Source organism: Neomonachus schauinslandi, chromosome 12 (genome assembly GCF_002201575.2).
Source record: "Neomonachus schauinslandi chromosome 12, ASM220157v2, whole genome shotgun sequence".
In the NCBI taxonomy this organism is placed as follows: Eukaryota; Metazoa; Chordata; class Mammalia; order Carnivora; family Phocidae; genus Neomonachus; species Neomonachus schauinslandi.
Genome location: NC_058414.1, coordinates 33,279,866 through 33,419,497, shown reverse-complemented (window position 1 = coordinate 33,419,497; position 139,632 = coordinate 33,279,866). Strand labels below are relative to the sequence as shown.

At 37.4% G+C, this 139,632-nt stretch overlaps 3 protein-coding genes across 5 annotated transcripts; 1 reads left to right on the top strand and 2 right to left on the bottom strand.

Annotated features, from left to right (window-relative positions):
• The first annotated feature begins 35,901 nt into the window (after positions 1 to 35,901).
• On the top strand, positions 35,902 to 36,345 carry FAM237B (family with sequence similarity 237 member B). The gene has a single exon (XM_044920223.1). It carries the CDS (start codon positions 35,902 to 35,904, stop codon positions 36,343 to 36,345), a length of 444 nt encoding a protein of 147 aa, XP_044776158.1.
• An 8,078-nt stretch (positions 36,346 to 44,423) lies between these two features.
• On the bottom strand, positions 44,424 to 101,673 carry CFAP69 (cilia and flagella associated protein 69). 3 transcript variants are annotated; one of them, XM_021689758.1, is made up of 23 exons: positions 101,554 to 101,673; positions 86,687 to 86,746; positions 84,819 to 84,884; positions 82,022 to 82,131; positions 79,412 to 79,488; positions 76,889 to 76,987; positions 75,749 to 75,898; positions 75,467 to 75,644; positions 73,687 to 73,810; positions 70,411 to 70,459; positions 70,193 to 70,314; positions 67,822 to 68,038; positions 64,685 to 64,849; positions 61,726 to 61,844; positions 59,885 to 60,003; positions 55,783 to 55,864; positions 52,482 to 52,674; positions 50,414 to 50,551; positions 49,850 to 49,926; positions 48,323 to 48,520; positions 46,347 to 46,433; positions 44,919 to 45,023; positions 44,424 to 44,594 (listed from the first exon to the last, which is right to left on the bottom strand). In XM_021689758.1, exons 1-23 carry the CDS (start codon positions 101,671 to 101,673, stop codon positions 44,424 to 44,426), a joined length of 2,826 nt encoding a protein of 941 aa, XP_021545433.1. The 3 variants fall into 3 exon arrangements, with proteins under 3 accessions (XP_021545433.1, XP_021545434.1, XP_044776067.1); XM_021689759.1 differs by having other exon boundaries at positions 76,943 to 76,987; XM_044920132.1 differs by lacking the exon at positions 48,323 to 48,520.
• A 12,741-nt stretch (positions 101,674 to 114,414) lies between these two features.
• On the bottom strand, positions 114,415 to 123,003 carry STEAP2 (STEAP2 metalloreductase). Its single transcript, XM_021689745.1, has 4 exons — positions 122,512 to 123,003; positions 119,255 to 119,782; positions 116,672 to 116,836; positions 114,415 to 114,702 (listed from the first exon to the last, which is right to left on the bottom strand). Exons 1-4 carry the CDS (start codon positions 123,001 to 123,003, stop codon positions 114,415 to 114,417), a joined length of 1,473 nt encoding a protein of 490 aa, XP_021545420.1.
• Between the last annotated feature and the right edge of the window lie 16,629 nt (positions 123,004 to 139,632).

Genomic DNA, 139,632 nt, shown 5'->3' with positions numbered 1-139,632 from the left:
CACCAGTCAATAAAGTTGTGGTTGTCGTTTAACCTGTGATTAGTCGGGACGTTAGGCTGTTAGTATGTAGATGCTTAGTTTAATCTTGCTAATATTTGCTGCCATTTAGATTACTATCTTTACTAGGTCTTTCTCTTCTGTCAGAATAGTGTTAAGCCCAATCTACTTATTTATTTTCTAAGTTTTTTTTCTTATTAGTGAACACAGGCCAAAATTATTTTCTTTCCCATAATACATACATGGGAAAATGATAACAGCAAATGAAAAATAAATGAGAAAATGATACTAAAACATCCTAAAATACAGAAGAACATTACGTACTATAAACAAAGGATAAAGTATATTTTCCTTGAACAAAACACAGAGCCTGAGATATTTATTTATTTTATTTTATTTATTTTTTTAAAGATTTTCTTTATTTATTTGACAGAGAGAGACAGCGAGAGAGGGAACACAAGCAGCGGGAGTGGGAGAGGGAGAAGCAGGCTTCCCGCAGAGCAGGGAGCCCGATATGGGGCTCGATCCCAGGACCCTGGGACCATGACCTGAGCCGAAGGCAGACGCTTAACGACTGAGCCACCCAGGCGCCCCGAGCCTGAGATATTTATTATAGCTCTGGTTATCAGATAGTAAAAGAAACAGGAAACTGGAAACTGTCACCTTTAACATGTGCAGCTAAAATGAACACGAAGTGAAATGACCTAAGGTATTATCCAGACCTGATGCAGAGATCATAGTTGGATAGAAATATCACTATCTCTGCCACTGAGAAAACACCACTCTCGTCCCCATGGTTGCTCTGGAGATAAAAGTATAGGCAAACCATTAAACTCAGTGGCACTAGAGAATTTTGCATAATAGGCATGGTAGTCCCAAATGAGCCACTGGCATACCTCACAATTTGATTTCAAAAAATGTTTAATATAGGGGCGCCTGGGTGACTCAGTCGGTTAAGCGACTGCCTTCGGCTCAGGTCATGATCCTGGAGTCCCGGGATCGAGTCCCGGGTCGGGCTCCCTGCTCGGCGGGGAGTCTGCTTCTCCCTCTGACCCTCCCCCCTCTCATATGCTCTCTCTCTCTCATTCTCTCTCTCACAAATAAATAAAATCTTAAAAAAGTTTAATATAAACTAGAGTTAGTCTAATACAAAAATTGTAATAAGCATTTTATTTTTGAAGAAATTTAAATTTACAGAGAAGTTACAAAGATAGCCCAAAGAGTTCCCAGCTTGCCCTAATGTTAACATACAACTATTTGTCAAAACTAGGGAATTTATGTTGGTACAATACTATAAACTACAGAGTTTATTTGATCTCATTACTTTTTCAACTACAACCTTTTTCTGTTCCAGAATATAATCTTAGATACCACATTAGATTTATTCTGATAAATATTTTAGTGTAGTTATTATTTTAAGCATAAAATGAACAAATATATAATTAACAAATCTAACATTTTATGATTTTGTACTATATAATTTTGTCAGCAGACTAAAATGAAAATTGTCTAAATTGATTATCTGCTTTGTAGATTATCTAAATTGGTCTTTTGTCTTCTGACCTTCTATTAATTAGATTCCTACCTTTTGTCTATCATGCTTTTGGTTCTGCTGTCCAAGAGAAGTCAAAGTAACTAAGTTAAAGGGTCTGTAATGTGAAACTGTCATCAATTTTCCACCACTCCCTTGGATATTCACTAACTTCCTTGCATTGCCCGCCCCTTCTCCTCTACACTAAAAACTAATTTCCCAAATAAATAAATAAATAAGCCTGTTTCTTTTTATGAGGTAATAACTGTACTCAGATTTGCAGGAAATTTCATCTACAACACATAAGTGAAAGTATAGTGCTATATTATACTATAGTACTATAAAAAACATTTTTATTGTTTTATATTATCTCATTTCTCTCTATTCGTATAGTTACTCAGGAGGTAGTTTATGCCAAAATTTGCTATGAGATTAACTTTCTGATACTTCTCAGCACCTACGGTTCTTTTTTTTTGTATCTGTGTTTTTTTAATGAATATTATAGGTTAGCAAGAAGTAATCATTAGATTGGATTTACTAGTATTTACTAACAAAATGTTTTCTCTCTGCATTTCCTCATCTAGAACCACCCCAACAACAAAATGTTGAAATGATAGTTTGTTTTTAGTGTTCTTAAGCTTCCTTTTCTGCATCTGCACACTATAATTACTTTTTGTTATAGGTACTAAGTACCCTTCTGCTTTCCTCTCACAGTGCCCATCAAAACTGGATCTCAGGCATGAATATGTTACCTGTATTTTACAAGCTGACATGATTTTAACTCGGTGCATTAATTCCTTGGGGCATTTACTTTTAGTTTTTATCTCTATTTGTGAAATGAACAAAAGGCCCTAACTTCTACTAAAAGAATTTCAAGCTTTAGTGTGGGAGATCCTCCAGTGGGGGAATATATGGAAAGAGGAAGGTTTCTTGGTGTCCTCAGTATAACAGAAGGTGGCAGCTTACATTGCTTCTCTAAGATTCATTATAATCTTAATTATTTTGTTGATTCTATAACGCATTGTTACAGGCTTCACCAGTTTTCATATACAGAGAAAATAATGTAACCCAAAGGTCTTCTTCACTGTAGCCCTTTATCCATATGATCTCCAGATGTGTTTTTTTCCCTCTTAAACTTATGCATTTGATCATACCAGTGTATTCAAGATCTCCTTATGGTCTCAGAATGACTGCTGTATTTCTAGCTATCATAGCCATGTTCCAGGTGGGAACATTTATAAAGTTGCTTTCTTGGAAGTTTCATTCTTATGTCTCATTGCCATCTCAATCTTGAAATGATTTTTTAAAAAATAAGCTGGCTACATTGTAATCTCCAACTATTTAGATGTCTACATCTTATACTTTTTAATATTTCCTAACAGGGTCCATCTGGCTCAGCCTCAGACTCAATATATACTCCCTGAATATTTGTAATTAATTTATTCTTAAGAAAGACAGTGGCTAGATTGCTAACTCCTATGATATATGAATCACCTGAAGTGGGGCATGGAGTTATTTTCCCTTGTTAGCCTTATAATCTCCAAAATTAACATAAATTCTTTTAGTTTTTTGCAGTTAAAAATATTGTTACTCTGAAAATGATTATTAATTGGGGTCTTACACTCAGTGATTAAATCAAGTAAGTTCTCCTAGGTAATAAAGGTAAATAGATTGAACAAATTAGAGCCATATACCTGCTAAACTTTATCTCTCTAGATTAAAATGTCGCATTGTCAAAGTGAGGACCTCAGGTCATATAATTATTGCCCTGAAACAAAACCTATGTGAAGAAAAACAGTAGATTTATTGCCTTTCTTCCCAGGGATTTATGGTTTGTTCATTCCTTCACTCATATAACAATTACTGAGTTCCTAATTTATCCTACATGCTCAGATATGGGCTAAGACACTGCCATAGTTACTGGAATAACTAAGCAAGAATAATTTAGCAGAGTAGCTGTGTTAATGAAAGCAAGAAATAAATTCTATTATTTCTGATACCTGAACTCATAGTGAGTGGAGAAACTTATTCCTAATGAGCATGGTTTTGCTTTGCTTTTCATGCACCCTGTTTTTAATTTGAAGAATGTCATCAAAAGGTTATTTTCTTAGAAATATTTATAGAAATCCTAAGAATTGGTTGAATCATGTTTTTAAGACCCCCATTGTCAACTACTTGTACTAGAGGGACAAAAGTATTTTAAGGGGCTTCTACTATACTATGAGTCATTGACTGCTCTCTTTTTAATATTTTCCTTTAATCATCTACAGCTATAAGAATGGCAGTGGAATTATCAGAAGGACCTTTGATAATGCTGCTTCCTGCCTGTCCAAAACAAGAGTGCTCATACAGCAGGAAATTCAGTAATGTATTCAGGATTCTTATTTACCTAACCCATTTTCTTTGTTGCTTGTTACTGATACTCCATAAAGCAATCTCCACCCGCAGTAAAATAGAATTCCTAGATAATTTGAATAATAATTCCAGATAAGGAAATGAATGTTTATATTAACATATTCATGTATTATTTTAAGTCTTTATTACTACCTCATCATAAATTAATCATCTAGAATATTCTCTCCTAGAAGGTGGTATTGTAAGAACATGTAAGTCATTGTCCTATTGTTACCGAAAACCCAAGTTTGGCTGCCTGTTGCTCAAAAGGCCACTACTCAAGAGATGAGTTTTGATTGGAAAGGAATATGAACTTTATTCAGGAAGCCAGCTACCGGGGGAGAAGGTGGACTCTTGTCCAAAGGCCAACTCCGAGGTTTCTGCCTGGCCCAGAGATTTTTAAATGGTTTTAATTGGTTAAAGGAGTACAGTGGTCTGTGACACTTCTTGATCACATGCAGACTCGATGATGCCAGCTACAGAGTTATCTTGGTAATCAGAAATTGTGCAAGAAGTTCTGGTTCCTTGGTACCAGGGGGTGGTTTTGCAGGAGTACTCTGTTCTTTCTGCAAAGGAGGGTAAGCTCTATAGATGTGCAGAGGTCAGTAAAGTCATTTGTGTGACCTTAAAAAGAAAAAACATTTTGCTAGAAGATTGCTGGGCTAATCAGAAAGCCAAGGCGGCTTCAAGCCGACTTGCTGGCCTCTGTGGCCTGGGAGTTTTGGTCCCTTATACCCCAAGGTCAGTGGTCTGCAAATCTCAAAGAAGGCAAATTAGTTCTGTTACAGATCAAGGGCTTAAGTGAGCAGGCAAGGAGCATGTTAACTTGAAGCAAGTTAGCCCTTAAGACCAGCTGGAGCGCTGTCACACTATGCATGTGTGTTAGATTATCACTCCATACACAGTAAGCTACAGCTTTAGCGTGGAAAAGCATTTGTGTACATTGCACCCATTACGTAGCCTGCATAGGACACATGGCAGAGATTATACTCTGAGAAGGTGAAGAACACATAACTTACTAGAGGATATGGTTGTGTGAACAGAAGTGAAATTAAGAACTTATTTTGTTCAAGAATTGTATAGAACATAAAAAATATATAGTTTTTTTAATCTTTCCTAAGGACCTGATACACTTCAAAGAGGTAATTTAAAAAATTGGGTTTGTAATAATTCTGGTTGGATTTTAAATTCATTTATTCATTCAATCTAACTCTTCCAACAGCACTAAATTTCTCATTTATTTATTTATTTTTTAAAAGATTTTATTTATTCATTTGACAGAGAGAGACAGAGCGAGAACAGGAACACAAGCAGGGCGAGTGGGAGAGAGAGAAGCAGGCTCCCTGTGGAGCAGGAAGCCTGATGTGGGACTGGATCCCAGAACCCTGGGATCATGACCTGAGCCGAAGGCAGATGCCCAACAACTGAGCCACCCAGGTGCCCCTAAATTTCTCATTTAGTTATGTAGAGCTCCCAGAAATTTTGGTATTCATTTCTTTTTTTTTTTTTTTAAGATTTTATTTATTTATTTGTCAGAGAGAGACATAGAGAGAGGGAACACAAGCAGGGGGAGTGGGAGAGGGAGAAGCAATCTTCCTGCTGAGCAGGGAGCCCGATGTGGGGCTCGATCCCAGGACCCTGGGATCATGACCTGAGCCGAAGGCAGACGCTTAACGACTGAGCCACCCAGGCGCCCCTTGGTATTCATTTCTGGTATCAGTTTCCCTATCTCGCTTTGACTCTTCAACCTACTAGAGCTTTATTACTGTTGTTAGTATTTCATTAAAATTATACTCATTAGGCCCTTTTCTCAGTACGTATTTTATTTGATCTGGAAATGTCTATTAGTGAGGCAATAACAGTTAACGGGATATTCTCCCATTTTTGTTGACCAAACTGAATGCTAACAGATAGGAGAGGGAAAAAAAAATGAAGCTACCAAAAGGTAATATGGAACTGATTTTATGTAATTCTTTTATATAATGTTAGTAAAAAAAAATTAGGCTCAAACCCCAGTGTGTAACAAAACTAAGTGGAAAAAAACCCAAAGTTTAGCAATTATACATTGGCTCCCCTGAATGCTAAGAAAGTTTCTCATGAGTCAAAAAGAGGTGGCAGTAATTGAACAATGGAAAGGATGAGTCTCTATCTTGGGCAAGTAAAGAATAAGTTGTTTACGCAGGAGCCTTATAGGGTGGAATTGGTATAAGGCTTATGTGTGAGTGATTTTTTTTAAAATTACTTTTACATTGAACAAGCCCTAAGCATAAGACCTAATAAAACACTTTTTTTTTTTTGCTTCCCATTATCTCTTTAAATCTTTCCAATGGTGGAAATTTTCCCCCACTATTGAATTAGAGTTCCAAGCTTTTCTTTTCTTTCTTTTTTTTAAGATTCATTTGTTTTAGAGAGAGAGAGAGCACGAATCAGGGGAAGTGCATAGGGAGAGAGAGAAGGGGAAGCAGACTCCCACGGAGCAAGGAACCCTATGCAGGGCTTGATATCAAAACCCTGAGATCATGACCTGAGCTGAAACCAAGAGTTGAAGGCTTAACCACCTGAGCCACCCAGGCACCCCCCCACACCCCAAGGTTTTCTGCTCACTCTTAGGTAGTAAACATACCTTAAAAACATTTTAAGGCCCCAAACAGTCTGGATTCAGAAATTAAGAGTGTTGGTTCTTGTATAATAATCTAAATTCTGCATTTAACTGAAAGTTACATCTTTCACCCCTTCTTTCAGGTTGTGCTGATTTTAGGTACCATTTTGCTAACCTTGGCTTCAGGCCATTCTAGATTTGGAGCATGAGAAGCAGGAAGAAAAAGATGATAAGAATATTTTTATTTGAACTTGACTTTAGTGGGCTAGATTTGAGTTCCTGGGATTGGCAGATATTTAGGGCTAACTCTTTTATGGATGCTTTTGTGGGTACTTGAAAGAGTCCTGCCACTGGCGTCTCTCACCTCTGGTTTCCTGATAGATAAATTTGTGTTTGAATGCTGCCTTGATCTTTCCACCCTTGCTACCTCTAGACATATGGGATTCACTTAGATCCTATCCTTGTGGATAGACCCCTTGATCCCTTTCAGTAGCTCTATCGAACTGAATCCAAGTTGAGCTCTTCTACATATATGGCCCACATCCAGCTATGGGAAACCCTCATATAGACTTTACCTGGGCAAATTTGAGAGTGCAGGCCAATCTCCAAACAATAGAACCTCTTCTCCTTTAGCACCACAGCATTTGGTAAGCTGATCTCTTGACTTCTTGATTTCTCTGGAAGGGAATCAGAGTAGTCATTAAGCCTCACCACTGCAGGGATAAGACAGTGTGCTTTCTCAGTAGGCTTCTTGGAGGCCCCTGCATATCCAAATGAAAGTGAGGAGAGGGAACAGGCATCCCCTATTCCCTACCCTTTGGGGATGGAGGACCTGAGAGGTCCAAGAGTTTTGTTATCATTTCCTTTAAAATCTGAACTTGTTCACTGTATTGTGCACCTAAAACTAATATAACACTGTATGTTAATTATACTGGAATTAAAAATAATAATAAAAATATCTAAATCTGGGTCTGGAGCCTTACTTTAGTATGAAGCTTCTACTTCGTCTTGATGTGTCAGCTATAACTTGTCAATGTCCCGAGATATTCCTTTTTTGGGAAATATGAAATTTGGGGCTAGAACTGAATTTGACTAAAACATGAATATATTATTTTCAATTCTTCTGTGCACGAACTTTTGTCATTTCTCAGTTCATTAATAATTTAGCTATGGGGAACTGAAGACTGTGTTAATATGAATTTTTTTCTCTTTACAACTTTTCTATTATAATACCTGATATTTATTTGGGGATGATATTTACTTCCTCTTTTATCATTTTTCCCCCCTTCTGAAATGTAAAGAAATTAACAATCCTTCAAGTAAACCTCTATGGGCTGATCTTGGACAGTGAGAACTGCTCTCTTGTATGCCATTAATTTCAAATTTGGACTTCTCTTTGCCTACTGTGTAAATTATGTCTCCAACAGTTAGGAATGATTGCATCTCTTCATTAAGGAAATCATCTCTCATATGAAAAGTCATCTTAGAAAAAAATTTTAATATTGTCATTTGTCTTGTCATGTAAGATTTCTGACAGAAAATTCTCTCATAGATAAAAGGTACTTTATTTTTTTATCAAAGAAAAATGGTGTCTTATAGCTGATAAACACATTTCTTTCTAAAGATTTTATTTTTTTATTTATTTGGGAGAGAGAGGGAGAGTGAGAGGGTAAGGCAGACTCCCCCTGAGCAGAGAGCCCAATGTGGGACTCAATTCAAAGGACCCTGAAATCATGGCCTGAGCCAAAGGCAGACGCTTAAACAACTGAGCCACCCAGGCACCCAAACACATTTTAAAAAATTTATTTATTTTTGAGAGGGAGAGAGAGCATGAGTACATGAGCAGGGGGAGGGGCAGAGGGAGACGCAGACTTTCTGCTGAGCAGGGAGCCTGATGCGGGACTTGATCCCAGGACCCTGATATTATGACCTGAGTCCAGGCAAACGCTTAACCGACTGAGCCACCCAGGCACCCCAAACACATTTTGTTAAAAGAAGATGAGATCTGTCATGTATGGAAATTATGGCTCAAAGGGGAAAGAAAACAATAAGTACATCAATTTCCTATTACTTCCTTCTAAGACATTGAAGTGTTGCTACAAGAAAGCAAAGATTACTATTTATAAAACATTACCCTGAAGCCAGAGATAAAAGGCTGTAGCAGAATTAGAGAGGACAATAAAATTGAATAATCTTGACCCATTTTATTTACATAGGCACATAGGAATTATGACTGAGTCAAAGCTATGGTCCGCCCAGGCCAACATTTTACTAACAACAGTAGCCCAAGTTTATGAAAACTGTTATGCAAGTGCTAGTCCTAATGTCTGAGAATTTTAGATGAAACAGTAGCATGGCTAGAACCAGAAAGTTGAGTTCATTGAATTATTTTGTCCCGTCACATTTTGTAAGCCTTAAATACATCCAACCTCACTCCATGTCTTTTTAACGAAAGCCATGATTGGGGTTGAGGTGAATCACTATCTTCCTTCTCATGGTATTTGGGTGAACAGCACAACTGATAATTTCATACTGTGTCAATTCAGCTGTAACTATGGTTTCTAGAATTTCTTTCCCGTTAGTAGTTTCAGTTTAGAGCTGGCTGTTAGAGAAATTTGCATGAGATTTGGAAGGGAGAAACAGCAGCCATTATGCTCAGAGGGTTGATGCCGGGCCTCAGGCAGCACTGCTCAGTACACCCTTGTGTCCTTGCACATGCACGAGCTTCTGTGTGTGTGTGTGTGTGTGTGTGTGTGTGTGTGTGTGGTTACTGATGTTCTGGCTCACCTTGTTCACATGGATTAGCACCGAGGCCCACAGCTTCTCTATCTCCCATAAGATGGCCTCCTTTAACTTTTCCAGTTCCTGGGCCTGTAGCGTGTATTGAAAGATGGTCAAAGGCAGCAACTTTTTCTGTGGGCCCAAGGCCTGCTTCCTTGGAGTTTGACATAATGAGTGACCAGCACAGGTTCCAGTTTGTACTTGTGGAAGAAAAACGTGTCCTTGCTTTACCCTAATGTCTGTCCAGCTTCTCTTTCTGATTCTTTCTGACCTGCTGATTTACAATAACTTCAGGCCCCCCACTAGACACAAAGGCAGCAGCATTCCACAGAGTTTTTCACACCTCCTTTTGTGGTCCTTTGTAAGTGATTTTTCTCTAATCCTCCAACTATTCACATTCAGATCTTTCTTTCCTCAGCGTCTCTCACAATTGTGTTAATTCTTTTTTTCTTTTTTAGATTTTTTTTTAAAGATTTTATTTATTTATTTGACAGAGAGAGACAGCGAGAGAGGGAACACAAGCAGGGGGAATGGAAGAAGCATGCTTCCCCCAGAGCAGGGAGCCCAATGCGGGGCTTGATCCCAGGACCCTGGGATCATGACCTGAGCCCAAGGCAGACACTTAATGACTGATCCACCCCTTTTTTTAAGATTTTATTTATTTATTTGACAGAGAGAGAGAGAGAGCACAAGCAGGGGAAGCAGCAGGCAGAGGGAGAGGGAGAAGCAGGCTTCTCACTGAGTGGGGAGCCCAACGCGGGCTTGATCCCAGGATCCTGAGATCATGACCTGAGTTGAAGGCTTAATCGAGTCACCCAGGTGCCCCAATTGTATTAATTCTAATACCTATAATAAGTCCCTTATTCCATACTATTCATAGTGTTCTGTTTTCTTGATTCAACACAACTAATGTAATGCCTATTTATAGAAAGGATTATAAGAGATACTCTTAGTTATACCTCAGTGGGAGAGCTCAAAAAACCTGAGGTAAAAAATGTCCCTTGGACATGGCAAAGAAAATGTCTGTTTAGGGGAGACCAGGAAGGCCAGAGCATAGCCTATACCAAGGAATACCAAAAGATCTTGAATATACAAGGAAATTAAAAAGGAATCCAGAAGTATTTTTAGGTCTATCCTGTATATATTTATATTCTCAATGAAGTAAAAAAGACCAACTCTCAAAATGTGTCCTTTTCTTTACATATATTTTAAATTCTCTAATAACAACTTTGATCTTTCTTCTCTACTTTCACATAATTGTAAACACAAAGGAAAGGAAAAAAGAAAAAGAAAAGCCAGAAGGCAAGATGTTAAGAAGTGGCTGACTTTACTTTCCAAAGTTAACTTTTCAAATTCTCTTAAGAATATAACGACACTTTTGCATATTCCCACTTAAAGTCTGTGTGAACATATCCACAAAATTTTCATTCCATTTAAGGACATTCAAGGATCTTTCTGCAAAGCCCATCCATGTAAATATAGGGAGTTTTTGTACCCCCTTACCATTACTTCTGTGACATCATCTTTACTCAGTCATCCCTATCTTGGTTATTAGCATAATCATTCACATAACTGATAAAGCCAAAAACCTCAGTCATTCTTGTTTCCAGTCTTCCTGGCTTCTCACATCCAATCCATCAGTGAATCTATTTGACCAAACCTCCTAAATATTTCCCAATTCCAATAACCTCTCACCACCTTCACTCTTACCCTTATTTAACTTCTTGGCCTGTAGTAAAAGCCTCCTAATTGATAACCCTACTTCTACTCTTGACCCCTTTGGTCCATGCTCCACAGAGTGGTCTATGGGAGCCTTTGAAAATGTAAATCAGATCATTTTCTTTTCTAGCTTAAAATTCGCCATTATCTGCCCATTGTAATGAGAGTAAAATCCAAAGTTTTAAGGTCCCACATGACTTGGCCACTAACAATTTGTTTATGATACTCTCTTGAACACACTCAACATGTACCCAAATTAAGGCCATTTTGCCAGTTGTCCCTCTGTTTGGCATGTTCTAAAACAGCCAGTTCTTCTTATCTTCTTGGCCAACTCTTATCATTTCAGTCCCAGCATAAAATGTCATCTTTTCAAAATGAAACAAGACGAAACCAGAGAGGGAGACAAACCATAAGAGACTCTCAATCTTGGGAAACAAACTGAGGGTTGCTGGAGTGGAGGGGGTAGGAGGGATGGGGTAGCTGGGTGATGGACACTGGGGAGAGTATGTGTTGTGGTGAGCGCTGTGTATTATGTAAGACTGATGAATCACAGACCTGTACCCCTGAAACAAATAATATATTATATGTTAATATTTAAAAAATTTTCTTAAATGTCATCTTTTCAGAGATATCTTCTGAAACCACCATCTCCAAGATAGCACTCACCTCTCTGTCACTTTCTATTTTATTATCTTTATAACACTTGCCACTATCCACAGCAATCCCTTTTATTTATACATTTGTTTACCTGTTTGTTGTCTGTCTCCCTCCTCTAGGGCCTTGTTTACTTGTTTACCACTGCAACTCCAAAACTTAGCTCAGCAGTTGACAAGAAGTGCTCATCAAATTCTTGTTGAATGAAGAGTGTGGTAATTTTCCTTTATAAACAATTATGAAATGTGTTGATATTGTCACAGTTATAGTCCTAGTTTTTATAACATATACTTATAGAAACTTACAGACACCTATATATATTTACTGTGAAGACTTATATTACCTGTCTAGATTGTAATGTGAATCTGGATTGTTTAGAATCACAGTGATTACAAATGACAATAATCTGTAATTCCCTTTTCCAACTGCTCTCTCAGTGTCTCCTATACCAACATTCATTCTTTCTGTAATTGTCCCCTTTAGGAAGCTGGTCCATCATTATGGTAAACATCTAAACCCTTGAACCCTAAAACTGTCCTTAGCTTTTCTTTTTTTAAAAACGATTTTATTTATTTATTTGACAGAGAGAGAGAGCACAAGTAAGCAGAGTGGCAGGCAGAGGGAAAGGGAGAAGCAGACTCCCTGCCGAGTGGGGGGAGCCTGATGTGGGGCTTGATCCCAGGACTCTGAGATCATGACCTGAGCCGAAGGCAGCCGCTTAACCGAGCCACCCAGGCACCCCTGTTCTTTAGCTTTTCTACCCTTAAATTCACCATGGTGTTGCCTGGCCCATAGTAATCCCTGATTAGTCATGCTTTATTTTTTACTGGCTGTGTTCTTGATGATGTCCAATCTGCTTTAGGTCTTTTAAATGGTAACACTCCCAAATAACTAGATGTAGGGAGCTGAATGTGCTACATTACTCATGGATTCTAGCTAAAAATTAACATAAGATATGGGTTTTAAAACATATTTCCTCTAATCTAAAAAGGACTAAGCATCAAGTTGTTCTCTATCTCCACCCAGCAGAGTTTAGAGGAAATCAATAGTTGTAGTCTATAAAATAGTTCCAGAAAGCTTCTCTGTATCTATTTCAGAATTCACAAATGGGTCTAGATCCCAATCACCCCTAACAAAATCTGCCACATCTAATAGGGAAACTCCAAAATACAGTGTACTCTTCTTATTATTTGTAATAGAGATAAAATTATTAATTGTATGGGGTAGTTATAATTACCGATTTGTGAACATTCATGGTCTCTCTGTTCTCCTTGAACATCCCCTACACATAAGAGAAAGGATTTTTTTTTTTTTTTGGTCCCTTGGGGCTATAATTTGGTTTCCTAAATTCAAGTGTGGGTCTAAACAAATACACAAGGTAAAACAAATGAAACCAGAAAAGCTATGTGAAGCTACAATAAAAAGCTACAGAAGAAAGAAAGAGAGAAGGTGGAAAGAAAAGACATATGAAGAAGTTGTCAGAGAAGTTTTGGGGGGGCAGGGAGCTCAGAATGGAGAAAGAGTTTCTGGGAATAGCTACAGTGTTAGAGAATAGTAAGAGGAATGATGATGGGCTAAGAAGGTAAAGTTTATTAAGGTGTGTTGTTTATTAAGAAAGCACTCCCCCCTTTGGCATTTCCTGTCAGAAGACCTGCAATACTGGCCACTGAATATGTATCTTAGTCTGGGTCGTGTGGAGTGCCAGATGACCTAACCCAACCTCAATAAAGTTGTATTCATGTTATGTTGGTTTGCCTTTTGACTTTGTAGAACAGTTCTTCTTTATGCCTGGCATCTTCTTCTGTTCTGGACCTTGTTTTTTAGTATTTTGCATTCTTCTTCCTTCTCTCTGGTTTCTGGTGTACAGCCTTCTCTTGCTTCTGCACTGTGGACCTATGCAGAGAGTGCACAAAGGGAGCTGTAACCCTCAGAGTACAGAAGCTTCACATCCTAGAATACTGGTTGATGCACTCTATTTTCAACTCCTAGAATTCTAAAGAGATTTAGCAGCAAAGTGTGGCTCCAGAAGATTATTTTATTCTTGTACAGTATTTGTACTTTCTTAGACATTTTGCCAGATAATCCCATCTACTTCTTATTATGTCTCTTGTTTTTAGTTAAAATAATTATGTTTCAACTATATTTTATAAATTAGCCCTTTACTGCCCAGAATTCTATATCCCATCATGTTGGGAAATAATCCAAATTTCTGATTTTCTTTAAATATGGTTATGAATTTACTTGTTTCATACTGAACCTAGCACTGAGTTGAATTTTCCAGTAGAAAGGAAATTTCATAACTGTGATAAATATGGAGATGTAGCACCAGGAGCCCTTCAAGGAAGAACATGTTGCCTCACCTGCTGAGAATGATGTCCACAAATAGCCTTTGGCTGTAGGCCCCTTCAAGGATTGTCTCAGCTGCAAAAGCCATTTTGGCCAAGGTTGTATCCATTCAGGCATGGTCTTCCAATGACTAACAGCTGGGGTGGGGCGGGGGGCGGGGGGGGTACTTAAAAAGGCTGACCAGTTTGACTCAACATGGGTAACTCTGATGGGCAATTTCAGCTTCAGCACTTCCCATGGAGTTCACTGAGAACTTCACTGAAAATGCATTACAGCTCAGCTTCTCCCTCTGCCCAATCCTGCTTCCTTTCCCTCCATCCTACAGGTGTTGATCCCAAAAGCACTCCCTAATAAACATCCTGCCTCCAAAATGCACAGAACCTGCTTCCTGGAGAAGCCAACCTGAGACAGTAATTCTTTTTTTTTTTTTAAGATTTATTTTTATTTTTAAGTAATCTCTACACCCAATGTGGGGCTCGAACTTACATGTGACAGTTGTTCTTAAAGCTCAAAAAACATTCTCCTTGTTGGGAAGAAATGTAAAGCCTAAATTTTTCTTCAAAATCTAGAAATCATTGTTAACTTTTAAGTACAAGTAGAAGATTAAAAGGTTACTACTAATGCAGATCTTTGCTTTCAAAACATCTGCTTGGGATGCCTGAGTGGTTCAGTTGGTTGAGTCTTCCTTCCGCTTAGGTTATGATCCCAGGGTCTTGCATCAGGCTCCTTGCTCAGCGGGGAGCCTGCTTCTCCCTCTGCCTGCCTCTCCCCCTGCTAGTGCTCTCTCTGTTTCTCTCTTTCTCTGCTTATGTTTACATTATTATGAATATTTTTTTTACATATAACAATTTTTCCTTTAAAAATTAAGCATTTTAATCCTTTCACTACTTAAAGAATTTATGGTATAAGGACATAAGTTTATGAGGAAATTAATTGCAAATAACTCAGCTATTTGCTTTTATTTTAGTATAATTTTCAGTGGAGCCCATGATAATTTAGAATTTCTAGTGATATGGATGCAGCATTAATTGCACAGTCTATGAGAAAAGCATGGATAGAATTTTAAAATGCTTTAGGGCGTTTGGTTGGTTCAGTCAGTACAGCATGCAACTCTTGATCCTGAGGTTGTGAGTTCAAGCCCAATGTTGAGGAAGAAGCCTACTTAAAAAAAATAAATAAATAAGAATTTTAAAATGCTTTAATATGAATAAAATGTCTTTAGAATGTATTCCATTTTAAAAATCACTTTTTTTCTGATTACAAAGCAATATAGCTCAAAATATTACAAACAAAAGGAAAAAATACTCTAAATTCTATGATCCAGAAAAGTAATAATAATTGTTTATTTTTGTATATTTTATTTTTTTAAAAGATTTTATTTATATATTTGAGAGAGACAGAAAGAGAGAGCATGAACACGGGGAGGGGCAGAGGGAGAGGGAGAAGCAGACTCCCCGCTAAGCAGGGAGTCTGACATGGGACTCCATTCCAGGACCCTGGGATCATGACCTGAGCCGAAGGCTGGTGCTTACCCAGCTGAGCCACCCAGGCACCCCTGTATATGTTACTTTAACTTTTGAAATAAACATTCATATTAGATGATCTGTTTGCATATATATGTGTATGTTAATTTCAGTTTTAAGATACTTAATAAAACATCTTTTAAGAACCTCCATTTTTAACACTTTGCTAGCAGACTCCTTAAAATATAATGAAAAGTCATAGCATTTCTTTTACATTATTTTATAATATAGAATTTTGACTAACACTGGGTGTCACTCCAATGAATTCAAACTAGTTGTATTTATTACACTTAAGGAAATTGCCTTATAACCTCTATCTTACTACAATTCCACTCTCATGGTGACAAACCCCAATTCCAGTGAACAAGGAAACACCTCTGTTTCTGTTTTCATAACCTACAAAGTAAGCACCATAGAGGAGTGCTGGCATGAGTTGTTCTTGTGAGATTGATCCTCCTACATATAACAAAGATAAACTCTAAGCGAAAGATAAAGAACAAATAACTTGAAGACATTGGCATTGGAGAATAACCAAAAGGGCAGTTGACATTTGTAAGAAGAGAGGTACTCAGAATTCTGTTTTCACAGTTTCTGACATAAGGGCAGGCCTCAATTTGCTCCCTGCAAGTTGGCGAAAAGTCATACAAAACATGTTTTATGGGGGGCGCCTGCGTGGCTCAGTCATTAAGCATCTGCCTTCGGCTCAGGTCATGATCCCGAGGTCCTGGGATCAAGCCCCACATCAGGCTCCCTGCCGGGCGGGAAGCCTGCTTCTCCCTCTCCCACTCCCCCTGCTTGTGTTCCCTCTCTCGCTCCCTCTCTCGTGTCTCTCTCTGTCAAATAAATAAATAAAATCTTAAAAACAAAAAACAACCACACATGTTTTATGGCTTCAAGCTTTTCTGGCTTGAAGAGTAAAAGAACAGAGTTTGGGATAAGTACAATTGCTAGAAAGTAAAAGGGAAATCAAAGGAAAAAGGGAGCCAGAGAAGGGAGTCTTTAAATTCTTTTTATAAATCTCTTTTTGACTCCTGAACAGTGCCTGAATAGGACAAATTTCAGGAAGTCAAGCCCTGTCTAAAAGAACTAACCTGATATTTGAGCCCAGTCAGTTCGGTTGCATGCTAACCAAACCAACAAAAAACCTAACATTCTTTAGGTATTGAAAGTATGAAAATGTAACTCATTTTTGAGAGAAAAAACAATCAACAGAGATCAACTCAGAAATGCCCCAGATGTTGGAATTAGCAGACAAAGATTGAAAGTGATTATTATCAACGTATTTAAGGACATAAAAGAAAATATATGCATCATGAATGAAATACATGAAATCTAGCGGAGAAATAGAAACTTTAAAAAAGAAACAGAAATTCTAGAACTAAAAAAATGTAATACCTGAAATAAAAATTCACCAGATAAACTTAACAGCAGAATGCAGATGACAAAACAGAGTCAGTAATCTTGAAGATAAGTAAAGAGAAACTGACTCTAATCTGAAGAACACAATGTTGAAAATAAACAAGGCCTCAAGGACCATATAAAAAAGTCTAAGATACGGCACCTGGGTAGCCCAGTCGGTTAAGCATCTGCCTTTGGCTCAGGTCATGATCCCAGGGTCCTGGGATGGAGTCCGACTTCAGGCTCCTTACTGAGTGGGGAGCCTGCTTCTCCCTCTGCCTGCCACTCCCCCTGCTTGTGCTCTCATGCTCTCTCTCTCTCTGACAAATAAATAAATAAAATCTTTTCAAAAAATCTAAGATATATGTAATTAGAGTCCCAGAAGAGTGAGAGAGGGGAAGAATGGGCAGAAACAGTATCTAAGGAAAACATGGCTGAATATTTTCTAAATTTGGTGAAAGATATAAATTTACACATTCAAGGAACACAACAAACCCAAATAGTATAGATACAAAGAAAACCACACTGTTATAAAGAATTGACTGGCCTTTGTCCCTAATTCCTAGGAGATAACCTCTAAATCTTTGGAATTTCTTGGAATGACAGGAATATCTTTGTTATTTATAATAGGACCCTGGGACCATACCTGAGTTTATGCTAATAAGATGACTCAGGATGGAGGCTGGCCACACCAGAATGATTAACCATGTAATTTATGGGGTTGGGGCTTTGAGTTATGTGATGTGAGCCCAACATCTGGAGAGGGCAGGGTAGACTGGAAATTGAATTCAATCATGTGGCCAATGATTCAATCACTCATGCTTATATAGTGAAACTCCAATAAAAACTCTGGGGACTAAGGTGAGATTCCCTGTTTGGTAATTAGACATAGTGTACCTGGAAGGTAAGGTGTTCAGAGGACACAAAAACTTTGCTTTGGGGACCCTCTGAGACCTCACTCTTTGGATCTCTGGTTAGTCCTTTATAATAAAATTACAATTATAGAGCTTTCCCGAGTTCTATGAGTCATTCTAGTGAATTATAGAATTTTAGGGGGTAGTGGGAACCCTTGAATTTATAGCTAGTTATTCATAAGCATTGGTGGCATAGGAACCCTGGAATGGTACCTAATTTCTGAAGTGAGGGGAAGATTGTGCCCTTAACTTGTGAAATCTGACTTAAATCTGGCTAGTTACCATCAGAGTTGCATTACACACCCCTAGGTACATTATCATCAAATTTCAGAGAAGTAACAATATTTTGCAGGCTGACAGAAAACAATGATGTATTGCATATCAGGGATCTATGATCTGAATGATTGTCAACGTCTCATTATAGAAACAATAGAGACCAGAAGACAGTGGAACATCATCTTTAAAGTGCTGGAGGGGCGAGGGGAACAAAACCATATCAACTCAGAATTTCTACATCCAGTGAAAATGATCTGACAAGAATAAAGGTGAAATAAAATACATCTTCAGATAAAGAAAACTAAAAGAATATGTTGACAGTGGGCATGTTCTACAAGAAATATTAAGGAAGGAAGAGTCCAAGATGGTGGAGGAGTAGGAGACCTTAGCTTTGTCTGGTCCCAGAAATTCAGCTAGATAGTTATAAAATCATTCTGAATGCCTGCGAACTCAACTGGAGATCTAAGAAACCAATTGCTGCTATCCTACAAATAGAAAAGCAACCACTTTCTGCAAGAACTGCAACACAGAAAAACTCACCCCAAAAAAGAGAAAGAGTTGTACTGACTGCCAGGGACCTAATCAGTGTGGACATAAGTAAGATGTCAGAACTAGAGTTCAGAATAATGATTATAAACATACTAGCTGGGCTTGAAAGAAGCATAGAAGACACTAGTGAATCCCTTTCTGGAGAAATAAAAGAACTGAAACCTAATCAAGTTGAAATTAAAAAAAGGCTATTAATGAGATGCAATAAAAAATGGAGGCTCTAACTGCTAGGATAAATGAGGCAAAAGAGAGAATTAGTGATACAGAAGACAAAATGATGGAGAATAAAGAAGCTGTGAAAAAGAGAGATAAACTGGATCATGAGAGGAGAATTGGAGAGATAAGTGATAGCATAAAGTGAAAGAATATTAGAATAATTGGGATCCCAGAACAAGAGGAAAGAGTAAGAGGGGCAGAGGGTGTACTGGAGCAAATTATACCTGAGAACTTCCCTAATCTGGGGAAGGAAATAGGCATTCAAGCCCAGGAGGCACAGAGAACCCCCCCCCAAAATCAATAAAAATAGGTCAACACCTCAACATATAATAGTAAAACTTGCAAATCTCAGAGACAAAGAGAAAATTCTGAAAGCGGTTCAGGACAAGAGGTCTGTAACCTACAGGGGTGGAAACATTAGAATGGCAGAAGACCTATCCACAGAGACCTGGCAGGCCAGAAAAGACTGGCATGATATATTCAGGGTGCTAAATGAGAAAAATATGCAGCCAAGAATACTTTATCCAGCAAGGCTGTCATTCAAAATACATGGAGAGATAAAAAGCTTCTATGACAAACAGAATCTAAAAGAATTTGTGGTCACTAAACCAGCCCAGCAAGAAATATTAAAAGGGTTCTTTAAGTGAAGAGAGAGCCCAAATGTAACATAGACCAGAAAGAAACAGAGATAATACAAAGTAACAATGACTTTACAGGTAATACAATGGCACTAAATTCATATCTTTCAATAGTTACTCTGCTCGAGCAGCAATGGAAGAAACAGAAAACCTGAACAGGGGGTGCCTGGGTGGCTCAGATGGTTGGGCCTCTGCCTTCGGCTCAGGTCATGATCCCGGGGTCCTGGGATCGAGCCCCGCATCAGGCTCCCTGCTCCGCGGGAAGCCTGCTTCTCCCCCTCCTTCCTGCTCGAGCTCTCTCTCACTATCTCTGTCTCTCTCAAATAAATAAATAAAATATTAAAAAAAAAAAAGAAAAGAAAACCTGAACAGATGCATAACCAGCAAGGAAATTGAAGCAGTAATCAAAAATCTCCCAACAAACAAGAGCCCAGGGCCAGATGGCTTCCCAGGGAGATTCTACCAAACATTTAAAGTAGAATTAATACTATTCTACTGAAACTGTTTCAAAAAATAGAAGTGGAAGGAAACTTCCAAACTCTTTCTATGAGGCCAGCATTATCTTGATCCCAAAACCAAAGACCCCAACCAAAAGGGGAATTACAGACCAGTATCTCTGATGAACATGAATGCCAAAATTCTCACCAAGATATTAGCCAATATGATCCAACAGTACATGAAAAGAATTATTCACCACAACCAAGTGGGATTTATTCCTGGGCTGCAAGGATGGTTCAGCATCTGCAAATCAAACATTGTGATACTCTACATTAATAAAAGGAAGGACAAGAACCAAATGATCCTCTTAATAGATGCAGAAAAAGCATTTGATAAAGTACAGCATCCTTTCTTGATTAAAACTCTTTACAGTATAGGGATAGAGGGAACATACCTCAATATCATAATAGCCATCTATGAAAAGCCCTCAGCGAATATCATACTCAATGGGGGAGAACTGAGAGCTTTTCCCTTAAGGTCAGGAACACAACAGGCATGTCCACTCTCACCACTGTTGTTCAAAATAGTACTGGAAGTCCTAGCTGCAGCAATCGGACAACAAAAAGAAATAAAAGGCATCTGAATTGGCAAGGAAATGAAACTCTCCCTCTTTGCAATGAAATGATACTTTATGTGGGGAAACCCAAAAGACTCCGCTCCAAAATTGCTAGAACTCATACAGGAATTCAGCAAAGTGGCAGGATATAAAATCAATGCACAGAAATCAGTTGCATTTCTATACACTAATAAAGGGACAGAAGAAAGAGAAATTAAGGAGTCAATCCCATTTATAATTGCACCAAAAACCATAAGATACCTAGGAATAAACCTAACCAAAGAGGCAAAGGATCTGTACTCAGAAAACTATAGAACACTCATGAAAGAAATTGAAGATGACACAAAGAAATGGAAAAACATTCCATGCTCATGGATTGGAAGAACAAATATTGTTAAAATGTCTATGCTACCTAGAGCAATCTATACATTCAATACAATCCCTATCAAAATACCATCCACTTTTTTTCACAGAGCTGGAACAAATAATCCTAAAATTTGTATGGAACCAGAAAAGACCCTGAAGAGCCAGAAGAATGTTGAAAAAGCAAAGCAAAGCTAGTGGCATCACAGTTCCGGACTTCAAGCTGTATTACAAAGCTGTAATCATCAAGACAATATGGTACTGGCACAAAAACAGACACATAGATCAATGGAACAGAATAGAGAACCCAGAAATGGACCCTCAACTCTATGGTCAATGAATCTTTGACAAAGCAGGAACTTATCAAACTCAACACCCAAAGAACAAATAATCCAGTCAAGAAATGGGCAGAAGACATGAACAGGTATTTGTCCAAAGAAGACATCCAAATGGCCAACAGACACATGAAAAAATGCTCAACATCACTGGGCATCAGGGAAATACAAATCAAAACTACCATGCAATACCCCCTCACAACAGTCAGAATGGCTAAAATTAATAAGTCAGGAAATGACAGATGTTGGCAAGGATGCAGAGAAAGGGGACCCCTCTTACACTGTTGGTGGAAATGCAAGCTGGTGCAGCCACTCTGGAAAACAGTATGGAGGTTCCTCAAAAAGTTGAAAATAGAGCTACCCTATGACCCAGCAATTGCACTAGTAGGTATTTACCCCAAAGATACAAATGTAGTGATCCAAAGGGGCACCTGCACCCCAAAGTTTATAGCAGCAATGTCCACATTAGCCAAACTATGGAAAGAGCCCAGATGTCCGTAGACAGATGAATAGATAAAGAAGATGTGGTATATAACATTATATATAATATAATACTACTCAGCCATCCAAAAAAAAATGAAATTTTGTCATTTGCAATGGTGTGGATGGAACTATAGGGTATTACGCTAAGCGAAATAAGTCAGTCAGAGAAAGACAATTATCATATGATCTCACTGATATGAGGAATTTGAGAAACAAGACAGAGGATCATAGGGGAAGGGAGGGAAAAAATGAAAAGACGAAATCAGACAGGGAGACAAACCATAGAGACTCTTAATCGGAGGAAACAAACTGAGTGTTGCTGGAGGGGAGAGGGGTGGGAGGGGTGGGGTAACTGGGTGATGGACATTAAGGACGGCACATGATATATTGAGCACTGGTATTATACAAGACTGGTAAATCACTAAACTCTACCTCTGAAGCTAATAATACACTATATGTTAATTGAATTTAAATTTAAAAATTTGAAAAAATAAATATTAAGAAAGTTCTTCAGGGTTAAGAGAAATAAAAACAGATGGAAATTCAGATCTTAGTAGAGGGAGGAGGAATGAAGAACAATGGAAATTATAATATTGTATCATCTAATGTATGTAGATGTAATACCTTTGACAACTTCAGCAAAAAGGATGCAAAGGTGAGGAAATGAACTCATAGTTGGCAAGATTTCTACATTTTACATGAATCAAATGAATCAATTCAACATTAACCCTAACTTTCCTGTGAAAAGTTAAGATTATATATTGTGATCCTTAAAGCAACTAGTACAAAATAATACAAAGAGGTATTTATACACTTTCTATGTTTCAGCTAAACTAAAGATAAAGTAAAGCTAAGATACACTTTTATTTCTTATTCCTCTTAAACAATGTCAACAAAATATTTTCTACTAATTTTTTGGCAAGGGTAAGGTTTAATGATTTTTTTTCAACTTCTCTCCTGAACTTTTTCTTTTTCTCTTGTCTCCAGAGACAACATTTTGTTCATTTTTGTCTCAGTATTTCTGAAAAAATTATGTCTTCTTTCCCTTCAATTAGTCACAGTCAAGGAGTGCTTGTTTTCTCTGCAGGGTACTTATTTGTTTCAACTTCATTTCCTGCTCTTTCTCCCCAAGGTCATTGAATCACATTTTGATAAATACGTTGTTATTAAGGTTTACTAGAAGCAAATGCAATTGTAGATGTCTCAAATTAATGTCTTTAACTATAGTGAGTCAGAAAATCAATGAATTGAAAAATTATTCTTTTTGTAGGTATTCAGCATTAGTCAGTCACCATGTCCCTGCTGTGTGTGGAGTGCTCTTCTAAATTCTGTGGGTTGTGATGATGGCAGTGTTTCTTGGAGAAGCATGCTGTATAAAGTAGAAATGGGATAACCCAAGTGTGACAGAACTGCAACTCAGTGATTGGAAGGTAGGAAGAAGCATGGTGGCGTTGGGGGGAATGAATAGGCTACTGGCCTGACTCAACCAGGCAATCCTCAGAGGCAACACTAGAGTTCTGAAAGACTTAGGTGTGCCTTGTGGAAAAGCTGACACATCTTCCTACATGGACGGAATATTATGGATATGAAGGAGAAATCAGCTAAAAATATTTCTTGAATACAAATACAAATATGAATAGATGCCAAGTAATGTAGTGAAAATGATCACCTCCTTGCAGAAGTAAGAGTGAATTAAGTAGAAGGGACTTTGAAGTAGGTTAGGACCTGAAGTGACAGAAAGGGAAAGATGCTTTCAATACAACTCAGAGATGGAGTTTCTGGATGATGGGGATATGCCAGCAACAGAATGCTCATGATAGGATGGTGATGAATATACTGCTGGTAGTAATGATGATTTTTAATTAAAATAATGCATGGCTAGAAAAACATATCTGCTTAGTTAGAGGTTTTATTTTCAATATAATGATAACTTAGGTGATTAGTTAACTTGGCATTACAGACACTGTTAAATCTAAACTTCTGCATGAATTTATCATAGCTATTTTAAAATGTGTTTGTGTGGTTTTGAGTTTCACCACTGCACCTCCTTTTTGCCAGATGAAAAATCGTATTTCAAGACCCAATTGTCCTAGCCTTCTCTAAAGTGTTTGACCTACTGCAGCCTTCTGATTCTTGAAATATATCCTCTGTTTTAGTCTGTTTGGGATGCTATAACAAAATACAAAAGACTGGGTAATTTATAAACAACAGAAATTTATTTCTCACAGTTCTGAAGATTGACGTCCAAGATCAGGGTGTTAGCATAGTTGGGTTCTAGTGAAGGCTCTCTTCTGGGCTGCAGACTGCCTAATTCTTAACTGTGTCCTCACGTGGTGGAAGGCCCTAAGGAACTCTCTGGAACCTGTTTTATAAAACACTAATTCCATTCATAAGGGTTCGACCCTCATGACTTAAGCATTCCTCCAAATCTCTACTTCCTAATGCCATCACCTTTAGGGAGTTAGGTGTTCAACATATGAATTTTGGGAGGGACACAGACATTCAGACCGTAAAATCCTCCCTTTGGTTCTGTGACATTATACTACCCTAGAGCTTGTATAGACTGGATGTTCTTTCTCTCCTTCCTTCATTGATTCCATTTGCAGTTCAAGGACCCCTAAATTTAGGCATAGTCCTCCATCTTCATCTCAGCTGTATTTTATCATTGTATATTCTCAAAGCAGTAATTAATTTTAAGTCAAAATAGAGACCTCTCAACTTAGTTATATTTCTAGCTAAATGTTAGATACTCCAGAAAATTCAAAGTCAATTCTTTTTTTTTTTTTTTTTAAAGATTTTATTTATTTGACAGAGAGAGATACAGCGAGAGAGGGAACACAAGCAGGGGGAGTGGGAGAGGGAGAAGCAGGCTTCCCGCGGAGCAGGGAGCCCGATGTGGGGCTCGATCCCAGGACCCTGGGACCATGACCCGAGCTGAAGGCAGGCGCTTAACGACTGAGCCACCCAGGCGCCCCTCAAAGTCAATTCTAATGCAGTAAATACTAAATCAAATCTATCCTCCCCACTAATGATCTTCCTTTCCATCTTTCATATTTATTATTGTCACCCCCATAAGCAGGTAAGCTAAAAACATAAGTTCTCTTTTATTTCCATTTCAAATCATTGTGACCAGTCAGCCAGCTTTGTCTTTCTGTATTTGAAATATATTATTCTGTACTATCCTGACACTTCTATTATGCATTATTCCATAGTAGGAAAGAATATACCTAACATATATATGTTGGAAACCATAATCATAAATGACTAGTGAATCCACCATTCATTGAAGTTCTTTATACATTCTTTCTAGATCTCATTCTCTTGTATACCCAAACCTAACCATTCTCCTGAATTTCATGCTAATCACTTTCTTACTATTAAAACTATTTTATCATATATATGTATTTGTAAAGAACATATGGTTTCATTTTGCTTTAAAATTTATAAATTTTATAAATTTAGAGAGCTTGAGAGAGCTTGAGAGAGAGAGCACGAGAGAGAGAGAGAGAGAGAGCACAAGACGGGGGCAGAGGGAGAGGGAGAAGGAGAAGGAGAAGTAGAGTCCCTGCTGAGCAGGGAGCCCGATGCAGGGCTCGATCCCAGGACCCTGGGATCATGACCTGAGCAGAAGGCAGATGCTTACCCAACTGAGCTACCCAGGCACCCCTGGAGTCCATTCATTTTCACTACTGAATAACATCCCAGTATGAGAACATATCAGTTAATTTATCCATTCTCCTGTTAATAGTCATTTTGATTGTTTCCATGTTTTCTGCATTTATGAACGGTGCTAAGAACATTCCATTCTAGTGTAAGTTTCTTGGTGCCCACATATAAGACTTTCTTCAAGATATACTCTTGGAGTGAAAAGATTGTAAGTTATGTGCTTGTTCAAACTTAGAAGATAGTACCAATTTGTGTTCTGACTAATTGAACGAATTTATGCTCCTCTTAGCTGTGTAAGAGTCCCTGTTGCTACGTGTGATGGTTAACTATATGAGTAAACTTGACTGGGACATTGGGTACCCAGATATTTGGTCAAATGGAATTTCTGCGTGAGTCTATTAGGGTGTTCTTAGATGAGATAAACATTTGACTTGGTAAACTGAGCAGAGAAGGTTGCCTTCTCCAAAGTGGGTGGAGATCTCTTGGGGACCTAAATAGAACAAAAAGGCCCGGTGAGGGAGAATTTACTCTCTCTGCCTGACTTATTGAGATGAGACATTGGTTTTTTTCTTTCCCTTGGACTGGGACTTACCCACATTGGCTCTCCTGGTTCTCAGGCCTCTGGACTTGGACTGAAACTACATCGCCAGATTTCCTGGGTCACCAGCTTGTAGACAGCAGGTCATGAGACTTCCAACCCTCCATAATCACATGAGCTAATTCCTTATAATAAAATTTTAAATATGTAAAGTTACACACACACATGTATATTTCTTTTTTCCCATGTTTCGCTGGAGGACCCTGACTAAGATACTTTATATGATTACCAGTACTTGATGTTGCTAGACTTCTTTAGGTTCTATAGGTATTAGTTCATATTTGATTGTGGTCTTAATTTGCACTTCCCTGCTTGTATTGAGGTTATGAATATATTTATGCATTCATTCATTATGCTTTCTTATTTATGAAATGCCTCTTTAAGCCTGTTGCTCAGTTTTCTATTATGGTATTTGTACTTTTCTTATTGATTTCATGGAAGACTCTTAGATCTTGGATCCTATTTCTAATCTATTTTTAGTTTTATGTAGTGTAATTATCTTCTCCTGATTATAGTTATCTTTTATCTTTGCTTATGATGTCTTGTGATTAACAGAACAGTAATTTTAGTGTAGTTAAATGTATGAATTTTTTTATGGTTAGCACTACTTGCATTTTGTATAAGAAATCCTTGCCAACCTCAAGATCAGAAAGATACTCTTCTGAATTTCTCTTAAAGTTAGAATGCTTTGCTTTTCACGCTTAAGTTCTTAATTTACCTGGGATTAATTTTTGTGATAAAATGAGGTAGGAATCCACTTTTATTTTTTTCCATATGGATAACCAACTGTCCTAGCCTTATTTACTGAAAAAGCCACTGTTTTCCTACAGATCTACAAAACTGATTATGTTACATACACAGTCTCCATAAATGTGTAGGGTCTGTTTTGAGGCTCTTTAATCTATTCCACTGGTTGATTTATTTATTCCTGAGCCAATAACACCCTGTTTAATTACTAGTGAGTCTCTCTCCTTCTTGTGGTTCTTTAGGAAAATCTTAGTTATTTTGGATCTTTGCATTATCATACAACTTTCAGAATAACTTTTCATTAACCTTGTTGGTTTTGATTGAATTTTATATATTATTCAGGGAAGATGGATATCTTTATACACCATATATTAGCATTTTTTAAATTTAGATTATTTAATATCTTTCAGTCAAATTTTTAAAAATTTCCATAAATGATGTATATGCCCTTGTTAAATTTATTTCTAAATGCCTTATATTTTTGTTGCTATTGTAAATAGCACCTGTTTTTCTAATTTATATTTTCTGTGTGTTGCTCATATATTGAGATGCATTGGATTTTTGTAGATTGATCCTATATCCAGCAACCTTACAAAACTCTCTTGTTAATTTAATTTGTCTGTGGATATAATTTATTTTATTATTTTTTAAACAGAAGCTTATATATAGCATGGTTACTATGTGCTAGGCACTGTTCCAAACACTTTATAAATATTTAATTATCTAAACAGCCCTATGAAGCAGGTTTGTTTTTCATCCCCGTTTTACAAATAAGGAAACAGTGTCACAAAGACATTAAGTAACTTGCCCAAGCCACAAATTGTCATTTTAACCTAGAAGGCAGGATTTAAAACTAGGCGTTGGTGTCTAAACTTCATGTTCAACCAGTACCTTTACTGCCTTTCTACTAGGCTAAACAGTTCTGAGTCTTTCTTTGCAGCCCTTTTACTACCCCCACCCCCCTTTTTTAACCTTTCTATGTAGGTATTATTTTGAATGTGAACCGAGGTAATAGGCATCTTTGTCTAGTTCCTAATTTTTTTTTTTAAGATTTTATTTATTTATTTGACAGAGAGAGGGAGATAGCAAGAGCAGGAACACAAGCAGGGGGAGTGGGAGAAGGAGAAGCAGGCTTCCCGCTGAGCAGGGAGCCGGATGTGGAGCTCGATCCCAGGATCCTGGGATCATGACCTGAGCTGAAGGCAGACCCTGAACGACTGAGCCACCCAGGCGCCCCTAGTTCCGAATTTTTTTTAAAGATTTATTTATTTCAGTGAAAGAGAGAGGGAGAGCACAGGGGGAGGGGCAGAAGAAGAGGGAGAGAGAAACCCAAGCAGACTCCATACTGATGGAGGAGCCCCATGGGCTTGATCTCACAACCCTGAGCTTAGACTTTAGCCAAAACTAGACCCTTAACCGACTGTGCGCCCAGGTGCCCCTGACTAATTCCTGCTTTAAAAGAGAATGCTTTTAATTTTTTACCATAAGAAAGATGCTTGTTTTAGGGTTTTGGTGGATATGAGGTTAAGGAAATTTCCTTCTGTTCTTAGTTTGCTAAGAGTTATTTCACTTTGTTTTGTTTTTTAATCTTGAATGTGTGTTGAATTTTATCAAGTGGTTTCTTCCTTTAATTTGTTTATATGGTGAATACAGTAATTGATTTTTCATATGTGGAACTACTTTTGCAACCCTAGGATAATCCTAGCTCGATACTGATATGTGTTTTTATAAATCCTGCCGAATTTGGTTTGCTAGTATTTTGTTTAGGATTTTTTTCTTTTTAAGAGCTTTTTTTAAATTTTTTTTAAGATTTTATTTATTTGCGAGAGAGAGAATGAGAGACAGAGAGCATGAGAGGGAGGAGGGTCAGAGGGAGAAGCAGACTCCCTGCTGAGCAGGGAGCCTGGCACGGGACTCGATCCCGGGACTCCGGGATCATGACCTGAGCCGAAGGCAGTCGATTAACCGACTGAGCCACCCAGGTGCCCCCTTTTTAAGAGTTTTAAGTAATCTCTATACCCAATGTGGGGCTCAAACTTACAACCCGGGATATCAAGATTCCCATGCTCTACCAACTGAGGCAACGAGGGGTTTCTGGGATTTTTTTATCTATACTTATTGGTGAGATGGGCTTGTGCCTTTACTCTTCACACTATGTTCTCACTTTGGTATATTAAAATGAATTTAGGGGCTTTATCATTTTTTTAATTTTCAGGAAATAATTGATCCTTGAAAGTTGAGTGTAAAATCATATGGGCTTGATTTTTTTTTTCCAATGGGAAGATTCAAGGTCTTTAAATGTCATTGACTATTCAGGTTTTGCATTCTTATATGAATTTTACAAATATATTTTTCTAAGAATATATTAATTTCATTTATGTTTTCAAATTTATGGTATATCATGTTTCATGGTCACATATCTTTTTAATCCCTTTTTATATGTATAGATAAGATATATACCATTTTTCTCCTAATATTATTTGTACCTCCTTTCATTTTTTTCTTGATCATTCTCAACAGAGGTTGTCTATTTTATTATTCTTTCTAAAAAGAATCAACTGTTTTTTCCCTAGCTCATTAATGTGTAGTTTTATAAAATCTCTTATCCTTTGGGGGTCTTTATTCTGTTATTTCTCTTCAAACTGTTAAATTTGGTTCCTTGTATCATCAATTCACAGCCTGTCTTCCTTTTTGCCACAAGAATTTAAAGATGTAAATTTCCTTCTAAGGATGATTTTAATGACTTCTCACAGGTTTCGATATACCATATTTTTATTATTATACAGTTCTACATATTTTATGGTTGCCATTATAATTTATTTTTATATTTTTAAAGATTGATTTATTTTAAAGAGAAAGAGAGTGCAAGAGCAGGGGGGAAGGGTAGAGGGAGACAGAAAGAATCTTGAAGCAGACTGCCTCCTGAGTGCAAAGCCCTATGCGGAGCTTGATCCCAGGACCCTGAGCTGAAATCAAAAGCCACCTAGGCACTCCTGTAATTTATTTTAAAATTTATTATTAAATAAAATTATTGTATAAATAAAAACATTTGTTGTCTAAATTTCTAAACATATGGAAATTTATGTTTTTGCTTTTATTTGTAAACTTTCTGTATCATGATCAGGTAACAAAATTTGAATGATAACAGTTTTTGAAATCTGTTGAGACTTGCTTTATGTCCATGAGACTTACTTTATTTTCTATTGAGAGGAATGTGTTCTCTAACTGTATGTTTCACGGTTCTATATGAACTTGTTAACTGTGTCATTCAGATCATCTATACTTTAAGAAATTATTTGTTTTCCTAACCTAAAGTTTGTTGAATCTTTCATTATGATGGTGAGTTTGTCCAATTTTCCCTCTACTTCTGTCAATTTTTGCATTATGTATTTTGTGGCTATGTTGAACTGTATGTAAATTTAGAATATTTGTATCTTCTTCCTGAATTGCATCTTCTATCATTATACAGTATTCCTCTTTTCTCCTTTATCATTTCTTTTATTTTGTATTAATAAAACTGTATCAGTTAAAAAAACAATTAACATTTGCATGGTATATCTATTTCTGTTCTTTTTAAGTTTTCCTGTCCTTATTTTTTTGTGTATCTTGTCTTAACAGCATATAGCAGAATTTAAAATCTAACCATATTGTTCCTCTTTTAATTGACAAGTTCAGACCATGTATATTTATTGTGATTATTGATTTAGTTCTTCTATCTTAAATATGCTTTCTACTTGTCATTTTTCTCTATGCTTTTTTTCTCCCTCTATTCTTGCCTTCTGAATTGAGTTCCTATTTGCTAATCCCTTTTTCTTTCTTTTTAAAAAATATATATTCAATTTTATTTCGTGAGAAAAATTCATTTAAGCCACATGGTAGCCATAATTCCATGTCCTGAGCAGGCTTTGCCATTCTATTGCCCCCTTCAGACCAATATATGCTCATACACACTATGTTGAAGAAAGGACTTTGACATGTGAAACAAGAAGAATTGGATACTAACTACTCCATCATCCCCCTTCCTACAGCCAACCTACACATTGCTTCAACTGTTATCTGCACACAGACAAGTTCTCATGGAAGAGAACTGAACACCAAATAAAGTGACAATAAGACACCCAAGTGTGAAGGAACTCTTGGCAGATGTTGAGAAAGCAAGGATGAAAATGACACCATCTTCCAGCAGCTAAACGTGAAGCACAAACCCCCATCTAAGAGCCAAGACATCAGAGCCAATGTCCAGTTGCCAAGGACAGCAAAGCATACAGCAGAACCCAAGGAGAAGAGTGACATCCCTCCATCCCACAGTTATAGGCAACCCACTCACATGTGTGTATTAAACAGGCTCTTTATCCAGGACAAGGGACATCCAGATGGAGAGGACCTTCAAGTTCTGATAACACTTATGCTCTGAATTTGCCTGCCCAGGAATTTGACACCTGGCTGGACATGCTTAGTACCATGCTCCAAGGTTATAGCTGGTGGAGGGAGATCTTATCCACACCCTTCTAGATGGATGGTCTGGAAGGTACTTGGGGGCTCTGTGCTAGCCAGTTGACTTTTGGTGGTCCAGGAGCTCCCAGGCAATGGGCTCTCCACTAAGCCCCCCAGGGACTCCATCAGTCTAATAAAGACAAGAGAGCAGAGTCAGCACCATACCTAAGAGGTGGGGGTTCAACAATAGGCTTTGTGGTTGAAAAGATCCCACTCCTTTGTAGAGAAGTAGAGCTGCCTTCTACTTCTGGAAGTTCTCTGGATCCTCCAGGAGGAAGCGCCTGGAGTGGCCTGCTCACTGTAACAGTGGGCTGTGTTAGAATCAGGAGAAAAGTCAGCCAACCCCACACGACTCAGAGAACAAAACTGCAGCCTGCGGCGAAGCACAGAGCAAGACCACCTTCACGGCTCACATATCAATCTGTTTTTCTTACTCAGTTTTTATTTTCTACCTGTTCAAAAGTTGTGTTCCTTATTTCTGTCATTTAGAAATTACCCAAGAAATTTTACCATACATATTTAATAACTTTACAAAGTGTAAATTCAATATCTATATCTCACTTTTTACCATATGTATTTATCAATGAACAAATTCCAAATTTACTATCCATATCTCACTTTTTTAGCCTCCTTCTGTTTTTCTCCTCTTCCCCCTTTTCCTTACTCTTTGATTCTTCTTCTTTCTCCTCTATTACCTTTTTTCCTTAGAGCTTTCACTTTCTGGATTATCCAACAATGATTTAAAAAATACATTTGTCATCATTTAGACAGGTTCTATTTATAATGTAGCGGTGGACCCTGGAGAGAAATCAATCGTATAGTGGATATTTTCTGTCATTGACTTGATGGTAGACACTAAGAGTGGAATTTCTGGATCATTTTCAGATTGAAAAAATTATGCCAGTTTTCTTCCATGGTGATTATACTTACTAGCTGACACTCTTCTCAAAAGCATATGAAAGTGTTCATTTTCTCAAAAATTTGTTAATGTATAATACCAAATGCTTCAATTTTTGTTAAACTTTAATTAGAGAAAACAATGTATTATTTCCTTGAAGGCAAGCTTCTTTTCTCATATATACTGGATTTTGGTTATTACTCTTCTATGAATTACTAGTTTGTGTCCTTTGCTTATTTTATAGGAGTGGAGTGTCCAAGGTCAAGTCAAATTGGACAACAGCTTTGGTGGGTGGGGAATTCTTTGGGAGAGGGAGGGGTTCAAGTTTCAGATGGGATGTTGGATGTTGGATTAGGTAATTTTTAATGTCTCTGCTAATTTTAAGAGTCCGTGATTAATAGTGGACTGAAATGCCTGGAAACCTAGAGCTGCAGAAAATCTGCTGTGAGATGGATTTGTGTGCATTCTACCTAATCAGAGTAAATGAATCACTTCTCAGTTCTGTTTTGTGGAAGAGCTGGTCCTAAAGTTGGGAGGGACATGAGAAGGCATTGCCAGGGCAGGACTAATGATGGCTGTACTGATATGATGAGGAGGGCAGGGTGGAGCTTTGAACAGCCTAGGGCTGGGAGAAGTGGACTTTAGGGAGGACAACTGCTGGGAGATGGGGCTGTTGGGTTTGACCATAGCCTCACCATCCCAGCTGAAGAACCCATGAGGAAAGGGTGACCTGCCTAAGGGTAAGTAGGGATAAGGCAACTAGCTTTATTTATTTATTTTTTTAAAGATTTTATTTATTCATTCAAGACAGAGAGAGAGAGCACGAGCAGGGGGAGAGGCAGAGGGAGAAGCAGGCTCCCCGCTGAGCCAGGAGCTGGACATGGGGCTCGATCCCAGGACCCTGGGATCATGACCCAAGCCGAAGGCAGATGCTTAACCATCTGAGCCACCCAGGCGCCCCAAGACAACTAGCTTTAGGTTGATTTCCCATACAGCTCCTGTGATGATTGCTATTGGGGTTTGGGCATAGACTTAAACACAGAGGTAGTCCAAATGATGTGTCAAGATATTTAAGGGACTTGAGCCGAGTCTTCATTCTACGAAAGGTTAAGGAAAACTCTCTTCTCAGCGTTAAACACTGTCTATTTAGGTAGTAGGGAAGATACGTTGCAAGTGTGTATGTGTTAGTATTAATAATTTAAATGGCACTTAGCTAGAGGTTAGAACTCATCAAGGAGGTTCATTTTAATAGAGTCCATAGCCCTAGGAAAGTTTTTCTCTGGATAGTAGAATAGGGCGGAAGGCTGGGTGGGTGGAGGGAGGAGATAACCTTGGTATATAGTAGACTGACTGCTGTGCTGGATTTTCTCAGAGAAAGGCAGAAAGAGGAAGGGAAAGAGCGAGGAATACCTGAGCCGCTGTAATTTCGAGAAATTTGGAGGGGTACAAGACAGGAGCAGTGCAGGGCGTGGCGGGCCCAGTGGGTCTCCAGTCAGGGAAGATGGGCGAAACGAGAGCTGGGCTTCGGGAGCGTGGCCACCCACTCTTTGCCGCCTCTTTCTCTAGAAAAGGAGCGTGGTTCGGGTTGCGGGGTTGACCACCGCGCCACCGGCGAGGTTCGCAGCAGAGCCCGAAGCTCCGCCCTCGGCGAGCCAGAGCCTCCCAGCCCCGGAGCGCTGCGGGGCCGACGCACTTCAGTAGGGCGAGTTCGAGGCGCTCTGGGCGCCGGCGGAGGACGGCTTCCTGCCTTTCGTCTGCCGCCGGCGGTGGGTCCGGCTGGGCGCGGGGTGGGAGTCGGGAGGTCCGGGAGTCGTCCGGTGCCCGCGCTGAGACCTCTTGTTCCTCCCAGGTAGGAGCCGCCCGAGACCCCGAGCGAGCTGAGCGCACGGGAACACCACGCTGGACGCGCGCCTCGGCGCGGAAGAGAGGTACTCCGTTCGCGCTCGCGTTCCCTCTTCCGAGTCCGGATGACCGACCCGGAGGAGGGCACTGGTCAGGAGTGTAACCTGAAATTCTTGTGGAAGAAATTCTCAGGCCCTACCCAGTCCTTTTCTTAAATCATAAATTGGCACTCTCAGCTCATTTGGGGGAATCTGCACAGTTTTCGACAATGTGAAACGACCGGAATAACCTAAGTTTAAATTTGTTTCTTTTGATTTGTTTCTTTATCCTAACTTATTTAGGGGAGGTGTCAGACAGCGGTATATCAGTAAGGAGGTGGTGAGTCTTCTGGATCTGTCACACGGCCCCCCTCACCCCCCTCCCCCGGCTGTCAAGGTTGTGTCAGGGACATTTCCAATGTCAGCTTGGAATAGTAGCTCCGTGGCAATTCAAAGCCAATTTAGCCCCTCGATGTCCACTTATGTAGCCAGTTTACTGAGTGATCAGTTGTCAGGGAAACTTGGGCAAAGAACCATTAGAAAATGCCAAGATTTTGCCGAATGTCATTGACCCTGCACCATATCATATTAGCTCATATTACCTTTATTGTCTTCGTGCTCCTTCAGGTGTGTATGTCAAGCTCCAAACAGATCCTGAACAACCTGAGAGAAGCCAGGGATGTACCAGGCATCAGTGCATAACAAATATTTTTCAATGAATAAATGTAAGAAGCATCAGTAATTTTGAAAATTGGTGCTTGAGGATCCAACACCATTTGGGTTAATAGACTGGTAACATCTAAATTAAATAAATAAATAAACACCTTTTTCTCATGGCTACACATAGAATGGACTGTATTCTGATCCCCTTAGTTGGAATGTGTTGTGGTAGGAGTCTTGGATAGGGTGACCGGAGACCTGAGAACTTGCTGAGCCATATCAGGAGAATTTTTCTAATTTGTAAAGGGAGAAGGTTGGAGCACATGCTTTTAAAGATTTCTTTCAGCTCTAAAAGTCTGTGATGAAATGAATCCATCACATCTTCATAAACATGTTTTGGATTTCAGTGGCTCCTGAAGACTTTATCAGAAGGTTGGTAAACAAATTGTAACTGTTTTTTTTTCAAAGGAAGGTCTGAGAGTCAGCAACTTAGAGGAAAACCAACAAATACATAGAAGGCAAATTTGGCTTAATCAAAACCACATATGTATGTATTTACAAATTTTTAGGTTTAAACAAATCATTAAGTAATTGAATAAATTTTTTATCTTTATTTATTTTTAAGATTTTATTTATTTGTCAGAGAGAGAGCACAAGCAGGTGGAGCTGCAGGCAGAGAGAGAAGCAGGCTCCCCGCTGAGCAAGGAGCCCGATGCGGGACTCGATCCCAGGACCCTGGCATCATGACCTGAGCCGAAGGCAGACACTTAATAGACTGAGCCACCCAGGCGTTCCAAATAATTTTCTTTTTAACTTAAAAATATATTCCCTCTTTTTTTTTTTTTTTTAGAGAAACAAAACAGATGAACATTGGGGAGGGAAAGGAAAAATAAAATAAGATAAAAACAGAGAGAGAGGCAAACCATAAGAGACTCTTAAATACAGAGAACAAACTGAAGGTTGCTGGTGGGCAGGTGGGTAGGAGGATGGGCTAAATGGGTGATGGACATTAAGGAGGGCACTTGTTGGGATGAGCACTGGGCATTGTATGTGGGTGATGAATCACTGGGTTCTGCTCCTGAAACCGGTATAGCATTGTATGTTAACTAACTTGAATTTAAATAAAAAAATAAAAACTTAAAAAAATATATTCCTTGTTTTTTTTTTTTTTCCCCTTCTGTATAGAATATGGGTTTTGTCACAAGAAGATGGTTCTACCTACCACTGGGCTGCATGATGCTAATCAACCTGATTAATGCTGATTTTGAATTTCAAAAGGGGGTGCTTGCTAGCATCAGCCCAGGCATCACAAAAGATATTGATTTCCAGTGTTGGAATGCTTGCTCTTTGACCATGATAGATCTCAAGGAACTCAAGATACAGCACAATGTGGATGTTTTCTGGAATTTCATGTTGTTCTTGCAAAAATCCCAGCGGCCTAGACATTATAATGTCTTCTTAAGTATAGCTCAGGATTTCTGGGACATGTATGTAGACTGCTTGCTTTCACGATCTCATGGAATGGGCAGAAGACAGGTGATGCCTCCCAAGTATGATTTTCCACAGAAGATAACAGGAGGTAATTTAAATGTGTATTTAAGAGAACAGCAGTTTAGTGTTCTTAAAAATTAAATATTTAATCCTTATTTGCCAACAAGGTAGCAAATTTGCCTTATTTTTTCCTAATATGATTGAGTTTGATTTTCATTTTTACTAATTTTGTATTATTTAGAACCTGCGGGAGCTCTGATATGCAGAGATCTGAATGATCTTGAGACATAATACATTTGGTAGACCATTAAAATTATTACCTTATTTTCCCCATGAATAGTTCATAAGAAAGCTATTTAACACTATAATTATTCCTATTACATTTATTGAAGAAATTTTAAACATAGAACATGTAGTTAGGTTTTAAAAGTTTTTTCAATAGGGTTATTTAAAAGTAAGAAATCTTTTTTTTTTTTTTTTTTTTTTTTTAAATTTTATTTATTTATTCATGAGAGAGAGAGAGAGAGAGAGAGAGGCAGAGGGAGAAGCAGGCTCCCAAGGAGCAGGAAGCCCGATGCAGGACTCGATCCCAGGACCCTGAGATCATGACCTGAGCCGAAGGCAGACGCTTAACCATCTGAGCCACCCAGGTGCCCTAAAAGTAAGAAATCTTGAGAGTCACATTAGAGTGACAACAATTTCTCCTCTCTAATATTATAGGACCTGATTTTACAAAACATGAGTTTTACGTATAAGAGAAAGAACATGGAAAAGACCTCAAGCAAGGTGACATCAACCTGAAAGTTTAATTCTGTTAGTATTTCCAAGGTCAAATATTTCCTGTAGTATTTATCAAAATTGTTATTTCTGATTCTTTAATATTTATGAAAGTTGTATTTTTGTTGTTGTGTAAATGCTTTATGGCTATTGATTTAGCATTTCCGTGTTTTCAGGTAACTTGTCAATTTTTTATTTGGAAGGCATCTTTGTAAAGCATCTTTATCTTAAAGAAAACATTTAAAATTCAAATGCAATATATTTTTAAATACAGCAGTCAATGGAGTAATGCTGTAACTAATTTTATAAGGTATCTTATACATAATGTTGACTTTAAAACTGTGCCAAAATTAATGCCAGTATTGTCCTAAAAAATAATATTTAATCTTGATATAGTGTACTGAGTGGCTTCTGAAATGTGCATTTCATCACCAAGCCACCCTATATATTAAAGTGTTTTTCTATGCATTAAGGACTAACATTTTTTTTATGTTCTCACTTTTATTATCTTCATTTTTTAAAAAGAATAACAAATAGAAACGTAATGAGAAACTTTGTTTTAGTAAAGTGAAGTCTGATAGAATTTTTGTCTTTAGTTATAAGCTCGGTTTTCTTCTTTTTTAAATACATTTCCTATTTACATCTCACATCTTATTCCAAAAAGGATATGAAGCTTTAAAAATATATACCAAACAATAGGATAACATGAAGTAGATGAGGAAATTGAGATGATGGGAAATGAAGACAGGAAACTAATAATATGTAGTTGCAGTTTATTATTTTTTTATTTTTTAAAGATTTTATTTATTTATTTGACAGAGAGAGAGCGACAGCGAGAGAGGGAACACAAGCAGGGGGAGTGGGAGAGGGAGAGGCAGGCTTCCTGCGGAGCAGGGAGCCCGATGTGGGGCTCGATCCCAGGACCCTGGGATCATGACCTGAGCTGAAGGCAGATGCTTAACGACTGAGCCACCCAGGCGCCCCTGTAGTTGTAGTTTAGATTAATACTTTCAAATGCATGTTTTAAAAGCCTTTATCTTTGATAAAAGGGTAGCTGTAAATTGGTCTGAGTTTCCTACTTCTCAAGGTGAAGAAGGACTCATGAGCAGTTTCAAGATTCACACTGTTGCGCGCCTGGGTGGCTCAGTTGGTTAAGCGACTGCCTTCGGCTCAGGTCATGATCCTGGAGTCCCGGGATCGAGTCCCGCATCAGGCTCCCTGCTCGGCGGGGAGCCTGCTTCTCCCTCTGACCCTCCCCCCTCTCATGTGCTCTCTCTATCTCATTCTCTCTGTCTCAAATAAATAAATAAAATCTTTAAAAAAAAAAAAAGATTCACACTGTTGATAAGAAAAACCAAACAACATGTTTAGGAGAAGCCCAGCCTTTGCTAGGACTAAGAACCAATAAAAATCATAGGTTTTTATACTGGCTCCCATGGTATACAGCACTGTGTTTTCAAGTTCCTGGCAATGTCGGATTCCCTTCAATGCAAGCTAATGCCTGCACAGCCAAACTCAATTACATATAATTTTAAAAGCCCCCCAAATAATACTCAACAAATGTGCAACTGTCTGATGGTTTGACTTGATTCAAGAATAAACTTTAAAGGGTGGAGTGGGGGCTGACATTCTTTGAGTTATGGACCACTTTGAAATTCTGATGAAGCTATAGACACTTTACCAAGAGTTGTATGTACAGAGTGTCCATCATTTGCGTATGATTTTTGGGGGAGGGGCCATGAACCCCAAGTTAAGAATCTCCAATATATTTTTTTAATTTTAATTTTTTGCTTCAATTTTTAAAGAATCCCCAATATTAAAGAATAAATGGATCACATAGCTTTCAAGTTTTATCTTACCAATATTTCATATAACTGAGTTTTATGTAACTGGTTGCAGATAATATGAGGTTTTAAGTCTAATGAATTTCCACACTGAAAATATTTTATCTTGCCAATTAAGGACAGATCGCTAAGCTCATAAAATCAACTGGATGGAGGGTCGGTCTTATGTTCTCTTATTCAAATGACCAGAAAGATACACAAGAAGTTGCCTAATTAATTTCCTACAGGTGGAGGCACAGGGTCATGATTTTCCTTAGAGATTATCTCTCTTTTACCTGTGGGCAAATTTTCGAAGCTCAAAAGTTCAATGGCATAAAGCAAAACCAGATAATTTTAGCCTAAAAAATGGTTCAACCAGCTGTCATCACCATAGTTGTCATAAAAATTTCTATTGCAGCAATGATGAACTTTTTAGTGTTAATCAATTAAACTTGTTAGCCTTCCAAAATAGGTTAATTGCAAATTGGTTTCTAGTTCTCCTAATTGAATTTACACGCTACATTGGATTATTAAACATAGGAAAAATAAGGACTTTTGCCAAAATGGGTATTCTGGTTTTAGAGCAGTTCATCTTAAGCCTTTTTCCTGGTACTTAGATATCATGTTCTGTTAAAAATCCCCTCCCTACCCCGCAATTTTTGGTACAAATCAAGTCATTTGTATATAGAAAAATTTATTATTTTTTTCATCGTTCATTCAACAAAAACTCATTGAGCTTAGAAGCATGCTACTAAATAATCCTTGACTCACAGAGCTGTCATTGCAGTGGGACAAAGGTAGAGTAGGAAATAATACAATAATTCAGAAGTAGTTTTATGATATCAAAATATAAGTTAAAAGGGGCACCTGGGTGGCTCAGTCATAAAGTGTCTGCCTTCGGCTCAGGTCATGATCCCAGAGTCCTGGGATCGAGCCCCACATCGGGCTCCCTGCTCTGCGGGGAGCCTGCTTCTCCCTCTCCCGCTCCCCCTGCTTGTGTTCCCTCTCTTGCTGTGTCTCTCTCTGTCAAATAAATAAAATCTTAAAAAAAAAAAGTTAAAAAAAGAAATGGTGATCAAAATGTGGTTGAGTGGGGAATAATGTGTATTTCTCTTTTGCCCTATTCAAAATCATCTGACTAGATGAGTCAAAAGATCATTTTTTAAACTTTAAATAAAATTTTTATTTTAGAATACTTTTATTTTTTTTATTTTTAAAAGATTTTATTTATTTATTTGAGACAGAGAGAATGAGATACAGAGAGCATGAGAGGGAGGAGGGTCAGAGGGAGAAGCAGACTCCCCGCCGAGCAGGGAGCCCGATGCGGGACTCGATCCAGGAACTCCAGGATCATGACCTGAGCCGAAGGCAGTCGCTTAACCAACTGAGCCACCCAGGCGCCCTAGAATACTTTTAAGTTTGCAGAAAATTTGCAAGGATGGTGCAGAGAAATCGTGTATACTCCATCAATTTTTTCCTATTAACATCTTACATTAATATGGTATGTTTGTCATAACTAATGATCTAATAGTGATAAATTATTAACCATACTTCATATTTTATTTGGATTTTACTAGTTTTTCCCTGATGCCCTTTTTCTGTTCCAGGATTCCATCCAGGACACCACCTTACATGGAGTTATCTTGTCTCCTTAGGCTCTAAGCAGATGTTTTCAATGACCTTGACAATTTTGAGCACTGGTCAGGTATGTTGCAGAATATCTAATTTGGGTTTGCCTGATTGTATTTCTCATGGTTAGACTGACTTTATAGACTTTATGGATGAAGACCACAGAAGGATTATTCTCAATACTTCAGATCAAGGGTATATGCCATCAACATGAGTTATCACTGATGTTTAACCTTGGCTAAAGTAGTATATACCAGGTTTCTCCACTGTAATGTTATTTTCTCTTCTCTTTCTATACTGTATTCTTCAGAAGCAAGTCACTAAGCGTAACCCACACCTAAGGGAATGGGCAGTTATGTCCCACTGACTGGAGGAGGCAATATCTACATAAATTATCTGGAATTCTTTGTATTGGGAGATTTGTCTACCCTCACTCCCTCCCTCTCTTCCGCTTTCTTCATTCCTGTTCTTTCATTATTTATATCAGTAGGGACTTACAGACTTTTATTTATACTTTGGGTTATAATCCAGTACTACTACATTATTTATTTTGTTGCTGAAATTGTTCCAGCTTTGGTCATTAGGAACTCTATAGGATGTTCCAGACTCATCTTGTGTATTTCCACCCATCCCTGGAACCAGCCATTTCTTCAGAGACCTGGTTTCTTTTATTGGAGAATATTAATTAGAAATCAAGATCTGGGCAATAGGTTTTTCTGTAGAATTTTGACCTGATAGTACTGGGCCAGTTCCTGAATGTCAGGCGCTGCTTTTTTCTTTCTCAAAAAGCATCCTTGACTGGAAATTTAATACAAGCAATTATGAAACATAATTGCTAATGAAACTAACGTAAGCATAGGCTATGTTGGCAGAAAGTGTGCAAAAATGAGGAAGACTAGTTTCAGTATATCCTTCATGGGTCCTACTACACCTGGAAATCTTTGTTCAGTTTGGTCACAGTTTAGAGGAATATTAACAAATTGTGGCCCTTCAGAAGGGGCTGGCCAGATATAATGTCTGGAATGATTAAATAAGAATGATTACAGAAAATGGATATTTGACCTGAAAAGATTTAGGCTGAACATGATAGTTTTTTTTCCCTGTGATATGAAATGTACTTTGTGTTCCAGAAGACAGACTGAGGATGAGATGAATGAGTTATTCACCTGATTATTCACTGGTTTTCCTCCAATATAAGCAATAACTGGCCAACAGTTTAACCAAGGAATGAGCTCCCTCATGTGGTAAACATCTCATTACTGAAGTGTGTCGAAACCATTTCATCTGCATGCATTAAACTCCATTTTTATTCTTTTGACTCTATTTTCATTTAGCTTATTAGCAGAAGTTTCAGTTTGAGAGCTTGAAATTTTGTCTCAACTGACTCATGGAAAGGAAATATATTGTCCGCCTTTCAGTCAGACTGGATAGGCTAAGTGGACTCAGGAGTGCCTTGGGAGCACTGGATGTGAGGAGAGACAGAGACCTATTATAGTTAGTGACATCGTCAGACCGATTCACTTGCTCACTGCAAGGGTGGCTGGAATTGTAATCTGCAAGCTCGATGCATGTCTGTCTACCAAGGGCAAGTATCTGGATTAAGCAACACTACGCTTCATCCACCTACATTTCTTCAGCTGTTAAATTTGCTGCTAGGTAACAACCTGCCCTATTTTACCTTTCCTCTTCCTGATGAGTAAGGTCTACACAGCAGGCGGGGGGAAGGTCCACAGATATCACAGATTATTTTGATTGTAGTCAGTCCTAATTAGTTTGGAGATACCAAATTGTACTACATACAGAAATTATATTCAACCAAATGATATCAGTTCTATTTCTACACATTGGTTTCGTAATAGTATCGGTTAATGTAATAGTATTTCTGTCTCATCATTTTAGAGAAAGTCTATCACGTTATGGAGTAAATGCATTTGAACTACTTTAATAATGTTTGTGTTTAGCCTTGTGTGTATAGTATTTTATTGGATGAATCTTCCTTTCGAGCTCAGGACTTTGCTGCCCTTGCAGAGCTCAAGCGAAAGGCTGCCAGGAGCTGAGGCCGCCATCACACTTATTTAGCAATTTATTTACTGATGTGTTTATTTCAATGATGAATGAAACGTGGTTTCTACCTTGTCCTTAGGGAGCTTAGCATCTGAGAAAGGAGCTTATAGGCTACAAAATGAGGTAGAGATTTATTGTTCTTAACCATGGACTCTTCATCTTGATTCTGTATCTGATATACTTGAGGTATATCTGTGCTTTTCGTGTGGTCATCTCATCATTGCATGTTCCTATCTATGTCCATTCTTGTCCCAGTATCCCAATAACTACTCTTTGATGGAATCTTTGTGCTTAAGGCTTCCTGTGTGAAGAAGAGGAACAAATTATGCCTTCTAATATCTTGGTGGTGGTGGTGATAACAGAGAAAAGATTCAGGAGAGGCAAAGTTCCCTGGTAAGCTGATGTACATTATCTACTCCTATGGGCCACAAGAATGGGCAGTTGGGCCAGGATGAGAAGCTGCTGGCTAATGGTGTACTATCAACTCATTCTAATTAGAACATTAACAACAGTTGCAGTTTCTCCCTTCATTACAGATTCTACTAACTTCACAGATGGGGATAATGGAAAATTCCTGGAGGAATGTGAGTTGGGGGAAGAAGAGGAGGATGAAGGAGGAAGTAGGAGAAGGTGAGCCCAAGGGGGTGATGGAGCCCTCTCTTATTTGATAAAGTAGATTTTATGCAGGTCTTCCCAACTTTGCATTCAGTAGGATCATGTTAGTAGCTTGTAATTGGTCACAGTGGGAGTATTTACACCATCCAAATTGGCAAACACTACAAATTAGGGCCTTCTCCCCTTGAAGAGCTGTTTGTTACACATTTACCAGTACACTGCTGAATGTGCCTATGGGCCTAGAATCTAGACTCAAATTCCAGTGTATTTCCCAATTTAAGAAAAGAGGTTCTTGTCTCTCCCAGTGCTGGACATGAACTCAACTTTGTGGCTTCCTGGGCATGGAGACAGGCTATGGAAATCTTTTAATAGCATACGGGGGCACTTTGCTCTACATCCAGCATTAAGGCATCTATCTCCTATTTTTTGGCAAAATACCTTCACCACCAAAGGTGGGAAAACATTTCCTCACTCTCCCCTTCCCTTCCCCATTAAAGAAGAAAAGTAGTAGCTTTAGAGTTTGCTTTGCATATTTATATATTAAGAGTAAAACCGTCTATATTTTTATTTTTTATTTTTATTGTTTAGCTGATGACTAACATTTACTTTTTATAACAGAGATAACTTGTTTTACTTTGACCAACAAATTTGTTGCAAATGTTTTTGCTGCCCAGTATTTATATATACGTAGGATAACAATATCCTGATTCCCCACTCCATCCATATATTTTGGTTGGAGTTGGCCTACTTTTGGCTCTGGGAATAGGCAGGACTCAGATCTGGCCAAAGTCATGGTGAATGGCTCAGGAGTGGGCATGTGGCCAATCAAGGGTCCCAAGATGCAGAGGCAGTGGCAGAGACTATTGAAAAACAGGCATGTATTCTTTTCTACTGAGTATCAACTCAGGAGAATATAATCCAGGAACTGCTAGGGAAGGAGAAGATCCTACTCACAGAGTTTCATTCCTACATTCAACAATGCCTGTAGTCTTAATTACTCCTACATTTGATAGCTACAGAGCCTATAAAAGTTTTTATTGGCTTAAACCAGATGGAGTAGTTCACATGCAACCAAAGGAGTTGAACTGACACAGTATGTTTTACAATTTCAGTTAAGAGAATTAGTGATCTATCCAAAGAAATCAATGACAACTCTTCTGATGCTATATGTAGATAATTTCAATACAAATAAATTACGTGCTTGCTTTTATTTTTTCATAGTATTTTACTAAATTATTTGCTTTGTTTATAAAGATATATTTAACTAAAAAATTATAAGCAAACTTTTTTTCAAAATGTCTGTAGATTATTTTATGTAGGAACACTCTTCTTTGACTCATTCACAGTTTTCACTGCTTTCACCTTTTGTAGGGCTCCTCCTCGAATAGGCAATTTTTTAAGAGCAATATCTGTATCAGCCAGAGGTCCTCCCAGTAATCGGGCAGGAGTGCTTTCCACTGTTACTACCCGACCAGAAGGCACCTGACAAAGCAAAAGGTATATATAAGAGTTCATTTACAAAATTTTTCAATAAGAGAAAAACCCATTCATCCTTCAGCTGACTTTAGAAAAGATACAAACTTATAGCTGTTTCTTGGGAATCCTGGAGGGCTGATCAGGTCTAAACCAGTACTGGGTGAGAGTAAAGGTATCTTGGATATAAATATGGCTTAATTATGTGAAATTTGACCAAAGAAAAGAAAAAATATGAGGAAAAACCCCCATGGAAATATCATTCTATGGAGACTAAATTCAGTATCTACTAAGAAAAATTATGAAGCAAAACAAACAAACAAAAAAACTTACCATTGTGTTAAGGCCTTTAATATCTGTCCTGTGAAATATTGCATTTGGTGGATGCTCACCATATCTAGAGGATTCTATAGCTTTTTCCTGAAGTCTTTTTACTTTCTGAAGATTTAAAAATTAGAAAGAAAGTAACACGAATTACTATTAAAACATTAACTATCATACTTGCAATGAAGTATGTGAAGTACATTTAATTGTGCCTGATTTCTACTTGAACTGTTTATTAAGTAGCACTGTAATCTGTACTTACTCACTTAGGCTATGGAGATAGTTATTAGTAAGTTACATCTTTTATACATTGCAGAAGACACCAGTCACCTGAGAACATTACTGAGATTTCCAGAGGTATCACTCATATATGACCAAGGAATAAAGCAGGTCCTATGGAAATCACATTTTAGCACATAATTTAATAAAATTACTAAATTTACCTCAGGTGACACATGTTTTCAAAATATTTTGCATAAATACTAATTCAGAACACTTAATTATTTTCAAACAGAGTAATATAAATTGTATAATTTGTTGCACTTTTGTTCAAACTCCGTAGTTGAGGCACTAGAACATGTAAAATTTGTGGTAACAATCTGCATGGAATGGCTGATTTTCATTAATTATTCCTTCAAAGTACAGGCAGTTGTGAGGATATTTTTTAAGTAGAGTTGGGAAGAATTTTTAGTGAGAAGGGGGAGACACAGTATCTCAAGTGAGCTTTTGTTCTTAACTTTGGTTTCACTACCTTAATGTGGTTTCACTGTTTTCATGGACTAATTTAACATTCAACAATTTCATATCTAGCCGAAGAATTGTAACATTACATAAAAACATATCCAAAGTATTAGTGGAAAGAGTGGGAAAAGCAATGAGGTTTTGAAAATACATGGTGCTTCTCACATATTTCAAGTGAACAATCAACATTATAAAATTTTTAGATGAGTTTCCAGCTTATTCCTAAAGCAGCTTATCACCTTTTCCCAAAGGGATGCTTATCCCCAGTTCTCATTTAAGTGTTAATATAATGTTTCTTTTGATGGTCACAGAGGGGAAATACCCTTGGGGGAGAGGGTAACCCAGACAGTTGTTTTTTCTGTTCTTCACTCTGCTTCTTACAGAAATGATCAATGACACAAAGTGGAAAGTAGGAGCACATTTCTCCTGCTTATTCCTGGCTAATGATCATCTCCTTTAGGCAAGCCAGGAATATCACCCCTGCTCCCCACTGCTAGAGCAAAAAAACTCAAAGTAGCATCTTCTGAAACTACGAAAATGCACAGTTATCATCCTACATTGCTTATAAGGATCTAACAGTGTTGGTATTCTATAGAAAGGTCAGGAGAAAAGGTGACTGAATATTTATTCCTGAAAAAATCTGCCTGTCAGCATTGTCTATTTGTTGTGGATACCACAATATTTTAAAAATCCTACCTTTAAAGTTTTAGCGTTTGATGTTCTGGCCAAGAAATTTTCCCATGATTTATTAGCCAATTCTCTTTGCTTGTGTGTGGCTTGTATCTGAAATGAGAAAGATAATTAAGAGTTCTAGTTCCTATGAAAGGATAACAAAGGGCGTTTTTAAAGCCCTTATTTTGAAGGAAGACCTAGATTTTACCAATGTTAATTTTAGGGCTGACTAGCAAAAGAATTAGAGTAAAATCCTTCCTGCATTATGTGGCTAAGATTTGAACTGCTTTTCATTAAATGTAAAGTAAAACTGTTGTTATGAAAATATTAAATATAAAAATAACAATAATCATTCTCAGCAAGACTGATTGCTTTATGTGATTATCACTTGTGAAGACAGATTATAATCCAGAACAAGCTATATAAATGACCCAACAGCAAATTCACAGGAGAAAATAAAGAGATTCCTGCTGCCACTGATAATAGTTTACGGAAGGTTATATTGGTAAAACTACTAATTTATGACTGTAGCAGTTTAAGATAAGCAGTTTTGTGAGAGTGCTGAGTTGGTTGTGGTGATGCAGTCTAGGGAGATAACCACTAACAAACTGCAAAGACTATATAGTTCTCTAAATATATAATCAGAGAACACATGCCCTTGGTTAGTAAATAATATGTTATTAAATATAGATTATGAACCTAAGAGTATTTAATTAAACAACTGCTTAAAAATAAGTGGGGTCAAAGCCATGATAACAAATCAACGATAACCAACAAATCAACAATAGCTCGTCCACACAGCAGACATTCTGCCATTCAACAGAACTAATGAGGCAGCAGAACTTCCAATAGGGCTATCCCACTTAAGAACAAATAAATTACTTAAATGGCAGCATCTATGCAATAAAAACTCTTAAATAAAAGTTTCAAGCAAATTGGTGTCTAAGATGGAGAGGAATTCATAGATGGATGCAGACAGAATTCCTACTAGGCTGTAGATATAAACATTTAATAGACGATGTGAAAGATCAGGCAATAGAAAACACTTTGGAAATCACCTTAAAGAGTTTTAAAAATTTAATTGTAATCATGAAGGGTCACCAAGCAGAAGTGGGGAATCTGCATTGTCTTTGTATTTGGGGGACAAGCTAGAGCCACTTAAAGACCCATTTGCTCAAAAACTTCTGTTGTGTTCAGTTTCCGACTGAACACAAAGCTTTAGGAAAATGGCTTATATTTTCCTGGCAGGCTTTTTCCTGATTAGTTAAAGTCAGAGACCAGCTTACCTCTGGATCTATAGATAGAACATTCATTGTAAGTTTTATGGCACTGAAGTGAGGATTGAAGCTTTTATCAATATGCCTATGGTTGGCATACCAGTAAGGACCTATCACAGAATGAGGGATGAGGGTCAACTTTCTCAGTGAAGTTATACATATATAGTCACAGAGATAACACTGTCAGATAGAATTTGCTAAACATATACACTTAAATAGACCACAATTTTTGGAACTCTGACATTTCAAAAAATGTGTCTCAGGTGTCTGTTAACTTTTTTTTAAGATTTTATTTATTTATTTGAGAGAGAGAGCATTAGCAGAGGGGAGGGGCAGAGGGAGAGGGAGAAATAGGCTCCCCACTGAGCAGTGAGCCTGACATGGGCTCAGTCCCAGGACCCCGGGATCATGACCTGAGGCAAAGGCAGACGCTTAACCAACTGAGCCACCCAGGAGCCCCAGGTATCTGTTTACTTTTTAAAATGTAAGCCTACAGAAATCAAATCATAATGCCATAAACCCGTCCTGAATATAGTAATTGAATCTCAGGCTGTTAATTCCATGGTTTCTTTAAAAATTGCACAGAAACACTGAAAATAATTGTAAGAAAAACTACAATATAACTCTAAGTGCTGAAACATTCAGAGGTAAGGCAAATATATCCTATGGTAAGCTTGTTTATTGAGATTATTATTTCCTGCCTTAAGGGTATATGTGACTTACTTTTGTATATACTTTTTGTTCATTTTGCACATCTTGGTTTGCTTGGCTTTCAATCATCTCGCTTTGAAGAGAAGCAACCATCTTTCCAATATTTTCTGATGCTGTTGTAATAACTTCCAAAATTTTTTTATCTGCATTGACTGGTCTTAACTTTTCTAATTTTATTTCTTCACATATTTCATTCCATATTTCTCCAATCTGTTATAACAAAGTTTAAGTTTAAAAAGTTAAATTAACCAAAAATAAATGATATAATTTTGGGTAATCCTTTATTTGGGTGGTTGTTCCAAAGTTAACACTTACTGAAACACTTCTCCTCATCTTCCTACTGGGGAATAAGTGCATTGGGAATGATTTGAGGCACCAGTTACAGTTGAGTATTCGGAAGTAATTTCTCAAATGTTTTACAATGATAAGGTATGCATGGATGAGGCTCCACTACCTAGGTTTAGTTCACTACCATTGTCACTGCCCTCTGGTTTATAGTCACACCATTTTCACAGCTGCAGAAACTGCTGCTTTATTCTTATCCTTTTGAACTACTGATGTATTCCTCCCAAAAGCCCTGTATTAATAGCTAGGTTGAGGGGGTGCCTGGCTGGCTCAGTCCGTAGAGCATGCAACTCTTGATCTTGGGGTCGTGAGTTCGAGCCCCACGTTGGGTGTGGAGCTTACTTAAAAAAATTAAAAAAAAAATAAAAAAAGAATAGGAATGCTTTTAAAAAATAAATCAAAGTTAGGTCAAGCTGAACTTGTAGGGCAATTACCATGGGGATAACTGGGGTTCCAGAGCACTGTCCCCTGCCCCTTACCTTCTAGCTCAGAAAGTAATTGAATCTCAAGCTCTTAACTCCATGGTTTCATCATACTGACAGCTCCATCTCATATTCTAGGTTGTCTGTAAATTAATGTGCTTGAGTATGCTTATATTTGTAGAAAAATTTATATATCCAGGATTGGGATAAAATTGAGCTTTGTTTTCAGTTGAAAATAGAGACTTATTCATTTATAACATTCAAAAACATAGTACTAATATCAGAAGAGAATGTACTTAAAAAGACTTTGCTGAAACTTCAAAAGTATTCATTTGCCAATAAAAATATAACCAACAGGGTGAGAAACCTAATATCCTTTAACTGATATTTGATCACCATATAAATTAAGGATAAAATAATCTTTAATAAACATTAATAATTTATGTTAATAAGCAATAATTCATTTAACTATAGTTCCTAATGCTCTCTAAAGAGAAGAAATTATATTTTTAAAAATTCTGTTAAGCTTCTGAATAGCTCTGTCAGTAACATCCATCTTCTTTTATAAAGTAATAGTTAGATGAAATCATATCCTATGGTAGATACCCAATCAATTGTAGGTTTCTTGAACAGTACCAGATGCAAAATGGAAAATAAAAACTATATAGAGTACATGGATGATTGCTTACAACTATGAATAGATCTTTTATTTCCCAAATGATTTTTTTGTCGTATTAGAGTTTAATAGTAAGATTATTAAGAAGGTACTCACTTTAAAATCAAGGTATCTATGTATGATACAAAGAGTGACAAAATCTTCAGCAGATAGGCCAGGTAAATTTTCAAAATCTAAACAAAGTTTATAAAGAGAGAATTACTGTAACAAAGCAAGTGATTCCAAAATGTATGTATCTATCATAAAAACTAATGCCCAGAGTTAGTTTTTATTTCATCTTGATTATGAAAAAGTTAGTTCTGTGAGCCTCTGGCTTGCTGAAGAGTGTTTGACAACTTTTTTCCTTAATAGGAAGCAAGGACTTTAAAAACTCAGGTACTTCAGAATTCTAATGTTTAAGCCTAATCATCTAAACTAACCACCTTTAATCCTGGAACTGCCTGGGGAGCTTTGAAGGATGCTGATGCCTGGGCCCCAAACCCAGAGATTCTGATTTTAATTGATCAAGGGCATAGCTTGGGCATTGGGGTAACAATGGAACATGCACTTATCTGTATAAAGGGACTTTTGATCATCATGGTTGAAAAGACTCCAAAGCAAAATCATCTGGCAAACTCAGCAAAACAGAGCCTCTTGAGAATTTGACAAGTAGCTTCTTACCCAGTTTGCCCAGCACAGCATAAATTTTTGCTCTGATATTCTCGGCAACATCCATTACTGCAAGAGTCGGGCAGTTTGCAGGCAATGGCATGATTTTTTGCTCTTCTTGGAAACTGGTAAATAGAGGTTTCTTTGTATCTAATCATTGCATATCATGAAAACAGAAAGGACAAATAAAAACATTAGTAAATTAATATCTAATTTTGAAATTTTAGTCCAGACATAGAATATATAAAAATATTATAACAGAATAAAATAGTACATTGTATATGGTTATTCTTTTGAAAGCATTAGTAATCAGTTATCCCTCATTCTGTGGCAAAACTTAAAGCTTTCATTTTAATTATACATAAAATATAGAAATTTCACAAAATAACTTTTTAAAAAGTGAAACTCTTATGTAAATAACTTTTCTAATTTTGAGATCCAGAAATTGAATAATGTCAGTTTAACAAATTTGTAATCTCCTTTGCTATTGAGTTCTATATATTATGCTATAAATATAAAAACAATTTTATGATGTTACAAAACTCAGAAATAATAAATAGAAATAGAAATCATAAGTTAAAGGGGAACTATTTTCATTTAAAAATTAACAATATTAACAGTTTAGATGAAAAGAAACTTAAGAGGCTTAGAAAATGTACTGTAGAATTGTAGATTGCTGGTAATTAAAATTTATGAACATCTGATTTATTTTTACTTAGAAAACAATTTCTTCTGGGGCTCCTGGGTGGCTCAGTTGGTTAAGCATCTGCCTTTGGCTCAGGTCATGATCCCAGGGTCCTGGGATTGAGTCCCACATCGGGCTCCCTGCTCAGCAATGACTCGGTTTCTCCCTCTCCCTCTGCCCCTCCGCCTGCTTGTGCTCTCTCTCTCTCTCCCCCTGCCCCTCTCTCAGGTAAGTAAATAAAAATCTTTATTTTATTTTTATTTTTAAAGATTTTATTTATTTATTTGACAGAGAGAGACACAGCGAGAGACGGGAGCAGGAGAGGGAGAAGCAGGCTTCCCGCAGAGCAGGGATCGTGATGCGGGGCTCGATCTCAGGACCCTGGGACCATGACCTGAGCCGAAGGCAGACGCTTAACGACTGAGCCACCCGGGTACCCCAGTAAATAAAATCTTTAAAAAAAAAAAAAAAGAAAACAATTTCTTCTTTTATATAAAAAGTAAACTTGCTTCATGAATATGGATCAACAGAAATGTACAAAATACTATAAAAATTGTTTTCAGGCACTCTATTTATATCCCAAATTTAATTGGTGAATGAAATGTTACTGAATCTATTTGTAAAAGCAAGTAACTCAACGAACTTCTTTAGGACATGATGTTAGGTTTTTTGGGTTTTTTTTTTTTTTTTTTTGAGTTAAACAATATAATCAAATATCACTTCCTGAAAATATTCTATAAAAATATGAACCTGCTACTAATTTACTTGGTTTTCTTCCATTCATTCAGAATTTGATAGCAAGTTCTACAAACTCTTGTGAGAAGAACTTTAAACAAAGCGGTGGAAGTCCTCATACTTCCCAAATATCTTTTAAAGATCTCTTTTTAAAAATATGGGTGAACGATGAATAAGCCCTGGGGATGTAAAGAACAGGGTGGTGACTACAGTTAACAGTACTTTATTGTATATTTGAAAGTTGCTAAGAAAGTAGATTTTAGGGGCACCTGGGTGGCTCAGTCGTTAAGCGTCTGCCTTCGGCTCAGGCCCTGATCTCAGGGTGCTGAGATCGAGCCCCGCATCAGGCTCTCTTCTCAGCAGAGAGCCTGCTTCTCCCTCTCTCACTTCCCCTGCTTGTGTTCCCTCTCTCGCTGTGTCTCTCTCTGTCAAATAAATAAAATCTTAAAAAAAAAAGTAGACTTTAAAAGATCACAAGAAAAAAAAATTGTAACTGTGTGGTGATGGATGTTAACTAAACTTGTGGTAATCATTTTGTAATATGTACATGTATCAAATCATCATATTGTACGCCTAAAACTAGTGCAATGTTATGTCAATTATATCTCAATTAAATATATGCATTTAATTTCTACTACTAACAGTTATAAATACACTTACCAATGATCATCCCGTGTTTATCACGTTTTACTCCGAGTTCTTTTTCTTCCTTTCTCCACAATTTAATTAAAAGACTAGCAGCTGTCTGGTCCTTCTTCCCTCGCCAAGCATTGACATGAGCCGCAGTTTTGGGATTATCACAAAATTCAACCATTATTCCAAGTATTAGATTACAGAATTTTTTTTGGTTCAACTTTTGCAAGAAAATGGAAAAGGAAAAGAGTTGTGATAAATTTTAAGAATTATTGCCTTCAAAAAAAAAAAACCAAACAAACCCTAAGAAACACTTTTATTAACCAGTAACTTTCTTCTAAATGACTGCCTTAAAAAATTCACACTCTACTTAAGTATGACTTGGGACAATCTCATTAAAAAGTATGTTTTCAGACATTAAGAGTTAGAAAGAATAAAAAGAAAAAGATTCAATATAATTCTGATGTAGTCATAAATATATGTCATGGCCAAAAATGTAATTGATTTGGTTCAGTCCAGAAAAAGAGATTGTAAAAATAAGTGAAGGTGTTCATTTTAAGTGGAGCAAGGTAAACAGTACTATACATAGTTCACTGTGATTATAGGATCTTTCCAATTTACATGCTTTATTAAGGTTTGTAAAGACTCATAACGACTACAACCTTGTTGTGACTAAGAAAATAACTGATGGTAACTGCAAGTGGCAGTCACATTTGAAAAAAAATCAAAATGAGATGTAATTTTGTATTTTGCAAAGTAAGTATTTAAGAAAAATTATCAAGTATATTTCCTTTGTTTTGATACTAGCTTTCAGCAAACCAAAATTTAGGTATAGAAAAGTCCATCTAGAGTTATATTTTCCACACAGTAATAATTTGTGTCTGGAATATTTTTTGTTGATTAAATCATAGTATACCGTTAATAGAATATAGCACAGGAAACATGTAACCTGTTGTTTAAACTGCAAACATTATCAGTTTCCTCTTTTATAAAATGAAGGATAATATTACCTGCTTTAGAGAGTTATTATGATGAATTATACAAGACTGCCTGGCACATAGAAAGCTCTAAATAATATTTAACATTATTAGCAATTATTATCATTGCACACTGAATAAATATTTTAGCAGATTGTATTAAACAGAGCCTCAATTGGGTTTTTATTCCTATACTTCACTTTCAGGAGAAAGAGGCAAATTTCAAGGGTTGGAGTTGATTAAAAAAAAAAAACTTCATTAAATAATATTTGTAATCTGTAATTAACTTGATTGGTTTAATCCACCTTAAGCACAATCTAATAATTATATTTATAAAAATAGAAAACACTTACATGGCAAAAATATGTGTCAGGAACTATTCCAAATACTGTATGTAAGTGTATATGTGTATATATATATGTGCATTTGTGCACATGCACACATAATCACTCATGTAATTCTCCCAACAGTGCATGGGATAGATACTGTTGTTATCTCTGTTTTACAGACGAAGAAACATATAACAGAGATGTTAAATACTTGTCCAAGTTACACAGCTAACAAATATTGGAGGCCTCAGTCAGACTGATTGCAGCCTATGCTCATAACCACTGTGCTATATGGCTTCTCCTACCAGTCTTCTTCATGCCTTTCCATCAGAGAAACCCTAATGGTGAAGGAGAGTGAACACAAGTGAGAAATGTCTTTGAAGTCTTTTATATAACCTTAAATATTCACATCGAATTTAATTATTTAGAATATACATGTTTAATATAACCCCCATTTCCTAGTCTTTAACTAAAAACAAGATTCTAGGAAGACGTGCCAAATTAATTCTGTGACTTTGAGAAACTCCTGACAAATCACCACGTGTCTCTGGACATACTTGTACTCTCATTAGAGAAACATGGTGAGCTATAGAGCATTTAGTAAAGCCACACATATATCTTTCTGTATTATGTCCAATTTTCTGAACCTTCCAAGGGCTTCTAGTTACGACTCACTCCTGTTTATCAAAATGGGTTATTATTATTATTAATTTATTTTTTGTTTGTAATGTGTTATATCTAATGAGTTTGCTCTCCTATATGTAATGCCAACTAATTTTCTTTCAGAGGGATGAAGGGACACAAATCACTTTAGTACCTTTGCTAAATCCAAGTAGGTTTGTTATTCTGGTTTTTTTTTTTTTTAAGATTTCATTTTAATTTATTTGAGAAAGAGAGAGAGCATGAGAAGGGGGAGGGGCAGAGGGAGAAGCAGGCTCTCTGCTGAGCAGAGAGCCCGATGTGGGGCTCGATCTCAGGACCCTGAGATCACGACCTGAGCCGAAGGCAGACGCTTAACCGACTGAGCCACCCAGGCGCCCCATGGTTTGTTATCTGTTAGTAAAATCATGAATGGTGGCAGTCAAGGCAGTGCCATAGGTAGGACTCTACATGAGAATAGCTCTCAAAGTTGGTTTTTTTTTCTCAAAGTTTTATTGAAACCAAATTACACTTGTCCCACATCATCTTGACATGGACCTACTTAGAATTGAGGCCAGTAGGGAATTACTTTGAGGATAATTGAGGGTCTTTGCCATTCTTTGTTGGTGTTAGATGGCAACTGTCTTTTCTGGCAAACTTATTATACTCATTCCTGCTCATTCTGTAAAATGGTCTAAGACACACTTGATTCGTCACATTTGGGGGGGAGGGGCAAACTACAAACTATTCAGTTCTTTAAAAATGCTAATCTTTACTCCTTTGTCTAATGTGGCCCTTAACTTTTAATACTAAGAGAAGAAGCTAGACGTTATTAATAATGCTTATGGGTGGGGCGCCTGGGTGGCTCAGTTGGTTAAGCGACTGCCTTCGGCTCAGGTCATGATCCTGGAGTCCCGGGATCGAGTCCCGCGTCGGGCTCCCTGCTCGGCAGGGAGTCTGCTTCTCCCTCTGACCCTCCTCCCTCTCATGCTCTCTGTCTCTCATTCTCTCTCTCTCAAATAAATAAATAAAATCTTTAAAAAAAAATAATGCTTATGGGTTTTGATGTTGTCTAGCATTTCACAAACTATTTCTTTAAAGGTGGGTGGGGAAAATCCCATAAAACAAACAATCTGCTGTTACGTGTTTGGGAGTGCTGACCTAAGTAAATAGGTTTCTTCACAGGAGGAATTTTCAGAGCCTTTATTATGCCAATGCAATAATAATGGATCTTCAAGTGAGATTTTGTTTTTTAAAACAAACATTTAAACAATTTGTGGGCATATTTAATTATAGAATAGTGTTCTGTGGCACTTAGTTTTGGAAAGAGTTAATAAAAACATAATTATTTATTTGTTTACAATTATTAACAATCATACTTACTGCCAGTAAGTCCAAAAGGAGAAAAATGCCTTCCTTTTCAAGAAAGTAATCTTCTGAGGGATAACACCCCAAAATACAGCACCTTAAATAAAAAGGAAGTTACTCACTTAACAAGGATTCTACTGTCTCTATACTTTTGTCTACTAATATATTTTTTGAGTGTTTTAGATGCCTCATATAACAGAAATAATGTATAAGAGATAGTCTTCTGTCTCACATTTAGACAGAAAAAAAAAAAAAGATAGTCTTCTGTGACTGACTTATTTCACTTAGCATAGTGTCTTCCAGGTCCATCCATGCTATAAATGGTAGGATTTATTTCTTTTTTAAGGCTCAGTAATATTCCATTATATGTATATACCATATTTTCTTTCTTTATCCATTCATCTATTGATGGACATTTGGGTTGTTTGCATATCTTGACTATTGTGAACAATGCTGCAGTGAACATGGGAGTGCAGCTATTTCTTCAAGATCCTGATTTCAATTCTTTTGGATATATACCCAGAAGTGGGATTGTTGGATTATATGGTAGTTATATTTTTAATTTTTTTGAGGAATCTCCATACTGTTTTCCATAGTGGCTGCACAATTTGCATTCCCACCAACGTCAAGAGTTCTCTTTTCTCCACATCCTCACCAACACATATCTTTTTTTTTTTTTAATAATAATCATTCCATCAGGTATAAGGTGATAATTCACTGTGGCTTTGGTTTGCATTTCCCTGATGATTAGTGGTTCCATAGGAATCTTAGGATTGTTTTTCTATTTCTGTAAAAAAATATCTTTAGGATTTAATAGGGATTGCATGAAGCTATACATCACTTTGGCTAGTATGACATTTAAACAATATTAATTATTCCAGTCCACGAACGCAGGATGTCCTTCCATTTATTTGTGTCTGCTTTAATTCCTTTTATCAGTGTTTTACAGTTTTCACTGCATAAGGTTTTCACTTCCTTGGTTACATTTCTTCCTAAGTACTTTATTCTTTTTGGTTCTATTGCAAGTGTGATTGTTTTCTTAATTTTCTTTTTGCACAGTTCATTATAGTGTGAATAGAAATGTGTATAGACATGCAACTGATTTTTTTTATTATTATGTTAATCACCATACATTACATCATTAGTTTTTGATGTAGTGTTCCATGATTCATTGTTTGCATATAACACCCAGTGCTCCATGCAGAACGTGCCCTCTTTAATACCCATCACCAGGCTAACCCATCGTCCCACCCCCCTCCCCTCTAGAACCCTCAGTTTGTTTTTCAGAGTCCATAGTCTCTCATGGTTCGTCTCCCCCTCCAACTGATTTTTGTATTTGATTTTGTATCTTGCAACTTTATTGAATTCATTTATTAGTTCTAATAGTTTTTTTGGTGGCATCTTTAGGGCTTTCTACATAAAAGATCCTGTCATTTGCAAACAGAGATAATTTTACTTCTTTTCTGATTTGGATGCCTTTTATTTCTTTTTCTTGCCTAATTGCTCTGGCTAGGACTTATAGTACTGAGTAGAAATGGTGAGAGTGGGCACCTTTGCCTTGTTATAGATCTTAGAGGAAAAGCTTTTAGCTTTTTACCATTGAGTGTGATGTTAGATGTGGAATTTTCATCTATGACCTTTATTGTGTTAGTTTCTTCTCTACTTAATTTGTTGAGAGTTTTTATCATGAAAGGGTGTTGAATTTTGTCAAATGCTTTTTTTTCTGCAACTACTGAGATGATTATGTGATTTTTGTCCTTCGTTCTGTTAATGTGGTGTATCACATTGATTTGCTTATATTGAACAATTCTTGCATCCCAGGGATAAATCCCACTTGGTCATGGTGTATGATCCTTTTAACGGGTTGTTGAATTTGGTTTGCTAATATTTCCTATAGGATTTTTGCTTACATGTTCCTCAGGACTGGCCTCATAAAGTGAATTTGGAAGTGTTCCCTTTTCTATATTTTGGAAAAGTTTAAGAAGGATTGGTATTAATTCTTTAAATGTTTGGTAAAATTCACCTGTGAAGCTGTTGGGTCCTGGGCTTTTTTGTTGGGAGGTTTTTGATTACTGATTCAATCTCCTTATTGTAATTGGTCTGTTTGGGCTTTCTATTTCTTCTTGATTCAATCTTGATTGTATGTTTCTAGGAATCTATTTCTTCTATATTGTCCAATTTGTTGGCATATAGTTGTTCATAATAATCTGTTATGATCTTTTTTATTACTGTGGCATCTGTTGTGATATGTTCTATTTCATTTATCTTAATTTTGAGTCTTTTCCCTTCTTTCTCTTAGTCTAGCTAATGGCTTGTAGACTTTGATGTCTTTTTAAGACAAACCATTTTTTTTTCTATTCTCTCATTTATTTCTGTTCTAATCTTTATTTCTTTTATTTTGCTAACTTTGGACTTAGTTTGTTCTTCATTTACTAGTTACTTTAGGTTTAAAGTTAGGTTGTTTATTTGAGTCATTTTTTTTTTTAGGTTTATTTATTTATTTTGGGGGGGAGGGGCAGAGGGAGAACAGACTCCCCACTGAGCAAGGAGCCCTACACGGGGCTGATATCAGGACCCATGAGATCATGACCTGAGCTAAAACCAAGAGTCTAACACTTAACCAGCTGAGCCACCCAGGCACCCCCATTCTTCTTTATGCTTATCCCTCTCCCCCTGCACTTCCCCCCACTCATGCTCTTTCTGTCTCTCTCAAATAAATAAATAAAATCTTTTAAAAAATTACCTCATTAACATAAACTCAGATGTGGCTGAAAGGGGCTTGTTATGAATAACAAAAGACACTACCTTCATAGTTATTACTCTGAAGCTATTACAGGAACTGAGAATAAAAGACCAAATACTGTAACAAAAGATGTTCTCATTGCTCTTATTGATTAGGAAATGACAAAAGTTTTAGGAGCTGTGTACTAGGAATGGACCAAATATATATTTCTTGATATAAAGCACAATAACATAGCACTTAAAAAGAATGTGTATTCTGCTGCTATTGAGTGGAATATTCTGCATATGCCTGTTAGGTCCATAGTCATTATTTTTCCCCCCCAAATATGTTGCAGTGTGGCTTTCATGAGTCCCACCCAAATAGGACAAAAGAAATGTGTTAAGTGTTAATAATACATGAAACTCAAGTAATTTTGTCCAAGACAAAATTTTTTAAATTAATGTTAAGAAAAGCAGTATGTGTGTATGTATATATGTATGATTTATTTTTTGCCCTTTAGGAATGCTAAAAAGTTTGAGAAAAAATATTGCTTAGGAAATACCTAATCAATTGGTTTTCAGCTCTTTGAAGAGGAGATGAATGAGGAATTCAGCAGTCTTCAAGTATAAGAATACTGTGTAAGAGTAGATGCTTGTGTTTTCCCAGATGAGGCCAAAATGGAATGGATTCAAATAATAAAAACAAGAATTTAAGTTTAGATACAGTAATGGTTTTATAAATGAGCTATGGACAAGATTACTTTCCAAAGGACATTGGTAAGTGTCATTTCTGGACTATTGAAAAAGGTATTGGAAGAGTTGTCTTTCTGGTGTGGTTTTGAGGGAAGAACTTTTTTTATGAAGTAAGCAAACTTTTACTGAACCTTAAATTATGGTACAGAAATACATTTTAACTGATCTAAGTCCAACACCATGAAGAAATTATAGCACCCAAATGTTCCCTCCTCTATCATGCATACTAGGATTAATTTTATTTATTTATTTATGGTTTTTTTAAAAGATTTTATTTATTTGACAGAGAGACACACAGTGAGAGAGGGAACACAAGCAGGGGGAGTGGGAGAGGGAGAAGCAGACTTCCCGCAGAGCAGGGAGCCGGATGTGGGGCTCGATCCCAGGACCCTAGGATCATGACCTGAGCCAAAGGCAGACGCTTAATGACTGAGCCACCCAGGCGCCCGGATTAATTTTATTTCTATTCAATCTACAGTTTTAATTTTTCTAGGCTTTATTTCATACGAATTTGTGTAGTTTTTCAAAATTGGATAGAAATCTTAAATCTATCAGGAAAAAAAAAATCAGACCTCAAGCCAACAAATATCATAGAAGTAATTTTCTTGTATTGAGGTTCTAACTAGGGTACAGTAATACTCACCAAATGCTGTCCAGTGTACTAAAAAGAAGTACATTATAGCCTAATCCAGTCTGTAACTTTGTGGGGTCTGTTTTCATTACACGAAGAATTATATCCACTCCTTCAGTTCCAAAAATTTCCTAAGAGATTTATTTAAAATTATTTTTTGAAATAATCTAATTCTTTCCTGTTTCATCCTGTCCCCTAAAACTTTTTATACCAGAAAAATAGAACATTGTTAGTTTTATACAAATATATTTTTTTTCAAATTTGCACTCACTCTCAGGAATTTAAGACAAATTATTATAAAGCTAATCATTTTTAGAAATGGCATCAATCAATATGCCAGCTTAATGTCCCTTTCCATTTTTTGTTTTTTCCCTTTCTTTTTTAAAAAAATAAACCATAAGCTTGCCCCATGATTTTCTTCTGCATTATAATAATGTAGTCCATTATCCTGTCAGATGAATACTAGGTAGCAAAAACTAATCTAAGAGGCTAAAATTCTATCATGGAAGACTTTTTAATATTCCCAAGAGAGAAATAAACATGTAAATGGTAGTTAAAACCTTTAATAATTTATATTAAGTTATTACCACTTATTATTTGTTGCTTACCAATTACCTTTCTCATTGTTTTGTTGTTCAGTTCTGGTACCCAGTAAGCAAGACTATGAGTATTTTTCCAGAAGAACACAGGCACAGGGTGGCAGAATATAAGAAAAAATTGCATCAAAGTTCAGAGCTGGTATGCATTTACTGTTCTTCTTGCCTCTCACTAGAATCCCTCTATTGGAAACTTCATAATTTAAAATTTTTATCTTTCCAATTCTGTCTTTTGCTATTTAAGTTATTAATCTTAGAGACTCAGAGTTTGTTACAAAATTTAAAAAGATCAAAGGGAATTAAGCTCTTTTTGTCTAAGTTTTAGTTCTAGGTATGAACCTGATTTTTTTCTTTAAGTTTTTATTTAAATTCCAGCTAGTTAACATACAGTGTAATATTAGTTTCAGGTGTAGAATTTAGTGATTCATCCCTTATATACAGCACTCAGTGCTCATCACATATCCATCACCCTGAATCCAATTTAAACTCAAAACAGCATTTATAATGTGATAGCCACTTTGGAAGAACTGTTTGCCAGTTTCTTAAAAACATATACCTACTTTATGAACATTAATTGCACTCCCAGGTATGTATCTAGGAGAAATGGAAGCATTAGGTCCACAGAAAGACTACTACAAAAATGTTCCACTGAAGGTTTATACATAATAGTCCCAAATGGATACAACCTAAGTGTTTATCAATAGGGGAATGGAGAAAAAAAAAATGGGTATATTCAAACAATGAAATACTATTCAGCGGTAAAAAGGAATGAACTGCTGATACTTGCAATAACGTGGATATATTTGAGAAATATGACGACAGGACCAGATATAAAAGAGTAAATCACATTTATATGTGATTCATATAAATCACGCTTATATGAGTGTGATTCCATTCATATAAAGTAAAAGAATAGGCAATACTAATTTATGGGGACAGAAATCAGAATAGTGGTCACCTGAAGGCAAGTAGGGGGATGGCTACTAAGGGGCATGAAATAATTTCAAAGAGAATAACAATCATCTCTGTTTTAATTGAGGTATTGGTTAAATGGGTATATACATTCATCAAAACCTATCAAATTTACGCTTAATATATATATATACTTTATTGTATATAATTATACTCTCCTTATAAAAAAGAATATTAAATTAAATCCTCACAAGATTAAAAAAAACCCAACATTTATGGACACCAAGAAACAGTTCATCTGGATTGGAAGATCTGAACAAAACTTTGATTCACAGGCATACATACCTTCCTAGGAATATGATGTTCACAAAGACCAGATAAGATAAGTAATATATCAGACTGAATTTCCAAAACAATGGCTTCTTCTTTGTCATTAGCCTTGCTTATTGTATTTTTAAAAACTCCTGGTGTGAAAAAATTGAAAGAATGTAAACTTATTGGACATTGTATTTTTATTTTGATCAATTACTGTTTTGAAATCCCTTCTTAAAAAAAATCTCTTCTTATAAACTTTCAGTTAGAGAAACTATTTTAAAAGGAGCTATTTTAATTGCACAGTTATGTAGAAGCTGTAGACAGAAGATGATAAGTGGATTCTTTGAGCTCTGAATACAATCAGTAGCCCCATATATATAGCATTTCTAGTACAGAATTAATGGAGTGTTATTAAAAGATGCCCTAACAACCTGATACTTTGTGCAGCAAACAGAACTGTTTGTAGAAGTATGCAGTGTCATGAGGCAGAGATGAGTGCCTTTGCAAATATATGACTAAAATGCCTCATCACAACTTGCTCATCTCCTCATGGTTAACAGGGTCAATTTTAGGCAAAGATAGAAGACCTCTCTAAGTATGTTTTCTCTTCCTGTTACTTCTTTCTGCATTCTCTCCTTATGCCTACCTGTAGGTATCTTCAATAACTTTAAGTAGCAGTATTCCCATGTCCTTTGAAATATCTCCCTTGCTTCTAATCGAAATTTAGAAAGACTGGAAAATAGCCACTTACACTGATGGAATGACAGTCACAATAAAATTTTGCCTCATAAAGGAATTTTCCTTTAAGCTTTAAATGGGGAACAAAAATCATTGCTTCTCTATTAAAGGGGTCCTTGGCACTACCAGGAAGGAGTGGACTTATGTTCCAAAGTAAGAGGGACAGGGAAATCACAACTTATTTCCAGAGCTGGCCCTGAAGGGATGATTCTTGGTCCTGTTAGGATGAATGACAGGTGCAGGATCAGTCCCTAGCAGAGCTAGTTGAGCATGCTGGAGGCTCAGTTCAGGAGCATGCCAGGAACAGATGGGCCTATGCTCCTTTATTAGGAACATGTAGGAATCCAACCTAGTTGGCCACAGGTCTGCTTCTCCTTTCTAGGTGATCTCATTTTCCTTCCTACGTGAGTGCAGGCATGCCACTTTCTCTGTTGTCTGTAACACATGTTATGTTTTGAATTATTTCCTTCATATTTCAGTATCCTTTAGCTCCCTGCCTTTACCCTCTCCTTGTTCTATTCCAAGTCATCTGATAATTTCTTCCAGATTCCTTTTCCTAAAACAGCACCATGCATATAACTTCCCTGATCAAAACCACTAATGGCTCCCCACATCTAAAGAGGATGCTATTTAAAACTCTTCCTAGCTTGCCCCCTGAACAGACATATTATATCTCATATTACTTGTTTTCATAAAACATTTTTCCAATTTGTTTTTTTATTTTTAAATTGAAGTATAGTTGATAGATGTCTTCACAAAACTGACTTCATTTAAGCTAGCTCTGAACACACTGTCATACATATTTTAACACCATGTCTCTGCTTATGACATTCCCTTGCTTTAAAGACCATCTCCTCTTTTCCCTCTCAGAACTAGCTTTACCCTCACACCCAAGCTCAATAAAGGTACTTATCAAGATTACCTAGCCTTAAAAACTACTGAAACCTCTTGGTTTCTGTGGTATTTACTCTCTGTATTACTCATTAAGGGCCTTGCTGATGGTGTAGGGTAACATGCTATCTTTCTAGGATACACATCTTTTTTTTGTTCTGATTAGGGCAAGGTCCACAGTGTCTTGTTCTATACATGTTTGTGATACCAGTGCCTGCACAAAGAGTATTGTAAACATTTGCAATTACAATGCAATTACTATTTGTCGAGCCAACTATTTGTTAAGTCCTCTGTTAGATTGTGTAAGCGAAGGAAGGTTACTGCCTCTAAGAACTCACGTGATGAAGATCAGCTTCTTTCAAGTTAAAGGGAAAAGATTCTAAGAAGAAAAGAACCCTTTTCTCTACCCCACACCTCCTACCCAGGTAAGATTAAGACTCTTACCTGGACATATGAAATATAGTATTTTCTGGACTCCATCCAGTTAGGTTGGAACCTTAACACTGAGTTCTGTACAATGGGATGTGCATGGAAGTGATAAAATCTACTTTCAGGTTGGTCATCCTCAGTAAACTCATCAGAAAGTGTTTTTGCTTAGCACCCTTTTCAGTATCCTTATTTTAAAGAGCACCACTCCACTCCACTAATGATGGAAGAGGAGGCACTTTAACTTAACATGTAGAAGAGTTTTTGAGCAGGCATTTGTAATTAATTGACATTCAGCAAATTATCTCTTACTCATGAGGTAATCACTGAATTTGAATATGACCAAAATAGATTTTCAAAGTCAGGAAATGTTAGGGCCAGAAGACTACTTATTTTTTAATTAACAAAGGTAAAAAGCTTTTGTTTGGGGTCCTGAATTTTATTCTGAGCTCACATGTATGTATTTTGGGGATAAGGTGATTCATTATAGTCAATTCTAAGTTGAAAATCAAGGATATCCTGCTATATCATAACAGAAAAGAATCTCCTGTGTACATTTCTGTATATCCCAGCATACTAGTGCTCTGGTATGTCAAATGCACTGTAATGTTATCCTCTTTTAAATGACTTCAAAAGCCTGGTCAAAAAGTGGTCATCTTACTACTAGAAAAATGAAGATAACAGTAGCCCATTAAAAAAAAAAAAGATAATCCTAAATGAAATAGTATCTGGAGTAAACAGATGTTTACAGAATGAGTGATCATGATGTTTTAGTATTGACAAACTGATTTATAGCAAAAATATGAAACAAAAATCAAGAGAATATTCAGGAGTTTCTTAGCTAGAATGATAAAATAAATTTGTAAAAAGCATTTTAAAAAAAACCTCTAATTTATAAGTATTCTACTTTGATAAGTACACAAACATGTTTTACCTATCAGTTGCTGAATTGTTCCCTTTTCACAAAGATCACTGTTTATAGTCTCATCCTCAAGGTAGACCATGGCTCTCAAGAGTCTTAAACTGTAACGCATCTGGGCAAACTTGTTGCCACGGCCACCTGTACTGTGAAAACTATTACCATGGCTGAAGAAAGAATCTGTGGAGAAATATTAATAATTTAATACCTTACATCAAGAAATTTAAAGCAAAAACATTTCAAATAAAACAGAATATATCAGATACCTTATATATCTACCCCTGAGTTTAAGCAGATGTTAAAATTTTGTCATACTTGCTTTAGTTTTTTTTTTTTAGAGGAATAAATATTATCCTTTCCCCCTTCTCCTATTCCCAGAATAGAAATATGCTTTAAAAATTTACTTGAGGGGCGTCTGGGTGGCTCAGTCGTTAAGCGTCTGCCTTCGGCTCAGGTCATGATCCCAGGGTCCTGGGATCGAGCCCCGCATCGGGCTCCCTGCTCAGCGGGAAGCCTGCTTCTCCCTCTCCCACTCCCCCTGCTTGTGTTCCCTCTCTCGCTATGTCTCTCTCTGTCAAATAAATAAATAAAATCTTAAAAAAAAAATTTACTCGAATGTGTCATATTGTGTGTATCTTTTGTAACTTGCTACTATTACTAAATATTATGCTTTTTAAAGTATTTACATTGTCACAAGCAGATCTAAATCATTTAATTGCTTTCAGCATTCATTTTATTTGTTTTAGAGAGAGAGAGAGAGAAAGAGAGAGAGAGAGAGTGGGGGATGGGCAGAGAGGGAGGGAGAGAGAATCTTAAGCAGGCTTCATGCCCCGTGTGGAACCTCATGTGGGGCTCAATCTCACAACCCTGGGACCATGACCTGAGCCGAAATCAAAAGTCCGATTCTTAACCGACTGAGCCACCCAGGCGCCCCTTGGCAATCATTTTATAAATAAAATGATAAAACAGTTTATCCATTCACTAGTACAAACTGCTACAATGAGCATTCTGGTTCATGTCCTCCTATTCCCACTGAGAAAGGTTTTGCCATGTGACACCAGAATCATATAGAGTATACCCACACTGAATTTTACTAAAGTTCCTAAATTGCTTCTCAAAGTGGTTATATGGACACAATGTACAAGACGAATAGATTTTCCCAATCTGTTAAATGAGAAATGACAGTTCATTATTATCTTAATTTGTGTTTCTCTGATTACCAATAAGATTGAACATCTTTTAATGTTATTTTTAAATTTGAAATTTTGTCTATGACTTGGCAGTCTCTATTCTTTGTCTACTTCTTTGCAGAGTTATTTTCTTTTTTGAGTTCTTTATGAGTCTGGATTCTAATCCTTTATCAGTCACAGGGGTGGAAAATGTATTCTCTCAATTTGAGGTTGTTATTTTATTCAGATTTAGTCATACAGCATTTCTAAATTTTACATTATTAAATGCATTAATCTTCTGTATAGTTTAAGTTCTTCTGGTTTTTCAAAGTCTTTTTCTACCCTGTTATCATAAAGATATTTTCCCATGTTTTCTTCTAAGATTTTTACAGTTTAACTTTTCATATTTAGGGATTTAATTCATTTTGCACTTGATTTTTTTAACAAAGTGAAAGAACCTAATTTTTATTTTCATTGAAGGCAATAACATCTTTGTTAATGCCAACCTCCCATATATGCTATTTCATTGGTCTATTCCTTGTCTAGTACCATACAGTTTAAATTATTATAGCTTTATGGTAGGTCTTGATAAACAGCAAGGCAAGTTCTCTTTTCTTCTTTACAATAATATGCATTCTTTCAAAGGTTCTTTTATGTTTAAAGCTAAAAATAATTTAAAAATACTGTTCTGAGTATTTTGTATGGGTTAAAAATGTAGGTTCTAGAGCTAGACTGCCTGTACTAAATCCTGGATCTGACACTTCCTGTGTGACCAAGAACATGTTATTTAACTTTTCTGATTGAGTTCTACCCATCTGACCAACATGGATAGTAATAGTACCTTCAACCCCTGGATTTGTTGTGAGGACTAAATAAGTTAATACTTATAAGGTGTTTAAGGCCTACCACACAGTAGGTACTCAATAACTGTTAGCTATCAGTCTTCCCCATGTTAGGCAGCATTTCCTCTTTTGCTTTATAGTATTTTGTAGACATAAATGACATAAAGGATAGACAGAATAATTGTTTTATTTAATGCATAGCAACTTAACAAGAATAAATTTAGTAATTCTGCATATTAGAAACTAGAGAATAAAAAAAATCAGCTATAATTTTTTTCCTTCCTCATGGATATATGATTTTCTTGATCTACTGAAAATGTATCATATAAAATTATTTCCAAAGCAAAATAACTTCCAGAAAAAAAATGCAGTATCTCCCTTATAAACATTTTTTTAAAAAGAAAGTATTTCTTATATCCTTTCTAAGAATGATGAGAATTGAAATAAAGTATTTGTACAAATTGGTAGTCTACTAATTTGGTAGACTGCATGTGGAATCATTACTTCTGGTTGGGGATTTTAAACTCCATGAAGGTAGGGATTTTATTTATTTTGAATATAAATGTATCTTTAGCAGCTAAAACAATCTAGTACCTAGTAGGCATTCAACAAACATTTGTTGAATGAATAATTAAAATATTTCCAGGACTTAGTATAATTGTTGGATAAGCCTAATGATACAAAAATTTAAATCAGGTTATATGAATGATTTCTTTTACTGAGGTATGCATCAATTATAGTTATGATAATTACTAATGTGTCTAACCTTAAATGAAATCTCAGATTTTTTCTTTAAAACAACATGTAAATACGTGAAAATCAAAGGGAAATCAGATCTATATTTTTATTTCTCTTTTAATTTTATTTTTTCTATGCATATATTGAGAGTTAAATTGAAATATGTAAATTAGAATTTTTTTTTAAAGATTTTATTTATTTATTTGAGAGAGAGAATGAGAGAGAGAGAGAGCATGAGGGGGGGGAGGGTCAGAGGGAGAAGCAGACTCCTCGCTGAGCAAGGAGCCCGATGCGGGACTCGATCCCGGGACTCCAGGATCATGACCTGAGCCGAAGGCAGTCGCTTAACCAACTGAGCCACCCAGGCGCCCTGTAAATTAGAATTTTGACAGATATCACTCACCTTCACTCTCACACCATTCTAGAAATGCAAGGACTCGAGCATTACCCTGACACAACATATACTCTTCTGTTAATAAAGGAGCCACTGATGACAAAGTGACAATTGCATGCAGTTGTAATTCTTCATACTGTGCCGCAGACCATTCAATTATTTTGTGTTTCTCAGGCTTTTTAAGATAGGTAAACAAAGCCAAGATAACTTTGCCATCAATTAATAGCTATGAGGAAGGGCAAAAAGTACTTTGTTAGAAACATAATTAAAACAACTTTAAGAAAATTAAAGATTTCCAGTGTGATGTTTTATTAGGAATTTAAAAAAATTTCCTTCCTAAAGATCCCAACCTACAGTAAGTACCAAAAACAAAACAAAACAAAACAAAAACAAAAACAAAAAACAACCAGTTGGCTGTGATCCCCTTATCTCGGATATGCACTCTCTAGCTGACAATAATATAAATAAATGTTAATTTTTTTGTCTATGCTTTTATATGTAATTTAACTCCTGCTTATGATCAAACCACAAGAGCAGAAAATTTGGGGCAAATAAACTGCTGGCATTTCTCTCTTCCCTCACTTTTTGAAAAAGAAACATTTCACAGACTCAACTGTATACTATAAAAATATCAATTTTTCCAAAATAATGACTGTGGCTAATTTTTTTATTTTTATTTTTTAAAGATTTTATTTATTTATTTGACAGAGAGAGAGACACAGCAAGAGAGGGAACACAAGCAGGGGGAGTGGGAGAGGGAGAGGTAGAAGCAGGCTTCCTGCGGAGCAGGGGCCCCGATGCGGGGCTCGATCCCAGGACCCTGAGATCATGACCTGAACCGAAGGCAGAAGCTTAACAACTGAGCCAGGCAGGCGCCCCATCTGTGGCTAATTTTTAAGCACTTGCAACAGAACTTATACAAATATTCTAGTCAACCAATGCCACTCAGGCCACAACCCATATTTATAATTACATGCCTAGAATTTTAAAATTGTACTGAATCCATGATTTCAATAAAATAGAAAAATGCATAGCTATTATAATATGACAACGTAGTTAATATTATGGCTGATTCTGATTGATGCTTATATATGGTTCACAAGATAGCAGCAGACAATGTGCCATATTCTATTCAATTTTCTTTTCATTTGGCATTATTTTATAAAGACTTTTTCACAATAACACCTATGAACTTCTCTAAATTTTCTACTAGTCCACTGGGAATGAACACAAGATTTAGAATTGAGAAAGCAGGAATAAGAACAACAGCTAGTTCTAGCATTACTATAAATGCTAAGTGGATAATGTTTTCAAAATACTCCATGAACTAAAAATAACAGTACACATATTCATTATCACTACAATTACTGGGCCACAAACATATGACATAAAAAAAATTAGTTGATTCCACCTCTCACATAGTGCTTTAAGAAGCTCACCATAGTCTTTATGCCATTTGACTCTGTTGTCAACTAAAGTGGTTTATAAACTGTAGTGTACATTTTGTCTCCATAGAGATTTTAATAGTTATATAATACTTCACTGTACTAATAAAACCATATTTTATGTAATGATATTCTATTTGCATTTCAGAAAATACATTTAGATTCTATAGAGCATATATTTTTGATGTAAATAATAAAGTTGTAACTGTAAAGACAATTTTTTCCTTCTCTGAGCATATTTTAGTGCGTATATATGTGTGTTCCTCAAAGTGGTATTACCAAAAAATTCTGAGCTCTTTTAACTCTCATAATAATTCCATGAGATAGGTGTTATCCTCATTTTGAAATTAAGATATCTGGGATTGGGGCACCTGGGTGGTTAAGCATCTGCCTTCAGCTCAGGTCATGATAGTCCTGCATGGGGCTCCCTGCTCAGCAGGAAGCCTGCTTCTCCCTCTCTCTTGGCCTGCTGCTCCCCCTGCTTGTGCTCTCTCTCTCTCAAATAAATAAACAAAATCTTAAAAAAAAAAAGGTATCTGGGATTTACAAAAACTAAACAGCCTATTCAGGATCACATTGCTGAAAAATGACAGCACTGCATTCTGCCTGACTAAAGCCTTAACCACAATATGGTCAGAGGTAGACTATTAGGCTGGATGGGCCTATATGGATTTTTTTTCATTTTATGTTTTCTTGTTCAGGAGATCTAAATACATAAAAAAATCTCTAAGGTTCTCCTGCCTTTTTTTGTTTATGTGGTTTAAATTTGGTGAATTCACTGTTTATTAACAGATAAGCAAAAGAAATATTGAGAAGATGAAATTCTGGCCAATAAGAGTTACTTTCTATGGTAAACATATGGGTTAATGAAAGATTTGCCGTCATGACTTTAAAAATGTTATACTACAAAGTGAGACACTTTGGTTATTTTTTACCTGTATAGTAGGTAAATCTTTACATAAGATCACAATTATATTGAATAGCAATTTCTTCAATTCAAAATCTTCATAGGAATTAGAAAGCTTAAGACCTTTTACCAAAGGATTTTGACTTTTAACTGTGAGAGGGGAAAAAAAAGAAAATAAAGTAAAAGCTAAAATAATGTATAAGACTCATCAAGATAATTATAGGTTGAAAGTTTTATGGTTTTTACCTTCATTAAAGGTTGCAAATAGTATCAAATCCCTGGTAAAGCCACATTCCTAATATAAATACACAGAAGGATAATTTAATTAGATGGAAATTACAGATGCCTGTATTTACCTAGTATTTATCTTAACCAGATTCCCCTTGTCATTCATTTGAATTCATAAAGTACTAATAATAGAAAGGGATGAAAGCAGGAAACATATAGCCCAATAAACTTGTAATTAATATAAACTTCTGTTGGCTCTAAGAAATATTTTTACAGTATTCTATGAATATTTTATAAGATGCTGTTTAAAATTTGGTAATTACCCAAAATGTATTAAGACTACAAATTACTTATCTAATTCATTATCTATACCTTTAAGTGACAAAATAAGGGTGAAAGATTATTTTTGACAGCTTTTGTTCTTTTTTTTTTAATTTTTAAATTTTTTATATTCTTATGTTAATCCCCATACATTACATCATTAGTTTTAGATGTAGTGTTCCATGATTCATTGTTTGTGCATAACACCCAGTGCTCCATGCAGAATGTGTCCTCCTCAATACCCACCACCAGGCTAACCCATCCTCCCAGCCCCCTCCCCTCTAGAACCCTCAGTTTGTTTTTCAGAGTCCATCGTCTCTCATGGTTCGTCTACCCCTCCGATTCCCCCCCTTCATTCTTCCCCTCCTGCTACCTTCTTCTTCTTCTTTTTCTTTTTTTCTTAACATATATTGCATTATTTGTTTCAGAGGTACAGATCTGAGAGTCAACAGTCTTGCACAATTCACAGCACTTACCAGAGCACATACCCTCTCCAGTGTCTATCACCCAGTCACCCCATCCCTCCCACCCCACCCCCCACTCTAGCAACCCTCAGTTTGTTCCCTGCGATTAAGAATTCCTCATATCAGTCAGATCATATGATACATGTCTTTCTCTGTTTGACTTATTTCGCTCAACATAATACCCTCCAGTTCCATCCATGTCGTTGCAAATGGCAAGATCTCATTCCTTTTGATGGCTGCATAATATTCCATTGTATATATATACCACATCTTCTTTATCCATTCATGACAGCTTTTCTTCTTAAACAACCCCCTTCCCACCTTGACCACAACCACTCTCATGTGAAAAGTTTCATCAAGAGATAACATAACAGTTCCTACTTAACATGAAAAGCCCTGAAGAATAACCAGAATTCCAAATATTTCAGCATGAGAGAACCCATTCCTGCCAGAGATATCCTAATTGGACTTTTTAATTAGGGAGAGTTTACAGGAGCAAACCCCTAGGCTTTTGAGCTTGCAGTGTTATGGTGCTACTGCTTTAGGATCCATATGGCTTCTTTAAATGTGAAGATGTTATTTGACTCATAAAACTTACCTGAATGTTTGCAAGGATGCTAATGAGTTTATTAACTAACCAGGGGCTTCCAAAGAAACATAGGTTTACCCAAACATTGCAGCCTTGACCAGAAAGCTAGGTGGGATTGTTGCCCCCATTTACACATATAAATTCTATGATTGTTCTTTGTTGAGATCATTTGATAACCAATAATCATTTGATAATCATTTGATAACCATTGGGGTTGAGGACTTCATTCCCAAATTTCCTTTAAATACAACTTAGAAAGTTTGTGGCTATGTGAATATCATTGCCAAAAATCTCTACTCTGGGATGTCAATCATTCAGTGATTTTTACATTATAAAATATGGGGAGGCTCAGCTTCTGGGATGGCAGAGTAGCTTCTATAAGAAACCTTCCTACAGGTAACAATTATAAACTCTGAACAAAATATAAAAACAACTGTCTTGTGACAAGTAGATACTGGAGGGGAGTCAGAACTTTGAAGGAGATGGTACTGCGTGAGTTTCCCTTTTTAAAAAAATGGCTTTTAGATTGAAGCCAGGCCCTAGTCCACACCATGTGTGGATGCTACAACTCAGGATAAAGCTGTTATCTTAGTGGTTTGAACACTCAGAGGGCAGAGGTAATCTCAGGGCAACTATTGCTCCTGGAAAGTGAAGGGAGAAATCCCATAAAGGAGAGAGCTGTGGAAAGGGAACTTCAACTTCCGTGTATAAACTGCCAAGTGTCTGGCTAATGCCTGAATCATGCTAAGGTAGGGACTACTCAAGCATCCTAGGTAAGGCTAAAAGAAATGAGTTGAGATTTGACCTGCCATTCACCGTAGGGATGAGGAGCCAAATTAAATGCCTATTAATACAAAAGAATAAATATTTTTCAGAAGAGTACACCAGAATCCATGGTAAAGATGCTCATATTAAACAGAAAGACAAGAACTCTCAGCAGAGAAATAGAAACTATAAAAAGGAAACAAAAATTCAAAAACTAAAAAAGACAACATCTGAAATAAAAATGCACTGGATAGGATTAATAACAGAATGAAGATGACAGGGAAAACAAGTCAGTGAATTTAGATATATAGACCAATACAAATTATCACATCTGAAGTATAGAGAGAAAAATGATTGAAAAAAGTGAACAGAACCTCACGACAAACATGCATGTAATCTGAATTACAGAAGAGGGGAGAGAGAGAAAAGGGCTGATAAAATACTTGAAGAATAATGACCAAAAATGCTCCAAATTTAGTCAATTTACATACTCAGGAAGCTCTATGAATGAATCTCAAGCAGGATAAATACAAAGAAAATGCCATCTTGGCACATTACAGTAAAACTGCTGAAAACCAAAGGTAGAGGGAAAATCTTGAAAAACAGCCACAAAGCAAAGTGATACATTGTCCATGGGGAAACAACTTGAAATAACAAATACTTCTGATCAGAAACATGAGGCCAGGAGACAGTGGAACAATAGCTTCAAAGTGCCAAAAGATAAAAATGTTCAACTTAGAATTCTATATTCTATGAACACAGACATCAATAATTAAGCTGAATTAAAGATATTTTCAGATAAAAGAAATTAAGAGAATTTGTTGCCAGCAGCCAGCAGATTTGCATCATAAGAAATGGGAAAGGAAATTCTTTAGGTGAAAGAGAAATGATGCCAGATATAAACTCGTATCATCAGCAAGGAAAGAAATGCATCATAAATGGTAAATATGTAAGCAAATTATAAAATATGAAAGAGAATCTCAAGTTTCCAAAAGGTTGTAAAGAACTGGCAGAACTACTGGTGACCATAATGACATTATAACATAACTTGCTATCACAACAAAGTTAATAAATTTTACAATGTTGTTTAGGACTCCTTCCCCCCACACCAGCTATTTCCACAATCAAAATTAATGCAGTTTGACTCATACTTACGATCATTGGTGCTCTGGGATTTTGAGCTATAATTGTAGTGATTACTAATATATCATTTCTAAGCTGATGATCATAATGACTAAAACCTCTCAGAAACAGATTTTTAAATACTTCCTTCAAAGCCCTGGAAAGTAAAATCAGATCTTTAAAACAGTATTTCCATACAAATGCTACTTAAGTGTCTATCAACAAAATCCCCTTTTTTATATTATACTATTCATTTCAAAGTATTTCTGATCTTTTCTACATTTCCAAATATGCCATAGAATTCAAGTCTGTATCAGATAAGAATCCATCAATCCAAATCTATACCTGTGGGCAAAGTGACTGCTCTAAAGTAAAGATTAATTCATATCATTTTCCTTTTTAAACTACTTAAAGGTTTTTCTTTAAGATTAAAAAGGCTTACCTTCTTACCAAGGCTTATCAAGCCTTTCATGTTATGGTCCCTGCTAACACTGTTCGCTTCATCTCCCACGATTCTATTTTCTGCTCCCAATATATTGAGTATCTTCCAGTTTTTTATTTTGCTAAGTTCTATTTTCACTTCTGTTCCTCTGTCTAGGATGCTCTCTGAATGCAAAACTCTTCTGTGTTCCCAGTTTGTATTTATCATTTAGATACCAAATTAGGGTTCATCAGGTTCATCTTTTTTTTTAAGATTTTATTTTTTTAAGTAATCTCTAAACCCAATGTGGGGCTTGAACTCACAACACCGAGATCAAGAGTCGCATAGTCTACAGACAGAGCCAGCCAGGCGCCCCTTACTTGCCCTTCTTATGATAATAGTTCCCTTATTTCTATTTAGGCATTTACTCTTTTGGTCTTGTGAAGTTGCCTTCAACTTCCTTTTAGCCAGAGCATTTCTCTGTCACTAGTAAATCATTCTGGAATGGCATATGGCCATCCCAGACCACTCAGGACCACAGGGACTCAATTCAAAGAATTTTCTTTGGCCTTTCAGAAGAGGAAGTCTTCTCTTCTGCTTGATTTGGGGTTGTAATTATGTGAACCTAAACTTCCTTTAGGTCTCACCATGTGGAGCTTGGGAATAAAGCTAACACTGTGGAAGACTGTAGAGGGATGATGAAGGTCACATCCTGTTCTTTGCTGAGCACATTAAACCAGTTTTATCCTTGACCTTGTAGTTATATAAGCCCATAAGTATCCAATGTGGTTTAAATCAGTTGGGTTGGGTGTGTGCTGAATCACTCTTTTCTAGAGAACATGTAGCACCTGTGATAGTCTCTTTCATAGCATTTAGTTGCCTGTTTACTTGTCCATCTTCTAACAGTGCAAATTCCTTGGAAGCAGAGATCATATCTGCATTGTTTTCGTTTGTATTTCTACGGCCTAGTACTGAAGTTGGCACAGAGCAGACAATAATTATTTGATGAATAAATGAATAAGTAACTTAAAGGCTCACTTATATTTTATTGCTAATGCTTATTGCAATATCCAGAAGAGAGTAAGTATTTAAAAATAAGTTATTGAATGAACAAACAAAATAGTTCTTTTAAATGTCTAATTTATTTTATACTTCTTCAAAGACATAATTTAGTTTTGTTAACAAGCTACTTTAAAAGCTTTCCAAATAGAAAAAAAAATGGCTTGCTATTGCACAAATGCATTTCTACCACAGCATAAAAATGATGTCCTGAAACATAGTCATTACATGACTCAAAAGCCTAATCGAACACAAATTCAAACAAAGACGTTAGTTATGTTATTGGTTATCGTTTTAAGGTTAAAAAACATTCCTACCTAACTGTTTACTTACAGCAAACATTCCAAGTTACTAAGCTGTTGTATGATTTCTTCTTTTGGAGATTTTTCCAATAAATTCCAAAGTATTTCTGATGAACGAAACAGAAGCTGTCCAGAGGGATCTGGGTCATTGAGGTGAGCACAGATTCCACTGGCTGCTTGTGCTTTCATCATTAAAGTGCAATTAACTTCTGAAAATAAATTTAAAAATTATTTACGTTGTACAGTCTTGACACGGTTAAATAGAAACAAAAATAGTTGAGAAAGAAGTATTTAAATTTAATAATATACAAACCAGAAGTTGAGAGATGTTGCAGAGCTTTAAGCACCCAAAGTTTCTCAACAAGTTGATTTTCAAGTAAGGTCAATGATTGGACCATTGTTTTTGCCAATCCTCCGACCTCAGCCATCTTAATCTTGTATGATGAACTTGCTTGCTGGTAACCTAACAACAATTAGTTAATAAATATGTAAGTTACCTCACATAGTAATCATCTATGTTCAGACAAAGGAATGAGTAATATTATTAGACGACAGCAATAACAACTTAAAAAAAAAGTGTATGGCATTTTAAAATGGTATTGAACAGGGATAGGCAAAATTTTTTCTTTTTTCTTTTAAGGATTTTATTTATTTATTTGACAGAGAGACAGCAAGAGACGGAACACAAGCAGGGGGAGTGGGAGAGGGAGAAGCAGGCTTCCCGCTGAGCAGGGAGCCAAATGATGCAGACTCTATCCTAGGACTTCAGGATCATGACCTGAGCTGAAGGCAGACGCCTAACAACTGAGCCACCCAGGTGCCCCTGGGCAAAATTTTTCTATAAAAGGCCAGGTAATGAGTCAATTCAAAAATTTAAAAAATTAAATTTAATATATATATTATATATATGATATAATGATGTATGTCCTCCTTATAAAGGTCAAGGATTTAATTATTTCTTTGGAGTCTTCCAGTAGAATAGACAATATCTAAAGAGTAACTGGGCAGAGTCATCATAAACATTTTCCAAGAATATTGACTCATCAAGACACCTGGCTCAAGGGCATAAGTGACTTAATGGAGACACCTATTGTTTCTGGGAGCCTGAGAAGACAGGTGCACCTGACCATAATCCTCAATAAAAACCACAGGCCCCAAGCAAGGACAAGACTCACTCTTCTTTCCTTTCTGAGTCTTCTGGATGCTCTGTCCATATCTACACTCTCTCTATGTCTTCAATAATCTCTGCTCTCACTTCCACTTGGCTTGTGTTTGATTCCTATCCTGCACAGAGCCAACGGCCCTTTTGGCTGGTCCAGTGGGAACCCCTCTGGGTCCTCGGACCTAGCTCGCCTGCATCAATCCCACTTTGTCTTTCCAAGTTCAAAGAGAATGAGAAAGAATATTATTTTACAGACATAAGTTATTACTAAAAGACCTTTGAAAACTTCACCTGTAATATGCTTCTTTGGTGGTTCTGCATGATAAAAGTCAACAATACACTTACAAATTTGTATCCTCAATTCAGAATTTGGTATTTTCATTAATTCACCTGCCAGAAAGAGAAATGACTGCTATTTAATAACACTGTCATGTTTACTTGCAAATTTAAATGTGTTAGTAATATGATTAAAAATATCCTCACTAGAAGTTCAAACTGGACCATGTAATTTTATACATGCACACATGCATACGTGAAATATCTTGGACCTATCCTTATAATATTTGGCCCCTCAATCAACTCAGCCTCTCCTTCCCGGGAAGAAAAGAAGAAAATATGGTTAATAACATAAATAATGGAACCAGACTGTTTAAGATTAAATACTGGCTCTGCCACTTACTACCTATGTGAACTTGTGTCTTACTTTTCTCACCTATAAAATTTGTATAACGATAGTTACTACTTTAAAGATTGCTGTGGGAATTAATATGAAAAAAAGCTGAGAATAGCGTTTGGCATATAGTAAGTTACTATTATTATTCTGGCAAGATATGGGTTAGCATTTTTCTCTTTAACTAGAGAATCAGTAATTTGTTGCCTCTAATAATGCATCCTTTGCTTAGAGAAGTTCCAAGTGAGCTCTGCTTTTCAATTTGCAGACAGACTGGAAAACAGTGAGTTTCTAGGCAATCTTTGCCCTACATATAATAGTTTCATGTTCAAGTTATCTTGGTGGAGATGAAGGATTGGGAAGGTTCCTTTTCAGGCCTATCTAAATTACTTCTGAACTGGCTTCAGCCTATACTTCAAACTGGATTGTTCTTGCTCTGATGAACTATAAGTTATGATCCCTAAGAGAATCTGAAAATGATCTGTGGGATTCTGGAACTATTCCATGTCCTCTGCATGCCTGGGACAACTGGAGTTGGGAGAATCAGCTTCAGGGCTGAACCAGATGTGAGTGGATTCTGTGAGGGAAACAGATAATGAGGTGTTCCTGGAACACTCCTGTTTTGCATTAGGATTTGCATAATGTTCACCTCTGGAAGTGATCAGTGAGTGGGGATGCAAATGGACAGAAGGAGGAAGCACATAGGAAAATCTCACCCTTGCTTTAGGAGAATCTATCTGCAAAAGATACCACTAAAAAAAGAAGAAAAGAAGACAGTTTCAAGATGATTCCCTTAATTTTTTTTGAACACTTCCTTTGATGTTGGAAAAAATCACTATGTTTTGGAAAACTTTATTCAATAGGAACAACTAAAATTTTCCAACAAAACTAAACAAATGTTCAAGTTTATGGGAAATTCTAAGGTTTCTCATCTGCTTCTCTACCCTTTTAATTCTTTTAAGTTTAGATCATTTCTCACAGTTTCCTGTTTCATAATCTCAGGACAGAGTACCAACTTTTTCCCTCATACATTTCCAAAATCCTACTCTTGAATCAGAAATAACTATCGCTTAAAAGAAAAAGTAATATGATTTAATACTACATAATAGAAACTGGAAGTTATTAGTAAAAACGAACAGCTTTGTTCAACTCTTTATAATCTATACAATTATTTTAGTTTAAACTCATGTTTCCAGCTATTAAAAAACAAGGTACAGAACAGTAGCACTTGCAGTCAATAATCAGTGAAGGGAGCTCATTTTAAGCTAAGAGTTCATACTTTCTTCAAGTGTTCGAAGGCAGGCAAGCAATTATTCAGCAAAGAGCAGACTGACACAGTAAGAAAGAGCCATGTATTTATCATACAAATGCCTACCAATACTCTTAGAGACAACATTTAAAAATAATAAGGGTAACAGAGGCATTTTTTAATGTTATCAACCAAACCTACATCTTTTATCTGTTAATATTATGATTAATGATCATTAATGATAATGGGTTGGCTTCCCAGTGTAAATTTCGATGCTAGAGATTCACAGAATTAAAGTTTCCTGTTAGTTTCCAACCTGGTTGTTCCTTGCGGTCATATCTAACTCCCCATGTTTATTCTAATTTCCTTGATGCCTTTATCCACTCTAGGCCATAATAATTTCTCCCAGAATATCTACCGTTGAAGACTATGAAACTTATTTAGATATAAAAGGATTAATGTCTCCCTATTTTATGATTTTATTTAAAATTTTAGATTATTTAATGAATAATTTGGATCTCAGTGATTCTAGCAATTAGATTCTAGCAATTATTAGAGTTTAATTTGAAAACATTTTTGTGATTATTGAGAGGTACATATACTTCAGATTTACAAAGAATTTATATTCCAACAAACTAATTAACATCAAAACAAATAAGCATCTGCCAGTCCTTCAATTAAGGAACACAGAATCTTGTTGGTATCATAAAACGCCTCAGTGGAAAACAATACAAAAATTATCATCAAGCACACTATGATTAATTGCCAATCAGAAACAAGAAAAGGACCTACATTTGGAAGAGTACTCTAAAACTTAGTAATTAAGACATTTCTTTCTTGTCAGTAGGGCCTGTCATATGCTACACCCCTCGATCTTGAAGAAATCTTAACTTACCCAGAAGCGCGATTGAATTAGCAGTATCTTCAGCATATGTTATTTCATCTGATACTTTCTTTTTCAAAAATGGCAAGCTTCAATAAGAATGAAGAATGCAGGAGTTATGTTTAATGAAGTCCTTAATTGAACCATCATTGGCAAAGTAGGGGAAAATCCTTTCTAAAGAATAAAATGAGGATAATATCCTCTTCCGTAGCCCTGGGAGAACTGGCAACTATCAAAAAATTTTTGTGTTTCTAACTGATCAAATAGAAGATAGAATAGGTTTATGAAAATGAAGAGAGATGAACATAAAAGGCAAGGGTTAAGAAAGCCATCTTGCAACACTGTATAAATAAAAAATTTAAATATTTAATTATATAAGAACAATAACAAATATTAATGATATTAGAATTATACTTCACAGCTACTATAACAAAAGTTATTTGAAAATAATTTATTTAAAAATCATAAAAGACAGGGCATTCAAACCTAGGTCATTAGTCTAAATGTCAAAGGAGAAATAAAAATTATTTCTTCAATACAAAATATGAACTATTTTGGTATTTCATGAGTTCAAAATTTGAACCTCATGTGCTATATAAAAGTATAATATATCCGCTCTATAGGACTTTTAATTCAAGTTTTTCAAGAAAAAATTTCAAGATATTTCAAGGGCAAGCTATGAAAGGACAATTTTATAAATGCCACAGAGGTTCATTTTTTAGTGTTTGTTGGAATTTTTCATTTGAAACCAATAACTTATTACTTGTTATCCAGCTCAAGCTGGATCTCTAAAGTGAAGAGCTCTAAAATTACTTCTTCTTGTCCTCAAACTTTTTCCTTTTCTACCAGAGGAAACAATCTATACGATAAAGCACTAGAAGAGTTTCCCCCTCAAAAGGTTATAAAAATAATATGCATTATACTTCTGAAGTAGCGAGAAAACATATGACATAGAAGCCAAAACAGAAAGCCTAGGTTTTATTTTTTATTTTCAATGTTTTTATCCCCCAAAATTGTCTTGAGAAGGGGATCAAGTGAGGGTGAGGTGTGGAGAAATATACAGGATGAATACAGAAATTAGGAAAGGAGAAAAAAATTAAATAATGTGAATAATTATGAAATCTGAGGGAAAGTAAAGAGTGTAATTCAAAAGTCTTGTCATTTTATGTAAGGAAACATTCAATCACAGCTTTCACAGAGAACCAGTTTTTGGTGGTGCTCTTCACTGGCATTGCTCAAAGTAATGCTTATAGGCCTGGTATTCTAGGACTTGCAGAACCTTGAAATTTGAAATGATAACAATATAATCTCACATCAATATAATAATAATTTCCAATTAGTACATAAAATTTCCTTGAAAGCGCCAGAGCAATAGTTTATTTCTTTATTTTTCACAATCTGTATTAAAAAGTAAGCCCTGGTAAAGGCATTCAATAAAGTATTTTTTATGATTTTGTTCAGATATCAAAAAAAAATGAAGTGTATATAGTTATAAAATTTTTAAATGTTATTGCTACTAACTAAAAGTAGGAGTTGAAACTACCATGTATACATACTACCATGTATACATACTACTACTACTATTTGTATACTAAAAGAAACATGCTATTTAAAAAGTTAAATTGGTAGAAAGATTTAGAAGGTTAAATTTATGGAAAGGTTTATTCCTACTTAAAGAAATCTCCTTTACTGTATTATATTGAAAACTAAAAATGGATATTTTAATGTAGATCTGGATTAGCTACTATGTGGCAGCAAACAAGCTGAAGATACTACTAGTTCCCCCAAATGGTTGGAGAAACAATAATATGGAGGATAGGATATATTAATCTTATAATGCTGACCTCTAATTTACATTTTAAAAATTATATTTATGTAATTTACATTTACATAAACAAATTTAAAATTGATTTTATAATGCTGACCTCTAATTTACATAAAAAATATATACCAGAAATGACTGGTGATATTTTATACTTCATTCAAATTTGAAAAATCAATAAAACATGACTCAGAAATTAATATATCTTGGAGAGTCAAATTTTCTAAAAAGAGAAAAAAACTAGACTGAAACTATTTAGCTGTGTTCATAAATTTCCTCAAAAATTCTCTAAAAAGTCACAATTTCTTGCTTTCACCTCACATTTATTGCTCACTTGAGAACAACTTATTATGACCAAACATTTTAATATACTTACAGTTTAATCTCTTGTGGCTAGCTATCTCGGACTACAATAAAATTGACTACCTTTGTTTTTTTGTTTGTTTGTTTGTTTTTAAAGATTTTATTTATTTATTTGAGACAGAGAGAATGAGAGAGAGAGAGCACATGAGAGGGGGGAGGGTCAGAGGGAGAAGCAGGCTCCCCGCCGAGCAGGGAGCCCGATGCGGGACTCGATCCAGGGACTCCAGGATCATGACCTGAGCCGAAGGCTGTCGCTTAACCAACTGAGTCACCCAGGCGCCCAATTGACTACCTTTGAAATATCAACTGGAATCAAGTGATCAGGTGAAGTTTTCTGAGTCATCTCTTTACTATACCATACTGCATATCTTTGTAATACAAAATAAAGCATAATAAAATACTGCATGCTAATGTAAATTAAAGAAAAAAAAACTTACCCACATAATTTTAGGATATTAGATGCAGATTCTATAAAGTGGGGCTGGTTTTCAATTTTTTCTGCACACAGATTCAAAATTTTAAATATTTGTGCTAAATCCCTTAGGGGCTTTAATACTTTTAGTTAAGAAATAAAATTAAGATTAATATTTATTAGCATAGTCTTTATAGATTTCGGTCAAGAAAATCTATAGAATTCCATCTATTTTGTTAAATGTGGTTGACAATGTTTTAATTATACTAATTTTGAACTGTATATAGGAAAACTTAGAACCATATTTTTTTCAGGAACATTATTTAATTTTTGTCTCAGTAACCTCTTATTCAACATATTGTTTTCTCTTCTCACCATATCTTTAGAATTTGATTACTAACTATTATACCATGGATTCAGCTGATCAATAACTATTGGCAATAAGTAATAACACATTGAAAACAGTTAATGACTCACTTTTATCCTTCATCTTTTCCCCACTCACACATAAAACATACAGTGCTCCAGAATAAACAACCCAACCCTACCTTTTCTTTATTTTATTAACATTATTCAGATGCATTTTCTTGCTTTTAAGGTATAAGTTGAGACTTTATTTCACTTAAAACTAGTATAAAAGCAAAATTTACCTCTTCTAAATCTTGAAGTAACAGCACTTTTTATCTATTTAAAAAACTCAACTGGTACATAAACAAATTTCATGGATATTCTTTTAAAGCCAAGGAAACATGATAGTTGTGACATACTTCTTTGGTTGAGTCCTATCACTTCTAGTCTCTTTCTAGGAGCTTCTTAGGAAAAGATGGGAAAGCTGGATATACTGAAAGTACAAACCTCTGTACCTACGGAAGTGACCAAGATACTTCTCTAACTTATTTATTTATTTTTTTTTAAAGATTTTATTTATTTATTTGAGAGAGAGAGAATGAGAGACAGAGAGCATGAGAGGGAGGAGGGTCAGAGGGAGAAGCAGACTCCCTGCCGAGCAGGGAGCCCGATGCGGGACTCGATCCCGGGACTCCAGGATCATGACCTGAGCCGAAGGCAGTCGCTTAACCAACTGAGCCACCCAGGCGCCCCCTTCCCTAACTTATTTTTGCTTTATGTTTTATCATATATAAAGCCAGCCTATGAAAGGCTTTCAGAAATAGAGCCATTTGGGGGCACCTGGCGGCTCACTCGGTTAACCAGGTCTGACTCTTGATCTCTATCTCAGGGTTGTAAGTTCAAGCCCTAGTGTGGAGCCTAGTTAAAAAAAAAAAAAAAAAAAAAAAAAAAGTAGAGCCATTTGCCACCAACTCTCTAACTTGAAGAAGAAAAAAATGATGGAGGTGTTGAGGTATCAGGGTCAGACAGGGAAAGAAATGACTTGCTAGTAGACTTTTTTGGCTACCAGTAAATAATGCTCGATATCCACAAGCCCTCAGGTAACTGATGGACTCAACAAATCCATATAAAAGGAGGCTAAAATAAGGCAAGAAAAGAATTCAAATAAAATTTTAAGGCACATTTCCCTGAGTGGGAGGCTTAAGATGTTTGAAATACTGAAACAAGCTAATATTAGAGACTTACATCTTTAGACAATTTTTGGAGGTTGTGGAGATCACTACTACTGAAGGGGTGCTCTATGGACCACTGCCAGTTCTGAAATTCTCTGTTACCAGTCTGTGGTAAGACGACTACAGACAGTGAGAGTTTCCTGTGACAACTGTATTGCCTTCTGTAATAGCTAATGCATGCAAAGCTTGTAACAAAAACAACAACAACCTAACGATAAACTGGTTCTTAAGCACAGACAGTTCTGAGTTGCACTGGTTTCCATATATTCCGATCAGGTGGTATATACAATGGGAATAACATATTTATATAATATCTTACTGGTTATCAAGCACTTGCATGTACATTATCTCATCTAGTCTTCCTAGCAAACTCAGGGAGTTTGTATAATTATTAGTATAATTATATAAAAATTAGTATAATTAAAACATTGTCAACCACATTTAAGGGGGTGCTGTTATCCCCATTTTATAAGGCTGGAGAAGTTAAGAAGCTTATCAAAATTACAACTAATCAAGTATATTGGTCGAAAGAAGACTTTGACTTGGCCCTCCTAACTATATCCACTGTCTCTCTGAGTCTATAAAAACTGCCATTATCTGCACAGAATTAAGTACATTAATGTTTCTTCAATTTTATATTCTGAAAAACAAAAAGTATAATTCTGTGAAAAACACAAAATGTTAGATATTTTCTGTGGTAGAATAATGGCCTGCCCAAAGATGATCACATCCTGAGTCCCAGAACTTGTGAATATATTACCTTACATGGCAAAGGGACTTCACACGTGATTAAATTAAAAATCTTGAGATGGGAAAGTTATCCCAGATTATCCAGATAGGCTCACAGTAATCAGAGGGATCCTACCTGGGAAAGAGAGAGGCAGGAGAGGATCAGAGAAGATGGGACCACAGAAACAGAGGTGAGAGTGGTGCTACTTTGAGGGAGGGGCCATGAGCCAAGGAATGCCAGCCACCTTAGAATCTGGGAAAAGCAAGGATGGGGATTCACCTCGAAAGCTTTCAGAAGGAAGCCAGCTCTGCCAATATCTTGACTTTAGCCCAGTGATGCTGATTTTGGACTTCTGACCTCCAGAACCGTAAGATAAAAGCTTTAAGCTGTTTTATGGCACTAAGTTTGTGGTAATTTGTTACAGCAGCAAGAGGAAAATAATATATTTTCTAATTAAAATTCTCTCATTTCAGGATAAATGAAACAAACATACATATATATGTAAAGGATACAAGTCCATTCTGATAACACTGCATCAGTTTCTTGACAGATTTAAGTTGTTTTTCTTCTAAATCATCCTAAAACAAGTTATCTATTTTAGTTCTTTTGTGCTATTAAATCTGTTGAGATTTTTAAAATTTCTTTAATATAAAAAGAAAGTAGACATTAAATTTATCAAGTAATTCTTAAATTACTATATTATAATGTAAGCATTATAAAATGTTTCCTGAAACAGTGAAGGTAAAAATAAACGTATTATTTAAATTTGACCAGGCAACTGAGAATCAAAACTAAGTTAATATAAAAGCAGCATTTGTTTTCTTTTTCTTTTTTTTTAAAGATTTTATTTATTTATTTGACAGAGAGAGACACAGCGAGAGAGGGAACACAAGCAGGGGGAGTGGGAGAGGGAGAAGTAGGCTTCCTGCAGAGCAGGGAGCCCGATGCGGGGCTGGATCCCAGGACCCTGGGATCATGACCTGAGCCGAAGGCAGACGCTTAACGACTGAGCCACCCAGGAGCCCCAGCAAGCATTTGTTTTCAGAAATAATATTAACAATACTTGAATTTGCTGAGCAGTTTTCTATGCCATGCACCATATATGTACTATAGATACATGTCATTTCATTAATTTTTAAAACAACCCTATTAAGAAGGTGCCATTACTATCTCTCTTTTCCAGAATAGGAAACTCAAGCAAAACACTCATTTGTCCAATATCAGCTAGCTGATAAGTAGTGGTGTTAGAAGTCAAATTTGGCAATCTGTCTGCAGAAATTGTATTTTTAACCTCTAAATTATGCCCAGTATACTGGCACAAACATCTTCAGCCAGTTAAAACAAAACAAAAATCAATACAGTGATGTGTTTGTTTACATAACTGAATCACTCTGTCCTTTTAAAGTTCTTATATCCTTCATGAGAAGCTGTGGCATTTTTTTATACATTTTTAATTTTTTTTGGTCTACCCTTATTTAACAACTAGTAGGAGCTCTATGTCATTGAGTTTTGTTTTTTTTTCTTTTTTTAAAATGCAGATATATTCAAAATTAAAAATAACTTTTACAACAAACACAGCCAGCAAGAGATACATTATTTTTATTGTGGTTTTTTCTATCTTAAAATGTAGAAACTAAAAAATGTAAAATAATAAGTAAATTTTTGTGCCTACTAATCACTAGACATTGTTTGGTTTTGATTGGCTCTACCATGATCAACCCATTTTCCACATATTAAAAGTATGCAATCTTTATCCTGTAGTAATTTTATACTTTGTGTTGGCTTTTAGGCACTCTGTTGATTCTTGGGTAATGTCAGGAGAGTGTGGTGTGTGAGCATGCATTAAATGCATTTATTATCTTTTCTCCCAATGCCTAAACTCTCCACTTTGAATCTTATATCTGAAATAATTTCATTTCCATTTCCATATAAGATTCTTCTCAAAACAGATTACTTATGAGTATGTATGAGTATGTATGTATGTGTGTATATGTATCTCCAGATTTCATATCAGAAAATTTTAAGTAGTACATCATGATATGCTTTTTCTACCCTTGCTCCCCACATCCTACTTGGTAACAAGCAATTAATAAAGGCTAGAAGAGTCTTCCTCTACTCTTATGATACCTTCTGTTTATAATCACCATTCATTTGTCCATCCCACAAAACCAAATGTAATCTCCTCCTCCAGCCTCCCTTCCAGGTTAAATACATTCATACTAACTTATTTAAACAGTTCTTGAATACAAGACACTTACTAGTTGAAATCTTTTCAACAAAAAAAAAGAAAGGAGACTTATTTTGGGGGAATACATGTTACCTTTCAGGGAAATCATAGTTTATAAGTGATATAGCAGAGAAATTTTCTCTCAAAGCTTACTTTATCAGTCTCTTCAAGGAGGTTGATGACACGATTTAGGTCCATGGTCTTGAAAGCACCCTAAAAGCACACACAACTCTTAGAATTTGTGTCATGAGAATCAAGAAATCACATCAAACACACTATTTTTACATGATATCCCTTGGCAACTTAAAAATATCTTACGACAAAAAGATAGGGGAAGGGGATGATGGAGGGATGGACAAGATGGGTGAAGGGGAGTGAGAGATATAGACTTCCAGTTATGGAATGAATATCATAGGGACGAAAGGTACCAACAGCACAGGAAATATAGTCAATGGCATGTAATAGTGTCTGGTGACAGATGGGAGCTACACTTGTGGTGAGCACAGCATTACTATAGATTTGTGGAATGACTATGTTGTACATCTGAACCTAATGTAATATTATGTGTCAACTATACTTCAATTAAAAAAAGGGGGAGAGTGAAAAGCTTATAAGAGTAAATCAATTTTGGAGTTAAAAGAAAAAAAAAAAGGGCGCCTGGGTGGCTCAGTTGGTTAAGCGACTGCCTTCGGCTCAGGTCATGATCCTGGAGTCCCGGGATCGAGTCCCGCATTGGGCTCCCTGCTCGGCAGGGAGTCTGCTTCTCCCTCTGACCCTCCTCCCTCTCATGCTCTCTGTATCTCATTCTCTCTGTCTCAAATAAATAAATAAAATCTTAAAAAAAAAAAAAAACACAGAAATATTAAAGTGGTCCTCTAAGCAAAGAGAGAGCCTAAAAGTAACACAGACCAGAAAGGAACACAGACAATATACAGTAACAGTCACCTTATAGGAAATACAATGGCACTAAATTCACATCTTTCAATAGCTAGGCTGAACGTAAATGGGCTAAATGCCCCAATCAAAAGACACAGGCTATCAGATTGGATAAAAAAAGACCCATCGATATGCTGTCTGCAAGAGACTCATTTTACACCCAAAGACACCTCCAGATTGAAAGTGAGGGGGTGGAAAACAATTTACCACACTCATGGACATCAAAAGAAAGCTGGGGTGGCAATCCTTATATCAGACAAATTAGATTTTAAACCAATAAGAGAGGAGGAAGGACACTATATCATACTTAAAGGGTCTATCCAACAAGAAGATCTAACAAGTGTAAATATCTATGCCCCTAACTTCGGAACAGCCAATTATATAAGCCAATTAACAACAAAATCAAAGAAAGAAACACATCGACAACAATACAATAATAGTAGGGGACTTTAACACCCCCCCTCACTGCAATGGACAGATCATCTAAGCAAAAGATCAACAAGAAAATAAAGACTTTAAATGACACACTGGACCAAATGGACTTCACAGATCTATTCAGAACATTCCATCCCAAAGCAACAGAATACACATTCTTATCTAGTGCCCAAGGAACATTCTCCAGAATAGATCACATCCTAGGTCACAAGTCAGGTCTCAACCGGTACCAAAAGATTGGGATCATTCCCTGACTATTTTCAGACCACAATGCTTTGAAGCTAGAACTCAATCACAAGAGGAAAGTTGGAAAGAACCCAAATACATCGAGGCTAAAGAGCATCCTACTAAAGAATGAATAGGTCAACCAGGAAATTAAAAAAGAATTTAAAAAAATTCATGGAAACCAATGAAAATGAAAACACAACTGTTCAAAATCTTTGAGATGCAGCAAAGGCGGTCCTAAGGGGAAAGTATATAGCAATACAAGCCTTTCTCAAGAAACAAGAAAGGTCTCAAATACACACCCTAACCCTACACCTAAAGGAGCTGGAGAAAGAACAGCAAATAAAGCCTAAACCCAGCAGGAGAAGAGAAATAATAAAGATCGGAGCAGAAATCAATGAAATAGAAACCAAAAGAACTGTAGAACAGGTCAACGAAACTAGGAGCTGGTTCTTTGAAAGAATTAACAAGATTGATAAAAGAGAAATGACCCAAATAAATAAAATCATGAATGAAAGAAGAGAGATCACAACCAACACCAACGAAATACAAACAATTATAAGAACATATTATGAGCAACTATATGCCAGCAAATTAGATAATCTGGAAGAAATGGACGCATTTCTCGAGATGTATCAACTACCAAAACTGAACCAGGAAGAATTAGAAAACCTGAACAGACCTATAACCACTAAGGAAATTGAAGAAATAATCAAAAATCTCCCAACAAACAAAAGCCCAGGGCCAGATGGCTTCCCAGGGGAATTCTACCAAACATTTCAAGAAGAATTAATACCTATTCTTCTGAAACTGTTCCAAAAAATAGAAATGGAAGGAAAACTTCCAAACTCGTTTTATGAGGCCACCATTACCTTGATGCCAAAGTCAGACAAAGACCCCATCAAAAAGGAGAATTACAGACCAATATCCCTGATGAACATGGATGCAAAAATTCTCACCAAAATACTAGCCAATAGGATCCAACAGTACATTAAAAGTATTATTCACCACGACCAAGTGGGATTTATCCCTGGGCTGCAAGGTTGGTTCAACATCCATAAATCAATCAGTGTGATACAATACATTAACAAAAGAAAGAACAAGAATCATATGATCCTCTCAATAGATGCAGAAAAAGCAGCTGACAAAGTACAGCATCTTTCTTGATCAAAACTCTTCAGAGTATAGGGATAGAGGGTACATACCTCAATATAATAAAAGCCATCTATGGAAAACCCACAGCGAATATCATTCTCAATGGGGAAAACTGAGAGCTTTCCCCCTAAGGTCAGGAATATGGCCGTGATGTCCACTATCACCACTGCTATTCAACATAGTATTAGAAGTCCTAGTCATAGCAATCAGACAACAAAAAGAAATCAAAGGCATCCAAATGGGCAAGGAAGAAGTCAAACTCTCACTCTTTGCAGATGATATGATACTTTATGTGGAAAACCCAAAAGACTCCACCCCAAAACTGCTAGAACTCATACAGGAATTCAGTAAAGTGGCAGGATATAAAATCAATGCATAGAAATCAGTGGCATTCCTATACACCAACAACAAGACAGAAGAAAGAGAAATGAAGGAGTTGATCCCATTTACAATTGCACCCAAAACCGTAAGATACCTAGGAATAAATCTAACCAAAGAGGCAAAGAATCTGTACTCAGAAAACAATAAAATACTCATAAAGAAACTGAGGAAGACACAAAGAAATGGAAAAACGTTCCATGCTCATGGATTGGAAGAACAAATATTGTGACGATGTCAATGCTACCTAGAGCAATCTACACATTTAATGCAATCCCTATCAAAATACCATCAACTTTTTTCAAAGAAATGGAACAAATAATCCTAAAATTTGTATGGAACCAGAAAAGACCCTGAATAGCCAGAGGAATGTTGAAAAAGAAAAGCAAAGCTGGTGGCATCACAATTCCGGACTTTAAGCTCTATTACAAAGCTGTCATCATCAAGACAGTATGGTACTGGCATAAAAACAGACACATCCAGAAATGGACCCTCAACTCTATGGTCAACTAATCTTTGACAAAACAGGAAAGAATGTCCAATGGAAAAAAGAGTTTCTTCAACAAATGATGTTGGAAAAATTGGACAGTCACATGCAGAAGAATGAAACTGGACCATTTCCTTACACCACACACAAAAATAGACTCAAAATGGGGGCGCCTGGGTGGCTCAGTCGTTAAGCGTCTGCCTTTGGCTCAGGTCATGATCCCAGGGTCCTGGGATCCAGCCCCGCATCGGGCTCCCTGCTCAGTGGGAAGCCTGCTTCTTCCTCTCCCACTCCCCCTGCTTGTATTCCCTCTCTCGCTGTGTCTTTCTCTGTCAAATGAATAAATAAAATCTTTTTAAAAAAAAATAGACTCAAAATGGATGAAAGACCTAAATGTGAGACAGGAGTTCATCAAAATCCTAGAGGAGAACACAGGCAGCAACCTCTTCGACCTCAGCCGCAACAACTTCTTCCTAGAAATATCGCCAAAGGCAAGGGGAGCAACGGCAAAAATGAACTATTGGGAACTTCATCAAGATAAAAAGCTTTGCATAGCAAAGGAAACAGTCAACAAAACCAAAGGACAACCGACAGAATGGGAGGAGATATTCGCAAATGACATATCAGATAAAGGGCTAGTATCCAAAATCTATAAAGAACTTATCAAACTCAACACCCAGAGAACAAATAATCCAGTCAAGAAATGGGCAGAAGACATGAACAGACATTTTTCCAAAGAAGACATCCAAATGGCCAACAGACACATGAAAAAGTGCTCAACATCGCTCGGCATCAGGGAAATCCAAATCAAAACCTCAATGAGATACCACCACACACCAGTCAGAATGGCTAAAATTAACAAGTCAGGAAATGACACATGTTGGCGAGAATGTGGAGAAAGGGGAAGCCTCCTACACTGTTCGTGGGAATGCAAGCTGGTGTAGCCACTCTGGAAAACAGTATGGAGGTTCCTCATGAAGTTGAAAATAGAGCTACCATACGACCCAGCCTTTGCACTACTGGGTATTTATCCTAAAGATACAAATGTAGGGATCCGAAGGGGTACGTGCACCCTGATGTTTATAGCAGCAATGTCCACAATAGCCAAACTGTGGAAAGAGCCAAGATGTCCATCGACAGATGAATGGATAAAGAAGATGTGGTGTATATATATATATGATGGAATATTATGCAGCCATCAAAAAACCCCCAAATCTTGCCATTTGCAACGACGTGGATGGAACTAGAGGGTATTATACTAAGCAAAATAAGTCAATCAGAGAAAGACATGTATCATATGATCTCACTGATATGAGGGATTCTTAATCTCAGGAAACAAACTGAGGGTTGCTGGAGTGGGGGGTGGGGTGGGAAGGATGGGGTGACTGGGTGATAGACACTGGGGAGGGTATGTGCTATGGTGAGCGCTGTGAATTGTGTAAGACTGTTGAATCACAGACCTGTACCTCTGAAACAAATAATACATTATATGTTAAAAAAAAAAAAAAGAAGATAATAGGAAGGGAAATATGAAGGCGGGGAATTGGAGGGGGAGACGAACCATGAGAGACTATGGACTCTGAGAAACAAACTGAGGGTTCTAGAGGGGAGGGGGTGGGAGGATGGGTTAGCCCGATGATGGGTATTAAAGAGGGCACGTACTGAATGGAGCACTGGGTGTTATACGCAAACAATGAATCATGGAACACTACATCAAAAACTAATGATGTAATGTATGGTGATTAACATAACATAATAAAATAAAAATTAAAAAAACCACGCCTCTTGAATTCTAGTATTATCTTATAATTTTACTCTCTTTAAATTTTATTAGTCCTGAAAGGCCCAAGGATGCATCTGGAATAATAGCACTTCCATACTTTGGAAAGTGAAATGATCCTGTACATAGATATTACACATCCCAAGCATGCAAATTACACTGAGTTTGCCTACGCAGATATACATAAGACTTGCCTCTAAACTACAGGTAGGAGATTACCTTCCTGAACAAGGAAGATTATCCCCTCTCTCAGTTAGTACCAGCATTCTTACAGTCATCTGCATTAGAAAACAGAATGTTGCGGTTCCTGGGTGGCTCAGTCGGTTAAGCATCTGCTTTCGACTCAGACTCAGGTCATGATCCTGGAGTCTGGGGATCCAGCCCCCTGTGGGGCTTCCTGCTCAGCAGGGAGTCTGTTTCTCCCTCCCCCCCCATACCCCCTGCTTGTGCACACTCTCTCTCAAATAAATAAATATAATCTTAAAGAAAAAAAGAAAAAGAAAACAGAATGTCCAAGGTCTATAAATTTTATATCTTAAATATTTCTTGAGCCCATGCCATCTTACTGATTTATTCAGCTCTCATCTCTCACTCATTTGGGAAGTTTCCCTGTTGTTCTCCTTGCCTCTACTCTTGCACAGTTAAACATGGGTCTTCTACTCTAGGTTTGGATAATAAAACTCAAATCTGAATATAACTCATCTAAATCATTCAATGACTCTCCATTAATGGCCCTCACTCCTCCTATATTTTCATTTGTTGTGATAATCCTATTCCTCTCCTTGGTTAACCCCCACATGTGCTTCAAAACTCAGCTCAGGTGTTTGCCTCCCCAAGGGATGAAAAAGTATAGAACAAATATCCTTCCTTTGTGCTCGCATAGTACCCTACGGGCATACCCATTACAATTCCCATCATAGTTCTAAAATGATTTGCATGTTTATCCCCTACCACACCCGGCCCCAAAGCTCACTTGAAGACAAAGACTTGTTCTCTGGCATCCCCAGCACCAAAAACTGGGCCTGGCATATAAAGTTATTTGTAGGTAAGTGGAGAAGGGAGCAGAGGTGCTATCATCCCAAATTTAAGTAGTTATACAAAAATTTTTTGTATACTATTTTCTCTTTTTGTTTACATGTATAAATACATGTATTTATATACTGTTTTCTTATTGGTTACATGTGTAAATACCTAATTTCACTTAGTGTTAACACCATTTTATTTTCTGATTTTTAAATCTATAATACATACCTTTCCATATTTCTACATAGATATTATTCCATTGCCTCTTAAATCTAGAATTTCCTTTCCTTTCACAATTACAAACTCATATTCTGATTTCAGGCAGTGTCTTTCAAAAACAATTTTGAGCTAGGTATTCTAATTTTAAGTCTGTAGAATAAGTAATTGGGTGAGTTTATTAACTCAAAATGATTTTTCTTAAAAAATTAATGAAAAATGATTTACTAAATACTGATCTATACCTGGTATTATGGTTATCCTTAAAAACTGTTATATTTTACTGTTAACTGCTTAACTGATTACATTTACTGTTACCAAAAAATTTGATGAATACAATTTTGCCTTCTAAGATTTGGGGATTTAACAGTGCCATCTACCACTACCTCAGTTGTCTTCTTTTTTCCTCTTGTGTTCTCTGAGAAATATATATAGTGAGTTTTTATTTTCAGATTTTCTGAAATATTGGCTTTGAGGGCTGGAAGGCATATGGAAATGTAAAGTCAATGCAAAATTTTCTTTTTAATACCTGCATGTATTATCAGAATTGTTCCCTCAAATGAGCAGGTATAACTTTTATTAAAAAACAGAGAGTAGTAAAGATTAGAGCATAGGTTCCTCTCAGATTTCTGTTGCATTATTACTTCATACTACTCTGTGTTTTACTTGCTTGGCATATATTATATTTCTAAGATTTCTCCTTCACTCCCTCCGTTAGCCTTTTCTCCTTCCACAGGTATTTATAAGCAGCTTCTAGGTTTCAGAAACTGCTAGGTATGGGGCACAACATTGCTCTGACTTCAAGTAGCTATCAGTCTGGAATGGAATACAAGTACAGATAACATGCTACAAAATGCTTCACGGATGCTGCAAAGTGTACTCTGGAAGCATACAAACTAGGCACAGAAAGGCATAGGACAGCTTTCGGAAGAAGTAATCTGCAGGCAGAGGTGAGACGGAGTAAGATTTGAGATGAACTGAAGGTTTGAGAGATGGAGATGGGGGAGTAGCATGTGTGAGGGCCTGGAGGAAGAGAAAATAAGACATTGAGAAGATGGAGAGGAGCTCACTAGGTTGGAGAAGATAGTACAGGGAATAGTGGCTATAAATGATGCTAATTAGGTAAGGAAAGGTCAAATAGATGTGAGAAACAAAGGCAAAAGAAAACTTAAATTTCCTTACTACTTACAGCCCAATCCCAAGTCCTTGAAACAGGCGGAGTGACATTCCTCTAGGGACTCAGCTGCCTCAATGTTAATACTTTGCTAAGGGCAAAAAGGCAATCTTAGCCCAACCCCCAGGATCCTGTAAATCTACTTTAGCATATAAAAATTCTTTTGGAAACTTCCTTTCTCTCACTCCCTCCCCTCCAAGATACATGTTGGCAATCATCCTCCAAGCATATGACCCACCAATATATATCTGAAGAGTCTCATAACTGAGTTTTTACTAAACAGTAATAAATGACCTTTTCCTAACAATAGCTAGCCCCCTCAGGATCCTGGAAACCTTGTTTCCAAAAATACCTGGGAGGCTTACACTATCCCTAAACCCCTCCTAACTTGAAAGTCTATAATGGGCCACTCCTCAGGAGCCCAGAGCAGCTCTTTCTGCCCACGGGTCCTGTCCCCATACTTTAATAAAACCCTTCTGCACCAAAGACTTCTCAAGAATTCTTTCTTGGCCATCAGCTTTGAATCCTAACATCTTTCCTACAACAAAATCATGAATAACAATAATGATCATAACATGATGGCGATATCTATTTCCAGGTACAGTCATAAGCACTTTACATGTATTTATTAATTGAATTCTATGAGGTAGGTACTATTATCAACTCCATTTTACAGAAGGCCTTGTATGTTATGCTAAGGATCTTTAGAGGCTATTGAATGGTTTGAGAGACTGTATATAAACAGACAATGGCCAGACTGTATATGGCAACAGAACTCTCGCCTACAATCTTTGCAGCAACCAAACTGAAGAGCAATTTACTCAGGGAAGTCAGGATTTGGCCAATGACTGCCAGATTCCCTTTTTTTTGCCCCTCATATGCTATGTAGGGCCAACCAGAAAAAGCCAAATATGCTTCCCAAATCAATCACATAGAATGCCTTGTTTGTAGGTAGCCCACCTCCAGCTTCCCATGTTAACAACCTCCAACCAGAGCATACCAGAAGCGTTCCTTTTTTTTCACTTCAAAGCTTCCCTGCCTGCCTTGGAGTCTCTGCCAAATTAAGTAATGATGGCTGACTCTCTTTCTATAGTAAGTTCTGAATATTAAATAGTCCCTGCTTATTCTCATTAAGGTGGTCTTTGTTTATTTCCACAGGCTTTAACCAGAGGAGCATAACAATAAAAAGGTAATTTAGTTTGCTGAGTAGAGACTGAATTGGAAAGGTCTAGGATGAACTGGAAAGGAGGTGGGAGCCATCTGTAAAGGGCCCTCACTAAGGTACTGGCACAGACAAAAGGGAATGGACTGAAAAACATCAAGGAGGTAGAATCAGTGGGACCTAAGGAGTGATTTGATTTCGTGGGAGAGAGAAGCAAAGGTGATGATGACTCCTGGGCTTGAGGAATTATAGAAGTATTGGCAAACTTTGCTGAGACAGGAAAGTCTGGACGAACAGGCTTGTGTTGAGGCTGGAGATAAGTTAAATTGGGGGGCAGAGATTTCCAAATCAGAGGCTTAAAGTAATAATTGTAAGAGTTTGGGTAGATGAGAGCACACAGCAGAGTGAAGCAAAAGAGGACATACAGAGGTTAAGTATCAAAATAATTGCTGTTATATTTATGGAGAATTGTAAAAACATTTAACAAAACCTTTTAAAATCAAAAGTTTAATAAGCTGTTTTGAAGAAAATTGAACCTTCACTTACAGGTATAGGATCAACTTATCTTCCCATTTTACCAAGAGACATGTCAAAGGGGAGAAATCCTGCTCATTTGATATATACTTATAGGAAAAGGAATTAACATTTACTGTGGTCCTTTTATATATCTGGCAATTTATGTCTTTTTTTATGTGTCTGGCACTTTATATCTTTTCTTTCTTTCTTATTTTCTTCCTCTCTGTCTCTTTCTCTCTTTCTTTCTTTCTCTTTCTCTCTTTCTCTAGTAGGTAGGTTCCATGCTCAACGTGGAGCTTGAACTCATGACCCTGAGATCAAGAGTCGTATCCTCTACCAATGGAGCCAGCAGGTGCACCTCCCTTTTTTTTTTTTTAAACTTTATATCTCAATTAGTCCTCAATTTTACCATATAAACTTAGTATTATTATCCTGTTGAAACTGGGACCTGTTAAGATCACAGAGCTAGTAGCTGGGCTAGCAGGTTTGTCTGATGCAGGAGTGCTGGTTCTTTGCACCTTAGTTCTCTGCCTGACTTCTCAATTGAACACAGAGATTATTTCTAGCAATTACTCTAAAACTTGGGTAGGCAATTTTAATGACACAGTCCATGACAGTATTACAGACAGTGGCAGGATAGGACATCAACTAGAAGATTGTGGAGGTTTTCAGAGGGAGAGCAAATTTGGGCAAGGAAGCTCAGCCATGATATCTATGCAAGTCAAGTAATCACAATTTACTTAGTCTACAAATATTTTTTAGTGCTTACACTGTGTCAGACATTGTTCTAGATGCTAAAGATACAGTATTGAATAAAACATACAAAATCTCCTGCTTTCATATAGAATCAATGTATTTTGTTTTGTACAGTGAAGAAAACCATCAAGAAAACAAAAAGACAACCTACTGAATGGGAAAAGATATTTGCAAATGACATTTCTGATAAGGAATTAATATCCAAAATATATAAAGAACTTACATAACTCAACACCAAAAAAACCCCCAAACAATCCAATTAAAAAATGTGCAGAGGACATAAATCGGTATATGTCTTCTTTTTCCAAAGAAGACATATAGAGGGCCAACAGACATGTGAAAACAACAACAACATTACTAACAATCAGGGAAATGCAAACCAAAATCACAGTGAGATATCACCTTATACCTGTCAGAATGGCTAAAATTAAAAAGATAAGAAATAACAAGTGTTGGTGAGGATGTGGAGAAAAAGGAACCCTCGTACACTGTTGGTAGGATGTAAATTGGTGCAGCCACTATGGAAAACAGTATGGAGGTTCCTCAAAAAGTTAAAAAGTAGAACTATCATATGACCTAATAATACCACCCCTGGATATTTACCCAAAAGAAAACAAAAACACTAGGGCGCCTGGGTGGCTCAGTCGTTAAGCGTCTGCCTTCGGCTCAGGTCATGATCCCAGGGTCCTGGGATCGAGCCCCACATCGGGATCCCTGCTCGGCAGGAAGCCTGCTTCTCTTTCTCCCACTCCCCCTGCTTGTGTTCCTGCTCTCGCTCTCTCTCTCTCTGTCAAATAAATAAATAAAATCTTTAAAAAAAAAAAAAAAAAAAAAAAAGAAAACAAAAACACTAATTCCAAAAGATATATGCACCCCTATGCTTACTGCAGCATTATTTACAATAGCCAAGATATGGAAGCGACCAAAGTGTTCAATGACATGTGAATGGGCAAGGAAGATGTAATATATACATACTTTGGGATATTACACAGCCATAAAAAAAGATGAGATTGTGCCATTTGTGACAACATGGATGGACCTACAGGGTATTATGCTAAGTGAAATAAATCAAACTGAGAAAGACAAATACCATATGATTTCACTCATATGTGGAATCTAACAAAAAAACAAACGAATAAACAAACAAAAAGCAGAATCAGATCTATAAATACAGAGAACAAACTGATGGTTGCCAGAGGGGAGAGAATGGTGGGGATGGGCCAAATGGGTGAAGGGGAATAGGAGATACAGGCTTCCAGTTATGGAATGAATAAGTCACAGGGATGAGAGGTACAGCATAGAGAATATAGTCAATGATATTATAATAGCACTGCATGGTGACAGATGGTAGCTACGCTTGCGGTGAGCATAGCATCATGTACAAACCTGTGAAATCACTGTGTTGTACAGTTGGAACCTGCTAGCCCAGTTATTAGCTTTGTGACCTTAACAAGTAAGGCCCCAGCTTCAGCAACAGGATAATAATACTAAGTTTATATGGTAAAGTTGAGGACTAAGTAAGATATAATGTTTAAAAAAATTTTTACTCTGAGCTCAGAGTCACGGGGGAGAAGGACACATAAGCATTAAGATAAATTTCCTACACTTAAGGAACCCATATTCTAGGGGCAGAGACAAAATTTAGACAAATGAAACAGGTGCCAACATAACACAAGTGATAATTAGGGGAGAAATGGTGTGACTCAGACTTGGACTATGCTCATTTATGAGAGGATTTATGAGGGTGAAGATAAATGGGAAGTGCTTCCTATTGGGAGAGTACTTTATGTCAGAGAGGCAGGATCTGGAGGTAGGGTAAGGTTTAAATTCAGAAAAAAGGGGAGGGCATTCATTCAGTAAATATTTAATATCACCTCTTGAGTACCAGGTATTGTGCTGGGTGCTACTGGGGAATCCTGGGAGATTATGGGGGGGACACTACAGGAAAAAACTACCAGCAAGAATTCTGCCCTCGTGGCACTAAACAGAGCATCCAGTACAGATGAGTTCAGATAATGCATTGGGAAACCCTGAAAACACAACAGAATAGACCTGAGGCACTTTAGGGATGGCAGACTTTGGATATCATCTAGTTCAGTGGTTTTGAGGCTAAAGATCACTTGAGAGAGCTTTTTAAAAAGTCCCAGACTCCACACAGGGGATTATGATTCAGTAGGTGTGAGTTAGGGCCCAGGTATGTACAGTTTTTTTAACTGCTCAGACAACTGTGATGGTCACCCTGGTTCGGGGAACACTCATCTAACATAGGCTTGTTTTATAGAAAAGGGAACAAAGCCTAGAGAATTAAATGATCTGGTCAGTGTAATTATATTTGGTGAGGTAAGCAATAAGAAGCTTTTGTGGAATCCTAAAGAGGGGTGGGGCTCAGAGGGAGAAAGGAGGACAATAAAGTGGTATTTACAGGAAACAGATTGGGAAGAGAGGGAGAGGTGCTGACTAGGATGTGACATTAATCCAAGATTGACTGAAACCTTGTGGTGACAAGAAAAGAGATCCATATGAAACTACCTCCTACAGCTTTCCAGGTGTTACCTGTGAAATTCTGTAGCACTCTTCATACCCTACTGCAGCTATAACACAGTAAGCATTGCTACTTAGAGTGGGAAATGGGGTCTTCCAACCAGTAGCAATGGCATCATCACCTGGAAATCTGTTAGGCAGAATCCAGGGCTCCTCCCCAGCCCTACAGAATCATAATCTGTATTTTAGTAAGATCCCCAGGCGTTCCAAATGCACACTAAAGTTTGAGAAGCACTGCTCTAAAGGGCTTCCAATTCTTTAGAATGAGAGCAACATTAAAATAAATAGGAAATAGATAAAGGTAAACAATTTGTGATTTCAAGCATAGGATGGAGTTGGCTTAATGAACTGAGGTAGACTCGCCAAAGTCACTTTTAGCTACCGGATACACTGTATCTCAAGTGTTCCAAGAGTTCTAAGAATCTTTCCTCCACTGGTCTGAGGCAAAAGTCTAAAAGTTTATCAGTTTAATGATGGCAAAGACTGCTAGACCCCACTTGAGTAAAGAAACTGAGTAACTGTTAACTTCTCATGGCCTTAGGGTCCTCATTTGTAAAAATAACCAAACAAAACCCAAAAATGCTGAATGATCATTTCTCCCAGCTCTAAAAAGTTTTTATTTCATTTCTTTTGAGAGAAACTGCCTTCTTCTGCTCCAGTAATTTAAAAAATATTAATGCTTCTACAAATAGTTATTAATAAGCTAAGAACTCTAATAGAAATTGATTTCTTCCTGGATGACAATCCAAGGCTCTGTAAGGAGGGGTAATAATGAAAGAAGAGGAAAAAAGAAAGGGAAGGGAGAAAATACACACACATACACACCAGGTTTACCTGTTTTGCTTTACTTGATATGTTGTAGACTATTTTGGCAATGGCTTGTTAAAAGTTACTTCCCATTTTTTTCTTTTTAACCCGTATTAGCCTACCTCATATAACCTTGCCACTGCCCCTACCCTTCGGCTCTCGTCCCCCCGCCCCCTTTTTTACACTGAGTGAAGGAACAAGGAGAGCCGTCAGATACCAAATTCACCTACTTCTCAGTTGTGCTGTGTCTGGGAGAATGGCGGTAGATTTGAGACCCCCTGTAGCCTTGCGAGTGGAGAGCTGCTGTTCCTGAAAGTCCTTCTTCTCCCCGTCAGATTGGAATACTTCCACAAAACTGATTAGGTCAATTCCCCTAGCATTCCGCTCCTCCTCATGAAAAGTGTTGTTGCTCCGCAGGTTATTACAGTGTAAATGTCACACAGTACTCAGAGAGCTCAACCTTATTCCCAAAGAAGAGGTCCCCAGTCAACTGGCCACTCCCAAGGAACTCTCCAAGGTTCCAGGATGTGGACGTAGGAGACAGGGTTCCTGACGCAGCCTGAGACTAGCAAAACCTCAACAGGAATTCCCATAGTGACCCCACGCCATCAAGTGTGAGGAGGCAGGGCAGGATTCCTTCATAGTATTCACGTTTTAGGGTTTGATCAGTACTCTCTAGGGAGGAGCAATGGAACCCTAGCATGTTAACGACTTAGAGTTTCTAAACACCTCCGCCACCAGTGGAGATCCAGCCGAGGGTTCTGAAGTGAAATACCTCAACAGACCGACTTGGAAGAATTAATATTGTATTCATAATAAAGGTAAACTCAAAACCCAGATACAAGTACAGTAAAATATATAAGGTTTGTTCTTTCTCGATTCATTCCGACTCCATCACCAGCTTCCTATTTCATATGAAAACGAGGCTAATTTCTAATTTTAACAGCGTTTTCCTCCCCTCTAGGTGCAGGTTTTAAAATAGCAGCAAATTTAAACACGAGAGAATTTAGGCCTATATCAAGAACATCACTTGATAACAGGTATCTACATATAAGCCCAGTGCAAACAAAATGGTCATCAACTCCATTTTTTTTTCCCCCCACTAAAAACGTTTCATTGCCTCCCAGACCTTCGTGGTCACACTTTCCGAAGAAGAGCGGCAAAACCTCGCTTACTCTGTTTAGAGAGACGCTCCGGGAGAAGCTCGCGCCACAAGTCCCCGGACAGGTTGGCTGACGACAGCCAACCCCTCCCTCAGGCGGCGCAGTTCTCGAAGGCATCAGCTCCGCGCCTGGAACCTCGGTCCCGCGGGTTCCGATAGTTTCCATTCCGGCCCCCATTTCCGCTCTTGATGCCCCCAGTACTCGTCCCTGTCCCCAGATCTCAACGTCCCCCCCACACTTCCCAAAGCACAGACACCCGTCCGTACCTGCGCTTCCTCGTCCTCCGTCACCACCCCGACCACCGGGATGTGGCGAGTGCTCCTGGACCTGATCTTGCCTCCGGGTTCCTGGACCTCGGCCGTCGCACCGGCCCCCGCTGTCCACATGGCTGCAGCGGCGGAGTGAGGGATGGAAGGGAGGGTCCTTCTGTCCTACCCTGTTCCCGTTAGCTGCAGGACCCAAAGAGACCCCGCCACAGAAAAGGGAAGGCCGCCTGAGAGCCGCTACAGTCGCGAAAAGCCCCGGGGGTCCGACAGTGGCCCCGGCCACCGCGACGCCAGCCGCATCACCCCGCCGCAGCCCACCGGCCGACTTTGGCTCTAGCGGGCTGGCCGGTTGTTAACAAGCCAGCGCGTTGCTAGGGGCGGGGCCGGGGCTGCAGAAGCGCCGGCTCTTACGGAAGCCCGGGGAGCCAAACTACCCCAAACCCTAATGTGTCTCCACGCTCGCAGTGGCTGGGTTTGCTCGCGCGCGGGAAGGAGGAGGCAGTAGAAGACTTCGGTACGTAGTAGTGGAGTGTTACCTTGGCGTTACGTGTCTCAGTCTTGCTAGTTTGCGCTGGGCCTTCTTAAATCTCCCCTGCTAGAACCTCCAAACAAGCTCTCAAGGGCCTTCTTAAATCAATCATGAGTGGGTGGAGAAATGAGAGGTGGATGTCGGACACGAGAGTGATGGATGATGGATATATAGTGGTAGAAGCGGAGCAGTTTATCGTCGCGGAGAAGTGACCAGTGTCACCGACATTCCCTGCCTTTTATCTCTTTTGTACTTTAGTGGCTCTACCAGACAGTTAAATAACAAACAAGATATTGTACACAGTGTTACAGGCTTTTGAGTCAAATCATGGAATCTAGAGCAAATTAACACAAGGAAGCCCCACTTTCCCCATCTTTTCTCGTCAGTTTTTCACTTTTCTTACCAATAGGATTGCTGTGAGAGGGTAGTATGAGATGGTAGTTTTGTAAAGCGGTGCTTGGCATTTAATAAGTACTCAGGTAAATGGTCAGGATTATCTTTATCTTTATTATTGTGTTATCTATCCATCGTATCCTGAGTAATGACACAAGAAGGGTCAAGACTTTAATGGAAAGCTGCTCATGATAATCACCAGTATAACTTAATCACCCCCAAAGCCGTGGCTATGAAAACATATCTTAAAATCCTTTAAACCTTTCAGTCTTTTTTTTTAGGCTTCAGAAACTCTTCAAGATTTAAACGTGAATTTTTATATTGTCTATAAAGTTTATAGCCTTAAAAATTACACGTAACAAACTTCGTGAAAATTTCACTTCACCTCCCAGCATTTCTCTCATTTGTAGAATGAGCTGGTTGGTCGGTGATTTCTAAGGTTCCTTAACCGGTTCAAACATCCGACATTTGACTCAATGACATTTCTGGTGATACAAATAAAAAGAAACAGAAAAACTAGATTGGGCATGGAAGCACTTGATGTAAATCATAGCCAAAGGAACCAAGCTTTTTTGAAAGAGAATTGAGCATTTCTAGTAACTATTTCCTCACTTACGTTTATTCTTCCACTTTCCTCATCCCAGGTTCCTTGAAACTGCCCTGAGGTCACCTACACTGTGGTCAAGGTCTGTGGACACTTTCCTGTCCTCATCTTGCTGTACTTAATCTCTAGTATTTTACCCTATTGACCACTCTCCCCTCCCTGTGACTCCCTTGCCTCGACTTCAGCATTCTTTTTTTCTTTTATCTTTACAGCTACTTACTGGTATTTTTAGAGCTCCTCTCAGACCTTACAACTAGAGGTGGGTTCAGTAGGTCTAAGGTTGCTATTACTGCAGGAGAGTGTAAAGGGTGTGTCAAGTGTATTAATGTCAGCTAAATTGCTGTTGCACATTCTGAGTATACCACATCAAAAGGAGAGACTGAAATCACTTGAATAAACACAGTGGAATTCTGTGAGAATGGCACCCAAATATAGTATAGTAATGGAGAGCTGACAACTGGATGATTTGGTTATTCTTTGTGTGTTGAGCCTGGCATCTCAGAAGGAAAGATGCAGAGGAGGGACTGTGAAGAAAAATTTTCCACTTAAAGCAGAGCTTATTTGGCGGTTATCAACTGACTATTGTGTTTCAACACAATAGGCTGATTCTGATAAGGGTCCATAAACCTCAGTGACTGGAAAGTGACACTCTCCTCATTGGACTTAATTGCACTTTCCTGACACACAAGCACAAGGATATTTACTTTACTTCAATTGTTTACAAACCTATATATTCATTCTGTCCTATATCCAGAGCACCAGTTTCCAATGCTTAATTAGCATAACTCCCATGAGCTTCCCCTTTCTAGCACTTAAAAACTCTTCTCCGTCTCAGTGAAATCAGTGAAATTCTTCATAGAAATGGGTTGCCTTACCTGGGAAGTTAAAAGATCCCAATTTTGTGTTTTTTTGTTTTTTCGTTTTTAGCTCTAATGGTATTTGTTTTACTCTGAGAGTGAGAGGCAACCAGGTGAGAAGCAACCAACACTCCACATTCAAGCCATCTTGAATGAATTATTTGTTGTTTTACGAAGCTACCAAGCTTCTTCCTGCCTTACCTTTGCATATGTTGTGCATGGGACTGTCTGCAGATGTTTAGCTCCCTATGAAACTCAGCTCATGTGACTTTGGGGGGGGGAACCTTCTTTACATCCTCTGTTAGATGCCACTTTGTCATATGGTTTTGTACTCACCACATACTTAGTGGTATTTATTGACTCAGTTGCCCAACCCCTTCCTACTAGAGACTTTCGAAAGCAAGGAGAACCTCTTATCCAGATTTGCACCCCAAACCCTCAGCACAGTATCTAGAGTAGTGTTTCTCAAAATTTAGCATGCATCAGAATCATCTGGAAAGCTAATTAAAACCAACACCTGAGCCCCACCTCCAGCGTCAGCTTCAGTTAAGTCTGGGGTCCAAGGGTTTGCACGTGTAACAAGTTACTGGGTGATGTTTTGCTCCTGGTCTGGCGAATGGTACTCAGTAAATGTTCATTAAACTATAAATTCGTTTTTAAATTTGATTTGAAGCCAAATTAAAGCATTTCATAAGCTACCCAGAGTAAGGTAAACACTAAGTCCTTGTTACTCAAAATGGGGTCCTTGAACTACCTACATAGGCATTACCTAGGTGCTTGTTAGGGATGTGTAAGTTCTGGCCCCAGGAGAGACTGAGTGAAGCAGAATCTCCATTTTAACTAGATTGTCAGGTGATTAGTATGCACATTAAAATTGAGAAGCACTGGTCTAGTGTGTATGTGCTTGTGTTTTCAGTAGTATTATTTTGGAGGGTTTTTTTAAGATTTTAATTATCTATTTGAGAGAGAGACAGAGCATAAGTGGGGTTTAGAGGGAGAGGGAGAAGCACACTCTCCACCGAGTGGGGAGCACTTCATGGGGCTCGGTCCCACGACCCGGAGATCATAACTTGAGCCAAAGGCAGATGCCCAACCGACTTAACTTTTTGGTAAGTGCACCAATTAAGCTTTTAAAAAGCTTTCAGTGGGGGCACCTGGGTGGCTCAGTTGGTTAAGTGACTCTTGGTTTTAGCTCGGGTCATGATCTTGTGGTTGTGGGATGGACCTCCACGTTGGGCTTTGTGCTACTGTGGAGTCTGCTTCAGATTCTCTCTCCCTCTTCCTCTCTCTCACTTTCTCTCAGGTTTTCTCTCCCTCTTCCTCCCTCTCAAATGAATAAAATCTTAAAAAAAAAAAGCCTTAAGTGTTTAAATTAGGTAGTGGATTTAAGTTTAATCATTATTCATGGAACCTTCTTTAATACAGATTTCTGAAGGCTCTAAGTCAAGAGCACAGGACATTTTCCAGACACCAGAACACAAAAGGATGTAAAGGTAAAATGGCTAACTACTGAAATGGTAAATTATTTCAACAAAAAGATAATAGTAAAGAAACATATGAGAATTAAAATTAGAGAATAGAAATGCTTCACTCTGATAACAATTTTGTAGAATTTAACATCTTTGTTAAGTTAAAACTGCAATTTCTTAAAAGCTGTAGATTGAAGATTAGACATTTTAATGATATGTTGACGTATATACATTTATTTTTTATTTAAATTCAGTTAGCCAACATATATTACATCATGAGTTCCAGATTTTTAACTTTTAAAATAAAGTATATTTTTAACATAAGTGTAATATTAAGAAATAACATTGTCCTTCTGATATTTTTTCTGATACTTGTTTGCACACTGCCTAATTAGCAATGTTTAGTAAAATTATAATTATGCATTAGTACAACTTCAGAATGTTTCTATTAAGTATTTTAGATTACATATGAATTTTGTAGTCTCTAAACTCATGCCAGGTGTTCCAAATGTTCAAGCAAATGTTATTCCTTTGTGAGTCAGAGTAATCTATTTTAAACAGAGAATTTTTATAGCACATAAGAAAATGTAATTCGGGCGCCTGGGTGGCTCAGATGGTTAAGCGTCTGCCTTCGGCTCAGGTCATGATCCCAGAGTCCTGGGATCGAGTCCTGCATCGGGCTCCCTGCTCCTTGGGATCCTGCTTCTCCCTCTGCCTCTCTCTCTCTCTCTCTCTCTGTCTCTCATGAATAAATAAATAAAATCTTTAGAAAAAAAAAAAAAGAAAATGTAATTAGAGTATAGTCTTAGTAGATTAGCTTTAGGGGAATTATGTAACAGGAAGAACACATATAAAGCTGGAATTTCATCTACTTTAGTGTTTTAAAAAGTCTTTCAGGTTGATTGTTACAGAAACAAAGCCTAAGAGAGAAAGAAAAGTAATTGCTTCTTTCCAACAGAATCATTAGTTCAAATCTGGGAGTAAGAAGTACATGCAACAGAAAACAAAAGTAAAAGAACAGCCACCTCTGAAGTCAACCATTCTAATAAAAAATGTACTAATAATCCAAATTGCAAGTGATTTTTTAAACAGGAATGTGGAGGAGCTATTCATGCTTAATGGAGAAACTAAATCAATGGTCATATGTAAATGAAACAAATTTATGGAGCACTTCTTACCTGATCAAAGCTTCAGTCCCATGACATAGGAATATTCCATGAAATGAAAATGCTCTCAAGCTTTTAAAACTAAAAACTATTGTATTTACATGGTGGGAGGTTAGAGGTAGTACCCCCAGGATAGAACCGTCTTTATTGTGGAGCAGGATTAAACAGATAAGTTTATTCCAATAACATTAATTATTCAAGGTCTATAACCGACTTGACCTGCTCTGATTCCATAGGTTCTATATTAATTTGCTAGGGGTGCCAAAATAAATACCACAGACTAGGTGGCTTACACAACAGAAATTTTATTTCCTCACAATCTGGAGGCTAGAACTCCACGATTAAAATGTCCAAGATTGGTTTCATTCTTGAGGCCTCTCTCCTTGGCTTATAGATGGCCATTTTCTCCTTTTGTCATAACATGGTCTTCCCTCTCTGTCTTTATCTCCTCTTCTTGTAAGGACGCCAGTCATCCTTGGATTAGGGCCTACCCATATGAACTCATTTTAACTTAATTACCTCTTTAAAGGCCCTATGAATTAATATGAATTCTAGGGAGATATAATTCAGTCTGTAACAAATCCCAGCATACTTTGGTTTATAATATAAATTCTTATAAAGAACAAATTAAAGAATATAATATGCTTAGTTAAGGCAACACTGGTATCCTTACCTGTAGGACATTGATTATTTTTCACAGTGGTGATAAACGGCTATTCTGATTTAACAGTCACTGTACATTTGATCAACGTGAATCTGCCCTTGGGAGATGTATCCACTCTGAGCTCTCAACCGATCTGAATTTTGAGCCTGAGTGCCTGACTTTGTCAAAATCATCATTTATGTCATGTTTCATTTTCTATTTGAAGAATCCACTACCAAAGTTAATTTGCCAGCCTAGGTTCCCTAGAGCCTACCATAAACAAATGACAAACATTTACCTGCTGCCACTTTAATGGGTGGCACTCTCTCTGGGAAGCAGGTCAGGAAAAGGTAGAAGTGGAGGCAGGCAAATATAGGTGTTACTGAGCTGGCCATAGCTTTGGAACAAATGCAGTTTAATTAACTGCTCAGTCTTTTATGATATTTTCATGGAAGCCTTAAGAATTACTGCACTAAGGAACAGCTTATCTGGGGGAAAGGAAGGGAGAATTTATGCACCAGCTCCCTCTTGTGCTACATCTCTTTGGTCAAAGATCACCCTCAGGTCGTGTTGCCAGATTTAGCAAACACAAACAAAAAAAGTCCCATGCAATATTTGTAATAGAATTACATAAAAAATTATTCATTGTTTGTCTGCATTTCATAATAACTGAGTGTACTGTATTTTACCTGGCAACCCTACTCTCAGGCCATTAACACCCATGCATTTCCTGGCAGCTGCGGGGCAAGCTAGAGCTTCCCCAGATCCCGTGCACAGGCATCAATGTCCGTTTCTCCTCAACACAGTGTTGCGACGGTGGTGATGGTGGCCAGCAGGCAAGGCAAGAAGTAGAGACAATGATGGGGAGGGGTGTGGGCAGGAGGAGGCAGGCACAGCCGCATGAAGGTAGGGTGATAAATAACATAATTTTCTCTAAAGATGAGTCAGCATTCATTATCTCATTAGTATCTGTGGAATCATCCTGCATTAGACACTGGGAATATACTAGTGAATAAGATACAGTTTTTTGCTATCAGGGAGCTTAGAAAATATAGCTTGACTATTATATGTTGAGCCCTGGTTTAAAGATACTTAATGAATGCTAGTAAAATGAAATAAAATTTTTATTTGACAGAGAGAGACACAGCGAGAGAGGGAACACAAGCAGGGGGAGTGGGAGAAGGAGAAGCAGGCTTCCCGCGGAGCAGGGAGCCTGATGCGGGGCTCGATCCCAGGTCCCTGGGATCATGACCTGAGCCGAAGGCAGACGCTTAACCGACTGAGCCACCCAGGTGCCCCGAAATAAAAATTTTTAAAGTCTTTATTTTTAAGTACTCTCTGAACCCAATGTGGGGCTCAAGCTTACAATCCTGAGATTAAGAGTTGCATGCTCCACAGACTAAGCCAGCCAGGTGCCCCTGAAATAATTTTTATTTTTATTTTTTTTAAAGATTTTATTTATTTATTTGAGACAGAGAGAATGAGAGACAGAGAGCATGAGAGGGAGGAGGGTCAGAGGGAGAAGCAGACTCCCTGCCGAGCAGGGAGCCCGATGCGGGACTCGATCCGGGGACTCCAGGATCACGACCCGAGCCGAAGGCAGTCGCTTAACCAACTGAGCCACCCAGGCGCCCTGAAATAATTTTTAAAATACTACCTCATTCGGTGGATATTTTCCTAAATGACTATCTTGGCAAAAACAAAGAAAACCTCCCAAACCCCAAAACTATTACATGTATTGCTTTCTAGATACTTCTACAAAGAAATAGATGGTCTCCATCAAATATTGAAATTATTATTCAGTAAGAAAGAAAAATCCATTTGTATATAACATTTCAAAAAAGAAGTTAAAACACATTAAATAACACTTTTTATTTAGATGTTCATAAGGCATATCTATGAGAATGATATAAAAACATGGCATGTAATTTGACAGCAATATTTTGGAGATTACAGAGTTTTAACAAATACCCATTACACAGTTATAAAGAAGACGGTATTTTTCCAAGCAGATACAAAATATCTAATGAAAGATCAAGGCAAGAAAATGAGTATAATTAACAGTGGAAAATCAATTCTAATGTGAATCGCACATTATCCTTTAAAAACTTTTAAAAGTAAGATTTACTGCAATCTAGTTCATTCAAACAGTGTTAAACAGTATCACGACAAAGAACTGAAGGCCAGAATGGATTTGTTTTGACTTCATATAAAGAAACCCAAATATACAGCAGGTCAAATATAGGAAAAGGGAGTCGAATAGTGAAGGAGTCAAGATCTTTCTAGTTTCTAACTGGCATTCCTTCAGGTGTGGCCTTGGTCCTCTTGGACATTTGCCAGGCCTCCTGTTGTATCCACAATTCCGGCAGCAAGATGGAGGAATGAGATAAAGAACACATGCTGCTTTTCTTTGAAGAGACTTCTAAGAAGTTACTCATACGTCCCCCTACATCTCACTGGCCAACCCTCAGTCCCATTGGGACACCTAACTGCAAGGGCAGTTGAGTAATGTGATGGGCAGCAGCTTTTAAAGAAGTAGGGTAACCAGACATTGGGAGAGAACTTCCAGTTCCTCTGCAGGCTGGATACGTGCAAAGCTATGAAGGACCTTCAAGGAAAATCTTAAGAGGATACTTCCTTGAAGCTGGCAATTTGAAAATCATACAAAAGCACCTGTTTTGGTGATTTAATTTAGCCTATTCCAGCCACTGGGAGAATCCTATATGTATAGCCTGCCCTAATTTTGGATGACTGCATGATGGAAGGCCAATGATTTGGAAAATTAAAAAAATACCAGTATGTATGTGTGTTAGGCTGAACTAAATATTGTTTTGGACAGAATCTCTGAATATTAGCACTTTATAATTTTCTTGCATTAAAAAAATTGAAGAACCCATTCATTCCTGTAAAATTCACTGTTCAAAGGTAAGAACAGACTGTGTTTCCACAAAAATCAGTTCAGGTTCATTTAGAGCAATTACATATACTGAATATTTACCAGAATTTGTTTTACTGACTTATGAACAATTGAGGGTAGAGCATCTATCTCCTTTTCATGACAACACATCACAAGTAGAAATCGTAACACGACTGAGGCATGTTATACTATGTGTAGCAATACTTTAGATCAGGAATTCACAAAATAATTTCAACACCAAATTTTAGGCTGTTTGAATACTTATTTCAAAACAGAGATTCTATAGACTGATACAGGTTCAATGTTTAAAGTATTCCTAAAGAAATAGTTGTGAGTTACATTTATGGGTACTTCATTTAAAGTATCACATAAGAAACCTGCCATTTCACAAATAAACCTCTATTTGGGGGCAAAACTCTTCGTACAGAATTTATTATGAAACAGTTTAATGGCAAAAGGCAATTAAAAACAATTAAAATTTTATCATATTATGTAAGAGATAAACAATACAAAAATCGGATATGATAGATTCTTGAAGCCCTTTTACACAAATAATTTTCATAATTTGTAAGTATGAATATACCTTAAATTACTATTATCAAATTAATTTTGAAAGTAAAATTCCTTAATCAAGTCAAGATTGGGCTAATTTATACGAAATTAATCAGGTAGCTTAATACTGGAGCTCACTAGCCAATCCTGTATGTAGCACAAAATAATTATCTCCAATAAATACCTATAAATATAATTTCTTCATACTTTAAAATATTTTAAAATTTAAATAAAAATCTCTACATGTAGACAATCTGGGCTAAATTTCCATATATGCTTTGAAAAATATATGTTAGCATGAATATAATCTTATTTAAACATGGTTTTAAATATTCTTAATAGAGGAGACATATGAAATCTGCACACAAACGCTAAATAGCATGATTCAGCCCATGATTATTTTCCTCTTAGGAAAAAATTACTTAGTTTTTTTGCATAGGATTAAGACTGGGTATATTTTCTACATTCTTATAATTTTCTCAGGGGCACTTCTCAAAGTACACATCAGGAAACAAACCGCACTACTTGAAAGTTCCCACCACTTTCTCATACCTAGCAAGAGCAGAATTCAGTCCTACTTCTGAGGTCAGAGTAATGACTTAAAAAAAAGTGATTATGAGAAATAATGAGTAAGAAAAAGAATCTGGTAGAAAATGGTAAAATAAAGCAATTAAAAGTCAATTAAATAAACAAAAGTCAATATTTCTGTATTTTTAGAAAGGCTTTTAAACATTTAGAATTATAATGAATATATTACATTTATTCTAAAACTTCAAAATTATTTCATCTTTGTAGTACTAAAAAGGAGATATTATCATTTGAAACAAAAGCTACATCCTATATACATTTTCATAAATTTTTATTTTCACATTTTCAAAGGCCCCATTTATCTGTAGTAGTGATAATGTTATTTATAAATGATTATTTTTTTTTTAAGATTTTATTTATTTATGAGAGAGAGAATGAGAGAGAGAGAGCACATGAGAGGGGGGAGGGTCAGAGGGAGAAGCAGACTCCCTGCCGAGCAGGGAGCCCGATGTGGGACTCGATCCAGGGACTCCAGGATCATGACCTGAGCCGAAGGCAGTCGCTCAACCAACTGAGCCACCCAGGCGCCCTTGATAATGTTATTTATATTACTGGCTACTTAATATACACATGCAACAATATAATTCAATAGTCATCTAACTTTTAAGAATATTTCATTGTATTTTTACATTAACTGGTGAAAGCATGCTCTTGAGAGTGAAACTTGAGGAGCAAATATTGAAAATATGCTGTTAATTTCAGTAATGCCCTACAACAGTTTGTGGGTATTTCCCTTTAAAAGTTATCACCCAACTGAATTCCTACTAAGAACTAGCAAGTAAGTGATTATCAAGAAAGAACAGAATTAAAGTAAAGAAAATGGAGAGCTCAATTAAGAAGTACAAGATACTTAAAATTCACCAAGAAGAGAACACCAGAGAATCATGAGTGATTTACCAAATTGACAGGGTGCAGCAGTAGGGAAAGAGCCAATGGTGGGAAAGGTAGCTTCCACTAAATAAAACTCCTTCTATGGATGCCTGGGTGGCTCACTTGGTTAAGTGTCCGACTCCTGATCTTGGCTCAGGTCGTGAGATCAAGCCCCCCATTGGGCCCCTGGGTGTGCAGCCAGCTTAAGATTCTCTCTCTCCCTCTGCCCCCACACCAAAACTCCTTTTATTGTGGCTGCATTCAGTAGTACCTCAGTGGGTAAGTTTAGAAAAGTTATAATTTCAGGATATATAATTACATAATGCATACTTGTATCTTATCTGCAACTTTCTAGTTTAATAAGGAAAGAACAAATGGGAAAAAAATGTTGGGCATTCTAATCAAGGTTTGAACAAAATGCAGTTTTAATGTGGAATGTCAACACTAAAAAATTTTATGAATAATATGTATGATTATTATATCTCTAGAGTAGATTTATAATTAACCACTTTTCTTTTTTTAAAAAAAATATTTTATTTATTTATTTGACAGAGAGAGACACAGCGAGAGAGGGAACACAAGCAGGGAGAGTGGGAGAGGGAGAAGCAGGCCTCCCGCGGAGCAGGGAGCCCGATGCGGGGCTCGATCCCAGGACCCTGGGATCATGACCTGAGCCGAAGGCAGACGCTTAATGACTGAGCCACCCAGGTGCCCCTAACCACTTTTCTTAATATCCTTAATGCTTGCAAACTGGTCCCTACTGAACGGTTGAACAGGCAGGAGGACTTCTCTGGAAGAGAAAAAACTCTACAGGGATTTTTAAAGATTCTGTAGGACCTCAGCCATTCATTAAAACTGCTATGGTCCTATCTCTCCTGGAGTCCCTCAATGCATAGGGAATCGTATTGGACCGCCATGGGTCTCCAAGGTCATGTCCCAGGCAAGATCCTCTTGCCAGGTAAGGAACTGTAGTTTATCCCACAAGCAATCATAAATATATGACTGTAATATTTTCATAAATTTTTGATACCCACAACACACTGTAAAGAATGTCAATGCCTTTACTGACCAAAGAGGAAGCATCCAGATTGGCATCATGGTAACGCATGGGGACGGAGCAGGGACCATCAGCCTGGCGGTTAAAACTGGAGCCTCTGAAATAGGACTGCCTCGACTTGAATGCTGGCTCTGCCTCTTATTAACTGCATGACCTTGGGCAAATTACTCTTCTAACCTTCTGTTTTCTCATACGTAAAATGAGGATAGTAACTACCTCTGTCGTGGACTTGTTGTAAATATCAACATGGGATAATATAAGTAAAGTGCTTAGAACAGTGCCTGGCATGTTACCATCCCTCAGTGAATGTCAGTAAAATCTTATAGCAGATAAAAGTGGGGTCTGACCAACGTGCAACAACATAGATCAGCTGACAAACAACTATTGGTGGGTAAATTTCACACCTTCCCTCTAAGTGGAAACAACTGTAAGATTCCCAGGCTTGGTACCATATTAGAAAAATCACTTTTGGAAGCCAAATATCATGGTCTTCTCCCTAACTAACATAATTAACAGGCAAATGAAACTGCTCTGTAACAAGATATGGAATAAAATCTTTCATGAGGTACATATTATCAGTATGCATTTCATGTCTCCATTGCATTTCAAATATAATTTCAGATTCGATTTTTTTTTTAAATTTGTGTTTGTTCACAGATCACACTGGTTCATATAATTAATTACATTCTTCAAAATCGATCTTATGAGAAAAATATAGGAATGTTACCATTTACCCTTACCTAGATGCTAATGTAATGTGACCTTTCTTAAAGTTAATGTGTGATTATGCATTTCTATTTCTTGAGCTGGATAACAATGAAAACCTTAGGTAAGCTTCAGGAAAAAAAAAACACATATCCATTAAATTATACTAAAACTTAAAATTCTGCTGTTTTTTTTTTAACATTATGTTATATCTATATTATTAACCAGAAATATCTTTGCCTGATTATGGAATAGTTTGTTAAAATAACAAGAGTGTTATGGTTGTGCAAAACAAAATGGACAAGTTGACAACAAAAATTCATATTGCCAAAATACGACATCTGTGAAAATTAATTTCAAGAAACTCCTACCACTAATTTGGTTGAGATCTTACTGGACAGATTTCAGCCCACATCAATTTGACAGTGCACTTGCAAATGACATAAAGAAAGTCATAAAAACAATGGCATGAGTGGAACTCTACATGGCATCAATGAAGCACCATTTATCATCACATTACTGTAACCCTCTCCGGTGAGAGATGAGGGACTGCTCCTCCAATACCTTCTTCTAGAAATTGGCTCTTTTCCCAGCCTTTTTTAATTCTCTTTAGCTTTCGGCTTACACATGGAAGGAGTAAAATGATCTTACCCAGAATTACAATTGAGGGCAAAACAAGAGCAAGAACGAAGTTTGGTGGGGTGTAAAACCGGTAGTACTCTTCTTCAAAAGCTCGTTTCCATCCATAAATTAAAACATGGAAAGTACTTATGAGCAGAGCGACATATCCAAGTGTAGACTTGGGTAGAGGAGGAAGAAAAAGAAACAGAGAATAAGGAACAAATTATTCAAACTCATAAATTAACCTGTCCAGCTACACCATACTTACAGTGTGCTAAAACTATTTTATCTTAAATTATTGAGCTACTCTTTGTTCTCTACTGAATTAAACAATTTTAATATTTCCATAAATTTCATATATATTTATTTATGTGTTTGCACATCTTATTTTATACAAATAAAGCCACACTGCATATAGTTTAATACTGATGATTATATCAAGAACCTTTTCCTCAAGTAATTAAATATGAAAACATGACTCAAATGCTATATAATATTCTATTGAATGGATGTGTTATAAATTACTTAATCATTCCTTTTTTGTTGATCATTTACTGTTTCCAACTTTCCTCCACTATAAGCCATTTTCTGTATTTTGGTTTATTTCCTTAGAACTTATTTCTAATAGGGGGATTACTGGTCAAAACATCTGGGTTTTCCTTAAGAGTACTGATGAAAACTGCAGAACTTCTTTACAAAGGTTATCCACATTTCCACCAGTTATGTGTATTAAAAAATATGTGTATATATATATGTATATATATTCACAGATATATATACATATATAATAAAATTAAGTGCTGAAAAGCATTCTCATTGGGTATACACTCCCCCCACACCCTGCCCCACATATATATACTAGCTGGAGGTAAATATGAAAAATCTTATAGTATTAGCATGTAATATGAATAACATTTCAAACATGTGGTTTTACTGACCACATTAAATGAAATTATTAAGAGTACTTCCATTAAGCGGTTCATAGGTGAAAATCTAAAAGGTCAGCATTCTGGGCTCCCTAAATTACTACGTTTGATTGCTTACCTTGAGAAATGGTCTCTGTAACATTACATCAGTCTAATGATGTAATGTCTAACTTCACTGGGAAAGGATCAACTCTCTAGCAGAAAGCTGTTCTGTTTTGCAGTTACTCATCTCAATTTAATGATCACTTGCACCCATCTAACACCTTTTATCAGAGGGCCTTCTATTTCTATTCAGGTGTGATTAAACTGACAGTTGGAAAAGTATTTATGTTTTCTTTCCTTCAAAAAGGAAAAATGAATTCAGATAGGGAGATGCCCTTAACTTGAATGAGCTCTTTAGATGACTTGGGGAAAAAAAAAAAAAAAGCTCAAGCACATAGACAAACAAAACAAAACAGAATTGAGTGTACCACCAAATGAGAGTCACCCACATATTGTGCTATAAACTATTTGGATACAACCAATACTGACTCTGTGATAATATAGGTGGGGTCTAAATTTGAGTTACATATTTTATAAATATGTACATTTATTAAGTAACTCTTACTGGAGAAGGTGAATGTTTATTAAAGAACACAGAGCCGTTTTGAAACCCTTTTGTATATACTCATAGACACATATATACAACTAACACACGAAATACATATACGAACAAGATTCATAAGGGTGGTTGCTTGTTGCAATCCAGCAGCCCAGTCACCTAATTTGCCACTATTTGTGTCTGTGTGTTTACACACACATTTCTTCTACAATATTCAGACTGACCTCCCCACTTGAATTCAAATTAATGAGATTTTTCTAGACGGATCAGAGTGACTCAAAATATAAAGAAATTCTTCACTCATTGGTCAAGTAACAAACGGACTTTTGGCACTGAACTTGATCTAAGCTTACCCATCCCCCACCTTCACCATTTTTTTTTCTTTATCCATAACACAGTAGGCAGTGCTATCAAAGTCTTCTAGTAGAATACTGTACTGGTCTTTTGCTTGCTAAACCAGAATGGTCCTAGGCTGGCTTCCAGCAATTTTCGTTCCTTGAGCTAGATACATAAATGTAGCCCCAAAGGCATTCTTTGAAAAAAAAGCATATTTAAAATTAAACTGTACTTAACACTTAAATTCTATGCCGCCCAACCTCTCACCAGAAAAACCCACGTACCTGAATAAAACTGAATTCCCTCCAGTTTAAAGCATTGCTCACTGACGGGATAGAGGTGACTGCCAGGAGGGACAGTAAGCCAAGGCTCATTATGCCAAAGGAGATATACATTTCAATTCTCCAAACTTCTTCCTCGTTCCAGGAGTTTTCAACATTTGCATGAACCTAATGAGAGTAAATGTGAATTTCCTCGATTTGGCAGAATATTCACAGATTCAGCACAGTTCACTCTTGGCACAAGAATACATCATATATGGACATATTTAAGCTGTATTTTTCCAATTTAACAGACTGGGATGGAGAACCTATTACCGGATGGTATTGTGCCAGGCCAGGTGTGGGGAAAAGAGAAGGGAGAGTTAAATAAAAGGAGGACTAAGAGTCTCTCTTTCCTTGCATACATGCGAGGGGGTGGGTAAATCTGCCACCTACACTGTCATACATCACAGTTACAGGGCGTCTGGAGTCCCAAGACCAGGAATGCCAAGTGGTTGGCTCCAAGGTGACATAAAAAAAGGACTGGCAGTTAGACTTAGTTTTGAGGTACTTTCCTAAGTTGGTTTAAACTCGGTTGACTATTTGGGGTACATCCTGGCTTTAGATCAACTTAGAATCCAGGAAGAGAATTTCTAAATTATGTATCTCTTTTTCTCACTTGAAGAATATTTGTATGTAATTTCTTTCTTTTTTCTTACTTTCTTTTCCTCAGGAAGCTGCGATTTCCCTATGGATAAAGTGAGACTGAACGCCAACATGTATTCTCTTGAATTGCCTCACTGCTATGCTTTTCCAACTGTCCTATTGCCTCATTCCTCTATAGCACTTTTCCAAAGGTCTTTTCCTTACATTGATAATACATATATAATCAAGTCAGACTTGATTAACTCTGAATGTGTGGTATTCTCTATAGGGACTACTTTCAGAATTGTCTGTTTACACGTAAACAATATAATTAGAGTGTAAGTCAAAGGTTGGACTCCCTGGGCTAAAGCTTTGATTTAAATAAGTATCTATTCATGGATAACAGATTCTAACTTGACATAGTTTCACTCTGTCCAGTTCCAGTTAACCAAACAAACTTGGAATTTAAAAAAAAAGAGAAGTTAGTTCTGAGCCTTAGGCCCCTGGAACAATCATACCAACATCCCGAAGAAAGCCACAGAGCTCCTCTGTGGAAAAAGGCTCTTATTATCTTGTTTGATGTCCACACAACAATACAGAACAGCAACATACCTCGGTAGACCCAGAGCTTACAACCTGCACCTACCCGGCCTCCCGGTTCATTCATTCGTCCCACAGATAGACTTCGTGAGCACCTTACTAGGTGCCAGGCACAGTTCTAGGCATTAGGCATCTATCAGTGAACAAAGCAGACAAAGGTCCCTCCTCTCATGAACTTACATTCCGATGAACTTACTTGCTGATAAGTCATGTTGAGAAACAAGTGTCTCTCTGACCTTCTCACTGGTAAGCAGTTTATTGTACATACAATAAACAAGGAAAACATAAAGTGTATCGGGAGGTGGTAAACGCTATTGAAAAAAGTGAAAGTAGAGCAGAGTAGAAGGGCCTCAGGGAGGGGGAGGGTAAGGGCTGAGGCAGAAGGAGCTTGAAGAATTTAAGATGGTGTCCAGGCTCGGCCTCCATGAGGGGCTGAGATCTGTGCAAACAACTCCATGCCCAGTGAGGGGGCTGGTGGAGCAGTTATCAAAGCCTTAGTATTCAGTTAAGAGAAGAAGGGTTTTACAGAGACAATGGCTTAAAGAACATCAATTTACTAATTTTTTTCACATTATTTTAGGTTGAAACTGTTGAAATAGGCCTAAGTACCAAGCGCTACATACTTGGATCATGATGCCTTGGTTCCTTATGAAATGCAAAAGCTCCCATTTGTTTTGGTGCAGTGTCCTCGCTGTCACTGGTAAATGCTACATCAAACAGCATCAGTGAAACCCCTCATGTTACATTTGCTGAATGGGAATCATTGAGGAAACTCCTACTCGGCTCCATCATCAAGCTCCTTGCATGAAGCTTTGTGAGATTTTCGTTCAGAGCTGAGTGCTATAAAGGTTCGCGTCAGGAACTAAAGCTTCACCTGAGTGATTTCCTCCTCTTTTTGATAACAAAAGCCTTGTATATGTATGCCTCCTGATCTTGGCTTCCTATTCTGTTTTGTATTTTCAGTGGTTCTAATTTTATCGCATATGTTTACTGAGAATTGCCTTATCATTTCACAGAACACGGCCAAATTAAACATTGAAATAACTGTTTAATGCTAAAAGCAATCATTGCAGTCATAACAACAAAAAAAAGGAATGAAAAAACCTACTAACCCTTTATTTCTGTTCTTATTCTTCAAACAAAGGTATAGCAGCAGCTTTTAGCCTAAATGATTTTGAATTGGCCACATAATTCTTATACAGAAACACTGTATAAAGAACAAATTCTTTCCCCTCCCTAAATATGCCAAAATTTCCATCACAAGGTCTGTAAAATTTGACACTATTTTAAATCTCACATTTTACAGATTATACTGGTAAGGTATTTTACTAGTATCTGATGAATAACAAGCATGTTCCATACCTGCTGATAAGCCATGTTGAGAAACAAGTACCGCTCTGACCTTCTCATTGGTAAGCAGAGGCTGTAGGCAACATGGACCGAAGCGAAGAAAAAACTTAGTAATCCAAGCTGCTTTCTGCACTGTAACCAGGTCTCCAACCAAGGTGGAAATTTCCTATACTTGGTGCCGTAATAAAGCTGATAAGCAGCTCCCAGGAGACCTGCTAGGTATACCAGGGACAGCAAAGTAATGGCAACTATGGGCAAGGTTTTATTCACAATCTCAATAGGAATCTTGTAAAAATCACTCTGCTGGTTTCTAGCATATGGATGTATCACATCTCTGATGAAGGAATAAAGAAAGAAAAACGTGGCTAGGCTAATGGCGGCTACCACTGGCCCTCTCCAGAGAGTAAAGAGTCGCAGGGGTAAATTTTCAATCTCCCTGGCTGATGATAATGATCCCAAGTCAACAGGAATGAAATTCAGCTGACGGGCAAGTTCAATAACCTGTTGTCGAGCTTGAATATTGTTGCTGCATATATAGACCTGCGGCAAAAACAAAAGACTCATCAGTACTATTGTTTATAAAAATGGTGACGTTCACAAGGTCCACTTCACGTATGGAGCATGTGATGACCTCGAGTGATGCAAAAAGTTGAGATAAAGCATTTATTAACATATTAATCTATTTATTAATAGGTTAAAACAGTGTCATAGAAACAACAAAGTCCTTGCTACCTGTGATGACATGAAAATAAAATGCAGGAAAAACCGGCTGGAACGTGGGATTGGGGCGTCTGCAGGGGAAGGAAGGAGGAGGAAAGAAAGGTTTCTAGAAAGTGTGGTTCAGTAGCGGCAAGGTAAGGTCTAGGTGGAGTTCAGGGTAGGGTGGGCTCCCCAGGCTTCCGAGGACAATACCTTATTCTAAGACTGCAGTGATTCTGTCTAGTAGAGGGATTACAAGCGCTGTCCTTTACAGACATTCAGCAAGAGAGAAGATGGGCATGGACTTTGGATGGTTGAATTTGCAATTAAAAATCTCTAACTTATGGCACAATGCTGTACTATTTGTAAAATTTATCTTTGGCTTAGAAACCGATTCACCAAGTTATCTAAAAAACCATGAATAATCTCAAGTTATTATATTGCTTCATTGATCAGAATATGAAATTCTTTCATCTGTAAATAAGGATACTATACCTGTGTGGGGGGAAAATGGTATTATAAGGCTTAATTTAAACGGTAAAGCAACTGCCATTATCTAAGATTAAGGTGTTACTTCTATATAATGAAGTGACGGGTGGGGGTGAGGTTGGACTTTCAAACTACCTAACCCTCTTAGAAATATTACTGTAGTTGAAAATTCAACAAATACTTGTTGAGCACAAATTCATTGCTGAAGTGAGCCACCCTTACTTATGGGTAGGTCAACTCACTTAGGGCTCGAAAAATATTGCCATAAAGTCTCTGGGTAATGTTTGGGGAAAACAAATTCCTAAATATATCCCTGAAGATGTTTATATAAGGTCTCTGGAACAGACCACACTGAAATATTTGCATGCTAAAATCTGCATTATGCTGACAATGTAGAGCTCTTTGGATTATTAATCTTACCTAACGTTAGCCAGATGAATAACAAAGTCTATATTATTACACAAATTTTCATGAACTTCTAAAGTGGAGTGGGGAAGAATACCCATATTCCAAAGAAATAAAGAAAAGCATTCTAAATTAATTTATTACAGCTGTGACAATGCTGACCTTTTTTTATTTCTTGTAAAAAAAAAAAAACAAAACCCTGTAGTAAAATTTAACTATAAATATAACCTATAAACTGTAACATTTAAATTGAAATAAATTTAAAATTCATTTAATTTACAAACCTAAATGTATAAATCAAACATTCATAACAAAGGCAGGGCTATGAAATACAAATGAAACTACTTCTGTAGCTCACTTTGAATTCAATTCCATATTTTTTGTAGTTTGTATTTTTTGTAGTTGTTAAAGAATTAAAATTACCACAATTAGGGGCAAAGGATTAAATTTAGGTTTATCCCTAGTTTGTTTGGTATGTATCCATTCCTAAACTTTGATGGATATCCAAAAGAAAAAAGGATTTAGAAAGTATATAATCTTTTACTAGTCTTCCAAATTAAAGATTTGAAAGTGAATGGTTATCACGGTGATACAATACTTGAATTCATTTTCTAAGACACTGAATCTAAGGCATGAACTGTCTTTATGAACAAAAATAATGAAAGTACTTTATTATCATGCTCACCTCTAATGCATAACGACACCTTTAAAAAATATTTAAGGTGCACTATTTTATGTGTTTACTTATAAAAGCTCTTGTTCCATAAAGGCATTGATGGAGCTCCCATCTTCTTTATTCTCAAGTTGAACTAGATAGAACCCATACCCTAAAAAAGAACCTAAGAAATCCAATCTACCTCCCCACACAGATTAAAATCTACACTTTAAATAAAACGAACTGCACTGTTTTAAATTCTACGAATAGTCTTCATAAAATAAAAAGGCTCTTCTAAAGCATTCTTCTTGAGGATCATACTAAATAGCGTTTCTTACACAGATGGAATACTGTTACCGAATAGCTGCCAGGAAGGAGGAGGGGGGGGGGCGGGAGAGAGGAGAGTTGGGGAGATAGACAGAGGTAGAAAAAAGACATGTTTCTTATTGTTTCTATTTTTGAGAAAGCCAGGAGAGACCCAACGCAATGTGTCCCATTGTTCGTCAGCCAACTTTGCCCTTTCCTGAATTAGCTGGTTATGACAGGAAAGTCCAAGTAATTTTCTCAGCTTTCCACATTATTTTATAGGGATAGAAATGTACCCTTACAAGGTCAGGACATGAATTTTCAGGGGCTCATACACGGTTTTCAAAATGATAATCACTGGAGAGTGTCAGAATGTGGTTTTTAAATGTCTGACATTTGTTTCACTATATGAATACAAAATACCAGATAAATACCAATAAAGTTGGGGATTAAGAAGTACAAACTTCCAGTTATAAAATAAGTAAGCCACGGAGATGAAAAGTACGGCAGAGGGAACATAGTCAATAGTACTTTAATAATGTTGTGCGGTGACAGATGGTGACCGCACTTCTCGTGGTGAGCACCGAGTGACGTACAGAATTGTTGAACCACCATCTTACATACCTGAAACTAATATAACACTGTATGTCAACTATGCTTCAATAATTAAATAAGAAGAAATTAAAATTTTAAAAATTAAAAAAAAAATACATACCTGCCGGCTGGCGTCCTTAGGTCCTAACTGAAGTGCCCAAGCCGAGACAACATTAAAGCCTTTGACAATCAGGGAATCCGGGAATAATGAAGCCAAATATTCAGCATTGGATTCTGGGTATTGGTTTATCCTCATATTATTGCTCACATCAATCAGGATTTTACCCACAAGCAGATGTCTCAGGTCCCAAAGGGAGGTGTAATGTTCTCTATGTATAGCAACAAATATTATATTTGTTTTTGTGAGAGCATCTTCATGATGAGTGACATCAACCACATGAGGGAAAAATTCGGAAGCAAACTTGGGATTTCTACTTCCTATAACCACATGATAGCCACACCTAATAAGTCGAATCGTTAGCGATTTGGCAAAATCCCCACTTCCAATTACACCCACAGTGACCTTCCTTGCATCTTTGATACCATTTATGCCATTCGGCAAAAAAGTTTCGCTAAGGTTCTTAGGGCTTCCCATCATAGACATCGATTCCATGATACGGGCTCTTTCAAGATCACCAGAGAAATCCTAGGGGAGAGAAAATAAAATCATCAATTACCTATTACCAAGCATTCATCCACTTCCAGACATTATAATAACACCCCTCATTTCTAGAGGTAAAATATTTTGGCAAGCTATAAAAACCTTGAACCTAGCCAGACATAACTTGTAAGCTAACAAAGGATGTCAGAGTAGAAAAATGAACTGTCACAAAGTTGATATCCTAAAGTGGGGCTTCTAAAATTTTAATGTGCACATGAATCACCCGAGAATCTTGTTAAAATGCAGATTCTGATTCAGTAGGTCGGGAGTGAGGCCCGACAGTCTTCCTTTCCAACAAGGTGGTACCAATGGCTGCTGGTCTCCTGACCTCTCTTCGAGAAGCAGAGCACAAAAGGCAAGAGACTGAAGTTTTCGCCTAGAATTTTTTAAAAAACACAGTTCTACCAAGTGATTACCCAGATCAGAGGCAGCCAGTCAGAAATGCCATTAGAGGTGGTGGGGACTGTGCTAGCATGTGAGGGTATATGTGACAAGAGAAGACAGAGAAGCCACAAAAAAACCCTATTTAAAACTGGCTAGAATCATTCGGGGTGGAGTCTCTAAATTATCCTAAATACCTCAATAGCTAATGAGTGACCTTATTATTAAATGAGAGTAAGATAGACCAGTTAATAAAAAATGAACCCCTCCCCGGCATTTAAATAATATTTTAAGAAAAACAGACTTTAAAATATAACAGAGGATTAATTAAATACCACTGACTTCTATCATTCATGATAGAAGGGATATTTCTCAAGAAATGATATTTCTTGAGAAAGTTTTCCAGTGAAAATGGGCTTAGCAATGTTTTTATGGTCTTAAATTACACAATACTTATGAAATCTTTTTCTTCCCCTTTTATTTGTTGGCTTCATAGAATACGATGCAGTTATTTTTCCTGAAAAAAATCTGTCAAATTCTCTTTTACTTAAGTGACTAACATCGGAAATGTTGATATTTGTAATAACTTGCTCAAGAAAACACCTCAGATGGCCATGAATCAGTGTCGCTGTTGGATCTGAACAAAAAATACTCTTCCGTTCCATCCCCATTGTACAATTTCTTTTATGCTTACAGCGGATGTGGGTCACCACAGAGGATTTAATGGATTTTACAGGAACAGGTAGAATGCTTCAAAAAACATGTTTTGGGGTTTTTTTTACGAAAGTTAGAATTTAGACTAGACACAGAAAAACGCAACTTTTTACCCTACAAATGGATCACAATGATCACAATGACTCCAAAAAACCTGTAAGTTCATCTTTAGAAAAACAATAATATTACCTAATACTCATAAAGCACATTCTAATGTACCAGCTGTTTGTGCTGTTTGTGTTAACAGACTGAACCCCACGACCGCTCTATGAGATAGGTGCTAATATTGTCATGCCCATTTAGAAGATGAGGAAACTGAGGCAAGCAGAAGGTAATTAATTAATATGTCCAAGGTGATGAGTGCGAAAGTCGGGGAGCCAGGATTAGAGCCCAGGCAGTCCAGCTAAGGCACGTGTCACTTTGGTGCAGGTACAGAATTTACGGGCTTTTTCTTTAGGGGGGTGGGGGGACAAGCTGGAACAGTGATGGTTGTGCTCAGGTTAGTATATTCTCCTTCTCTGGCCGTGGTTCACTCCTCAGCATTAGCTAGTGATCTTAATGTCTAACTCGGATCCTGGGAAAGGAGAAAACGCACTATTTTTGAATCTATTACACGTTTCATTTCACACTTTTCAAGACAGAAGGGGTGGTAATTATCTGCTCCCCATGCACTCAGAAGGCCAGGCAGAGGTCAGAGGCGCTAGAGTAATACAAAACATCAACATCCTCTTGGAGAGATCATGGGCTATCTTAGGAATCAAGAGGAGTTAAAGGAACCAGAAGTCATTAAATCAGTGCTCATTTCATTCAACGATCCAAGGTGACCTGGCCAACGTACCCCTAATCATATATGTTGCCTAAGGGGGAAAAGAGTTACTAGACTCACACACAGGAACCCAAGTGTCCTGCCTGTATCCCAGTCCCGAGTTCTGAGTAGAGATTGTGGCATCTCCCAAATTGCCCCATTGGCTTTCAAACACACAAGCAAGAGCATGAAGCTTGCTGACTCTGCCTGGTGCTCTGGGAGTCACAGAGGATCCCATCACTTGAGTAAGTGGAGAGGCAGAATTGTAGTCTCAGAGCTACCAAAGCAGTGGTTCTCAGCTCTAGCTGCACACTGCAATGACCCAAGGAGCTTTAAAACACAGTGATACCTAGTCACCTCCACCCAGATTTGTGTTTAATTGCTCTGGAGTCCAGCTTGGGCATCAGGATTTTTTTTTTTTAAGATCATCGGGTGTTCTACCGTGGCCACGTTTGAAAACAACTCTACTAAACGATTCAGGATTCAAGCCAATATTTAGTTTGGTATTTGGAAATAACAAATGTGGCATTTTGATCCTCATTTATGCTCATTTTTGCATTGTTGTTTGTAATAATGAAAAATAACACTAGCCAGAGAGTAACAGTTGCCCCGAATGCGGGAAGCTGAGGAACATGTGTGCAGCCCCGCCCCCTCTCCTCCTCTGGCAGGAGCCGTGTCAGAAGGACCACTCACTATTTTGCAATATCCCTTTCTCCGCTTTCTGGAAAGGTCAGTACCACTCCTTAAAATGTGTCATCCCACTGCACAGCATACTTTGTTCCTGTTGTTTCATAACATTCAGAATGGTCATAACATCCCAGAATGGTCCAGCAATGGTATCTTTTCTTTCTGTCTCACAAGGGACTCCAGCTCTCCAGGCATCAGAGGCCCTGCTGATTGGAGTGGATGGGTTTCCAAGTGGACTGACTTGCTCTAGAATGCTGCCTACCAAATTTCCATGTGAATATGAGATCTTGTTAAAATGCACATTCTGATTCTCTACGTCTGGCGTGAGGCTCAAGATGCTGTTTCTCCCAAGCTCCCAGGTGATGCCCCTGGTCCTAGTGGTTCATGGGCCACACTTTGACTAGCAAGGCCCCAGAGTCTCTCTACCTTTTCATTTAATGCTATTCCCAGGTAATACAGACGAAAGAATTGAGAAGACTATGGCATTGAGGGAAAGTTTTGTTTTTGAGGTATTGAGGAGGAAGGACAGGCTGAGGCTTCCGAAATCTTGTTTTCTGAGTCTGTTTCCTCTGTTACATGGGAAACAAAGAGGTTGTACTTGACGCCTGCAGTCCAATACTAAAACCCTTTTGTTTCCAAGTCTTAAAGCTATATAGTAATAGTAATATCACTTTATATTTAACACTGTGACACTTCAACTTTATGAGCTTGATTTAAAAGTGTATTTAAGTAGCACATGGGTTCCTTGAAATTTCAAGGTCACAGTTTTCTTGAATGGCCATCTGACCTGCTGTTTGCATTTAATACTTCAAGTATTAAATCATCAGGGTCAAAGAACTGGATTGTACTCAGCTACGTGGCCTCCTAAGATTTTGTTTAGAAGGGTTTCCTTGACATTCCTCTGGCTGAATGGCAGCTGTTATGCTTATAAATAGAACCTAATTTGTTTCACATATAAACATCTAGGGCATTAATTTGTCCTCAGAGATCTGGATGACATCTACAACCTGATGATTTAGATAGGTTATCAAGAAACTGTAATCCCCCAGAGCCACAAGGATGGGGTAGGTGTATTTTTGACTTTGCAAGGCCACATCTGAACCTTTCTTCTCCTTTCCTACAGACACTCAGCTCCTTTGAGGCTCGTGGCACCTCGTAAAACCTCCCTCTAAGCACTGTTGTCCTCTACAGACTTCTAGCTTACTCTATCACTAGTGACTTTGACAAACATAGTCTTACACACATAGTCTTCCTCTCTGGGCCAACCAACAGTTGTCATCCTTCTCCAGGATGTCTTCATTCAAATGGATAAGGCGTTCAACCTCACGGCCTCTTGTTTCCATCAGTCATTCATCAAAAACAATGAATCTCTGCTCCACCCCACTCAGTCATTCACTTTCTGACATCTCCAAACACCATCTCGGAGCCTTCCAATAATCTTAGTCAAAGAGTTGCAGTGATAATTCAAGCCAGCCGAAGAAAGCTGATGCACTGATCCACTCTTTTCTCACTCTCCATCAGCCTCCTGGTTTCTCTTTACCCACCCTAGATTCCACAGCATATAGTTATGGTCACTTGCTTAAAAAGATCAACTCTTGTTAAGGACTAAATGCTTGTGTTCCCACCCCCACCCCCCACCGCCTGCCACCTTGAATTCTTATACTGAAATCCTAACTCCCAATGGAAAGTATTAGAAAGTGTGGACTTTGGAAGGCAATTAGGTCATGAGGGTAGGAATCTCTTGAATGGAATTAGTGCCCTTATAAAATAGACCTTAGAGAGCTCTTTCTCTCTTTCTCCCAAGTGAGGACAGCAAGATGATAGTCTATGAACCAGGATGTGGGTCCCCACCAGACACTGAATCAGCCCTGTAAATAAGAATGCAATAAATATTCTTTGTTGTTGAATGTATCAAAAAAATGTGAGGACCAAAAGACATGTAATAGGTCTACAGGTAAGATCCCTCTCTTTGCTGATCAAGACATGGCAGGCCAAAGTAAGTGGTATGTCAATGTCATGGTTCCTGGCTGAGCACTGAATAAACGCCTCTCCTGATGTCCTGATTGTGTCCTTTTTGGAAACTGCAGTCCTACTCTTTCCAACTTCTGAGGTACCCTCTTTCTCACCTTTCTTACTCATTTATGATCCTTTCTTTAAAATTGTATTTGCCTTCATCTGTGCTACATTTTCAGTATTAAAATATAATTACGCTCATTCACTACAAGTATATTTCCCATGTCACCAGTAAAACAAGTGGCTTGAATACAGCTTTTCATTTCCTTTTTGTACAATTAGCTCAATTTATCATTGTTTATACTGTCTCAACCCACCCCCCCTCCCGCCAAAAAAAAGACTGACTAGCTAAGTGAAAGAAACCGCAAACCATTTCTAAATAGCCTGCAAAATATCTAGGATGGGTATTGTTCTTCTGTAAATAGCTTTTAAGCTTGGAAACAAGAGAGGGAGAGATGCAAGGTAAAAAAAATACAGACTCACCAAAAAAAAAAAAAATAAACAGAGGAGATCAACACAACCAAAAAATAATAAAAGTGGAAAGACTGTGTGGGGGGTGGGGCCGGGCAGGGAGGCCTGGAGGAAGTGTTTTGGAGAGAATTTTAAGGGTCCCCAGGAGTGGGGCTGTTACTAGGACTCAGTCTTAATCCTGAGGGTGGGGGAAGGGGCAGGAGTTCAAATTCTACTTCTCCCAATTTCACCCACCACAGTGATGAGTGATAATTAACCATGGCCCGGAATAAGTTTTTCCATCTAAAAAACGAACTGCCTGAGGAGTAAAAACTGACACCAATCCTTCTCCAAGGGGTGGGGAAGATAATAAACGGAAATCTCTGGACAAAATTTTATCTCTCTGCTCTATTTTAAGAGCAAGATTTTTAGGGCATAATTTTCAACAAGTTTTGGCTGTGGCTGAACACGGGGCTCAAAGATAATTTAGGACACTTCAAAGAAGAGGCCAATTACCTCCTAACACATAATGGCCTTAACACACCAGGGTCGCATAATTGGCTAATAAACAAAATGACTACTAGAAATACTTTTTCGCAAAGCAGCGCTGCATGATATTCTGTGAGATGCGCTGCCTGAACCCAAAGTGGTAGCTAGACTATTAGGAAGGCGAAGGTAACCTGCCCGTCCTTTTCCTGTGGGGCACATCCTACCTGGGACGGTGTCTCTCCTGGCCTCCTTTCTCCTGGGCCCAGCCTCAGGACTTTCTGGGGAGCTCGCGGAAGACCAAGAGGAGTAGAAGGCGCAATCGGTGGAACAGACACCCTTCCCCCGCCTTCCCACTCCCCACCTCCCGGTGCCTGGAGATGAGGACGGACGCCCGCAGAGGGCGCGGAATCCGGGGAGGACCCAGGCAGCGTGTGGCGACGACTGCATCTTGACCCTCAACCCCGCCGCCGCCACCTGGTCTCGCGCTCCTCCCCGACCCGCTCACCTCTGCGCCCCCCACGCCGGGCTGGGGCGAGCCTGGCGGCTCTCCGGGCACGGCGCCCACTCCCCCAGGGGCCCGCCCGGGCACCAGGGCCTAGGGACCGCGCCTCCGTCGGGCGGCTGCAGGGTGGCTGCCGCGGCTGTCGAGCTCCGGCTGCTTCCCCGCCTCCCCAAGCTGGATCGCGTATTGCGGGAGAGAAGGAGGAGGAGGAGGAGGGAGGCGCGCGGAGGCCGGCCTCGCAGTGACGCGCCGCTAGGGGCTGCGCGCGGGGAGGGCGCCGAGCCCCGAGCGGGCCGGGGAACGCCGACCGGAGGGCCGCGCGGGTGGAGGTGGGGAGCTGTGCGGCGCCCGGGAGCTCGGAGGGGCCCGGGGGGGGGGGGGCGCAGAGAGAGCTGGGGGAGGACCGTGAGTGCCGACCCGGGCAAGCAGTGCCGCGGGGAGCTCGGCTGCTTCGCCCCAGCTTTGAGTATTCCCCGGCCTGGGAGCTGCGGAGTATTCGCCGCTTGCCTGCGCCCCGCACCCCGCCTTCAGTCTCCGCAAGGCTCCCCCGTGGTTCCTTTTGAAGCAGCTCTAGAAAAATCAAGCCCACTTCTCTACTCCACTGCTTTTGTGCTGCGTAGTCGCCTTTCCACTCTACACTTGGCTTTTTATTACGCCGTGCCCCACCCCCTCCCCGATCCCTCTTCCATACTCTCAGCTCCTGACCAGTCTCCAAGAAACTGCGCTTTTTTTTCCTTTACGTGTTCTTTTCCTCACCTCTACCCACCCAAACCATCTTTTGTCTGGATTGTGTCTTTGTAATAAAATGTTTAGAAATGCCCTTTCATGAACCATATTTTAAAACTCCCTCAGATAGAAGGATCCTCACAGCCAGCGGACTGCAGATTAGTCTGTTGACTTTGACCTTCACTCTAGCCGGTGCCAAGCTAGCTCCGGAGTTGGGAACAGAGAGTTAGACCGGGAGTCAGGAGAACTGTGTTCCTGGGAAAGCCACTTCACTCTCAGGGCCACAATGGCCTTGAATGCCCAGGGGATCTCTGAGCTTTAAGGGCTCTGGCTTTGGGATTCTGTAAATTTTCTCCCTGCAGATTACCAAGTAGTCATGACTCCTTTATGTTTTGCAAGAGATCTTTAATCTCACAATGAAAATCAATTTAGGAAAATTCTCAAATTTGGGTAAAATTTTTATACGTTAGTAAATTCTCATTTCAGCAAATTAAGTTTAAAAATTATCTCTCCCTGGTGGTTTATTAACCAGGAAAAAAAGCAGAGAAGGGGGTCTTGGATCGATCATTGGACAACTGCACTTTCCCCTCTGTCCTCCACTCAGATTAACCTTTGCAAATGCTGCTTTGGAAATACATTCTTTGTTTGACTTGACATTTGCCCCCGCCCCCACCGCCAAATATTAAGGTTTCAAATTTAGGCATAAGCTAAGCTTATAGTGATGTTGAGGTATTGACAGCTGGTGAAATTCTTTCCATTTTGGTAACTGGAAAAAAAATAGTTAAATTTTATACCAATTTTTATTTTTTGTACTTCAATACTACTCTCAAATAATGAAATTACCTTTTTTTTTTTTTTTTTAGCACTTCTGGAGGACAAGTAGAGGAAATTCATGAGTCTTAGTAGTTAATGAAAAGTATGCAGCTTTCTCATTTTTTTAAACAATACTATTATATAACTTTCACAAAAGGTTATTTAAAAATATAGCACTTTCTAACTATCCTAAAACTTAAACATGTAAACCATTTATTTTATTTTAAATTATTATTTATTTTTAAAGATTTTATTTTTTTCAGTAATCTCTACCCACAACTTGGGGCTCCAACTCAGGACCCAGAGATAAAGAGTTGCATGCTTTACTGACTAAGCCAGCCAGGTGCCCTTAAACTGTATATTTTAGATTTTTTTTAAGATTTTATTTATTTAATTAATTGACACAGAGAGAGAGACAGCGAGAGAGGGAACACAAGCAGAGGGAGTGGGAGAGGGTGAGGGAGAAGACCCTGGGATCATGACCTGAGCCGAAGGCAGTTGCTTAACCAACTGAGCCACGCAGGTGCCCCTATTTTAGATATTTTTAAAAGCTATCTTAACAGTGGACTATCCCCCTCCACCAAAACAAAAAAACAAAAAAGTTCTATACAAAATCACTTAAAAAAGAATCAGTCAATAATTTGCAATTTCCAGAAGGAATATCTGCTTTTCATATTTGAACTATTAAAAGAAACAAATATCCTTGATGGAAAAATCTCATGTTGCCAAATGTGTCCCCAAAATTGTTGGCATGGATGCACACACGATTCCTTTCAGCTTATTCCAAGGTAACTGAAATTTTTACTACTGTTTTTGAGCTGGAGTTTTTAGAGTATAAAAATGATTTTTGCAAGATTTTTCCAGGTCATGATGTGCTCTCTGAGAAATCTCTACAGTTCCCTGAAGTAGTAACTGATTCCACTGAAGTGAAGCAGTAATTTCATTAAATGGATCTCTAGTGGCCTAGAGGTGTTAACACATTTTTTTTTTTCTTTGAAGTTAGTTATTATACAATTGAGTAACTTTAGAATGGTAGTTCCCAAAGTGTGTAACTTAAGCACTAGTCCCTGAAGATGCTCCTCCAATAATTCATTCACTACAAAAATATTTATTGAGCTCCTACTATATCCCCTGGCTGGGGCACTAGAAACAATGGTGAAGAACACAGATACATTTATCCTGTTAGAATTTATAGTTTTAAACACTAAACAAATCACTAAACAAATGCAAATAAGATTTATACAAATTTGCTTATGCACGTAAAGTATAAATCATGATGAAAATAACACTTTGAGATAAATAATAACTTTTTTCATTTTAGAGATTCATGATGAATATTAATGGATTAGAGCCTCAGAATTTCTACCATAAAGACATTTACCTAATCTATTCCCCCAAATTCCCATATTTGTTTTGAGCACTGAAATTTTGTGAAGAATGCTTATTCATAAAATAGAACCATTTTTTCTGAAACTGGTTTTTTGAAACCAAGGGATCCAATTTGTCAATGCACATTCATATATTTTAATAGATTCATAAATATACATATAATCTGTTCAAAATAGGTTTTGTTTGAAGACAGATGACAGAAACATTTATAAGTATATTCATATATTTTAATAGATTTATAAGAATAAATATATTTTTATGGATATTGTCTGAAGAAAAAAATGACAGAAATACTTATAAATCTATTAAAGTATATGAATGTGCATTTGTATAAGATAGGTATTTTGTAGTTAACATTGTTTCATGAATATATTTCCATGGTCTAGATACTTATAATTCTTAATTACTACATGGTCCATAATATTGAAATACAGTCATTTTGTATCCTAAGCTTTAGGAAAATAATTTTATGATGCTTTTACTAGTATAACTAACACTGCTTTAGTTTCTTTGAACAATTTACTTTTCGGGGTAATAAGTGGAGGGAATATTTCTTTATTAAACATTTAAAATGTGTATTTAGGGGCGCCTGGGTGGCTCAGTCGTTAAGCGTCTGCCTTCTGCTCAGGTCATGATCCCAGTGTCCTGGGATCAAGCCCCGCATCGGGCTCCCTGCTCGGTGGGAAGTCTGCTTCTCCCTCTCCCACTCCCCCTGCTTGTGTTCGCTCTCTCGCTGTGTCTCTCCCTGTCAAATAAATCTTAAAAATAAATAAATACATACATACATAAATAAATAAAATGTGTATTTATTTATGTATTTATTTATTTTTTGATGTAGTGTTCCATGATTCATTGTTTGCATATAACACCCAGGGCTCCATTCAATACGTGCCCTCTTTAATACCCATCACCAGGCTAACCCATCTAAAATGTGTATTTTTTTTAAATGTGTATTTTTAAAAAAGATTTTAAAGTAATCTCTGCCCCCAATGTGGGGCTTGAACTTACAACCCCAAGATCAAGAGTCGCATGCTCTACTGACTGAGCCTGCCAGGCACCCCTAAAAATGTGTATTTTTTAAAAAATGATAAAAACTTCAGTGCAAGCAGATTTGATTCTGGATCTCATGGATGACCACCTTATAACTGAGTATAACCATGCAATTTCTGAGCCCATGTTTTCTGCATTTATTATTGCATTGGTGTCTAGCAATATCACCCTGTCAAACCTTACTGAGAACTCTTACAGCTGAACAAAAAAAGGACAAAAAATCCAATTATAAAATGGATGATGGATTTCAATACATACTTCTCCGAAGAAGATATGCAAATGGCCAATAAGATTATGGAAAGATGCTCAACATCATTAGCCCTTAGAGAAATGCAAATCAAAACCATGTGAGATATCATTTCACATCCACTAGGATGGGTATAATTAAAAAGTCAGTATCACAATATCAAGTGTTGGTGAGGAAGTAGAGAATTTAGAACCCTCTTACATTGCTGTTGGAAATTTAAAATGATGCAGTTACTTTGGAAAACAGTTTGACAGCTCAACGTCATGATGTTGAAAACATGTCTACAGAAACACTTGCATGAGGGACGCCTGGGTGGCTCAGTCGGTTAAGCGTCTGCCTTCAGCTCAGGTCATGATCCCAGGGCCCTGGGATCGAGGCCCACATCGGGCTCTCTGCTCAACATGAAGCCTGCTTCTCCCTCTCCCGCTGCTTGCAGCTCCGCCTGCTTGTGCTTTCTCACTCTCTCTGTCTGTAAATAAACAAATAAATAAAGCCATTAAAAAAGAAAAGAAACACTTGCATGCAAATGTTTATTGCAGCAATTTGTAATAGCTCAAAAGTAGAAACAACCCAATTACCAGTTCTATAAATTAAGGAATGTATAAATGAAAGGTAGTCTATACATATAAGGAATATGATTCCCATGTTATTATAAAAAGGAATGAAGTACTGATACAGACAACACGGATGAATCTTGAAAAAGTATGCTAAATGAAAGCTGCCAAACACAAAAGCCCATATATTTTATGATTCTATTACATAAGATGTCCAGAATAGGCAAACCCATACAACACGGATGAATCTTGAAAAAGTATGCTAAATGAAAGCTGCCAAACACAAAAGCCCATATATTTTATGATTCTATTACATAAGATGTCCAGAATAGGCAAACCCATACAGACTGAAAATAAATTAGGAGTTGCCAAACCACTGCCTGGTGGGGAGGAGAATGGGGAATTGCTGCTAATTGGGGGGAGGGGTTCTTTTGATGTGATGAAAATATGCTGGAATTAGGTAGTAGTGATGGTTGTACAACTTTGTGAATATACTAAAAACCACTGCGTTGCACACTTTAAAAGAGTGGACTTTACGGTATGTGAATTATATCTCAATAGTAAAGAAAAAAGAGTAATCAGGGATTGTCTCAAAAAAAAAAAACCCAAAACCCAAACCTTAATGAGTGAGCAGATGTAGACAATTTCTAACAAGCATCCCCTTCAAATGAAGACCAAATGACGTTAATCTGTGCTCTGCTATGGTATATTTCGCAGTTGACAGAAGAGGGAAAAAGTGATGGGAGAAATTAGCCACTCTCCAGCTTATTTTCATGCAGGTATGTTAAAACCCAGAATTCTGCACTGTTATAGTCAGTACCATGCCCACATTACAAGCAGTGATTTAATTCCCATCAAACAATATCATTCTTCACATTCACTTAATTATCTTTGAACTTTTTGTGAAACCCAGTTCTCCCACTTACCAGCTGTAGAACACTGGACAAGTTGCTCAGTCTGCTGCTGACTGTTATCTCTGTCTCAATTTGCTCATCTGGTAAATGGGTGTAATAATAGTGTGCACCTAATATTGGTTGTTGTGAGTATTAGATGAGTCAGTATATGTAAAGAGCCTAGTACCTATTAACTAGTATAAATGCTGGATATTATTGAACAACTTGCAAGTTTGTTTTGGTTTTATAGTTGTGTACGTGCTCTAAGCATAAGAAATTTATACCAAGTTTTATATTTGAATATATTCTTGTAATTTTTAAATAAAAAGTTTAAATCAACAATATGGCTATTGAGGGCTTCCCCCCCTTCTTTTTTCTTTAAAAAGATTTCATACTTCAAATTTGGAGAACACTGGTGTAGAATAAACTTGGGCTTTTTTTCTCTCCATACTTCACTCTATACTCTTCACTATCTCAAAGCTATCACTTTTTATTTATTTTTATTTTTTAAAAAGATTTTATTTATTTATTTGGAGCATATAAGTGGGGGGAAGGGACAGAGGGAGAGAGAGAATCTCAAGCAGAGATTCTGTGTTGAGCACAGAGCCCAACGTGGGGCTCAATCTCACAGCCCTGAGATCTTGACCTGAGCCAAAATCAAGAGTCATTGCTTAACTGACTGAGCCACCCAGGCACCCCACAGCTTTCACTTTTTAAGTCTGAAAATTTAAAAAGGATCAACCATACCCAAGTCCAGTTGCCTTGTTCATAACTTAGCATTTTGATTGAAATACTACTAGGTAAATGAAAAAGGCAGCATGTTGTAGTGCAAATTTGTGGACCAGAAGTTAGAATGTGTTCAGTGATTTATGTGAACCTTTAGTAAGTTGCTTAACTACTCTGGGTCTTAGGTAGAGTGTCTTGAAGATGAAGACTGATCTTCAAATCCCTTCAAGGTCTAAAATTCTATGACATTTTCAGTATACCAACTATTGTTCTGTGATAGGTTGTCATGCACACCTAGTACTTAATACAGAGATGTGCCTTTCAAGGTGCCTGACTTTCTTGTGGTATCACCCAGTTGGGAGTGGATGGGTGGTCGGCCCTTTTCTCAATCTTTGGTATCAGTTTGAATACACAGGTAAATTCTCCAAAGTAGCAGAAGGGAAAATGGTCACAAGTTGGAGCTATATGGATTATCTAAAGATTGAAAAATAAACTGGGAAATTCACACTTGGCTGCATAGTAATTAAAGAATCATTCCTGATTTTTTTTCTGTATTTTTTAACCACATCATATTCTTTTTTTTTTTTAAGATTTTTTAAATTTATCTGACAGAGACAGAGAGAGAGGGAACACAATCAGGGGGAGTGAGAGAGGGAGAAGCAGGCTTCCTGCGGAGCAGGGAGCCCGATGCAGGCCTCGATCCCAGGACTCTGGAATCATGGCCTGAGCCGAAGGCAGATGCTTAACGACTGAGCCACCCAGGCACCCCCACATCATATTCTTTTGATGTCATTTTGGGCACCATCTTTACCAGTCACCATGTAAAATGTGGTAGAAAACTGTTGCGGTAGCTGGTCTCCAAAGATGGCCTCCCAGTGAATTCCACCTTCCAGTAGGCATGTCTTGGTGTAGTCTTTCCCCACACCGAATCTGGGCTAGCTCCATGTAACAAATAGACCGCAGTAGTGGCGATGCTTTGTGATTTCTAAGGCTAGAACACAAGAAGCCTTGTAGCCTCCGCCTTGGTCTCTTAGAACTCTTGCCCTGGGGGAAGCAAGTGGCCATTGGAAATTTACCTTGAGACCACCATGCTGTGAGGAAACCCAACCTAGACTCGAAGAGAGCTCATGTGCAGAGACAGATGCCTGACCAACCCACCCAGTTGAGGTGTAAATCATATGAGTCAAGAAGCTATCGTGGATGTCCAACATAAACCTTCAGATGATGTCAGCCCCAGTTACCATGTGATGGCAAAAGCATGAAAGACTCCAAATCAGAATCACCAAGATGAGGTCAGTCAACTCACAGAACTGTGAAAAGTAGTCAGTTGTTGTTTTAAGCTGTCAATACTGGGGCAATGTGTTATGCAGGGATGGATAAACTTGTTTATGCACCAAAAATGTGCACTCTCTTTTTCAATCAGTAATACCTATTTCCCATATCTCTCATAAGAACTTTAAAAATACAGGGACACCTGGGTGGCTCAGTCAGTTAAGCAGCTGCCTTCGGCTCGGGTCATGATCTCAGGGTCCTGGGGTCGAGTCCTGCATTGGGCTCCCTGCTCAGTGGGGAGCCTTCTTCTCCCTCTTCCTCTGCTTGTGCTCTCTCTGTCAAATAAAAATCTTTAAAAAAAAAAAACTTTAAAAATACAGCCATTAACATTTTTTTTCAGGAGACTATTTCCTTGTTTCATTATTTAAAAAAAAAATCACAAAGACATTATTTCATCATTTTTTTAATGCCTGGTTTAAGATGTAGGTTCCAGGAATAATTGAGTCATCTCCAACATTACAAATCCTGTTGTTAATACCCATGAAAGAAATCAGCTTTAAGAAACAAAACCCAAGGGGCGCCTGGGTGGCTCAGTCCGTTAAGCGGTTAAGCAGTTAAGCTTCTGCCTTTGGCTCAGGTCATGATCTCAGGGTCCTGAGATAGAACTCCCTGCTCAGCGGGAAGTCTGCTTCTCCCTCTGCCTCTCCCCTCTGCTCGCTTGTGCTCTCTCTCTCTCTTAAATAAATAAATAAGATTAAAAAAAAAACAAAAAACAAAACCCAAGTGCTAGTTCTATAAACATAAATGTTTGACACTGTGACTGTAAAGGAATCAGAGAAGATTAGGAAAGAGATATTAAACAGGAGTCTATTTTAATCAGTTTTATTATTTTTAAAGTTATATTTAACCTAGTTGATTTAATTTAAAACACATTTAAGTAAAATTGAAATGTTCTTCGAAATGTTGGAATTTTATGACTCTAAACCCAACTATCTCTAAAAAAGATATTACCACTTAATTTTATACAAATGTTATAAAAACTGATCACAGCATTTACAAATAACGATTGTTTTATACTTAATTTCCTGCAATACTCCAAAATAAATTCTATTTAGGTCAAAGGGTTAAATCAGATGATAAAGACTAAGATAAAGAAAATCAGATAAAACCAAAGTGAATATTAGCCATATTTCTAGTGGGGAAAGGACTTTTTAAGTTTGAATAAATGGAAGCAATCCCAAAAATGAAGAATTATAGTTTTAACAGAATAAAAGTTGAAGCTCTATGTTTTATAAAAACATAAACTGAGGGGAAATGTTTCCTGTCAACTTAACAAAAGATTAATGTCAAATATTTAAATAGCTCACACAAATTTAGAAGAGGAGCAAAACTTTAGGCTTCAAAAAATATGCAAAATAATTAAATGAATATTTTAATAAAGAAGATATAAAATTGTTTAATAAACAGAGACACTGGGAAAGATACCGTCTAGAGGCTTTCTATAATCTCTTTATTCTTTTCCTGTGGGTTAATTTTGAGCAGTAGTGAGTATTTAAGCAAATCACCAAAGGTTTTACCACTTAAAAGAACTCTTTAAAATTTGCAGGGAATCTTTGCGAAGGCAAAAAGTCAGATGTAGGCCATTGGCTTAAAAATGCCAGGGACAACATTTCTTTTGTTCTTATCTTTATTATGCACTTACATAATAAAGGAGTTCCCAGACTTTCCAATCTTCTATGTATATATTGGGCCTTTTTATCTTCCTAGGTTATTTTACTGTAGTAAATTTGCTGCAGGAAATACACCCATTTTTGGGTGTCATTACGGTTTTGAGGCTATATTTTTCAGTATGATGTCGTTTAGTTAAGACATAAGTTATATGAATTAATCCTATATTTTCCAGGAGTATATCATTTAGTTAAGAGGGCCCGTGTTTTATTTTAAAACAGTAAGTAACTAATAACTTTTACTTTCTGTGTTTTTTTCAAACCATTAATTTATTCTACAAGTATTTATTGAGTGTCCTGTGTGTGCCATCCTAAAGGGCTGGGACATGACAAGCAAAACAGATCTCTGCTTTCCTGAAGCATGCATTAATACTTGGGGCTATCAGTCCTGTGTGTGATAATGCACTGTCCAAAGACACTTGGCTGAGGGGTGCCTGGGTGGCTCAGTTGGTTAAGCCACTGCCTTCAGCTCAGGGTGCCACGTTGTGCTCCCTGCTCAGCAGGGAGTCTGCTTCTCCCTCTGTCCCTTTCCCCCCACTTGTGCTCTCTCTGTCTCTCTCAAATACATAAATAAAATCTTAAAAAAAAAAGACACCTGGCTGAGCCATTGAATGGGGGAAAGGGCAGGTGAGGGGAGTGAGTAAAATTCTCATTTGCACCAATGTGCTAAAAGTGAGACCCTAATTCTACTGGGAGAAGACGAAAAATAAATAAGCTACATAAAGTGTGTCTGATGATAATGCTATAGGAAAAACAAAATAAGACAGGGAAATATGGATTGTGGTCAAGACGGTCTCCAATGCAACGTTTTAAAAGTGAAAGAGATGAGGAAGAAAGCCATGCAGTCAGCAAAGGAAAAGTGTCCCAATAAGGGGGAATCAAGTAGAAAGATCCTGAGGACTGACAGGAGCCATGTCCAGAGAGTGGGCCTGCTTGGCTAGAGCATGTTGAATGAGATCAGCCATGGGAGGTGAGGACAGAGATCTCCAACAGAGAGTGGGATGTGGGGATGTGGGTGGGCCTAGATTGTGTAGGTCTTTAAAGGCTAATGTAAGAAATTGAGTTTTCATGAAGAGTGAGATGAGAAACCTCGGAAGATTTTAACATACTAACTGTGGCTACCATGTTGAAAATTGACTGACG

Bases quoted from the DNA above. Each gene is read 5' to 3' on its own strand.
- FAM237B (XM_044920223.1), top strand. From the start codon at position 35,902: ATGGGTTTTGTCACAAGAAGATGGTTCTACCTACCACTGGGCTGCATG.
- CFAP69 (XM_021689758.1), bottom strand. From the start codon at position 101,673: ATGTGGACAGCGGGGGCCGGTGCGACGGCCGAGGTCCAGGAACCCGGA. The intron at 61,845-64,684 runs GTAAAACATGTT...TTTTCACACCAG, and splicing joins AACAATTCAGCAACTGATAG to GAGTTTTTAAAAATACAATA. The intron at 49,927-50,413 runs GTAAGAAGCTAC...AACTTTGTTTAG, and splicing joins TGCTGTGCTGGGCAAACTGG to ATTTTGAAAATTTACCTGGC.
- STEAP2 (XM_021689745.1), bottom strand. From the start codon at position 123,003: ATGGAATCGATGTCTATGATGGGAAGCCCTAAGAACCTTAGCGAAACT. The intron at 119,783-122,511 runs GTATGTATTTTT...TTTTTGCCGCAG, and splicing joins CTAAGGACGCCAGCCGGCAG to GTCTATATATGCAGCAACAA. The intron at 114,703-116,671 runs GTACGTGGGTTT...CCTCTACCCAAG, and splicing joins GGGAATTCAGTTTTATTCAG to TCTACACTTGGATATGTCGC.